Raw genomic sequence first — 144,179 nt, forward strand, 5'->3', positions numbered from 1 at the left:
AATACAGATGTGTTAAATGAATTGCATTATTTTATTGCAATGTGTAATGGAGAAACTCATACAAACCTGTTGGACCTGCCCTCCGAGCACAGCTTGCCACAGGAATCACAAACACACCTCCTTGCCTTCCCTGAAACAAGACTCCAGTTTTGGAGTGTTGGACCAATCCCTCAGCACTCTTCAGCCCTGTGTTGTTACAGCAGTAAAACCAATGGTAGCTGTTACCCTTCCTCAGCATCTCACACCAATTAAAAATACACAGTAAACGAGTAATGCTTTTTTTTTCATTTTATTTGAGTAAAACCATGATTTACACATAAACACCACCAACCTTCTTGATTCAGCTTCATTTTTTTCATATGGAAGCTGTGAATATTGGAAATAAATTAGACTAACAAATAACTGTCTTAGACACAAGGAACTTCTATGCTACGTGATCTTCCACTGCATTTTAATACAAAGCTATAAAAATAAGACACTATTTGACAAATATATTAATTTGGTTGAAAAAACTATTGTTTAATTTAAGTTTTAAGTCATATAATAAATTATATGGCTTAGGCAGATTTTGCAAGAACTTAGAAGATACTATGAATACAAAATAATATCCTCTGATGTTCTGACTATGCTAATTCATAGTATTTCCCAGAAACTGGGTCAAAGTAGCAGTTCAGACATGGATCATACAAAAGAGTCAAAACTTCATCTTCTTCAGCACTGAGGTGATCTTCACCTGTGTGAAGTGGAGAAAGTAAGAATAAATCACTCTTATTCCCTCAAACAATAACATTGAAATATCTTTCTGACAGATGTGAGATTTTTTTTCTTTCAAATGTATAATCTTCTGACTTCTGAATTGTTGCCTTCAAGATAACGGCAATTCACATTTTTATTATATTTCTGAAGACTTGTACTTAACTGAGGTGAAAGGAGGTCAGCTGGACCTGGCTTAGCAACTGGACTTTTCAAAGTCCAATGGAGCAGAAGTACCTTTACTAATAGTGGATCAAAGTATCCATAAGTGGCTATTTTCCTCAATAGCCTTAGTAATTTTTTAGCTTGAACAAAGACAGTCAGTGCATACTCAAGGCCTGTAAGAATGAAAGAATTTGAATGTCTGGTATCCAATATGTCACCTAAATATCCAGGATAGGTAATTCTGTGCAACAGATCTTTCAATATCAGAGAGGAAAAAAAATTCTTCCAGATAATAACAATTTTAAATCTAGATTGTCTAAAGTTACATAAAATGCAAGAAAGTTTTCATGTAACAGAAATGATTCTTTAGTCTAAAATACACTGATAAAGTCCTACAGGCTTTTCTTACAGATGCTGTATATATTATACCTTCTTTTCTGAACCTGTGTGTCTTTCATATAAGCTAAATTTAAGTCATATGATCTCCAGCTTTTTGACAGGGGATAATTCACAGTTGAATGCAATCTGTATCTTGAATTTCATCATAAATGTTTATCCCATACTCAGTCTGCTAATACTGAGTGCTTTGTATGCCCTAAAGCTCCATGATAAGTAATGGCCTGTTATGCAAATGGCAATGGTTTCACAACTCTCAGTCCATTTACAGCCAGGATCACACAGCAATATATAGGTTACATTATCTGGAGACCAGAAAGTAGGTTGGTGCATTTGATGCATACAGAAGTGTGCACTTCATCCTTTTAGAAGAGATTTCAGTTTTGTTTCCTCACTAGCATGTAATACCACCAGAAAGAAACTGTCTTTCACTCTAAACAAAGATAAAAAGGTAAAGCTAAATTGTTTCCCTCCCTGCTGTGGATGCTTCATCAGGCCTAGGAAACTAAATGAGGTTAACTGGGATATTTTATTTGGACAGCTCTTGGGAAAAGTGATGCAGTGCAGAAAGAAGGTGAAGAACTGAATGTCTTTTTCTCCATTTCAGATCACAGTACACAAGCAAATTGTGTTCATGCCTCACTCCCTCACATAGCCTTACAATTTCACCTGAAACCATGCTGTTATTTCCCATTGCATTCTTCCTTTTATTATTTTGCTTTTCAGTGCCTATGCATCGCTTCAAAATTATTCTCTTTTCTCCCCTAAGCTTAAATGTCCCTCCTTCTTTATCCTGGAACTGGCCATGCAATATACTCCCTGGTTTGAGTTAGAAATAAGAAATTCTTCAGACCCGTCCGTGGTATACCTCTTTCCCCGTGTGCCTTGAATTCATACCAAATCAAAATCATATTGCATCCAGGACTAGCTGGATTTATACCTTTATATCAATAATTCCCTGCATGTATTTTCAGGTGACCAAAAGGAGAACTTAGTTTTCTAGATCTATCTTGTTTTTAAAGTCAGGTGTCTTTGTTTTTGTAGCTCGCAAGACCCCCAAATGCATTATAAGGCATTTCTAGGTGTTGCAACGAATTTCCAATGGCAGCATGGAGTATTCAGTTCTGAGCAGGCATATGAAAACCTCACCTCTAAATAGAAGTACTATTTAAATTAAGTGATATTCTTCTAAAAGATTCCAATAGTATGTAATGGTTGTTGTAGAAGGTGTCTTTATTTTTTCAAGTTGTACTTTCTGGGCAACCTGACCATATATAGGAAAGAGATGCTTGCAGCCAAATTAACTGATCAACAGGTCACTTTCAAAGAAAATTTCCATTGTTGTTCATGTTGCCACCACACACACTTTTGGGGCTGAAGCTGCTCAGAATTTCATGAAAAAAACCTCTTGGCAGTTTAATTTGCATCTCATGGTGAAAGCAAAATCAAAGCTTTTGTTCTTAAATCACTGAAAAATTCAACGGTACTTTAGGTGAGAAAATAGCTTGATTTTAAATGAAAACTGAGGTCCGTGAAATACATTGCAGAGGGATGAGTGTTTTTTTGTTTAGCTGAAAGAAGAGTGAAGGCAGCTAGTACCTGTAAATACCTGTTATATTAAATGAAATGCTGTCCCACTGAAATCAGGGGAGCTATTGTTTTTCTGGAAAAGGACTTGATCAAGATGTCTAAACCCAGATTACAAAGAACAGGGCAGGCATGTGGCAGCTTCTTCTGAACTCCGAAATGCATGTACAAATAACTGTGTTGTTATTTGGATTATGTCAACAGTTTTTACATAATCACCACAGGCTGGAGAACTAAAATAAATTGTTTCCTTTTTCACAGAAATATATTTTTATCATATTCTAGGTTTTAATATTAGAAAACATCTTGTAGGAAATCTCACTTTCAGATACATGGATCATATTCTGACGCTGATGGAAGTAAAGTGCACTGGATCAGCTGTCAGCAGATGGTGTGGTGGAAAGAACACTGCTGATATTTTCTTCAAGATGATCCTTGAACATTGAACTACAGAGCTCAAATCTATCCTGCAATTATGTACTGCAGGGTTACCATATGAATACTGTCAGCAGCTGTGGCCCAAAAAAGAAGACTGTGTGGTTCCTAGAGTTTTTATAACCTTATCCATTGGTCTTAAGACCAAGATACCATAAAGTAAGTACCAGAGCATTTATAGCTCTGTCACTGTCACTTAATGTGGAGATTTTCTTGTTATGTCAAGATAAACAAAACTGTCTAGACCTCAGAAACATCAGTGTGTAATAATGGAAAAATCTATGGAAATTTATAATATTTATGAGTTTAATTTTTCCTCTTATTGGGAAACCTGTTGAATAGAAGATTACTTCTCATTGCATCTCACCATTTAACTAATGGATGGTGCAAATGTTAAGAAAGGAATTACAGAATGAAATGCTTTCTTACAAAGGAATCACCTTTTCCCCCAAAGTTAAGCATCAACTTAAAGATTTTTTTAAAATATAAGAATTGAAAAATCTTTATTAATTTACAAATGCTATACTATTTTTTAAAGGATACTTTTAGATTCCTAGCAGGAATACATTATGACTCATTGCAGATTTTCAAAGCTGATTATATGCTTTTGTTATCCTGTGATACTTGGAACACTGGAAAACTGCACAGACAGTAAATAATCTTGGGACATTTTCCAACATAAGTAAAAAGTAATTTTCTAATGGGATAAAAAAATCAAAAAAGGGTGAGGCTAAGCAGGGCAGCAGAATTTTCTGGAATGGATTTGAGCATTCAGTTTGTTGTTCAGATCTGGTATATAACTGTCAGTAATGAACCAGCTCTTTTGCCACACAAGTAACTGACCTTGAGTGAAGTGAATAAGGAAAAAAGGTTTCTCCCAAAGTCCTCCATATATATCACAGGACACAATTTATTTAGCACCTCTTTCAAAAATGATACTCCAAACCATCTAGTTACCATTGTCCATCAGGATTTTTTTTTAAACCAAGGTATCTAGGAAAATACCCCCTAACGTTTTATGGGGAGATTTAATCTGATAGGCCTTTATCACAAAGCACTGCAGCTTCTCTGCTACTTCCATAGAGAGGGGTGACCAGTAGTTCAGAAAAAATCCAAACTGTCCTGTTTGGGGAGGGAAGGTCATGGAATGACTTTGTTGTTCTCTCTTATTTCTTGGAGAAATGATAGCTTCACTACAGTGGGGTTTTTTGAGTACCTGGAGATAGAAAAGTTCCTGTATGAAGTTATCAAAATTACAAACATCCTACATATACATGAGTCAGAATTTGACTGAATGAAGGTACAAAAATAAAAAGCCAAAATAAAAAGCTACGGTATACAGAAAAATTATCTTCTCCAAATGTGCAATCACAGACACATGATGTAAAAAAATTCAGCTTAAAGAAAAATGAGTTTAGGAACAATTCACAAAACAGTTTGGGAATTCTAGTGTGGATAAGAAGAGAAACACTAATTCCCAAATATACTTATTTTTTAAAGCTTTTAAAAGATAATAACACAATTAAAATTTTTACAAAAATTATAGGTTTACTGCAACAAGCCTTGGATTTCGTAATACTAATGAAAAATGTTCTCTGGGACATTTCATGAATTTTTATCCAATGTGCCTACAGCTCAAGGATGACTGTTCAATTCTGTTTGGCTTATTTAGGACCCTTAACACAACGTATTACTTGATTCTTCAAACCAAGGTCCCTTCCTGACAGAAAAATTGTATTTTGCTGTCACAAACAATTACAAGTCTACGTCTATGAAAATGTTCCCAATTTGAGGGGCATAATTTATTGTAGACAGTAAATCACTGAGATGTCTTTACCCCTTGGACAGCCAGGATACAGGGGTCAGATTTATGAGAGCTCCCAGTGAATTCCTGAGACCTGAAGAAAAATGTAAATTTCTATCCTGAAAGTGTCCATGGCCACACTGGACGTGGCCTTGAGCAGCCTGGTTGAGGGGAAGGTGTCCCTGTCCATGGCAGGGAGTTTGGTACTGGACTCCAAGGTCCCTTTCAGCCCAAACCATTTTATGAGACTCTTATGATGATGATTCTTCTACCCTGTTTCCTAAGATAACTGATAAGAAAAAAGGGCATTTGAGGAAAACAAGGTATTTTCTTTATTCTATTGTTGACTTTACAGTTTCAGTTAAGGTCTTTACCATTCTCTAAGCAAACACCATTAATAAGCAAAAGCCTGTAACTCTGGTGACAACAGTCCTCAGGAAATCACACTAAGATTTCATTTAAAACTAAATCTGCAATTTTTCTTCACAAGAGAAGTATCTCTTATGCAAGTATAATCATGCCTCTGAATAAGAATGTTTAGTCTTTGTGTTCTTTCTTATGTAGGTTTGCCATCCCCGTTAACATAAATTCCTTATTTTTAACAAATCAGATGCATTTTTATGAGTTAATCTGTATAGAGCCAGAACATCAGGAAACAGCAACTGCACGTTATTCTTCCAGCAAAGGCAAATAATACTCCATGGAAAACTCTGCTACCTTGAGCTGAGATTAATAAACAAGGGAACAGGAAACCAGAGAGTCGCAGGATAGAAAACTATGAGAAGGCAGTACCAGCACTACAGAAAGAACATTTACAAGTGTCTTTCTACCCAGCTTCTTTTCATTGTCTTCATAAATTCCTACCTGGAGTTCTCTGTTTTGTTGAAGATTTAGTGTTCTCTTCTAGTTGTTGGCTTCCAGGAATGATAGGTGGACTGAACACATTTAACCAGTTCCTGAAAAATACAAAACAAAATATCATTTATAAAAATACCATTTGTGTTCCTATTTTTTTTCTAATTCTTTTAATTATTTTAAAAGATCTAAAGATATTGCAAGTTGTCAAGTGTTCTGAAACAAAATCAAGCTGAATTTTATTATTATAAAAGTAAATTTTACAGTTAATATAATTATTAAATGTTAAGGCTTTCTTCCTTCTTTAGCCTTTTCACCTGTTCTGTTCACATTAAATCTGTGGTTTAAGTCAGGTTTGCTTTTCAGATTTTAGCTGGTGTGGCTGTCTCAGCACAGGGTGTACAGGTGTGATCCATAACACATAGAGCTATCCTTTGAAAGACTATAGGACCCATCAGAGACTTTTTCTGAGGAATAAAGCCTTGGAATGAACAACCTGTGGGAGTCAATTTGATTAAAAATCCTTACCCCCTCTAGAGAAAGAGGCTTAAAGACAATCACAAGGTGTGTTTGTGTTTGGTTTAGTTACCACTGACTTGGCAGTGCTTGGTGCTCGTGCAATAGGGTGACACAGAACTGTGGTGTAACATTCCCTGTCTGGATGGGTGGTGAGTTAGAGATGAACTTCAACAGGAAATGGATGTCATGAACAGTTTTCTGAAGAGGAAACACTGAATTGAGTCTGAATGCTGTTCAAATGGAGGAAAAAACATTCTTAGGCAAATACATTATAAAGAAATCTTTATGTGCATTTCCTATTGTTATAAAATCTTGTATGTAGTAGATAAACATTTGTTATTGAACATAACATGATTCTACCTACTGGCAAGACAATATGGAGGACTCTCATCACAGGTGTCCTGTATCTATTTTACTTCTGTAAAGGAAAAGATTTTGATGGGACCTTCATCATAGAGGAGAGAGCACTTGCTTCTATTCATGGACAAATTATGTCTCTCCCAGACACTAGTGTCATAACTTCGAAAAATTATTTTCATGCTATCATAGATTCACACAAAGGTCAATGTTCCTTTCACACACCCCACTTTATGAAACACTGCCTTTGATTGTTACAGCTCAGAGAAAGGAAAGCAGAACAGCTGTTTTTATTGTTACTGTTGTCATGGTTTTTTATTGCAAACTACAATGCAGTGACAAAGTCACTCATATTATACTATCTATCAGAGAAAGATAACCCTGGAAGGACACATCTGTGTCACAAAGACATTCTTTGTTCAGGTGACCACATCTTGTAATTCTTCTCACATATGAAATTAATCTCTGCCACTGTGCATAGCTGATGTTTCCTTAAGTTCCCATCTCTCCTCTCCAGCAGTAAAGAGCTGAAACATATTAAAGCTTCCATATAATCATTAACTAGACTGAAAAACTCCAAGTCAACTTGAACACAGAATTTGAGGGACCTCAATGAATCACCTCATTTTGATAGAACCAGATCCAACATTTTTGACCAACCTGTTTCACTGCAAGGCAAGAGGTATGGAAGGGGATAAATTCCCAAATGTTTGCTTCATGCTGATGGGAGCAGTGCAGCTCTGAAGAGTAAATTAAACTTGGTTTGGGATTGATTCAACTTTCGTCTGGCTGTTCCAACAGCTGGCACAGAAGCATTATGCATGTGAACTTTTGCCAGAGCTGTAGAGGTAACTTCAGCATCCATGGCTTTGTCTAAAAGGGATTGATTTTTCCAAAGCTCGGCAGATTTCTTAACATTCGAGACTGTCTCAACTTGATTGCCCAACACCGAGGAAATAGGTAATACAGTTCAATTTTCTGTAAAACCTTCATGATCTCATGTACAAGTTGCATCTGTCAGGGAAATCTGGCAAGGCTCAGTCATCTGGTACAATTGCTAAAATATGCTGACTGCTTTTTGTTTAGTTTTTCTGCTACTTCTGGACTTGTTATTGATTCTACATCATCTTCTGTTGGCATGTGTGCATAATCTGGGTTGAATCTGGGAACAACCACCTATCTGTTTGCAGTCAAAATGGAAAAAACTAATTTTCCGCCCCAGGAAACAGAACTGTTGGTGTAGAAATCCAGCAAGTAGTATGGCAGACTTAAAGGAAGAGATATTGAATTTTCCATCATGTCAAAACGTAAAAAACATACTTTAAAATTTTCTTACAGTGTCACATTATTTTCACATATATGACCAACTTCACAGCCAATCCTTCTCTTCTGCTGTTCAGCAAAGGCCTATGGGAGTTGGTACAACCAATCCACACAGCCATCTGCTTGCCTAGACTTCTCATTATTAGCTATCTGTTATTGTCACCATATATCTGCATTCCCTGAATGCAGCCAAAGGCTCTTTGTCTACACCAAAGTTCCAGAAGATTTTAGGAATAACAGTCAAATGCAACCTGATACCTTGTAGCTTGGCTACATTTTCCATTCCTATCCCTCGCATGTGCGGTTTGATCTGCCTGAAAATCAGCCACCATAATCATGAGAATCTGACCAACCTCACAGGATATGGGCTGACAGCACAAAGCACCTGCACCAACCTGATTCTCTACAATTGCACTGAAACACAAAGTCAGCAAAGGCAAAGGTGATTTCTCAGAGAAACTGCATCAAATTTAGGGAAGGGAAGGAAGTACTGTGAGGGCTAATCTACACCTCTGCTTCCCAAACTACCTTTCCTTCCACATTCACTACAGCTTTTGCAAAAGGAAGCAATTTTTGAGAGCCAGAGAAGAACTAGAATATTTCTGCTGGGACAACTGCTGAAACCAAAGTGCAAGGAGCAAGACAGTGCTCACTTCTAAAGAGAATTATCTCAGTCTGACCAAGACTCTCTCATGACCAAGAAAAAGAACCAGTTTTGCTATTCAAACCCCTCCCACCAAAACACATAATCAAAACATTACAGTATTAGGGTTTCATTGTTGACTTAGTATTACTTTCAAGGATAAAACATTTCATACAATGTATACAAAAAACTGCTTTACTACTTCTGTAGGTTAGTTAGCAAAGTCTAAATTAACCTTCTAAAATCTTGAAGAGAAATTTAAAAAAAAGCTCATGAGTGCTGAAATCTTCTTGGTTAAATTACACTAAAGATTAAGTGCTGGCAGTTGATGGATAAACTTCTGAGGAGTGGGTTTACAGCAGGAATTCTGACAGATGCTGCAGCTGAGCAGTCACACCAAACTTTCCACAGTAAAATCTGCAGTTGCTTTAGGAAGCAACTAAAGCGTGTGTGTGTGTGTGTGTGTGTGTGTGTGTGTATGCGTGGGACAGAGGCTTTCAGTGAATTTTAAAAAAGCATCCTGAAAAATGTCTTAGACCTTGACAAAAGGTCAAGGACTAGCATGGAGACAACTGGCTATAGTCTGAGAAACACAGAAACTGGTCCTGTTTATTCTGGTTTTATTCTCAGTGAATAAGGAATATAAATTTTTTTATTAAAGAAGCTAGTTTATCTCATTAAAACAGAAAAGCTAATCGTACATTCTGACTAATTAAAACCACTCTATTTATGCTATCAATGCCTCCAGCTGTAATCAATACAATCAATGTGCAATAAACCATCTAGAGCTTCCTGACAACGGTGTGGAATGCCAAATATTGTCTTTTGACATTGTGAGCTGTATTGTAGGAAGGCTCAGAATAGGTTCCACACACACTCAACAGTATCATGTAGCTTTAGTACTTGCACCAAAATCCTTCATTATTCTGAAAGCTACCTCCGTACCAAAATAAAATGCAAATGTTATATAATCTTGTTACATTTTAAAAAAATATTACTTAAAAATTCTTTAAAAATACTTTCAGATAATAGTGGTCATATAGTGAAATGTCACATGACAGCTGAACTGTGATGGAAAGCAAGAGAATCTTTTGGACTTGTGAACATAATTTTCAGTTTTATGACACTATGTTAAATTTTGCAGAAAAAAGGCCTCCATCAGCAAAGTCTGTTGAGAAAATTAGTGATGCTTTATTAAGTAGCACTTCTCAATGACAATGTATTAAAATTATTACTGTCAACAGAAATCCTTAGTATCAGAAGTTTTTTTCACTGAAATCTTAATGAACACCTTTGATACTTTGATTTTTTCACAGATACTTTTGCAGACTGGGAGACTGAGAAAATGTCAAATCGCTTAGTATAAAGATTTTTAATATTGCACCGTCTTGAGATAGCATACTTTATTGCATTTCTTTTGGATCACATTTAATTTGTATTACTTAAATCAACGGGATCATTTAATCCACTTTATTAAAAAAATTAAAATGCTTCAAAGTTTTAGTATGGTTTTGTCCAACAATCTATACCAAAATTAAAAGGAATATTTGTTCAGCCTTCTAGTATACTGCAAAAGTGCAAGGCAAGGGCTCCATTATATCAAATCAGGGAATGAAAAACCAGCATTAGTTTTGTATCATTGTGAACACATCAGATTGACAGTCTATTCAGCACCTGAAGGGTACAATCACTAAAACCACAAAAGATTGTACTTAACTGCATCTACTTAGTGAATTTTTATGAACTCGAGAGAAGAATGTAATTGTGCCTGGGTGAAGTAAGAGAAGCACATTTGCTGAACTGTGTTTTTACAGTGGGGTTATTTGACTAACTGTGGAGGGCCAGAAAATGTCAATGTGTGAATCAACTGTAAGAATTTAAAAAGAAGAAGAAGAAGAAGAAGAAGAAGAAGAAGAAGAAGAAGAAGAAGAAGAAGAAGAAGAAGAAGAAAAAAAGGACCAATTCCTGACATCTTGTGTAGCTATCAACTTAAATCCCAGTGCATACTTCTTCTGTATTAGCAATATTTAATATCATGTGAAGCAAATCCTGCTGCAAATGCTGAAAGTGCATAAGTGATATCTTACCATGGTGCACTGAATGCAGAGTGCCAGCTCCCATCTAAAGTATGGTCCAGTTCCGCTAAGACAGACTTAATTTCCTCCTGTTTTTAATTTTAATTATATTTATTTAAGAAAGTTTAGTAGAGACTATCTCAGTTCTTAGATAAATTAATAAAAAGTCACCTGGCTTTGTAAGACCCCTCATGTATTCCCTGATCCAATTTTGTTTGGAGCATGAGTTGCTGGTTATGTTCCTCTAGATTAAAAGATGTGAATTTTCAATTATTTCCATATCTCATCAGGTTCAGGCACATGTGTAACCTCATTAACTTAAGCCAGATTACCTACGCACACCTATTTAGTTTCTGCTTTGTCACATGTTAATCCTTTATGCATAATGGGAGGTTCGGGTTTATTTTTTAATGGAAGTACCTCCATAGAAATAAATTCTTCAGTAATAGCTTCAGTAGTGAAGCAAGAACTTTTGTAGGCTATCATTTATGATGTTTGTTTGATGTATGTACAAAATGCAATTATTATTTGAAAACATGTTGAAAATAATTTCATGTCCTGCTACTTCATATGACTGTAATAATTATGAAATCACCTGAACTTTAAGCTGTCCATTATTGTATTTAAAATTTGTATTTAAACAATTCGAGTTCTTGACAATTTCTAAGTTTTTCATAAAAATACCACAAACTAAGGCAAAATCAGTATTAATTTATACATCAATAACTCTTCAGTGCTACTCAGTTCCAGGAGGGGAAACCAGCATTTTTTAAGTGAAAAACTGAGTGAGTTCACAGAAGCAGAAGATATACTACCAAAAGAATACACAGTATACTTATACATAACAATCAAGGATTTTTGCATGCATATTTTAACAAAAATCTTGAAAAATAACATAAATATATATCTTCCTATGACTTTGCATGAATTGAAAGTTCTATTTTGAAAAGTGTTTAAGGGCAATCTGGAAATACATTGATGATTTGAAAAAAAAAGCAAGCCAGGAGCTAAAATTGTGTTATTTTCCTGGAGTGCTACTGTAGTTTCAAGATATCATTAAATCAGCACAAAGCAACACTTATCATTTCCTGCACATTTTTCACAGTGAGCTGCATTCTGACTATGAGTAATCTGTTAATCTGTTCTTTGCCTCACAATCCGTCAAAGTGACAGATTCATTCCATCCCTAATACATAATATCTTCATTTACTGTATGCCTTACTGGAACTTTCTTTTTTTCCTAGCATTAAGATTGAGAAAATCACAAGCCTATTTAGAAAATGCCTTTTCCCTTCCTCCAAACCACTTCAGCAAGTCCATTTTGCCAAACCCTGTACTTCTAACGGATGCAGGGACCTCCTTAAAACGAAATAATTTAATTGTCCATGAGATCATAAAAAGTACAAGTGCAACTCTGCAGGGAACACTTGAATCTGCTCTTGAAGTCTTAAATTTCTAAATGAACAAGCTTAGGGGTACTAGATTAGATTCCAGGATAACAAAGGAGATGTGAATCCTACTTAGTAAACAAGATATTTAGATAAGATTAGGTGCTACTACAGGTATGTACACTATAATCATGCTGACTGCTATATGCTGAAAATCTGACCTGTTAATGCTTTCCAGTTTTTCTTTCATTATCAAAGTTGAAATGGTAACTATGTGCAGGTTACTAAAACCATACACAGTCATCTATATCTAAAAATACAAATTACCTTGATTTGGAGGTTTAACAGCCAGTAAGTAATATATTTTGCTATTTGGTCGATGTTTTGTAGTTAAATACAAGAAATTGCTATCATAGCTTCTGTTAAATGGAAGGAACATTTAATTTGATTTACAGACTGAACTTTTAGATCATCACTATGTTCGCTTGCTGGCTAGATTATCGTCTTGATATTCACTAGCAATATAAATGGCACTAGTATAGAAAACTAGTGTTTTAACACCTTATATAAGTAAAGTACTACCTCTTTATTCCTTGATAGTTGTGATTCATTTATCAGAAGATCAGCCATATAAATTGGAAGTAATGAATTTGCAAAGGTGTGTCAAAATTCCTTTGTGTTAATCTAACCTAAGCAAGTAAATTCTAGTCATTACATTAGATACTCACTGATCAGTGAATCAAATGAATTTGCACATTTAATGAAGTGTCTGTTAGGTAGGATGAACTTATTTTTTTGCATTTTTTTAACAATTAAATAAAATTTTAAAAATAAATTATATTTTACTGTTCTACCAGTTCAGGAAGCACCTGAATCTAGTGACTAAGGGATCTTGTTGCAATCAAATTCCTTTTTCCATAACCAGCCACCAATGGCATCTGACTGTTCTGTACAGTTCCCAAGGCTTCAGAGTTTTCAGAAGATGGACTAAGACCTGAGGTCCTGGCTTGTGGCTGGACCAAAGCAACCTGTCATCCATAAATACTGGAGATGCCCTGGAAAAAGCCACATGGGTAAAGGGCCATAGCATCAGTTCAGCTGAGTATGGAAAGAGAGATTGCAGCAGTCTGGGAACAGGGATCTTGTCCTTTCAATCTGACTTATCTGAGAGGTAAAATCTTTTACTGCCTATTCTCCATCTTTACATTTAAACACAGCCTTTGTTTGAATGGCCCAGGAATATCCAGAAAAGTGTGCGACCAATAAAATTCTCATTAAGTCCTGAAGGTAAAAAAAAAAGAAAAGAAAAAACCCAATGAAAAACCAACCAACCAACCAACCAACCAACTGAAAAAAGAAAAAAACAAAAAAACAAAAAAAGAAAAGAAAAGATAGACTACCTCACATTGACATGGATGTAACAGCGTGTTTGAAAGTATTTGCCATGTTTTATATTTAAATCCTTAGTGCATATACTGCCATGTTTTCATGTTCTTAGATTCCCATACGAGGGAAAGCCATTTTTGGATTATTTTAACAAGCTTAACCATGTTAGCCACTGGGCTCTCCATAACCTTTGTGCAGCTAAGTTTTTTAGCAACATGATTAAAAAATGTAACCTGTTCAATTAAATGGTTCCTTTGCCATTTGCTTCTTTGGTCATTTTTTTTTTCATGCACATTATTGCCTGACAAATGCAGCAGAACTTCACTAATTCAGATTAAGAGCTGGGAGATCTACTGAAAATTGCTCTAATTTGTAGGTAAGTAACTGAACAAGTAAAATAAAAACCAAAGTACATTTTGTGATACATTGTTCTTGTTCACTTATTTTGACAACTGCTGTGTAATTTTATACTACTTAATAATATAATATTGTCTGCTTTGCAGAAGTAATGGTGTTGTATGATCTTATAATGAATCATAAGAATAAATATGCTTCTTTGTTTGAAAAGCTCAGTCTTTAAATGTGCTTCTTAACTAAGTTATTCTGCTATTCAAACCTTTGCATGGACATACAAAGGCCTCTTGGGCCTGAATTTCACACCCTGCATGAGGGAGAGGTTCTGGTTTAGTGCAAATAAATGTTATAGCTACAATCCCTCTTTTACGGCACCATTTCCTAGGTGAGTTTAATTTTACAGAATCTCTCAATGGTATAATAACACAGCACCAGCTATTGGAATGTTTAGTTTTCATCTGGGATGGATGAGAGTACTTGAATGGTAGTCTCAAAGCTGAAGATACTTTTAATATTTGAAAGTTTACAGCTGATGTGTTTTTATGCTGGAATCACTGATATTATGCAAATTTCAGATACCATGATACTGGCAATATATATGATAATGATATGTTCTAAAAAAAGACTTCTCTAGGAGAAAATTTCTAAGAAAGAGGAAGAAATAATTTATTCCCTAAGACCAATAGAATGGTCAGAAGGCAAAGAAAGAGGTGTTCATTATATTTACACATAATGTATATTTATAACTAACATACCTAAATTTTACTAGTTATCAAGTGTGAATATAATTAAAAGATACTTTTAGTTAAAGGTACATGTTTATGCATTTCATGATTCATTACCTGAAGTGCTGGGCATGCATATCATTACAAAAATAGGAAAATCACTTTTAAAAAAGTTATTGTCCTCCTCAAACACACCACTCTCCACATCAGTGAAACATTTTGTGGTGACAAATCTCCAATCTCCATTTACCATAAAAGGAATGAAAATGTTATTTACTTTTCTTTGGGTCGATTGTGTTGTTTAGTTTTTTGGTTTTTTTTTTTTTTGATTGTTGAGGAAAGTATAATGATGACATCCCAATCAATCTGACTTAACAAATGTAGGTTACAATGACAAGACAACCTGCTTATGTCAGCTCATACCAAGCCTGGATGAAGGGAGGTCAGTGGCTCCTAATCATTTGTCAGAGGCTGTGGGCCTTATCAGCTGATTTTAGATTGAAGAAACTGAAAAAGAAACATCTGGGTAAAACCTAATTGAAAATTTGGCCATGCACATTTGGCAAAGAATTATTTAAGTAAAATATACTGTTTGTGAAAGGATACTCAATTAAATGTTATGTTGAAATATTTGTACCCTACTTTAGTGCACTTTCTGGGGAGCAACTTTTTGAACAAGAGGAACAAATTTTATTTGGTAGTTTGGGAAGAGTCAAGTAGGATGCCAAGACAGGATCTAGAGAGGCAATGTTTATAAAGATAGGGTTTTTCTAGTAAGTTGAAACCTTTCTCTAAGGCAAAAAATCATCTTTTATCAGAAATAAATTTTCTGGAGAGCATCTGTAGAAGTTTATAAAAGTCTATTAATAAATTATGTTCAAGTGATCTTTTTCAGAGAGCAGCTCTGCATATCACAGTTCAGTATGGCTGAAATTCTAGAACACTCACTATCTTCCAGGATTTCCTTTAGTGAAACTTCCAAACCTTCTACAACACACAAATAGTTTGGAGGACAAAATCTTACTAAGGAGATTCTGGTTATATAGCAAAATGGAGTCCTTGCACTGGAGGAAGAAGCCACATAGATAGTCACAGGTCCCACTTTTCAGAGAAGAAAGCAATTCCTGAGTTCTGCCAGTAGCACATCAGCTGCGGGAATTGCACGGCCAGGGCCAGAACACTGCACATCACCTCACGCTTCTGGCTCTGCAGCCTCTGCACTCAGCTGTCTCCTTCCATTACCTGCTCCTCTGCCTTGCAGAGTAGCTCCAGGTGGGGTGATTTGTATCGCAGGAGCAATATTCTTGGCAGACTTACGACCTTTACCCAGCGGAACCAATGGACAGTGAGTCAAGCTGAGTCTTTATTGACTGAATTTCCATTACCTTCACAGGCTTTCTTTCCTGGCTTGTCCTTTTATCTTATTATGGACAGAACCTACATTTACTGGACAATAGCTTCCACATTGGTTTCCTTTCATTTCCCAGAAAATACTACACTTTTAAAAATTACTTGAGACCTGTTCTTTACCCCTCTTTACAACAAACTATTTGTTCATTCAGTAAATGCACCATGTAACTGTCTTTATACCATAGCATTTACACCCACACACCTAAAGGGGCTGAATTTCAAATATTCCATGTGTTCCCAACAATGCTATAGTAGGCTTACAAAGTTTTAGACATTTTCTAGTTCCTTATACAGGATTTGTTAACATTGCCTTTAAAAACAGTTTAGGAACTAAGCTATAGAATTACCATAATTCTATTTCTCCCTTATTTAGATACACATTCTCTGTGAAAAACATTACAGTTTTCCATAATAAATGAAAGGTGACGATGTGATTAATGGTATTCAAGTCACACCATCTCCAGTTTTTATATCATGATGCAAACTGACCTCATAATTTTGTCATCTTCTGTATTTACAGCCCAATAATGCTTTTCTGGCAGTTCACAAGGATTACTGAATTTACGAGGCACTTGCAAGTCAGGTATTTTATGAATACCACCTGCATTTCTCGAAAATCATTTCTAGGGAAATTTAAGTCCACTGTGTGTACTGGATTAAAATAGCATAAGAACTAAGTCATAAATTATACTATTTTGTTTTAAATTTTATTATACGGAAATACAAGTTTCCATTGTTGATCATATTAACTTGATATGATGAAACACTTTCTTTTTACAGATAATGGTGTTTATTTGTTTTTTCAGTATATAAAATGTACCAAGTACCAAATTGCTTTAGCACATGGATAAAAATAACTTAATAAAACATGACTTAACCAATATATGGGCAAAAAGAAGACAAACAATGTAGCTTGCACTAAAATATAGGCAGTTCTAATGTCACCAGAACTATAAAATCAACTTTGGAATTAAGAGTCCAAAGTTCTGTCTCAAGGTACCTCCTGTTGTACTCTGTGAACTGTAGTCAATTATCTTGGTCCACTTCATCCATTCAACAACTCATAAGGAGATGGTTCCTTAGACAACCATCACCCAAGGCAGAGAGATCTTCTAAACAAACATAAGTACCTTGATTTACATGTGAAAGGGAACAGGGATCCAGGATTATTCTTCAACTCCAGTATTATTTTGGAAATATATGGCTGTGTCTTGCAATAACTGATGCATCTGGGTGAACTTGCACAGAAAGTTTCAGATTGTTCACTTCATAAAAATCTAATCAGAAGATTTTGAATCCATAAAAATATGGATAGCAAGTGAGACAAGTGGCTGAAAACATCTGTGTGGGGAGAAACATATTATCCTGCACAATTGCCTGACAGTGAGCTGTCATAAAACATTTCAGACTGTTGGGTAAAATGTAAAGAAGTTGTAACTAAAATGTCCTCTCCTCCAATCCCTGCCCCCCAAACACATATATCATCCAGTTAAAACTTGGACACGCAACATCCACATTAATGGCACCAAGTGAAAGTGAAATAGGACTGCTTTTAAAAATTAGTACCTCTTGTTCAGGCAGTTAAAAAATTGACAAAATGATAGTAGGGTTTCACAGGTACAAAGCAGGTCTGAAACTGGATAATTACTCTTGATTATCTCAACAGTCTCAATGTGATTAATTTTCCTTAACCACCTTCTCCCTTGTCATCTCACCTTACATTAAAGTCACAGGGATTTTGTTGCTGATTCTAAACAAAACAGATCAAGCTAAAAACCTGACAGACAAAATATGCTGTAGACAGGATCCCTATGCTCTATCCCAGAGTGTTGTAACCCCCTTTCCTAACTGGGCTAGCTATTGAAAAGAACCCCTGTCTTAATAAGTAGCATTAAAATCTTTTGGAACAAATTGATTCCCTGACACCTACAGCCACATACAGAATTCTAGTTCTAAGCCTTCAAAGCAGAGAGGGAGAAAGAAATAGATGAGAGTGTATGTATGTGAGATGAGGACGATTTGCTGAATCACACATCAAAGCAGATGTAGGAGCAAGGCCTGTGTCAGATACTTTGAATACACAGTGGTACATCCAAAACATGCAGAATTTATTTCTGTGTTCCCAGACAGCTCAGACATACTGTAGACAAAGACTAAAACGAGCAATAAAGCCCTCTGAGAGGAGGCTGCAATTGAAAAGAGATTGAAGATTAAATCAAAGAGTGTCACATTTAATATTCAGAACACTCTAACTGAATCCTTACTGCCTGGGCTATAAATGGAATCTTACCGTGGGTTGGAATGAGAAAGTGGGCTCATTTCTTTCTGATAGTGATGCTCCTGACTGACAATGGGCTGTGGAAAACAAAAATAATAGATTGTTGAGAAGTATGCCAGAGACCTGGTATGAGCATATACATTTGCAGCTTCTGACATTAGAATTTTACAGTCTTTTTTCTTATCTGTGAAATAAAAAATGGATATTCTGGTCCTAACTGTATAAAAGTACAATTTTAAACATGATTCTTGTCTGGGTGGAAATACACATGAATTAAGAAGTCAATTGCACAATTATTTCTCTGCTGAAAGTGCTGGGACAGTCAGGAAACTTCAGAGATGGAGGGTGGTGAAGTCTTGTCTGACAGAAGAGTCTGGACTGAACATATGTACAAAGCATAAGGAAGGAACTCTTGGTAGGATCTGTGCAGAATGAACCATTTTTAAGAGTAGAAAACGCCAAGGGAGAGTAAGAGGGCTGACAGATCAGGTTAGAAGCAGCAAAAACAGTAATTTTAGCAGTCCCAAATGAAGGTTATTGAAGCACATGTGATTCTCCATGGCACTGCAGCTTTGAAGCCTGGATTAAGGTGTTCATGAATAGCTAACAGTGGACTATATGAAAATTCATACAAAATATGATAATTTCCCAGTCAAATCTTACCTACCCATTGTAAGTACATGCCCCAAAAGTTTCAAACTACATTTGGTTTATGGCATTAAAAAGAGTTATTTGCAAGAAAGATCAATATTCATAAACTTATATAAAAATTCAAGAATTCTAAAATCCACAAATACATTTTCTCCCAGAATACATGTAGTTCTACCAGAAGAGATTCTCCCTGCCATTATCACACAACTCAAAAGCAGTTCAAAAACAAATGATTGAAGGAAATGCAAAAGAAGTGAAAATGTAATTAACAATATGTAATTAACAATACTTGTACAATTTAGTACATTAAATGCTAAAATAATAAAAAATGTTATGAAATGAATTTTTTAGAACAAAAATCAAAATAAAAATGAGTATGTCCTCCTGGTTTCAGAAAATGGAAAGGGATGTTGTAAAATGTGTGTTCAGGATGAATGACATCCTAATAACTACCAAATATGACTCACTGCCTGCTGGTGGATAAGTGCAATTCTCAGGTGATAGCTAGTGGAAGATGAGGACAAGACAGAGAGAGAATTAGTCAGTCTGTGAACCAGAATATATGTCTAAATAATTTTTAGTCTCATTTCATAGTAAAGAATACTCTGCCTCAGTTTTGCAATTTGACTTGATGTGAACGGATCCCTCCAGGGGTTGTCAAACTGAGCTCACAGTTGGCATAATTCTCGGTTTAAATAACACTCCTCTTGTCTGTCAGACTTCAGTTCTGCCAGACCATTTTTGTGTTAAGTGGCTTCCCTTTCTGAACACTCACAAAGAAGGCCAGAAGACCTCCCACAAATTAGGTATGAACCCGGAACTGCTCTTTCAAATATTTTTCAGATCAAGACTTATGTGACTGAATTTATATTTAGGAAGTTGCTTGTGGAACAAGTAATCTTTCTTCTCTGAGACACGTCTTAGTGGTGGCATAATTTGGATTCTGCTAATGCAACATTATATCACTATTATACCACTACAAGCTTCCAGGATATATCAGTAAGCAATTAGGAGAATCTTCCTTCTCCTTTGCATTTCTGACTGAGAAACAGGGACCATATGCAGTAAGATATCCTGAATTCTCATGTAGATGATCTTGCTCCAGAATGTTTGTGTTGTATCTAAATTGGTGTCTGAAGTGTGGAAACAACTATCCAATAAGCTGAATGGGCCAATTCTCTGACAGGGCACGAAAGTCTTACCAGATCTCTAGAATAAAGCAAGGCATTTAAACAGAAATGTTTTGTAAGCTTTGCAAATTTTCTTGGATAATGTATATATGTGTGGGTATAAACTTCACATTAAATTCTGCAATATATAGAACTGCATCTTTCAAAGTGTTGCAAATCTAGCATGGATTTTCATAGGTCTTAAGATTTAAGAAAACATTCAAGTGAGACATGGTCAAATAAAATATTTTAAAATATTTAGCTCTACATACACATATTCTTGAATTAAAATTCTGCCCCACACACATTTTACAAGGGTTCACAATTCTCCTTCAAAGTAAACCCATTTTAAAGTAGAAGTTTTTCACATTTATAACTGAGGCTATGCTTGGTAGTGTATAATATTCAAAGTGATTTTATTTCTTTTTGCCTGTCATAGTTTACAGCAGCAGCTAAACCACTTACATTTCAACACTTTCTCCTGACAGCATTTATTCAGTTCTTGGTAAACTATCATAGAATGCAAACCCACAATTTTAGTATCCCTGTTTTGTAGTTGTTTAAGGACATCTGTTCTAAATGCAACTCAGTAATATGATTGATCTATGTGCCTTTACATTCAAAAGGGTTTCTCAGATTTATTAAAGTCAGTAACATGACACTTTTCAATGACTCTGGAAATCAGGCTAAAAATGGTTAAGTGATGACAAAAATTAAACTCACACAGAATGTGGTTTATATATAGAATATTACTTTGATACATAAATTCACTATCTAACATGATTATAACCTGCCCTGCCTTGAAAAACATCAAAGGTATTTCAAAATGAAAGATACACAAAAAGCTGCCTTCTGGTGGTGCTGTTGCCATAGATTCCACCTAAAGGACACAAATGTATAAAATGAAGAAAAATTTGTAAGAAAATACTCCATATTTATCTTTGAAAAACATAAGAGAAAGCAATTGATACTACTGATTTAAAGAATCAGAAAGATACAACCTGGAAACACATGTAAGCATGAAAGTTTAATCACGACAAGAATTTCAAGCTGTCCTTAATTTCTCGAATGCCAACATGAGGATAATTTCTATTTCTTTTCTATATACTGCGCTGCTAAAATCATTTTCCTATGCAACTGGAAGATGGCTACAGTTTATATTTATATATAAAAACTTTTCTGCAGTTTGTACATCTGATTTTAGAAGGATTGAGGATTTGAAAATTCTCTTAACTCAAACGATGGTGGTACTAAAGATCAGGGACATTAAAACAGATCTGCTTTTATTCTACACATATATTTTTTACATAATAAATATATATAAGGAATAAACATACATATAAGGAACACTTCTTTATAAAAACTGGAAGCTGAAGAAATAATGAGTTTATTAGTACTGGGGGATGAAGAGATTGAGAGCAGACCTGTGGAGAAGGACTTGGGAGTAGTGGTGGATGAAGAGCTAGACATGACTTGTCAGACCAGAATGCCAGTTGTATCCCAGGCTGCATTCAAAGGAAGCATTGGCAGCAGGTTCAGGGAGGGAATTCTGCCCCGCTACTCTGCCCCTGTGAGACCCCCCCCGGGGTACTGTGCCCAGCTCTGGGGTCCTCAGCATGGGAAAGACACAGACCTGCAGGAGTAAGTCCAGAACGGGGCTGCAAAAGTTACCAGAGGACTGGAAGACCTCTTCCGTGGAGACAGGCTGAGAGAGTTGGTGTTTTCAGCATGGAGAAAAGAAGACTCTGGGAAGATCTTACTGCAGCCATTGAGTACCTAAAGGAGGCTTTACAGGAAAGATGGGGACAGAGTTTTTAGCAGGGCCTGTTGTGGTAGGACAAATGGCAACAGTTTTAAACCACAAGAGGGTAGATTTAGACCAGATGTTACGAAGAATTCTTACAATGCAGGTGGTGAGGCATTGGATCAGGTTGCCCAGAGAAGCTGTGACTGCCCATCTCTACAAATATTCAAGGCCAGGTTGGATGGGGAACTGAGTAACTGGGTCTAGTGGAAGGTGTCCTTGCCCAGTGGTAGGAGGGATGGATTAGATGTGCTTTAAATGTCCCTTCCAAACCAAAGTATTCTATAATTCCATGATTCTAGGTCTTACAGAAAGAGAATGCATGACTTAAGACTTTTTCATTTCAGCTAACCATTTGAATACTAGCACAGCATTGCTACTTTCAAGTCTTCTGTAAAGTCTTGTCTTACAAGTCTCCTGTAAGCATATCAAAATATACTGACATTTAACATCAGCAACCCACAATTCCTCCAACTACTTTTTAAAAAGCTTTTGTGTTAAAAGAATGTGGGGTGATTAAATTATCACTTCCATTAACAAATGTTGTTAACAGCCTTCTTAGATACCAAAGGTCGACAAAGTGAATTATCACTCTCACATAGATACTCTGCATTTTTCCAAATGTTGGGACAGAATTACATCAAGTAGTGCTAAACACACAAGTCCATACTCAAAAAACTTCCATCCATATCTATGAATAGCTGGTGCTCTGGCTGATATCTAAGCAAGGAAAATATAGAGTGAAGCAGGAGATTCTGGGGACTGACCAGTACTGTTCTGGTACAGTGTTGCTCTCCATAAAAGCTGAGGTAAATGGGTACACGGAAAGCTGAATTTCTTTGGTTTTGTGAGGGATTAAGCAGTTAGTCTTTTTCTGAGAAAAATTAGGTTTCTTTCCTAAGTTATCCCTCCTTGGAAATTAGGTTCTTGCCATTTAATCTTAAACACTCAATGTCCACCTTGCAAAATGTAGAGGGGAAACTTGTCAAGGCTGAATGCATAAGGCACACCAAACTTTTCAGTCAGCTGAATGAAACGTGAAGAACTCTCTCAAAGACAAAATCTCGCCTTTTATGCTTGAATTATGTAGAGAAAGATGGCTATAAAGGGCTGTTATGAAAAAATACAACTATATTAAGTTGCAATTTATATTACTAACCTATTTTATCTAAACACTATTTTAGATTGAAGCAACAGAAGTTGATCAAGGCAGTAAGATCAAAGAATAGTCTTTGCAATCACATTGTGCTTCACTGAATACTGCAGCAGTACATTTTACTTTAAAAGTTCGTTTTGTTTTAGTCATGTAATTTGTATTAACCAAACCTGATGTGTCTAAATATTCTTATCAATTTCCTTATAATTAAACTACTAAAAAATTAATGAGACTGCTATTCTCTATATTTAATTGAGTTCCATTTGTCTGGTCTTGCAGATTTGTACCATTTCTTGAGCCTATTTAATGAGTATGGAGAAAACACACTGGAAATATTAAGTTAACAAAATACGTAATGGAGATGTATATCAAATAGTTAATACCAACTAATGTTTCTCTGATGTCCTGGAAAATATTACTCTGTAAATCAAGTTCTCATTTGTACAAGTACCCACTTACCAACACATTTCTTCTCATTTGAAACCTTCATTTAACAGGGTACTCCAAAGTTCCACCACTTTGATCATTCACAGTTGATCATTCACTATGGAAAGTTGCTGCTACAGGCCTCTATTTGGACCCTGTAGAGGTCCAAATTCCAGGGTTCTAATTACTTGTGGAACCTTGAGGGTAATTTGCACCTAATTTAGAGCATTTACTCTGCAATAATTGATACTGGGGCAACACAGCTGTGTTTACTTTTCTAATGCTGGATTTACCTCAGAGTTGTGCTGTGTGCTTTACTTAAGCCACATTCATTGTTTATTATTGCTTCAACTGTAATAAAATAACGGTTATATTGCTGATATAGAAATGGAGTATGAGGTTATCTAGTTTTACAGCAGCTCCTGCTAGTACTTTTATATAGTTCCTGAAATGTTATTCTGTGCTTTCATACATTCAACACCTTTTGGTGGACTGCAACAAATACTCTGCTTCTTATAGCAGTACTGTCACATAATGCAGCTGTGTGTAATTCTGTACCACTTTGTGCCAGGACAAATAATGATCCAAGGTGTAAAATACATAATGATCAGATTCTGAGTCCTCGGAACTACTGCAGCTTTTTGCTGCTTTCTCCTGCTTCAGTCCTTTAAACATTTAGATTTTCAGTAATGAGACTTTATCATTGTAAGAAGCAATTATTTTCCATTACTCACACTTTAATGCACCTCCTGACTGGTATATGTGCATTTCATTAATTTTGGAACTATTTTTAAGTACTATATCACACACCTGCAGGTTGTCGGCCACTATTGTGATGAACTGTACAGCCTACATGATTATTCAGGGTTCTAGGAAGGAATATGCATAATAGGTTTGCTCTTTATCCATGGTGGTACTACAGAACATGCTGGAAGTGCACGTGTCTTGGTTAAACGTTTTACTTGGTAAGTTCTAAGAGCCTTTGGTAATGATATCTTAAATTTCAACTCTACTCAAAGAAAATTTAGTATTCAAGACCCCATAGAAAATACTGTGGGTTAAGACTTACTGGTGGGAAACAAGAGTTCCAGGTTGCTGTATGATCATCACTGCTTACACTCCTGTTGACATTGCAGCAATCGATCTGTGAGGCACTCAGCCCATGGGAGATCCCAGCATCCCGTAATTCTTCATTTTGTTGTCTCTTCGTGCTGGCCAGCATCTGTAGTTCAGATGAACTCAGTCTATTTGACTGGTACTTTTTCCTGTCATACTCCTGTGAAATAAAATGAAAAAGTCAACAATATAGACAGGATCACCGAACAGAAGAGATGAATGAATCCCAGAGAGATCTTGGAGAACCTCTCAGAGAATCTTCTAGAAGCTTCAATACTGAAAGAGAAACAAAATGCTTACTAGAAAAAAATAGTTAACAGATTTCTGTTCAGCTATGAAGATTAAGCATATTTACACACAATTGGAGGAAGGAAGTACGCCACAAGCACTGTAATGAATGGCAATTTTGATCCAGGGTATTTGATGAAGTTGCTGTTCCACTGCAATTAAATACAGAAGATAAAAGCAGGCCTTAAGAAGTTCAAAAATCCATCAGCTGTTAAATGCAAATCTTGAATTAAAGCAAATCCCACAGTTACCACAGTATCATCAACACCATCAACAAAAGAGGATCAGAGCTTTGATTCTAGTGAAGACAATTGAGCTTTTACACCAGGAATGTTTCATATTCCTGGCAGAAGGGAGGATCTCTCAGTCCCTTTTGCTGTGAGAGGGCACTGGGTAACTGAAGACCTTTGCAACACACACAAGTCAGCAGTACAAGTGATACGAACACTGACAATTTTCCTGCTGTGAAATGCAGTGTGTAATGTTTTAGTGTGTCTTTGAGGGGGACAGAAGTCACCTTACCTCCAGAATTCATAATGAAATTATAACTCCTTTGCTTTCTTCCTATGTATATAAGATACAAGGTACAAGAAGATGACAGAAAATACAAAGCATAAGATGACAAAAGCAGTTTGCACAGCTACTATTCCTTTTTCACCCCGGCTAATGAGGTCCAAGCTTAATTCCTGAATATTGTGATTACTACTACCATTTTTAATCCTAAAATAATATGACATGTTTTCTCTAGACCCTTTCTGATTGCCTGTTACTAGCTCAGTGACTATTAGTCATTTGTTCACCTCACCCAAAGCTCTCTTTGTTACACTTGGGGAGCCTGCTTTGCTCTGATGTATCAGTATTCTACCAGATCTGCAGCTGCTGTAACTTTCATTGATCTTACTGCACATGCTGATTTCCTGTTAATTTTCCTATATATAAACCTTCTGCAGTTATTTGATTATTATAAGAGAAGCTTTGGCTTATCTTTCTTCCTTCATATAATTGGTATGCAGTCATTAAACTGACAGAATGAACTGGTGCTCTACAGAATAAAAGCATTAACTATTGAAAAAACTTTTTTTCTCATTCTCTTTTTAAAAAAAAGCATAAAAAATAGCCCAAACTTGCTTGTCTTTTCCTTTACATCTATGAAGAAAGATGCATAGATTTTTGGAATTATTACAGCTTAATTCTGAACATCTGCTGTTCCTCCACCCCCTCCCCAGCTTATTTCAAATTTAATTCTGTTTTCTTTTCCTGTACTGGTCTCACTCTGAAAATACCACACACAGGAAGGAGAAGAGATGCTATGACCATTTTCTGTGTTAAACATTCTCTACAATAAACTAATGAAAGAGAAATAGTTTGGAATATTTATTCTTCAGCTTCAGATGACTACTACCAAAAGCCTCTTCAAAATTTTATGTTGTCTTTGTTGGTTTTCAAAAAGAGAATTTGAAAACTGAATTTGAAATTAAGTAAACTTTGTAAGTTAGGAGATTCTTTTGATGTAAGAAGTTATTTTGCAATTCTTGTAAATTTGTCTAGAATTAATATTTCATTTAGAAATTAAAAACTTATCTTGTCTATTTGCATATCCTTCCCTTACAATAAAGTATTTTTATTAAGCACTTAAAACTTTTGCTAGATTGATAAAACCTGTTGTTTAAAGGATTTTTTTCATGTATAATGACATTTGCATTCTTCTAGGCTCAAATAATTTATTCAGAATTGTTTGAATGTAGTTATACGTGTGGAAAACTTTAATTACCAGCTATCTACATGCTTGCAATATTACCCAGCGGGCTATACTTCTTTCTTAATTAAAAATATTTGAACTTAATAATAGAGAACTCTATTAAAACATGAATAAAACATTGCAAGAAACCAGTTCCTTAAAGCATATTAAGCAGCAGGCAAATCAATTGCAGAAGACTTGGTTAAGCACTTTTCTCCTTTACTAGTCCTCCGTATGAACACAAAAAGATGTGTCAAAGAACTCCAAGAAAGGGCTTCCATAAAATTTTAAGACTTGATCAAATCAAGTATAAGACTTAGATGAGCCAGATACTTTAATCTTATGTTTTGTAGCAATAAAACAAGGTCTGTAGCTAATGAGTTTCTATACATTAATAATAGGATTTGTTCTTGAAAAATAAAAATTACAAGCAACAAATCACATGCACAATATTTTAACAGCTACAAGTGTTGTATGGTAATAACCTATTGTCTAAATTAGTAATCAACTATTGCAATCCACCTAGAGAGTCTACATTTAGTCGTGTTCTACAGGACAAAGTTGATGACTGCACCAAACACTGATAATATCTTTCAGGAAAAGAACACATGTATAATTTCATTTATTATGGACAAATAGGTAACAGTTATGATCAGTAATAAACATACTTGAATTGTAAGTGGAACAATTTTCTAAAACTTGAAAGTATCAGGAAACAAGGAATACATTTAATCACAGAATCACTAGGTTGGAAGAGACCTCCAAGATCAAGTCCAACCCCTGCCCTAACACCTCAACTAAACCATGGCACCAAGTGCCACATCCAGTCTTTTTTTAAACACATCCAGGGATGGTGACTCCAACACCTTCCCAGGCAGACCATTCCAGTACTTCATCACTTTTTCCACAAAAAACTTTTTTCTGATATCCAGCCTATATTTCCCCTGGTGCAGCTTAAGACTGTGTTCTCTCATTCTGTCAGTTCCTGCCTGGAGAAAGAGACCAACCCTCACCTGACTACAACCACCTTTCAGGAAGTTGTAGAGAGTGATAAGGTCACCTCTGAGTCTCCTTTTCTCCAGGCTAAACAACCCCAGCTCAGTCATTCACCAGCCTTGTTGCCTCTTCTGGACGTGCTCAAGTGTCTCAACGTCCTTCCTAAACTGAGGGGCCAGAGCTGGACACAGCACTCGAGGTGTGGCCTCAGCAGTGCTGAGTACAGGGCCAAAATGACCTCCCTGCTCCTGCTGGCCACACCATTCCTGATCCAGGCCAGGTGCCATTGGCCCTCTTGGCCACCAGGGCACACTGTTGGCTCACGTCCAGCTGCTGTCACCAGTGCCCCCAGGTCCCTTTCTGCCTGGGCACTGTCCAGACACACCATCCCCAGCCTACAGCCTACAGCATTGCAGGGGGTTATTGTGGCCAAAATGCAGGACGTGGCACTTGGACTGATTAAACTTCATCTTACTGGACTCTGCCCACCCATCCACCCATTCCAGGTCTCTCTGCAGAGCGCTCCTACCTTCCAACAGATTGACACACGCTCCCAGCTTAGTGTCATCTGCAAATTTACTAATGAAAGACTCAATACCCTCATCCATGTGGTCAATAAAAATATTGAACAGAGCTGGCCCCAGCACAGCCCCCTGAGGGACACCACTGGTGACTGTCCCCAGCTGGATGCAGCACCGTTCACCACCACTCTCTGGGCCTGGCCATGCAGTCAGTTCTTAACCCAGCAAAGAGTGCTGCTGTCCAAGCTGTGGGCTGCCAGCTTTTCCATGTATGCTGGGGGAGACAGTGTCAAAGGCCTTGCTGAGGTCCATATAGACAACATCCACAGCCTTTTCCTCATCCACCAGTGAAAAAACCCCACCCCACTCTCAGGAGGAAACCTGCAACTCTGCCTGCTTGCCCTGCCTATGTGAACTGCCCTGCCAGGCTCCTGTTTGCCCGCTCCGGGCGGCCGTGCTCCCCAGAGCCCTCTTCAATCACCCGCCACTTGCCGGAGGAGAGCCCCTGCCTGCGCGGCCAACAGGAACGAGGAACTCACCTGCATGGCAAAGAGGTAAGTAGCTACTGGAAAAAAGAAAAAATAAATTCCTATAAACTATAATAGGAGGGTAAGGGAATGCAAAATATAGACAATTTTTTTCATACACATTCACTGCATTTTACCATGTCTAAGAAAAACAGAATCAGATTATTGATATCAACTGGGGCTTTTTCCTAACACTGAAAATTACAGAAACATTATCTTCTTTCCAAATAGAAATGAACCCATGCATTTCTTTTTTCCACATTTTCTACATCACTAGTGGCAATTCTAATGTCTTTTCCAGATCATAAATACATAGAACATATGCTGCTATTAATAGGAATTTTTTTTGCTTTTTAATTTTTTTGCCATACGTAGTCTTTAAAATCACAAGCCACTGATATTTCTCATGATAATAAAGTCTCAGCACTGTTTCTGATTTTCACTTGCACTATTGTGTTCCATTCCCTTTTCATCCCCCTAATCTATTTCCTTCCCAAAGGAAACCAGTCTCCACAACCTTCATGGAAAAGGATGTTCTGTTTTTATCAGGAAAAGCGCAGGGCCTTCAACAATCCAATAAACTACTTGCAGGATGCAGGAAGAGATTTCCAGAGGCCCCAGTCTGAGAGACAACCTCACAGCACTGAGAGACATATTAAACCCAGCTCCTGCACCAGTACTACAAGAGACTTATTTCACAAAAAGCACTGAAGCATCCATGGCAGAGCAGGATGAGCATTTCCCCATCAAGGACACACAGAAAAACTGAACACTTGCTTTCCTAGACACTATTCTTTAATCTGGTGCCCAGACTGGTGCTCCTTCCAGCTCTGTCCCTGGATTTCCATACCCACAGTTCATAGCAGGGCTGTCTATCCACAGCAGCCACAGCAGCCCCAGGCAGGCAGGTGGGATGGCCCTGCCCCAGCAGCAGCAGCCCATGAAGTCATCACTCCTGCGTGCTTTTTCACAGGGGCTGTCAAATCAGGTAACTAAAATTAACTGTATCAACAGGTCATAGAAATACTACAGACCAAAACTGGCCCAGCAGAATCACAGCACACTCCCTTTCCTACAGCAGATGAGACAAACTACAAGGACACAAAAATTATAGTTGTCCATTTCCTTCATATATATGAGGTACAGATCATATTCCAAGTCATTAAAGTAGGAAAATTTTTCCAAACAATGTATAACTACTTCATAGAGCCTTCCCAAAAGAGAAGAGTCTATTCTTTTGATACCCAGAGGTGTGCCATACCTGGGGAGCAATGATATTTTAAGAAATTCAAGATATAGCCAAGATATATTAGAAAACAAACCCCATTCTTACAATAATGATCATGCAGTAGTTCAATTCAACATCCCTGTGTAAAATTATACAAAAAATTCACAAAAAAGCAATCCTGGGACTAAGTACCATAAAACTCCTAGACCTGTAAGAGAGACACCTGCAAGGGAATATGATACACAACCATGAAGTAGGAAGTAGCAGAGGTAAGAATATTAATTAAAAAAAATTCATTGTTTTTTACAACAAACAGAAGAATGAGAAAGCACCAGGAATGAGACAATGCATTTAAAAAAAAGAAAAAGATACATATTTTTCCCCACAAGCAGCAGTTAAAGTTTGAAATTCACTCTCACACGGCAAAGGCCGTATAGATGCAAAAAAGCAAACACACAAATGTGTGGAAAAAATTTCCACTACCAGTTATTCACCACAGACACCACCTTTCCTGAAGAAATGGCTAAGCTAAGGACTGCTGGAAGGAAGCCTGCGGGACCCTGCTGCTGAGGGACCCCTGGGTGCTTTCCCTGTCCTTGCCCTGTTATTCTCTCCAGCCATCTATGGCTGACTGCTGGACAGAAGTTGCCTCGCTGCTGGCTCTCAGTCACAGAATTTATCATTGCTCAGGGCTGACACTAAGAGACCATGAAGTACCCAAATTAACACTCTTTCCGTGGTCATTCGTTAATACAACAATTTAAAATTTGCCAATTTTCCTCTGTAACCTTTCAGCCCCAAACTATTTTCTAACTCATATATTTCCAAAATGTGCGTTGCTCAATGACACATCTTTTTATCTACAAACCGTTGGGATTTCTGTTATATTTGGAGTATTATTTTGTGTGCCACAAGCCCCTACAAAATCAACTTTCAACAGACTGAGCACAGTAAATGCTGTTATGATGAAGCCAGAATATATCTGAATGAAAGATGTACTATTAATCACTTCATGCAAATGGGTATATCTAATACAGCTTCTCTAAACAATCTAGTAATTTAATTTCAAAGTAAAAATCACTTACACAAGTCTGTGCTGTCAGACATGAATTTCCTTTTGAGACTTTCTTGAGAGATGTTTTACCGACAGATCTTTCTAATTGATTTGAAACTCCTTCATATCTTTCAGTTTCTTCAGATACATTTCTAATTACTCTAAAGGATTTGGATTTACTTTGAATTGGAGAAAGAGAAAGGATAGGCTTTAAACTTCTCTGAAAGCTAATAGATTCTGTTTTTCTCATGGTGGCACTCTGTGGTTTTGATAAGACGGCCTCATCGAAGTTATATTTGCTGTGTTCCTTATTCTTCCAGTATTCATTTCTCTGTGACATCTTATTTAATGGGATCTCTTTAAAAACTGCTGAATCAGATGTTCCTTGTCTACTGTGGCTGTTCTCAATGTTCCCAGTACCCTGGAGGAGTTCACTGTTGTCATCCTAAATTTAGGAAACAAAGAAAGAGTGGTTGGCTCCCTCTCATCATTACACAATTCAGTTTTACATAACCTTAACACTTCAAAATCTCCCTTTAATCTCTGCTTCCTGTTTCTAAATTTACAAGGATTCCGAAAAACAGCTGCTTTCCCTGGCAAATACATGGACTATGCCACAAACATATTCTTACATATGAAGCTGATTACTCTTTTCAAAATGTCAAGGCAGATTTCGAATGCTGGTAACCTCTGAAACCTGTGTCTTACCTGAGAATCATCATTTCAATAGAATTTTTTACAACAGCAAACCAAAACTAAGCAATGAGTCCATGACAATGCTGTCTTTCCATTGAATTATTAATATTCTATATTTTCACATTGCATCTTCAACTCAAACGTAGAAGAAATAACTCCTGCTGAGATGACTTTGCTCTGCTCTGGTAATCATATGGTACTGGATATCATATTCATTTCCATTTGAATACAATTTAAGAATTTTAGAGGTTAGTTTATTAACCTTATGTCCATGCTTCTAACAATGTCTCTGCAAAATATCCCATAAATCAAGTGTATGATGTTCACTCATACCCCATCTCAACAACAATCAGCAGGACTGAAAAGTTGAAAAGAGAAATAATGCAGGAGTGCATCTAGTGTTTGCCTCAGTGTTCTTATTCTCAAGAAAGAAACGATGAGGGCAGCCTCATCTTCATCTTGTGATGCTGCTCCTCTGCCATATGTTCCCACACAGGATGTAAGGCAGTATCACCTGCAGCGTGCCTCCCACAGCTGAGGTGCAATCCTGCTGCACATGAAAGTGATCCAAGATTGTTACTGACTTCAGTGAGTCCAGGATTGCACAGTAAGAAATGTACAATAATTCGTCAGTTTTATTAATGCTACACATTTTGGAAATTTATAGTTTTATTTCGTCAGTTATTTTGTAAAACAGTTAAATTCAGTCCATCTTGCTGTTATGCGACTCAGTTACATTTTATTTCTCTGCTGTGAGCTACAGATTCAAATGATAAGAAACAGATTTTATAGTTAAAAGTGAAATATAATAGAATGTTCATAAAGGTAGGAACTTTGGCAGTTACTGTAATGACATAATGAAATTATTGCATACATTGACAATTCAGCAAATTTCTATATAGTATCAGATCATACTAGATAGATATACTAAAAAATTGTTTGTTTTCTTTCATTAATTTCATTGCTGGAAGATTTCTGGATTGCAAAAGAATTAAAGTTGATGATGCTCAGACAGGATATGCAGCAGAAATACCAATAATCAAGTGACATTCACAAATTGGAATTCTGTAATTCTCAATTTCAATGAGCAAAACCAGTCTCCAATTGAAGTTTTAAAAGACACAATCAAGTCTTATATACTAAAGTCTTGAGCAACCATAAAAGACTTGAATCTCACTCAAATCCATGATGCAGGCTTTCCCAAAATCTTTTTTGTAGTAATGATGCACAGTTCTGGCATCTCTCAGTTAGCATAGGGGCTGACAGTTAGGTTTCTTCTGTCAACTTGTTACACAGGGTACACCTGCATTGAGTCCTGTATCTGGTTAGACACAGCAACCTGACAGAGACAAATCTACCTGTTGGCATATGGGGAAAAGATGATTTATCCCCTCTGTTTGGCTTGAAGACAGAATCTCATCCTAGGGGTTTTAGGATGAGGACTGCTTTATCAAGAGTTACATGTACAAAGTGGCCTACCTCCTCACTGCTGTCAGTTCCTTCAAAGTTATCTTCAGTTTTGGTTTTCTCAAGTTCTCCGCTACTGTCTAGCTCCAATTCCAATGGGAAAACATCACTTTCTAGTGATACATTTGGAGACTTTCCGTAAGGAGCTGATCGAGGTTTTGATGAAAATGTGAAAACCTCTTTCTTGTTCCTGTGATGATCAGGTGTTTTCCTGCTCTGATGTTTAACAGAGGCATTCTGGGCTGAGAATAAATTACAGCAGGCTGAACTTCCAGGAGCTCCAAAGTTCTCCTTGCTATCCAACTGAATACTCTCAGTGAACCTCTCTGGAAAAACATAAAATTCCAATGCCAAATATGTAAATTGTGAGCTACTCTGATCATTCTCATTATCTCACAAAGTCGTACAGCAAAGTAAGTTTTTCTGATACAGAAATATTTTGCCTATCAAAGAAGAGTAAGAGTGATGAGGATGCAATGAAAAAGATCAGGTTGCTTTCAAAGTGCAGCAAGGTAATAAAAGATTTCTAAGCAGAGCTCAGAAAATATACAGGCTTTGGTACAGGACATTCAAACCTGCCATTTGCAAACCTGAAATTGTTTAGCTATCAGGATTTGAAACCTACAAATGAATTTTGTTCTAGGAAAGCACGATTTTATTAAATATGGCCATTGATATTTTTCTACAGGCATTTTTTGCATCTGACATTTAAAAAATAATCACACATTGGCAGAAAGTTCTTAATATTACAATCTGCTCCTTCTTTATTGCTGAAATTCCACACTTTTACATTCAGAACTTATGGTTTAAATCTCAATTTCAAACTATGGTTCTGATAAAAAGTGTGATATGAAAAATGTATAAAGATATCTGTTTCACCAGGTTTCTCTGAATATAGCCACAACTAATCTGCCAATTTTAAAATAAACAATAAACTACAGAAATGGATTTAAAGATTGAGTGCACCAGATACACACAAAAAGACCATTTTTATATTCTTATTGTTAACTTATATTTTACTGTTTGGAATGATGGTATAGAAAAAAATGTCAATTTGATTGATTACAACCAATCTCAAAGAGCACCTAAGAAAAGGAGAATTGCTCAAGTATGCAATACTCCCTTATCTTCATTAAAGGTAGTGTGGTGTGGATTATTCACTAGGTATTGAAACTTACCAGCTCCATAAAACAAAGTTACCATCAACCATATTAAAAAAGCTCAATGAAAAACCCTAAAAATGTAATAATAAAATAGCATTGCAATAATAAAATGCTTGCCACTACAGAAGGCAGTAAGTTTAGTGTGGTATTTTGAGCTTTACTATGATATTTTACTTTTGGTTTCTTTAGAATTATCACTTTTGGGGGGAGTCTGAATCATCATAAATAAAGGCAAAAGAAAGAAGAATGAGATACCAGGAAAAACAGCTGTCTTCTTACTGGATTGCTGTGATTTTTCCAGTTTACTGAAGACAGCTAGTAAAGCTACCAAACTCCAGTTAATAACCAGGAACTAGTGAAAAGTCAGGACTTGACGTATCTCATTTCCCCTATAAAAATGAAATGAGAAGAGGGATCTTTTCATGAGCTTTTCAAATGAGGCTGAACACACTATTTAGATGTCCAAGAACAAAGACTCAGGAACTGCTTTATCCCCAGCTGATTCTGTGACCTAACATGATTTAAAAACCCTGTCACACTCAATCAGTATTTTCAATTACTCAATTATTTATCCTGTAGGAACCTGTCCCACCAAGACTAAGTTTGTTTTGAAAGTCTTTGGCTCTGGAGATTCTGCCTTGCTCACATCTCCAGAAAGTGAAATGCCACAAAAATATTACTTATCCTCAAATTTCAACTGGACAACTCTTCTGGATGCAAAGGATCTTTTTTTCTAGCTATTTTAGTTGCTAAGTCTAAAATGCTGTTTACCCTTTTTCCTAAGGCAAAGATATTAAAATTTTTACTTGCTGCATTTTTCAAAAACAAACAAACAAAATCTTCAAAAGTTACCTAGCTAAGAAACTTTTTTGTGTTTTTTCTTATCTCAGCACTTTGCAGTTTTCTTTCCAGTCTGGCACCCACACTTCCAGTTTAATCTAGACGCATTTTATTAGGTTTCCCTGTCAGTGTCTTGACTAGCATCAAAATACATAACATACACTCCTTCAGTATTCAGAAGGTCTTTTCTCCATCATAAAATTAGATTTGACACGTTTCATACTGCCTTTGTGGTTTACAAATATGCACTAATAGCTCAGACCACTGTAAAGAGCCCTCTAGGGTATGATTATACACTTAGTGTACAACCCACTTCAGGAGAATTCACTAATTCTCAGGCACATGGAACTGGGAAAGAGTAGAGAGGAATGGCTTAATTTTTTGTTTACTGACTTAGTAACAACCCACTTCCCACCTTGCAATCTCACCTGTTCTACTCTCATTCTAGAATAACTTCCCATGCAGTTGTTGTTTTTTAATTTGTAGAGGGCATTACAGATAAAATTGTGTAATGAATTCTGAAGGAAACAATGTGATGAATCACTTGTTTTTTAAGATTTTAGGTCAATTTTGAATGAAGTATCAAAATATGGAAAAGAAATCTTACAGTAACATTTTCTGTCAAGTGTTTAGAAAACATGAGGCAATTAGAGCTTTAAATTCCTGACTTTTACTCCTGGCTCTGCCTCAGACATCCAGAAATTTCTTACACTTCAGTCACCATTATAATGTCTTGCCGAGACCAAAAGGAGTTCAGAAATATAAAGAGCTACTTTAAAATGATTGCTGTCTGCATAATATTAGCCTGAATATTCTGCCTTTTTACACTAAACCACCCTATAAAGAACTACGTTCATTTCCAGAGTTGTTGAAGAAATACACTTGAGTTAGGAATAAGTCAAACCAAAACACTCATTGTCATAGCACAGTACTTATTATTAATGAAATATTCAGGGGGAAGACCGAAAAGTCTGTATGATTTTATGCAGGTTACAGAGTTTAGTAACTTCTGTAACCTGTAGTCAGTGTAGCACTTTTTCAATAGTCCACAAGATAGAGATACAGAGTTTTGGACCAAACAAAATCCCATTACCACTGCAACAAAAACTCTACCAGAATTTAACTCATAATTTCCATGTCAATTGTAATGAATGATTTGGAGTACATTCTGAGTAAAATATGCAAACTACTACGTAATCACAATATTGCAGCAAACAACACAAATGCAAGAATGATCACCTTAACATCTAATTAGCTCTTTTACACAGTCAGACTTATGCTAAAGCTTGTAATCACAGCCTAACATTATAATGGTGGTTTTGGCATTGAGTAAATAAGATTGGCATAAACAATGTTCACTCATTTTTTCTCTCAGGTCAAGTTTATCCCACTTTGAAAGAAGTGCAGAACAAAGCCTAGGAGAGGATTTTCCTGATGAAGAAGTTGTTTATAGGAAGTTCTTCAGTACTGGATAAAGAAACCATTAAGTCATCTATATAAAATTAGATAACTTCATATATTGAGAAGAAACTGAAATCTGTAGACTGAGAGTAACAAGAGTGATAAGCAATGAAAAAAAAAAGTTTGTAGAACTGTATCTTATGAACTCACATAATGCATTTATCTGCCTGTACACACTGTTAAGATTATAAAGAAACAGTTTTCATTCTTTCAAATGCAAACAGCAAAAGAACAGAGTTTATATGTACCTTCCTTTCTCAGTTCTCTGCCTCTGAATTTATGAGAGGGCATTTAGACAGGCCAGTCTACTGCCCTAAGGCTGTCTTTCTGTATCACTTATATTTTCATTAAATAACAAGTGTTGATATATATATATTTTTTAATTCTGGCACTAGATAGAGGTCCTGGTGTTCTAGATGAAAAACAAGTTAGGACAGTGATTCCTGCCCCAGAGTTCTAAAAGTTCAGGTAAATAGGAAGGAATTAAAAAATTCTCCAGAAGAATTCTCTATTTGCCTGAACATCTCGCATCTCTTTCAGTCAGATTATGCAACTCATAATAGCAATTATGGATTACTGAAACTGCCAAAGTATATAATCACTTCTAAACATCCCCAAAGAATAATCACAGTAGAAATCACTCACAATATGAAGGAAAATCTCGTTGGTCAATTTTGAGCACATTTGAGTAGCCCAACCACTTTTCAAAATGGTGCCTATGCCTTCTAATAAAGAGTAGCACTACTTTTTCATAGAGACAAGGGATACTTTTGCACAACAATGCAATTCCCAGACCCATGCAAAAAAAATTTGATTGACACAATGTGACAAAAAAATTCCACACTTTTTGGCAGACAGGTGAGAAAGAGAAAAAACCCCAAATGTGAGCTGACGTGTCTTTCTGTGAATAAGAAAAGAAATAAATCACCACTGAACTCTATAAACAAAACAACCCTTTCCCCTCCCCTCCCAATATTACATAGGTACTGTAGTTAATATTCTAAACTCTTATCTAGGACAAGTAAAATTTCTTGTACATTTCATATTTGGAGTCTTCAGTGTTAAATTTATTAGGGATTTAAAGAATAAATTATTTTTAGTTATTTTCCTTTAATCATGAGAGCATGGAATTTTTCTTTTGATATTCATTCACTGCTCTGGTACTCTGCTTAATCCTGCAAATCTTTATCAATGCTCAAAAGCAATTCTGTTGCAGGGTGCTTGATTTCCATAATCCCCCAGAACATAGGCATTTATTTTTTATGTGAACTGCTTTTGGGTCCTTTGAAATTTACAACAGAAAGTCCCTCACACCACATAGAACTGAAATGTAAAATAACATAAAATGAGTACCATACCACTGGTTATCTCCTGTGTGGATTTGGCTGCATTTTTCAGAGATAGTCTTCCATAACTGTTTCTGTCTGCTGCTGGTACTTTTGGTGAGGTGAGCTGAAAATCTGCTTCCCCACTCACAGATGTTTTCTGAGTCTGAATTTCAGGGTCTGAAATGCAATGCAGAAATGAAATGCCTGTGAAGAGTCATATTGGGTGCATATGGGGAATTGTACTGGGATGCAAACATCTTCTAAACAGAATGGGAATCTTGCAGGGCAGCAGGAACAGGGCAGCCACAAGGCAGAAAAAAGTTTAACTCTTTTTAAGCAAGTCATGGTATTTATAAAAAACAGGCTTGCAAAAGTCTTCAAAACAATCAAGAACCACTGCAGCAGCTCAGTTATTTTCACAGCATGAGGAAAGAGGAGCACATATATAAATTGTGGCTACTGCCAGCAGGTGATGATCCCTGGGTCAATCACTTAAAATACAAATAGCTGCAGAGAGAATGAGCATTTATTCACCCTTATACAGGAGAATAAGTCATGATTTAATGAATATGTCTTCAGTAATTAATTAAGTAGATAAAGGATTAGAAAAACAAAGAATTAAGTCCTAGATTCAAAGGCACAATCATGCAAAAATTTGGCAGCTTGAGAAGTCTACGTATTCTTTGCTTTATGCTCTTACCATTTTGATATTCATTTGTAGTTGTTTGGAGAGTATTTATTTTGCCTCCTTGATCTAAAGTATCATTGCATGGCCAGACTGGTAGCTCCAATCTCTCACTATCTGGTATGGATTCAGTTGGCATTCCTGAATTTTGAATTTGATGTGACGTTTTGCTCCCCAAGGTCTTTGTTACCTTGAAAGACATTATTTCTTGATGAAAGACAAAAATACAACAGCTTTCAAAATACTCAAAGGTAAAACACACATTATGAATTACACTTCTCTTTCAAATATATATTTCCAAATCTTTTTTAAACACGGTCTTTTCAGAAAACTTCATGGTAGGCTCTATTCAGTGTGGTATCTTCAATCTTTACAGTCAAGTAGCAGGTAGAGGCTTTTTTTCACTGAGTGAATGGAACAACAGAAAGAAAAGGGGGAAAAATTAGAATGCACTCTCAGAATAAAAGGACTAAAACTTGTAGTTATCCTAGTCCTCAGGAGTCTTTTCTTCTTCAGAGAAGGGAATATCATTTTACATCTTGATTTTCAAGTGACTTTCTACAGAAGAGTTGGCTGGATCCCTTATTCTCCATGTTAAAACTGAAAACTGTAGTTCTGATCAGATTCCAAAAACCTGCATATTTGTTACTGGCAGACTGGGATCAGGTGTTTTCCCTGGCATTGTAATTGACAGCATCACATGAGCTACTGTAAGGCTGACTATCAGAGCATCCTGACATGTAACTTCTGCTCTGCATTATAGCTCTCATCATAAGGTAAAATATTTACACACACACACACATACACAGAGAGAGAGAAATTTCAGCAGTCTAGAAAAAAAAATTCAGAAAAGCAAAAACGATAAGAAATCACAGAGTAATTTCAGTAGAAAGAGGCATCTTGGTGTCTGATGCTGAAATTAGATCAGCCTGTTTCATTCAAGTTTTGATGTCTTCAGACATTTTGAAGTTCTCCAATCTCTTGTAACTCTGTTGCAGTACTGAACCACTTCTTTGTTATATTTAGTCAAAGCCTTCCTGCAATTAGGGCCCGCTGCCCTTGGCCTTTCAGGGCATCTCTTAGAAGAGGCCTGCCTTCTCTACAGCCCTGCATTCATTGAAAATAGCAACTAGATTTCCCCTTAGCCTTCTCTCCTGTGGGCTCAATAAACCCATGCCCTGTGCTGGAGTCACCCACGCATTTTCCTTGCCCTCCTCTGGATGTTACAGGATCTCTGGCACTGGAGGTCCACGACCTATCACAGTTCACTGGAGGAAGCCTCTGAAATAAACCTTTAGTTTAACTCCTCTGCTTATCAATGTCTTTCTTTGCAAAAGCACCAATGGTGTTGTTGGAATTTAGCCCTTACCTTTCCAGGTACCTTTGCTTTGGTTCTTCTGTTTGAAGATGGAGGTGGCCCAAGGATCTTTGACCCAAATGCAATATGTGATACATCCTGAGTTTTACCATTGCATATGTTGCCTTGGCCTCTGTTACCCAAGATACCTAAGTAAAGAAAATTAAAGAGTTTAAAAAAAGATTACAGTACTTACAAACAATAAAAAGCAGTATTTTTTTAGAATCAACTAAAAGAAAAGAATTATGAATACTAAACATATATAAAAGTTAAGTTACTTTAAAGTGCACTCCCTAGAAATACAGGAATAATAAATGCACATTTTATAAAAGTGTGTCAAGATATCAGCAAGAAACTTGGTCTATTACAGAGACATATTTCTAATGTTCTTGCTTTAAAGATTTATTAAAAAGTGGGTTATTTATAAGCAAAAAAATTGGTTTGCTGGATTTCTTTAGAACTTCAATGAAAACCAAACTTCTGACAGGAAGAAAAAAGAACTCTAATTAATAAATACCAGAATAAATAAATAATAACACACACACAAAAATGGAGACAGGACTGTCAAGGTATTAGTCACAGCTCAGAGAACTATTTACATGTACCCTGCTTTTTGAAATTACTGAATCTACTGTATTACCAGGGCTGAGCCCTAATATTGCAAATGCAAATGAAAAACTCTATTGCTGCTAAAATATTCTATCCTTTTCACTATTTATTTTTTTTTTACTGCTTAAACTGTAGATTTATTTTATATGTCTTTTAAAGCACGGAAATTGCCAACCAGTCTTCAAGACAGAAAATAAACATGGAATGCAGGTGAATGTTCTCAAAAAAATTTAAAAAGGAAGAACAGTAAAATGGTTACACATTATTTTTACCATTGGGGTTATAGAGTTGCATGTACTATCTATTTTCCTCTTTTATAATTCTCCAAGACTGTCAGTGAATTCTCCTTTCCAGAGCTGATAAAAATCGTATATTCACGTTTATTTATATTTAATATTTACAATGTCCAAAGATATTTTCTTGCTACAACTTGTATTAAATTGCTATCTCACTTTAGAGATTTGACACCTTCATAAAGCAATAAAGTAGAAACAAAATATTTTGCCGATTCCCCTGAGCATTTTTCATAACCTTATTTCAAGATCAGATTTATTTAGCATCAAGGAAATGAAAAACAGATCATACATTACCCAACAATATCATAATTTACTGTACTAATAAGCACAGAAGAAGCTACTTACTGCCATTACCTGACTGCTTTTTTCCTGATGTGACATTTGGTTGCTGTTAACAGCTGCCATTTCACAAGATCAGATGACCTGTCTTTGTTTAACATCAGTTTCTTTTTTGCTGGCTACCTTGGGATGTTGTTAGCTCCAATTAGAAAAGCTGATTTGCATTAAAACCTCTCTTAATGACCACATTAATTGACTGCAATTAATTACCCACATCTGCACATAACAGTGTGTTGATGAAATAATATGTGTAATTAAAAGTGGATGATGCTAAAAATAATTTGGGGTTTTGATTATCAAATAAACAAGAAGTTTAGTGGATTAAAAGAACATTTTCCAATTAAAATGTACCGGAACATACCAAAGCTTCCAATTTCAAGTAGACCAACTTCTGAAATTTGAAAGACATGTCTGGAAGGACACATGCTGTGTGCATAAGGTGGGATTAAAAAAAAAGTATTAAACCTTAAATTGAAGACATTTCATCTTCATGGAGGTGAGGGATGTTACCATTAATTATTTCACCATATATTCCTAAGGGCTATGTATCTTTGTAGTCCAGATGTAAAATCTGAGTCTTGTTTTCAATGAACATTAATTTTTTCTGCTTAGATGCATCATTCACACCATCGTACTCATTTATATTTTACAGTATCTCTTATTTTGACAATCCAGTCAAGATTTTTTTTTTAATATAATCACTAAAAAATTGGATTACAGAGTTTCCTCTGCTATTCCAAAGGCAAATTTATAATCCAACTTTACAACAGAATTCTCACTTGACTACTTGTAGGGCAGTAATACTCTAAAAGTATTTTCCCTTTAATATAAAAACGGTACTTTCTTGTAAAAAAAAAGCTAGTTTAAATAAGTAAATATATGAAGAGTCTTACTATAAGCAAAAATTCAAAACCCCTACTATTCATTTCAGCTGCAGCAGTACAAAGACTGCCTTTGCTAAGGAGGTATATTGAGAGAGATCAAAAGCTAGCAACTGGAAAAAGCTCTAGCATAGGCAGCTCAGTGCAGATGATGAAATCTTTATGAGTTGATTTCTCATATTCTGGTAAAAGCAGAAGAACAGAAGTTTAAAAAGTAGTTAAAAATTTGATATTATCAAGGTTTTTGTCAGAGTTTATTTTTCTTTAGGGCTTCATGAGATGGTATAGTCTTAACCAGTAGTTATCATTCCCTGTAACCTTACTCCTTTGGCCAATGCTTTGCAGACGTTTCTTCAGAGCATTTTAACAGAAATGGTGGGAATGATTATTCACTGAATTCAAATACTAAGGATGAGAATTCTCAAGGCTGAGAAAGTTCTAAACTCAGTGGAATAAAAATCTATCTTCTTTACCTACAGCGATTCTAAAATCGCCTGTGCAGAGGAAGATGTGTTGGAAATGGGTTCTTTATCTAATTTGCTTGCTCAGACCCACTTTGCAGCTACTTGAGCTCTACTTCCTTCTCAGAAGCTGTTCTACCACCCTGCTGTCATATGATCATATGACTCATAAAAGGGGGTACAGAGGAAGGGCAAAATGAAATGCTTTAGGAAGACATTGCAATATTATATGGGTTAAATCAAAGCTTCAGCTTTGTGTCTTTTTCAGAAGCCAATAACAACACAACAAAAGAGTAAAGGAAAGAAAGTGCCTACACAGAGATTTCACCTGAGCATTTTTCTAACTTCCAGCAATAAGACATTTATGTACTTCTCCTGATTAAGATGAAAATAACAATCAAAACAACATTTTAAGACAAGTGAAATTATCAGTTCTCCATGAAGGACATGAATCAGAGCACCTCATTTAAAATCCATTATAACTCTCATTTTTAAGAAGGGCTTGCACATATTCCCGGGTATTTACTGTTACTGTTGTTCTGGATCTACAGAATATTTTTTTTTTTTTAAAAGAGTACAGATCAGTTAAGTGTACATGGAACTGAATTTACAAACCCAGTAATATCCTGGACGTAAGGAAATTACATTTTTGATAAGTTTACAATTCTAATCAATGAAATTTAGTGTCATATTAGTGAAAAATATCAGTTTTTTTCTACATTGATTTATTTTCCCATCGGAATTGTAGCTGATATCTTCAAAACTCAAGAAACTAATTAAAATTCCCTCTTATTTTCTTCAACTACAAAGAAACTTGTCAATAGCTGAAAATTTTATTTAATTCTTTACAAAGTTCCGTGAAGACCACTACCTCTTATGAATAATTTTACAACTTCAAATTTCCAATAATGAACATAAATAATCTATGTTTCTCTCTACTGCTATTCTTTAATGATGATCAATCACTTTACAAAATTGTTTTAAAGAGATAATCAGTACTTTGAATCAAGACAATAAGGACTGTAAATATATTTGCCTTGGTGAAATTCTGCTGTGGACTTTACTGCAGTTAGGAAGCAATACACAGCTTTAAACCAAAATAGCAGCTTTACTAAAAAGCTCTCAGTTGTCTGACCCAAGTCTATTTAAGCAATTTCACATCTTGGCATCTGTATCTACAAATCAGTTTCTACTGATTCTTGGCTTACAGATCTTATTCAAGCAGACATGCCAACTTAAACATATAAACACAGGAAATGCTAGTCTAGAACAGGCCAACAATCTCTCCAACACTCAGTTTCGAAGCCAAAATCCAACATTTCAGAAACAGTACAAGGTACTTTAGTATGGATTTTTGAAATCATCTGCCTTCAACACAGTTCCTAGAGTAAGGTTGGAAAAACTTGGAAATACAAAATTGAACTTTCTCTTCACAGTTTTACTGCTACTAAATACATTACTGTTACCCATATAAATTGCCAACTGATTTTGGAATCATACCAATTTATTTACCAGCCTCTTTTAGCAGTAGACTCCATATTTTAATCATAATCTGTGTAACACGGCATTTTCTTTTATGAGTTTTTAATTTTCAACTGCATCATCACATTCAATGATGTCTTGTTTTTGTGCCATGAGATAAGAAAAGCAGCTTTTATTGAACATTCTTTGTTTCACTGGTTACTTCATAAATGCCCTTATGAAAATTTTTAATGTTTTCAGCATATCTTTTGTGAGAGATTTTCATTCTTGCTGCTTCTCCCTGAATCACTTCTTGGTCTGTAAGGTATTTTGTGAGATGGTTTAGCCAATACTGTATAAAGTATTTCAGATAATAATGCAAAAATGATTTAAAGGTTTGATACCTTTTTCCTATGAATTTCCTATTTTCTATGAATTTGAATTTCCTTCTACTTAGTTTTTTAAAAGATATTAAAATCTCAAAGTTCTACTGAGCTGTATCTATGGTGATGATAACCTGCCTGCCTTGATTACTTTAATTTTGATCCTTTAAAGCTTAACTGTAGTTATCATTCCTCCCCAATGTACAATCCTTTGCATTTAGCAAAGCTAGATTTTACGTGATGTCATGTTCCACATTTACCCTGTACAGTGGTCCCTAGACCATTATTTTCCAACATAATGGCCACAACACGTAAAACCAGTAAATTGAACACTTTGCTTTGAAAACTGTGGTATTTTCTGCATGTTACCTCTCTGTTTTTCAGGAAAAAGTAAATACGGGATTGCCCATCTCACAAGCTTAAAACTTTCTGAAGCCCCACTCTTTACTAAACCAGTATCTGTATCATTACAGAATTTTGCTCCCGTTATTCACTTCTCTGTTGAGATTATTCGTAACTATAATAAACAACAGACACTAGAACAAAAGCTTTTGAGGTCTCCTGCTGTTAGCCTTCAGCAGTAACAATGATTTTAAATTTAATCATCTCTTTCCTTTCTCTTAGTTTTTATCCAAGCCAATAGCTTCTATTGTAGCACACGACTGCCCAGCTTCTTTAATAAATCTCTTCTATGCAATGCTGCCAAAGTCTAAATTATATGGTTTATTATTTTGTAGCTTAAAGAAACATTCAAATAACTGCAATAAGACAAGATTTTTGTTTTCAGAGTATAAGCATGGTCATATTGCCAGAAAAGTTTCATTGATGTGAACATACTTTAAAATGAAGTATAACAACTTCACTGTACAATGCTTCAATGTACATTCATATGACATCTCAAATACTGTTTTAAATCTCCTGCTTGAATTAGAATTGTTCAAGCTCCGCACAGATCTCAAACTATAGAAGAAATGTGTCTGTGTGCTTGTGGCACTACAGGTGTGCAGGAGTTCTCATGTTTCATTTTAAGACGTTGGGACTCTTAACATGGACATTTACAAAACAATTGTTTGCACACATACTGTATCGACTGTATTCACAGTATTTCAATACAACAGAATACCTGCTTCTTGCACTGCATTTTCCCTACATTTCATTCCTTCCTTCTGAATTTCATCCATATTCAGCACTTGTGTAACTTGTGAGACATCAGAATTGAGCTGGCAGGTTGGAGGAATATCATTTGAGGCCTCATATGGCCCAGGTGTGATAATGCACGTACCTAGAATCAAAAAACATGGGCTTTACTTCATGACACTACGGAATTTAATCTGACTTACATTATTTGGTAGTTTACATATACTTTAGTTCGTATGGCTATAAAAACTGAATAGATTGTGGTAATTTGAAAAGTTTTCTGCAACTGGTCAATTTTTATTGCAAATTTTAAAATTATATTGTGTATAATTTTAGGCCAAAAATTTTGAATACGATTAAAGAAATATACTCTAATGGCTGGAATAGGCATAGAAAATCAACTTCTTTGATTTGTCAAGAGAGCAAACAAAACAATCACTAGATAAATTTTGTTAATTTTTATTACAACTCAGCTTTAATTATAACATGGATACAGTGATTTTCAGATAAAATGAACAGATAAATCTGGTATTTGTACTTATGGGACTGAAGTAGTAAAGAAGTCCCATATATGCAAATAAAGAATTTAACAAGCTTTAATTCCAAACTTTGGACACCTTTACACTTTCAGGATAAACGAAAAAGCTGGCAACCTATATATTCTTGTTGCACCAGGCACTAGTAGAACGTGAACTGATTATCTCTACTTTCCCTTTGATAACCAATATAGACTGAGTTTATAAAAGCTGCTCTCTACAAAGAAAGGAATCCATATCGGAACCATTCCTGATGTTACAATGCAGATTCATTCCAAATTTTAGAAGGCTTGAATATAATAACCTAATGAATTAGTCTATTTTGCAAGGAAAAGAACAGGAAAACACAACCTGAAACCCAAACATAAATAAGGGCTCAGGTATTGAGATTTGAATAAAAAAATTCAAAGGCTTCATGCTGTTTTTCAGCACAAGACATACTTTTTCAACCTTTTTTTTTTTGCCAAGCCCAGTACATTATTTATCTCTGTTGGGCAATACTTAGTGATAAAAACCCATACATAAGTTCTGCATCACTATGGAAACAAGAAACTAGGTGTAGTTTAAGCTTGTATGCTTCAGTGTCATGAGGCAGAAAAGATTAATTATTTCGTCTTCAATCTCAATGATCTCATACAGAAATAATTTCTTCCTATATGTGGTTTCTCCTTTGCATTTACTGTCATTTTAAAAATTCAAAACATACTGTATACTTGCTACTTGAAAAAAGTAACACACTCATTGCACCTTGAAATCCACCACACCAAGGAGTTTGAAGCAAAGAACTCGACCCTTGTCCTGGTTTCTGCTGGCAAAGATTTAATTTTCTTCCCAGTAGAAGGCAGAGGGCTGTGTTTTGGATTTGGCATGCGACCAGTGCTGATAACATATTGATGTGTCCATTGTTGTTCAGCCCCCCAAGCTGCCCTGTCAGTGAGCAGATGGCAGGGGGCACAAGAAGCTGGGAGAGGACACAGCCGGAACAGTTGACCCCAACTGACCCAAAGAATGTTCCAAACCTCATTGCAATTCAGCTAATTCAGCTGTGATGAAATTGTAATGAAAATTTAAGATGGGTCTAGAGAACAAGTTTAGCTGAGGGAACAGGGGTTGTTCAGCCTGGAGAAAGGAAGACTGAAGGGAGACCTTGCAGAGAGGTAGATGCTGGGGTCTTCTTCTAGGTAACAAGCAGCAACACAAGAGAAAATAGCCCCAAGTTGTGCCAGAGGATGTTTAGATTGGATACTAGGAACACTTCATCAAAAGGGCTGTCAAGCCCTGGAACAGGCTGCCCAGGGTGGTGGCAGAGTCACCATTCCTGGTGGTATTTAAAAGCCATGTGGGTGGGGTTCTTAGGGATATGGGTTAGTGATGGCCTTGGAAGTCCTGACTTAACAGTTGGACTCCAAAGACCTTAAAGGTCTTTTCCAATCTAAACAATTCCATTATCCTGATTCTATGAATTGCCTAGATAAGGAAGTTCAAATGCATACAGAAAGTACTAATGCCCACCAGCTGTGTAATAATCATAGAATTGATAATGAAGTAATTAAAAGTGTAATATTTTACTATGCATACAGTTTATTAAAGCTGTCGACTCATTATGTTAACTGCATTTTAGAATTTTGGAACTCATTTAGAATATTTAAGCACATTTCAGAAGCTGTTTAGAATGGAAGGGAAAAAAACAATGCACCAATGGAATTAAATTAAATGAATGCCAGTGAGAGCTTGAACTGCAGCTTCCTGCTGAGAATTTACCATATTCTCTCTGTAGACATTTTTAATTAATATTTTTTCCAACCTTATCAACAAAAAATCAGAGGAGTAAACACAATGTTTGCCTACTCTCCCCTATTGATTTAGTGTTTCCAAATGGAAGATACATTTTGCTACACTTACAACACTGTTAAGTACCCCTCCTTCTGAAACCAGAAAGGTTTTTTCAGGTATTTTCCTTAAAAGCCACAAAATGAAAAATTGAACGAAATAGAAGCTGAGCTATTCCTATGGGTACCTTTAAAATAAGAAAGTGCCAGCTGTTCTTCTGAAATTTCTCCTCTATTACTGCAAATACCAGCGAGAAATGAAGTTCTCTCCTTGGAAAATGATGATTCAGGATTATGATGCAAGTCTGGAGACTGGTAAACTTTGACCAATATCCTGATCTACTACAAAAAACCCTGTCATTTTTCAGCTCACCACCAATATTACTTTTCCAATAAACAAGGCCACATTAGGATAACTGGACATGACTGGAGTTGTTTCTTATAGTTTCATAGCTGTGTTTCATACAATGTTTTGTTGCAATTTTGTCTGCATTATTTCAATAAGAAATCTTTCATCAGCTACTAACATCCAAAATTAAGAAAACAAACGACAAATGTTTTCAGTCCTTCTCTTTCCTCTCAGATACTCTCTGTGGACCCAATATTTTCTGAGCCTGAAAATCGCTGAGCTCTTCCCAAGGAAAACTTTTCAACGGTTTTCTTTTACCCAAAACAACCTTGTGTAAACAATATTCCTTTCCCATAACAACAGGTGTTGTTTGCTATTTCTGTTACTTAGCCAATGGGAGACGTGTCAGCCCTATGGACCAATAACAAGCCTTTTAGTGCTGCATGTTATAAAAGGGCTGAAAAAATTGTAAATAAAGCCTTCTGATTTCTACTGCCTCCTGACTGGAGTCAAGCATCTTTATTTCGTGTCCTGTTGCAACAGCTCTGTTCTTGGCCACAACCTGATTTCTCTCAGCAGAAGATACCCTCATTAAAACAAGCTCTCTACTTGATAAATCTTGCCAGAATTTCTTCAGTAAAATACTTCGAAGTAATTCAGTGTATAAAACACAAGAGTACACACAAATTTAATTAGTCGCCTTAAGTCCAACACTAGCAGACTTAATATGCTGTACTACCACTTTAATTTTTATGAAATCATGTAATCCTTCAAATTTCCAACCTGATGAATAGGAAGCTTTTGATTTTATAACACAAGTAGTTATGATTAAGACTAGATAGTAATTAAAACACACCATCATCCTTAGCTGTATCTTTCGGCTTGGACTTTAAAGTGAAGATCTTTCTTAGCTTACAGTTAGCTGAAATAACAATTCCATCCAAAGACTGGAAGAGAGCTCCTCTGAATATTTCGTAGGTAAATGTTGCCAAGTCAATGCACATATTGCACCACTAGAAAAGAAAAACAATACTCTTCAGTAAAATGCATGAGCTGAGGCTAATACACCTTCTATACAAATAAACAAGATGGCCTTGAGGAGAAATGCAGCATGTGTAAAATTTAGCGGATCAATGGTTGAAATTTTAAGTGAAAAGAAAAGAAAAAACATAATGATTGTACATGCCAAATTTCCTTATAAAGTCAAAGTAGAAATATTATCTTCTAACTGCCAAATAGCAAATATTTTTGAGAAAGAACTGGGTGCATACATTACTGTTCAGGTCTTGAATCTGAAATTTTGAAAGGAAAGTAATATTTGTTTTGAAGACACCAAGCAATGGAATGAAAAATTCAGTATTTAATTATAACTGATACTTCTAGTGACAAGGTTGAGAAATAAAATAATTTGTAGGAATACAATACAGAAAGGTAGTATGTGAAAATGCAACCTATGTTCTGCTGATGGAACAAACAACTTGTTATATGTCCTGATTTATAACCCCTCAAACTGATAATAGCAATCAGCTTGTATATACAGTAAGTTGAACTATCAGAGCCATGTAAAAGATCTATATAATCACTTTAAGCAGTATGCTTCCTCCTTTAAGGAAAAGCAATGATAAAAAGGAAGATAAGCATCAAAGGGAGACAGATAGGTATTCAGATACACTAAGGAACTCTTTCAGGTTGGTCAAGCATTAAGGTTATTAAAATATTTTGTCATTATAAATGATCAGAGCTTCTAGACATATCTGATTCATGCTTTATTATCTAAATTTAAATACATAACTGAAGCTCATCTTCTGCTTGAATTTAACTTGGTGTACATTAATGCACATGTTAATCCTGAAATACCTGCACTAGTCTGACACCAACTAACTGAAATTACACTGAAGAAAAATAATTTAATTTCATTGGGTTTTGAATTAACAGAAACTTCAGGGGTATGATCTGACATATACTCATTTTAAAAAAATCCAACTACTTCTTCCCACATAGCAGAACACTCCTCAATTTTAAGTTACCATAGTTGCTTTCCTTTAACCTATCTCAAAAAAAGTTATAAATTCAGAGTTTTTTTGTAAAATATTCTCTCTCATGTCTAGCCTTAAATTCACAACTGCTTTGTATACTGTTATCTAGTTCTCTTAATGCAAATATATATTTTAAAATATTTGAAATCTAACTACTCTCATATCAAGTTTATTTTCTAAAACAGTATTTAAGACTCAGTCCTTTCATGGTTATATGGTAACCATCAGCCTTTGTATCCTGTCAGCTATTACCATATGTTGTGGTTGGGCATGGGAGAGAGGAATGAAGAGAAGATAATGGTTATTGTTTCGTTTTCATCAGTTTGACACATGGATTGTACTATATATACCAGAATTTAGGAGAACCTGAAGAATGTGAAAGCAGCTATCAGCTACAGTCTACCTGCAGCTTCAGCAAATGTAATCAGAGGTCACTACAAGAGAAGGGACATAGAAGCAGGAGGAGTACTATCATGAAGAAGTATCAGGAACACAGAGAATTTTAGGGAGGCTGGATCAACAGGAGAGGTGAAGAAACATCACAAACAGCAGTAATTTTGTAAAATTAGAATGAATTCCTAATATAAGAAGAAGGACAGAAGAGGTACAGCACTAAGTGGTTCTGCTGCCATCTGGTAAAGGAGACATACACAAGTATCTTCAATCAGTAGGAGCTGACTTCTAAACCAAGCAAACATTTCAAAAAGTTCATAATATACACCAAACATTAGAAAATATGCTCAACCTCAGTCCGGGCAATATTCCCAAGGTACCTACTATTTTGCGCTTGATCATAAACAGAGGAATCTTCGCATGCAAAGGGGTAACAGACAACTCCTTGTGGACCGTTGACAAATACAATCTTCTTTTAATATTGTCAAAATCAGTTATCCTATAAAAGAAAAATCAGGAGAGAATGGAACAGATCTTTGTCAATTCAATAATCCAGTATCTTTGGGAAATCACAAAAAAACCTGTTCATGTGCAGAACCTTTATGTCAGTCGCAGCAAATATGGAATCTAAAAATTCTTTTACAAGATGAGTAATGAGATTTCTTTCTCCAATTCAAACTTCGTGGCTATATCCCTGCATATATAAAATCACTTTGCATGCTAATTTCATTTCAACTGTCTACACTTTTTGCTAGATTTTCACAGACCTTCAAAGTATGAAAGAATTAAATTTGTATGATCTGAGAACCCAGTAGCCTTTAATAATAACACATGTTTTGGCCCCTTAAGCTTGTGTTATCTTGGGGTCTGCTAACTAGAAAAACATTATTTGCTTTCTTTTCCTAAAAATGCCTCTGTCACTGCATATAGATTCTTTTCAGCTTAAAGGTAAATGCAATACATTGTCTGTCTGTTTTACTTCATGAGGACATATCTTCAAAGGTGAATTATAATGCAGAAGTTTATTGCTCACTATTCAGGTCATCTCACAGTGATACCAAGGACACTGAATTTCAACATTTCTAAAAAATTCAGACCAGAGCCATAGTCACAAAAAAATTAGATTTCCATTAAACTGATAAAAAAGGTAATTTTTATGTTGTTCCCTTCAAGCCTTGTTAGCAGCTGTACTGGTTTTGGCTGGGACCTAGTTAAATTTCTTCAGAGTAGCCTGGAGAGTGCTATGCTTTGGGTTTGTGCTGGAAGCAGTGTTGGTAACTCAGAGATGTTTTCATTGCTGCTGGGCGCTGCTTCCACAGAGTCAAGGCCTTTTCTGCTCTGCAACCTCATTTCAGCTCACCAGCCAGGAAGCTGGGGATGTATGAGGAGCTGGGAGGGGACACAGACAGGGCAGCTGATGCCTACTGACCCAAGGGATGTTTCAGACAACACAGTGCCATGCTCAGCAGTAAGAAGTGTGGGGAAGGAGAAGGAATGGGGAAAGTTCAGAGCTATGTTGCTTTCCCACGCAGCCATTACAGAGAATGAAGCCCTGAGCTCCTGGAGATGGCTGAACATCTGCAGGCCCATGAGAAGCCAATGTCTTGTTTAGATTTTGGTTGCATGTGCAGCTTTTTCTCTCTCTATTAAACTGTCTTTATCTCAATGCACAAGTTTTTGCACTTTTACCCTTGTGTATTCTCTTCCCCAGGAGAGAGAGGGGCTGCTGTAGCTCAGCTGCTTCCTGGGGTTAAACCACAACAGCAGCACAACCTTGACATTCTCCATCAGTCCTCCCTTAACACTCCAGAGCACAGATATTACTTTGAAGGCTGCTATCTGGGACAATATGCTTAATGTATAGGGAAACAAAGATTAATTTACCTATTATTTTTGAACAAGCCTGTTTCTAACAGATGGGTATTTCTCGGTAGTTAACAGCCCCTCCGAGAAGATGACAAATAATTATAATAAACAACTTTTTGTCACTACGTAGTGTTGCTAAAAGTAATTACTCTTAATCATTCAAATGCTGGGTTTTACTTCAAAATAGTGACACTGCTCTGTAGACTTTTTTTTTTTAATGTATTATTGAAAACACATTTTCATTAGCTAAGGACTACCTGTCCTATACCTGTAGCTTAAATCATGAAATGTCATCACCCAAAATTTGCAGAATAACACCCTAAAACATTCATAGGTTTCCTTACATCAACCTAGGAGGACATCACTTTGGGGAAAATTATGTATTTTAGTTATTTTTGCCAGTTTTGGAGTTTAAGATATACTCCGAGTATGTAAAAAGGTTCTACCAGTACAGGCAATAAAAATACATAAGCACCTTCTTGTTCCTCCATAGTTATTAAGACCATCATCCAAACCAAACCGTTCACCAGTATTCCAGAACTTGCTGATTCCTTCCCCTCCCTTGCAGATAACCTGACGTTTAATCTACTCATCTTCACAACATGGGTGGGCAAAGAAATCCAATGGGAAGACTACTACCTATTTCATTTTGACTGGCAGTTCCTCTTATAAATTACACGCACTTGAAAAGAGGAAATTTCACTACTGTGCCAAGAAAAAACCATTAAATCCTTACTATTGCCATTGTTTGACATGAGACACTCCAGAATCAGCTGCACATATTTTTTATAAATGGAGAAATTATACCAACTCCTTGAAAAGTGATTTCATCAGAAAACCTCCAAGTGTCTTACAGTGCTGGTACCTGGGCTTGACCTTACTTTTGAAGAAGTTTAAGGAAGATGTGAAATAATTCCCTTAAGATCACCTGCAAATGGGCCACATAGCTAAGCCTTTGACCCAGATGAAGGCATAGTTCCACCTTTCACTTTACTTCCCATATGGCCTTTGGTGAAAAACCTATGAATCTAGTTTCCAGAAACTCTTCACTCTAAATCTTGGGTGTTCAGAAGTGCTAAAAAGTTGGTGTACCAAAGAAGTCCAAAGTATTGGAGCAACGGTTGCTTGAAGCTCCCTGGATTTCCTGGTTAGAGCTGAGCAATTGTGCTGAGAAATCAGGCAGTTGCAATAACCTGAGTACTGAGAAACAAAACTGCTATCCCTGCTGAACCTATAACAGCATAATTCTCAATAGAGATTGTTGCTTTAAATGAGGCTATAACAGAGCAGTAGGAGCCTAGAATTAAGTCATGCATATCTCCAAACTGGCAATAAAACCTAAGTTCACTCTATACCATCAATTCGATATGTTTAAATTTTATTATTTATTTCTTATATGAATATGTTTATCTCTCTCCCCCATGAAAAAAAATAAGTACCTTGGTTATAGAAAGGCCATTGGTAAATTACAGCTCAGTTACATTCCAAAATGTAACACTGAACACATTTGTTTAGATCAAAAGACATACATTTATATCAGACTCTGTCATGTAAGTCTAAAATAAGACTTTTTATGATGATAGATGTGCCATAAGGAAGGGGCAAACCTGAGATGCATAGATATAATCACTCCTAAAGAAATGTAATTTATTTCTGTAAATACATTTAAAACAATAAAAATACTTATATTCCACAGGCACAAGTAGGTGTAACATTCAAACAGGGAAATTAAAAAAAGAAGAAGATGGCCTTAAAGTTATATAAAATAATTTATTTCCCAGGAGAAGGAAGATCATTATTTAAGAGTTAGTGTAACTTTTAAACTTTTCAATTACATTGCTTATAGGAAAATAAAAATAAAGGAAAGGTCTGGAGAAACTCTCTTCTGAAATAATCCAGACAATGGGAGCTAGAACATCAGATCTCTCAGTTGCAAAATGACTCCAGAGTACTTCTGGTGAAACTCAACTTCTTTTTCCCTGCTATCCAAAATCAGAACTTACGTTAAACCTACAATGGCAAGAAACATCTGCAGCACACATCTTGATTTTCAAAGATGAATTTAAAAAATCTATATGGGAGTTAATGTATTTTTATTATGTCTGTGCTTGAGTATTTATATGTAAGGGTCAGACATGATAGAAAAGTAATGAGACCATGTTGAGAAAAATGAGGTAGTCAACAAGAAAATCAACCTCATTTATAATAATATTCCTGTGATCAGCAGGTGCATAACTCCTCCAGCTATGGTCATTAACTGCATTCATTTCACACTTAACATCTACATTTGCAAACCATTTGAAAGTAAAATTACCTTCCAATTCAATTTTCAATTTTATTTTACATCTTCAAATTTGATTGACTATTTTCTTCTCAATGGTAACTATAGTGAGATTGCAAGCAAATGGTAGCAACTACCCAAGAGCAAAGATATATTCATCTGCTCAGATTGCCTATTCACTTTGCCTCTGTATGGATAATAATTTATAACCATTTCTTAATGTTCAATTCAAGGCTAAAAATGAACTTAGAAAAAACAATACCGAACTGTTGAAGGGATGCTTCATGTGTCAGGATCACTTGGTCATCAAATGAAAGTGTTTTTCCTCTTTATAAATGATGTAACCTGGAAGTTTACCAAACACGAAAGCAGGTATTTCATCCATGATGCTAAGCTAAGAGCAACTCCCATGTGATTTAATACTAAGAGAAATCTCTTCGTATCCTGGTCAAAATCCAGACAGAATTCTCTGCTAAAGCTTCACTATCAGTACATTAGTATATTAGTACTTAACAATTGTAGTACCATTTTCTGCGTAAAAGGCATGTGCTTCCTAAACATTATATAGTAGCATCATTATCATCATCATCACCTCCACTTTAAAGACAGAAAACAAAGGAATAGCAATTGTCAGCTGATTTGCTATGCTTTCAGATTCTGAAGTTTTCTTGTTGAGGAGCACCCTGTACTCCACATGCATTTTTTTTTACATACTTGTAAATTGGTCTTGTAGGAGATACTACATAACTGAAGTGGCTGCCTGATGATCGGCAATCCAGAGCACTGTACCCTGCTCCAATAAAACCAGATGTAGTTACATTTAAAATCAATCAAATCTCTACAAAATAAGAGACGTGGAAGATGTCACCAGACCTAGAGAACAAGTTGTATTCTGTACTGGAATTTCCTGTTGACAGTGTTTTTTCTGGAGAGCATTAAGAAAAAAACTCCACAAAGTGCCCTTAACCAGTATCCATGAAGAGAGAGTAATACAAGTGGCAGGCACAAAACAAGAATTTTCAAATCTAGTGTTAGAATGGAAGTCTTTCAAAATATGAGCAGTAATGAAGAAATGGTGAATCCTGACCTCTCCCTACAAGATACTGACATGTTTTTTAGATTTTTTGATGCTATGGTACAATTTCAAGGTCTGTTTCCTCACATCAGCTGCTCTAATCATTTTGCCGTAAAACTGTTCATTACAAGATGTGCTAATTTCATGTGATACCCAACACTGAGAAAAACCATATTAGAAACAAAGAATGACCATGACTGGCATTACAGTTCTTTAAGAATAAATGTTTGAGTGATTGTCAAAATGCCAAGCAGAAGTATTAACACCCACATGGCCACGTATTGGGAATTAAAGCAAAAATGACAACACAAGTCAGGTGCTGTTTTCTTTTACATGCAAATATTGTTTCAAACACTGAGTAACCTTTTTCAGAAAAGTAGCAAAATCCATAACAGTGAAGATTTAACAACTGGCAACTGCATTTGCAGCAGACAGCTATGTTCAGCATTACTAATAGCTTTGCTATTATTTGCTCCAAAGAAGCTGCATAAATTACATGCTCTCTACCTTAGTTGTGATTTTATTATGCTTCATCAAATTTTTCATCCACAATCTATTTTACACATTTTTACGCAGATCAATACATTGAATGTTAATGTGGTGGTATTCATCTAATCATGCCATATAAAAAAGTATCTAAAATTCTATTTAAATTTCCTCTGAAGAAAAGATAAACCAGCTAATATAGACAGTAGTTTGCACATTTCAGTATTTATGGCAGGAATCTCGCATGAGTGGTTGACAGCAGCAAGTTAGAAAGTTTGGCTCAGCTGATGCCAGCAGTGATGGATGGTCTTGAAGAAATTCTTGTTTGCTGACCAAATCAATCACTGAACAGAACGCAAAAGAAGATGAAGCTCAAACTAAATTCCTATTTCCATTTCTCTGCAGAATGGGAGAGCAAGAAATGTAACATAAAGCCTCATGCCCAGCTATTACAAAACTTCTCAGTGATTTTTACATAAAGTAAATTTCATAGCTTGGCACGCTATCAATTTTCACTTGAAGCTGCTCAAAGATTCAGCACTAAGTAGTCAGGCTGTGTAAGAAACCATCTTTGAACATTAAACTTCAGGAAGCAACAACAGCCTCAACATTCTGTCCGCAAACAAGCACGAGATTTCTTTCAAAACATCTTAAAGAAGGGAATTGAACAACAGTCACATGAAGCAAGAAGGACTTGTCTTTATTATTTGCTGGATTACCTTAAGTCTCCTAGGATAAAATAATGCATTGTCTATTCTGCAAGTCTTGAAGGACTTTACGGGTACAAATAAGTTACAGTTGATTTTAAATACAAAACTCAGTATTAAAACTAGTTTAAAAGAAGTTTTATTAACTTTTTCATACAGTTTTACTAAGTGGGGAAAGCTGATATTGTACTTTTAAGACATAAACACCTTCATTCAAAGTAACTGGAGCTACAGAGAAAATATACAGTTAATACAGTTTACATTATCTGCATTATATAATAATATAGTATATGGTACATTTTATATCCATATATCTATATATCTATATCTTAAATACAAAATACATGTATTTAAATCTATACAAGTACCTAAGAATATTATAAGGACATATACTTGCTTTTATAAGAGGGACATAGTAAAGGTGGGAACAGGAAGTAGAAAGAAAAGATGAAGAAAATGTCAAGTCTAAATATAAACTGGAAAGAGAAAAGGCAAATAATAGTGGGAGAGGTGATAGAAAATGGTTTTATTAAAAAAAAAAAAGGAAGCAATGAGAAAAATAAAATTAATAGAAGTAGAAAGAGGTTCTTGTTAAGAAGGTAAAAAATACCCAAAAGAATCAAACCAAACATGACACTACAGGAAAATCTGAATTCCCGCACCTGTCGTTAAATCTCTGCCCCTGCCTACAGAATGTCCATGAGAAGCAAATCTTGGTTTTGGTTTGGTACTTGGAGTTTGGTTTTTGTTTGCTGCATGACATACCCTGTTTTTTCTGTCCCTTTAAATGCAAACTTACAGAAAGTCAAACAAAAATAAAATCCTTCTTTCACTTTACACAATTTAATTGCTAATTTAATTGATATCATTCAACCCATCTTTTCTTGAAGGGCCTCTAATGGCCTAATATTTCTTTTGTTAATCCAATCCCAGATATTCTATGGGCTACAAAGCTGAGCGAGTTGTGCTGTCTATAGATAAACAGATGGTGTCACTAGGGTAGAAATGCTGTCAAAAGCCTGACAACTGCCCAAGTTCAAAACTCTATTAAATAATTTCATACCTAACCAATAAAAAAATCTGTTTCTGCAGTATCTCTCTTTCTTCACAGTGTGGAAATAATTATACCAATTGAGAACCCATTTGTTTTTCTAGCTTCTTAGCTTTTGTTTGGTTGTGTTTTTCTCCCCTAGTTATTAGAATATGTATTTCTTTTTTGCCCAGGACCAAAGGGCTCTCTCTTAAGACTTATGAATAAGTCTCTCATGAATTTTCAGGCAGTCCTCACGCACCAGTATTTTCACATGTTTGATAAATTTGTGTCCCATTTCTTCAGATTTTTCATCATCTTCATTCAAGATTTTTTTGAGTTTGTTCTGTCTTCAAAGGAATGTCAGTATTTAAAACATCTAAGAAATAATGATCTCATTAGCTTAATTACTTTTTATTGCCTTGACAAGTCACCATGCTTTAATGCAAAATATGCCACCATAATTAATGACTGCAATCAAGAATTCACTTTAAGTATTCAAGGAAATTTCATGCATCTTACAGTAACTCAGTGGAGAAGTCTTTTCCCAATGGCACAAAAATCTGGAGTGTCAGAAATTGCTGCACCAGTCCCACTAGAAACAGGGAAAAAAAAAAAAAAAGTGCTGTGTGCATGCAGATGCACATTTCACTATCCAGTATTTCCATTTTGTACCAAATGCTATGCTCCTACAACACTATTTCCCCCAAGGTTCACACAACATATGAACACAAGAAAAACCTGAAGAAATACAATTTAAACTGCAACAATAGCATTGTTTCAAAAATCTCAGCTGTGGCTTTGGTGGAATTCTCAGGAAAGGAAAAGAAACTATTTTTTTTTTTTTTTCTTCCCTTAAAATTTTTGAGCTCCAACAGCATGAAGACAATAAACATCCCGTAAGAATTATAAAATAAAGTAATATTTTCCTATTAAGATTATCTAATAGTCATGTTAAACTTGCACTCATATTGGTGACAATGCATACCTTGCTAAGCTACTTCAAAAAAACTCTTGGGTAAGAATGCAAATCAGATCATGACAACATTGCTAAGTGGAGGCTTCTGATTTTTTGAATAATAGCAAAGGAGTTTGATTGAGGAAACAAACAAAAAATTCAGGTAGATCCCTATCATGGGAAAACAGTAAAAGGCTGTCTGAATTGAACCATATGTTGTTTTCTTAGATATTCCATCAGGGACGATACAGGCTGCTTTTCCTTGACTTCACAAGCCTGAACAGCAACACTGGCTCCTCTTCTAAAGAATGACAAATCAGAACTTTCTTCTTTTGAGGGCCAAATGACACCTTAAAACTTCAAATTAGATTTGCAAATATAGTATATTTTATTTTGGAAGAGTACACAAAGCTCCAGTGCAACTGGGAGACTGTATACTTGATTAATTAAATACTTGAGGTACATACACCTCAAGAGAGGAAGAGACCAAGACAGAAGGAAACAGAATGGTAACAGATGGAAACCTGACTGCAGTATTGCAGCACTACCTAAAGTAAATTTAAAACCAAACTATTTTTAGCAGTGATTACCCACACAATTAATTCTTAATCCTAATTTTAATGTTTAGCAACAGTTAGCAATTCTTTTTTCTTTTAATTTTTTACTGTTACTTGCTATAGTAGTTTATTATGACATGGAAAATGAATTAGTTTGGTTTCTCAAAAATACACATTGCATTACTATATATTTTAATGAAGGTAACAGCCAATTTCTTTTATGAAAATCAGACTAAACTTCAAGGCCTTACAGGGTGACCAGCCCAAAGTTTTTTTTTTTACTGCTAGTACTTATTTGATACAAAAATAAAAAGTCTTCAAAAAGTAAAATGAGAAAGGGGACAGGAACCTAGTTCACATCCATTAATGCCAGTAGAATTACTGACTTTAGTAAGTGCTGAATGGAGTCAGAGGGTATTTATCAGACATTGGTCTGTAGCAGGATCAGGTATAGAAATGAACTTGGCAGCACCAGGACATGTTAGATCTTCCCTAGAGTATTTACTCTAATATGGCATTTCTCTAAGTTTTACTTATTTGTAACTGTCCTGCTAAAAAGTTAATGAAAAAGCACTTTTCCTATGCTGAATTATGCCTGAACTAAGGAAGAATAATGTAAGTTTTGCATTCCAATATAAGATTCATGTAATAATCAGAACAACATCACAGAAATTTAAGTCTTTGATACTCACAAGTTTGTTTGGTTGTCCTTGGTAGCTTCATTTTGTTGATTAGACTGTTTCCTTCAAGTACAAAAACAAAGCCTTTTAGTTCTTTGTCATATTCCTACAAAAAGGAACAACAAAATAAGCATCCTGACAGAATTCTCCTCCTGACAACCAACCATGCTGCTAACATGCAAAGCTATTTTTTTTTAATCAGAAAATGCAGATGGCACTGCAAGTATAACTGGTTCACATATGATGGCAAAAATATAATCCACCCAAGTATGTCCTTTACTTGTGTGTTTTATGAACAAATAATGCTGACAAACAGGACTCATGATTCAGAGAGCAAAGCTCAATTTATTGGTTACCAGAGTACCAAAATTACTTCCTAAATATTTAAACTGTAAAATTACACTGACCAACTCAGTCAGCAAGCAGGCATATAGAAGTAATTTAAGTAGTCATTAAGTCTGCCATAATGACAGAACTGCAAGTGACAACTCCACTGTCAGGTCAAAGCCCTCATTACCTTCTAATTTTTAGCTTCATTCACATTTTTCTGGTTTATACTCTAGGTTTTATAGATTTCTTTAAAAACTTACTTTTGATATAGCTGATGGGTGGCCAAAAATCTTCCATTTTTCTCCTGGGTTCCTGCCTTGAGCACTGAATATTTCAACAAACGGGCCCCCCTGTGATAAAATGGTTTAAGGATACATCATCCAGTCAAATGCTCAGCACTAAATTCTCAATGGTCAAGATGAGAACCTAAGAATCCTTCTGTATCATGCTGTTACCACAGTCACTATTACTGATCAGTCAGACAGCAGAATAGCAATAACAACTTCTAGACTACTATAACATATCAATTCATGTACTCAATTCTTGGCTTTACTAGAGGATCAGAAGATAAAATTGAAGGAATACCATGGAGTATTTTAAATTTTTTTATCTATAATGTCATTCTCCAAAAAGCAGAATTATTTTAAATATTCTAAAACCATGCAAGAGATGACTAATTCATATTTGGATAAGACCTATTTCTACAATTTGCTACATGAAGTGAGTTTTAAAACATGCTGCTAAAAAAATAAAAGGTGTTGCAGATTGAATGTTCTGTCTGATTTCCAACGGAAATGAAGTTTACACCATTTGTCAACATACGTGAACACCTCTGCTTACATATTTTATAACTTTTCTACTAGTTACCAAATTCCAGCCTGATTTGACCAAACAAAAATTTACTAACTTTTCTGGGCCATTTTAAGTGGCCTGGTAGTAGATCTGTTCCAGTCAGCATCACCATGGAAAGGGTAAGGGCTACAGCCTTCATAATGCAACAGGGAATTATTACTGGAAAAAGGTTATTATGGATGTCCCTGTCAGGTGAAAATTCCTGACAACAGAGCATGTGCCCTATTGGACATCAAGGAATCTAAACACAGGCTCTTCGGGAGGTTTATTTTATTACCTGTGCTTAGGGAATTACTTGCTTCTAGACTTTTGCCATTTGGTGTCGCATTTTTTGTGACATCTGATGCACCCAGCCTACAGTTTGCTAAGTCTTTTTCAGCAGCATGGTTGACCTAATCAATCATTACAACTCTGCCATTCCCTTCTAATTTCTAGCTGCCTGCACTCCCCAATTTTCTTTATGCTCAGCTGCCCAAGCAATTGCCTGCAAGTCAGAATGAGCAAGAGGGGCAAGCAAAAGAAATGCACCTCAGATTAGTTTTTCAGAGAACATCAACTCTGCACTGTATATGAATTAGGTATTTTCCTCTGCCCACACACACCTGGCAGCTCCAGCCCCACGACTGATCCAGTGACAGGACTTAGTAAGTTCTAAGGAAATTCAAAATGGCATTATATAAACTGCACTCAAGGTATTTTTTAAACTTACAATGGATGAATTTTTAAAATACGGTATACTATCAATTTCCAAGTTACCTGATTTGCTTAAGGACTACAGAATCAAGCTCTCAAAAAGTTAAAGATTTTTAACTGCCAAGTTGTGTGTGCTTGCAGCCAATCTTAAACAAGTAGCTTTTTCTTCCATCTTTACAAATACATTTTGTTAATAGCACAGCCCTTGAGTTGGCCCTGATTTTAGGTTAAATGGAACAGAACATGGAAAAATACCAGACACGTGATGGGAAAATGTCAAGCAAACAGTGATGCAAGAAGCTGACGACAAAAGCTACAGAAGTGCTGTGGAGGATAGTTGGGTCTCATGGGGGGCCCAGTGAAGTTAGGCAAGAAACTGCCAAACTCCACAATCAGCTGGAGGGGAGTATGGGGCATCTTTGGGGGAGCACAATCCTGCAAAGCCAGTGGCAGATAGGGGGCAGAAATTCCATGAAAAGCTGGGACAGCCAAGGGTACAGCAACAGAAATATCAATTTTGAGCACAGAAGTAGCACATCTGGGACCAGTGGAGAAAATGTAGTTGGGGTGGGTTGTTCTCTTGGGATGGGACTGGTGCAGAGAAAGGGTGGCAAAGTGTGGTGGAAAGAGAGACCAGGAAAGAGTAAAAGGGATAGTGGACTTCCAAATAATGTGACTGTTGTTGTCACAAGCTTGTGCTGGATGAAGGGAATAAACTAACTTCCTTTTCTGACTACATCTTAGGAGTTGGGACTCCTTACGTGACTGCATGGAAGCAGATGTGCCTTCCCTGGCCCACAAGGATAAAGAACAAAAGCCATTCGCAAACTCATTTTGTGCCTGCTCTAGACCTGACAGCATCAGCAGCTACCCCATTACTTCGTAACACATCTATAAAAATACTGAATTATGAAACACTTCAGAAAACTCCCATAGCTGGACTTTTTGCCTCTCAGGATAAGCTATTTTAATTGATCTCTCTCAGAGATGAAATGAAAATGGGTAAAAATTAGAATTATTTCTGCTTTACCTGATAGTAGTTTCTGAACATTTTTCCAGCTTTCACAGACAGAAAATAATTTCAGCTTCTCAACCAGAAAAGACACTTGCAAGCTATGCTGAAAAACAAATGAACAAATTATATAGGATTTGACATAAATAAAATCCTATAATGACACTTCAGCCATATTTTACAATATGTGAATACTATTATAAAGTACTTTTCTGAGTAGAAATGTTTATCAATTGCATCAGAATGCTACTGCAAAAGAATTAACACAAAATTAATATTAATATTGACGCTGTCTTGGAAAACATTTTCTTTGTGCATCAAGTACTCAGGACTGCCTTTTCTTATGTTCCAAGTAAAATTAGTAATTTAATGTCAGTCCTTATTTTTAATCAATGAAGACTTCCCTGTTCTTTAAAAACACTAAAAATCATCTTTAACACATTATTTTTATTGTTCTTTGTTCTCAAGTGGTCACTGGAAAACATCAGAATCTATTCAAGAGGAGCTTAACATTCAATATAGAAAAGTAGAAACATGGAACAGCTGCAACAGAAATCTCTCCATCTAGAGGTATTTGGCAGAGACTTCTGAGACAAGTTATCTCCTTTCACATTCAGCACTCTTCTTTGAGGATGATTACCGTGAGACTCAAACCAAGCACTCCAGTTATCTGAGGGCTGCTCAAGTCACTGTGAATTAAGAGATGTCTGCAGTTATAGAATTGGAACAGTGGAAAGGGAAAGAACTGACTCTGGAAGCTTCCCATGTTCCTCTTTGATCACACTGCGTGTCTGGGGGCTCACCTGGTGTCAACAGAAAGTGGAGAGACCCTGAACAGAAAAGGAAATTGTCACTCTCCAAAGACGGGGAGAAGCAGCCACTAGGGACAAGAAGCACCTTCACTGAGAACTGAAAGTGCTCCTCAACTCACAGAAGAATCCTTTCACAAGACTCTGCCTCACTTTTATTTAATATCGTTTGTTCTGTTCATCTTCATTTTGGGTACAAACAACTTAAGAATTAAATTAATTACTGGGTATGTTCTCAGACTGCAACCAGCTTTTTAACAAATAGAAACAATATACTGACCAGGTGATTATAAATACAGCTTCTCATAATGAACAGTTCAGCTCTCACAACCAAAAAGTAACAAAGTTTAAAAAAAATTATGAAAATACTTATATTACTACAAGTGAACTAGAAAATCAGTGACAATATGCATGAGTTCACGAAGAATAAATCCATCTAAAGGATTAGGGCAGCATTTTATTTGAAAAAAGTAAATAACTATTCATTTTTGAAAACATGATGAAGTTTATTGATATTTATCCACATTTACTTTAATCAGCAACAATTAAATCTTAAAGTTATCCATAAATAAAATAAAAATGGAAAAAAAATAAGATACTGTAAATTTGTGCCATGCTGTTGCCAGAAATATTAGCTAATTTAATTTTTTTTTATTATAAGGAAAACGAAATTTAAACCCCATAGCATTTGTAACAGGCCTATCAAAACTTGTAATTAGTATTTTGATTGAATTTAACTAATATTGTCACTGTACTTCTAAAACACCAACTGTATGGTTCTGTTTGAGGCAATTTTCTATACACATTTTCCACTTGTTGGCATATTTTTTAATTACTACATTAATAGTTTTATTGAGCTACTTATGAACTAGACATTTTAGAAATATTTTTTAAAGAATGCACTTTTAAAGCAAGACTTTTCCTTGTCTCTAAATATTCAGCATAAAGATCCCTTATTTCTGAAATCACTGTCCAGTTTTCTGTCTGCAGCCCTATCTTTGTTACTATCTACAGCCTTTAAACAAGTCAGAACTACTCAAAATTGTATAATTCATATCTTAGTGAGAAGTAGTGGCACCATGAAACTCATCTCAGTGACCGACTGTTCTGATTCCCTTTTCTAGAGCAGGATGTGAAGGACCTGCAGTGAACGAGGGACAGGAGCCAAGCCCTCCTGCAGGACAGATTTACGGTGGTGTATCCCTGTAACTCACACTCTGAGGCACTTGGCATTCTAGGACTGAGGATTTCACCATCACCCAGTTTTTGTTTATTATCAATTTTGAGTGAAGGAGATGCAAAGGAATACACTGCTTTTTTTCCTTGGGTCAAAGCACTTTCACTAACTTTTGCTTTAAAGACCAGTTTCAGATTTGCCAAGCATCATGCACCTAGCACAGCCCTGAGATATTCTGCAGTTCTGTTATGCCTTATAACATCTCAGGAAAAATATTAGGACTAAATAAATGTAAGGAATTCTTATCTAAAAGTCACTATATAAAAAGTTTTAAGTTCTGAGACTGAAAAAAATAACTAATCTTTTTGAGGGACTACTACCAGTATTCTGGTTTAAAATTTGTCATCAACGCACTTGTGTTTTAAACTGATATTCATATGGACAAGGTAGCTTATCTGCTAATTTGCAGAATATATTTTATGCAGACTCAGAAAACTGATGACTGTTGTAGGTACCAAATTCATAACCAGGTGGCTCTTCCTAACTTCAGATGAAGGTAAATTAGACCCAAAGTTAAGAAGCATTTGTTTTTGGACAAGTCATTCAGCTACAAAGCTGATTATTGTAAACACCTCTGGGAATCAGCGAAATGTCAGTTTGTTTTTCATTAAGGCAGGAAAAATACTGGAAGTGACATTGCAATGCATCTTTGCTCTTATATGGCTTAATTATAACTTACCAAATTTCGTTACTACAAATGAAGACTGGAAATTACCTTGGCTATTAAGATTGGTAACCACTAAAACCATTAAGTGAATGACATATTTGTCATGTAATCACTGAGGTAATGTTAAAAAGTGCTTTTATTATGCATCAAGTATTATTGTCTTTAATTACAGTAGGCTATTCTTAAAGGAGAGAACGGTCTGGAAAATTGATAGTTGTAGTATTTTTCCTCTTTTCACTTTCTTCTTCCCAGTCACTCCAGAAAGTCTAAAAATCAAGAATACTTAAAATCCAGAGGGACTATTAAAAAAAAAAAATCAACAGCAATTTGAAATGCAAGTCCTCATTTTTTTCCATCATTATCAAGTAAATAGGTATTTTCTGATGTCTTTGTAGAATGCCATAAACTAGTAGCTTTCTCATTTTTCAGTTACAGATCAAAGTTATTTTTTTATTGCCCTGAATCGTGTACTTTAGTATGTCTGATCAACTGGAAATACAGGCCTAAAGTATCAGTCAATGACAAATAATGAAGAATTTAATTTATAAAGTTAAGCACCAAGGAAAGATATTTATCTTTAAATAGATTCCTGTCCGAATTTACCTTGTGATGTCTTGGTTTGTGCAGTGACTTTGATTATTAGTTTCACCACGCTTCTCACATCAACAATAAAGTAGCAGTATCCAAAGGACCCCTTATTCCTTCCATTCACACAAGCCACTGAGGACTCTGCAAAAGTATCTCCATTCTATGACAGCTTCTTATGTATATTTCAACAATATTTGGTGTTTATGTAGCCCCCGATCCAAACAATTGGTCCTTTGAAATTAACAAGCAAAACAGCCTATTTCACTAACAGCAAATGTAAACAGACCTTCATGCTTTCCTAATTTAATTACTACTAAACACTGTTCTAAATCCAGGAGAGACAGGGATGGACAGACTCACACAGACCTAAAATCCTTCATGGTCATGGTTACTTCCTCGCCTTAAGAGGCACTATTTACATAACTATATGAATACAAGCTCCTGATCAATATCTCAGTGCTGGAAAAGCTACATTTATTTAAGATTTTTTTATTCCAAAGTCATATCTGTGAAGCAAAATAGAGTGAATTTGCACATACTACTCATTTGCATAGAAAAATGACACGAATGCACTATTTTTGGCAGGGCACACAGGCTTAGACCCAAGACTGTTCATACATATAACTCATCATCATGGGCTCAAAGCCAGAGCTGATTTATGGTGGCTGGGACACGCCAGGGAAAGCAGTTCATCACTGATGAAGGGTTTTAGTATCTCCCAGACAAATGAATTCCACATATTAAATATTTAAAGCTGAGTTTGTAACACCACCATATATTTTCTCAAAATACAAGTTAGCATAATAGATGGGCAGAAAGACCATTAATAAGCTATTGCAAGAATACTGGTGCTCCAACGGGCGAAGCGGCACAGCTTTTATGCACAACGTGCAGAATTAAGGGCGGAAAAAACACCTTAAAATCGAGGCTTTCGCTTTATAAAAATTGGACGGCAAAACGCTTTGACACAAGACCCACGACCACCTGCGGCCCCCCCCGCTTCGCTGCGCAGCTACAGCGGCACGGCCCCCCCGCCGGAGCCGGAGCCGGGGCCGGGGCTGGGATCAGGATGGGAGCCGGGGCCGGGATCAGGATGGGAGACGGGGCCGGGGCTGGGATCAGGATGGGAGCCGGGGCCGGGATCTGGATGGGAGCCGGGGCCGGGATCAGGATGGGAGCCGGGGCCGGGGCTGGGATCAGGATGGGAGCCGGGGCCGGGATCAGGATGGGAGCCGGGGCCGCGGTCAGGATGGGAGCCGGGGCCGCGGTCAGGGTCGGGTCGGGGCCGGGATCAGGATCAGGACGGGGGCCAGGGCCGGGGTCAGGACGCGGGCCAGGGCCGCTGAGCCTGGAGAGGTCCGTCCCCGCCGGGTCTCACCTGTGTGAGGGCGGCGGGGCGGTTGAAGATGGCGATGCGGGTGTGGCGGCGCGGGCGGTCCCTGAGGCCGGTCCCAGCTCGGGGTCACCGGCGGCGGCTCCTCAGGGCCGGGGGATGCTGGTGGCCCGGGGGGGCTGCGCTGCCCGCGGTGCCCGGCCCCGCGCCAAGTCGCTCAGAAAGGGCCGAGGCTGTCGCAGAGCCTCTGCTGGCCCCCCACAGGTGCTCCAAGCGTGTGTGAAATGACGCCGTGTCACCCAGGGCCCCTGCAGGTGCCTCAAGTGCAAATGTCCTTGACATGTACACTCATGTCATGTACTTGCCCTTTCCCCTTTAAGGTTGCATTGTCTAAATTTTTTTGTCAGGGGGATGAAGGGTGAGCTATAGCAGCCACATCAAAGTCCTTGGTTTTTAAGGAATTACACTGGCCTCGGAGGTCTGGCATTTTTCCCTACGAGAAAGAAGGGAGAAGGACGGCCCCATTAGTTTAACATCACTGGCAAGTACAAGCAAACACCTCCTGATGGCTTCAAAAACCTCTAGGAACCGGGTTATGAGGAACCAATTTGATCTGGGGTTTTATAATGAGATATTAGTCAAAAAAGGTGTTCCATTGAAGTTACTGCTTTTTTGATCACAGCATTTCTTCATGAAACTTTGTAGCCTTTTCACAGAAAAGTACCGGAATACCATTTTCTTCCTCAAAGTGTGTCTTAATGTTTCTACAAAGAGCAATTATTAGGAACCTTGTAACCCGTGCTGGCATAACGAAATACATGAACTGGAAGGGCTTAGCCACCGATGGGACCTGCTGTGCTCAGACCACCATCGCTCTGCTGCCTTCCTCCTGAAGGTACCATCCTCATTTTTGCCAAGGAAGAGAACGAGTTAAATCAGTTTTAGGATATATTTAGCATTCTCATTTTACCTTAGGATTTTCAAAGAAATCCAGTGTTGTTTTATCATACACTGGATTACACTGATTAGAGTTCTTAGGTATTGGAGATAAGGATAACACTAAAACTAAAGCAGAGAGTTACAGATTATTAAATAAAAACAGTTAATAGAACAAAGACAGAAGAGAGACTATGATAGGAAAAGAAAGGTTAAAAAACTACTGTGGAGTTCTGTAGCCAACAGAAACTACATGGTTTGTTACATGTGGTTTAACCTGAAGTTGTTTTGAAATTAATTACAAATACTACTGTATCTAAAAACCCTACACCCTTTCTGACAGGACTTATGCTAAGGCCTGAATAATTTAGAAATTCCAGTTAAAAACTGAGATTCAGGCTGAAGGACCTAAAGCCAAAATGGTGTATGAAGCACCTGTCTGCTGGTGGCAAAACTGGGCTGCCCAAGTACCGTTTGCCAACTGACATAGGAAACTGATTATAGACATACTGTGAGAGGAATTTTTTTTCTCCCTGTTTCTTTCCAGTTTGACAGAAAAACTCTTGTATCTCTTGACCCAAAAATTGCAGGTTATATAAGACTGGCGAGGAATCTTGTGTCATCCGTAGCCTGAGCACATTATACTTCCGTAGTCTGTTTTGGAATTATGGTGATGTGGGAAACACTGTAAAACTAGTGATGAGACAATCAAGGTGTTTATTGTGTTGAATTATTTGAGATTGCACCTATAGGTTGGCTGCAGTTGGTACCTGAGCTGCTGGGTTATGCACTTTTCTTTGGCTAAATATTTGAAGCCTCTGTGCAGTGCATATCTACTAAAGCACTGGAAAGGCAGAGTGTTCAGCAAGTGCTTGGGTAATAATTTGGGGAAAACTGAGAATTCATATACATTTATCTTCACCTCTTACATGTTAGAACATATTTCAGTGAAGAGATTTCTATTTCTTCCAGTGTCTTGGGCTAGGGAAATGGAACACATGAACATGCATTCTTCTCATAAATAACGTAAGCATAAGTTGTGGTTAGGTCTCCTGTCTTAAATTAAAATACTGAGAACTTAGGAGCATCATGCTGGGAAATGAATTGATTTAATTTAGGAGAGTATTCAATGTGCACTAGATATCTGATGTGTGATATTAAACCTAGCCATTTTTAAAGGACCCCCACTGACATAGCTTGGGTTTATATCCATAGGAATAATTCTGTAATTTCCTTCATCCTTTCCTGACTTAGCCTTATTACATATCATTGCTCACACTTGGAGCAGTCTCCCTTCCCTCTGTGTAAAACTCCGTTTCAGCTCTAATGACCATTTGCCAGTCTGTTCTGTACAGTATTGTTCTGAATTGGTTTGGTTTGTGCTTTTTAAGACTGTCAGTTCATGTAGTCTGGAGATCTCTTGTCTTTCTAGTTCATACTGTATTGTGTAAAATGCTATGTTTTGTCTTGAGATCTATATATATTATAAATGCTAGTTAAGCTAAAAAAGAAGACACTCCAGCGTCCTATGAAATTTTCTGTATTCCTTCTTGCCATTCTTGATGTGCAGGGAAGGGAGACATGATGTGAGTTGCTGACTGCTTAGCCTTCACTTGGTAACAGCTGCCATGGAGCCAAGGCATACTTGCCTCAGTGCCAGGCCACTCTGCATTTCCTCTGAACATTCCTGCTCAGCCAGTGACCTTCCTAGGAGTATGTGTGCCAAGATTACAACGTGCAGGGTAATTTAACTGAATATTCACTGTTGTATCCACTACTCTTTGTGGATCTCTGAACCATTTCCAGCAGAATGCTCCCTCCTTCTTCAGCCATGCACATGAGCTCTGAATTTTTTCTCATTTTTATTTGTACCTTGGTCTTTTGAAAGAAATACTGTTCAAATAAATAAAAAAGTGAAATTTATTAATTAGCATGACTGTCTGTTTCATCTTCTAGAACAAAATAAATTCTGTGACAGATGCGTATAATCTCACCATCATCTTAAGACTTAGCTTTAAGAAGGATGGAGTAACACCTTTGATCCAAAGAACAGCAGTTTCAGAAGACTGTTTTGGGGTAAATATGTTAAAACTGGGAATCAGTTCACAGCATATTTTTTAAAGACCCACAAATATTTAATCATGGACATTCTGTAAGAATCCTTATTTGAGGGTTGCGGATTGTTATGACAAAACACAATTGGGCCAATTTCTGTGACGTGTACTTCCAAGATTAGACTTTGACGAAGTTTCCTCTCCCTGGTGTGTCGTCCTGATGCTCAAACATGGAAGGGGATTCCAGAAGGGTCATGGTCAAAGGGACTGCCAATGGGATAGACACAGCTGCAGCAGGGATAGAAAACTTGTGAGGATATTCTCTCTGCATTTCTCTGTTCTTTACACCACACTGGACAGTGGCGAGTTGAGAGCAAAGACAGCTCTCCATCACCAGACTAATTCTGTTGATAAAGCATAGAAAAAATTGTCGTCTTTCTGTAAAATAAATGTGTTGCACCACTCCAGAAAGCATTAAGTCCTCAGACAGTAATACTTGAAACTGGCTGCTTAAGTCTTAGGCTTTATAGGAATCCACCCATGTGACCAGTTGGCCACATTTCAGTTCAGCAGAGGCATTTAAACCCTTAAATAATCAAGATGCATTTTATGAGGATGCCTAACTTGGATAGAAAGACAACCAGCACAGGGCTAAAAAGATTATTATTAATTTGTTCTTCTTTTTTGATTTGTTTGGTTTATTTTGAGGCAACTGGTGTCTGTTTACAGATAAAAAGATGTATCATCTGAAGAAAGGCAGTGAACTGAAAGATCCATCAGCTTTATGCAGTGTATGTGTTAATCCCCTTCTTTTCTTCAGGATGGTTCATTAAAGCTATGTAATAACAAGGAAAGCATACAGGAAAAGTGAAAACCTGCCATGGTTTGCCTTGGTATTGAATCAACTTGTGCTGAAGTTTGGCAAGTTATGTTAGAGTGAAAAATATTTGCGGGTTCTCTTTGCACCTGCTGCTGTGCTTTAAAGGAGTTACAGTCTTCACATCCCTCAAATTATACCAATCTATTGGTTGTTTCGTTTCAGCTTTGCAGAGTAGAAGGATATTTTGTGTAATGCCTTTTGTAGTTTCATCATTCTTCTTTGATTCAGAGAATTTTTGAATAGGATTAAAGAAAAACAGCCTCTGGATGACTGGTGGGAACTTTAAATTGCATAGCCACTCTTCTGTGTCCAGTAAATCCATTAAATGATAAACTATTGATTTTTATAACACAATTAAGGTGCCAATGATTTCTTAAGAAATCGTTGTACATTTTCTGTATTATGCTCTCAGCACATAATCTATTGTAAATCGGAGGAGAGTGTTCTGAGTCTGGAATGAAACCATCTCCACACCAGTCCAGTGCTGCACAGAGTTTTGCCTCTGAAATGTACCAACGGTCTTTATCCCATTGATTGTAATGTGTATATACAAAAAATTTAACCACTGTAATTTACTATTTTTGGGACCTTCTTAAGGTAGATTATAGTGCCTAAAAAGTTTTAGTAACTTGCCCAGACAAGAATAAAAAATTGGAATTTCAGAAGCAGCTTCGTGATCCAGTGTTAAAATGGATGGTTGTCTGGACTCACAGAGGAATTTCTTCATCTCTCCATCACATAGTTTGTACGAAGAGTAAGAATACCACAGACTATTTCCTTTGAAGCAGCATAAAATATTAGAAAGAAAGATATTGGTTGCAGTGGATCAAAATGGACTTTTCTATTCTGACATTTCCTGTGTTCTTTTGTGCTGAGATGGGATAAACACAGCCTTTATTTGTTCTGATAACTGTGGGGCTTATTTTCCTTTCTCTGCACCTTTGATTTTATTTTTACTGACAAGATAAAAAAAGAAGTCAATATATAGTTTGATGTTGCTCATCCAACTTGTCAGATTTTTGTTTAGTGTTTTGATACTGCTTTTTCATTCAATTATTGTTCACATTGTTAGGGGTCTAAGGTTTCTTACAATATGCACTGCATATAAATGCCTCTGTTGTGTTATCTTTTAAATTAATCTTTTAAAATTAATGTTGTTTTTTCAGAAATACAAGCACTTTCAAATAAAAATTCTTTGCACATTTGGAATATAAATAAATACACAAGTACAAATTTTGAGAAATAAAGAGCATTGGCAGTTTACAATGAATTCCTTTGGACCGAGTCACTGGATTCCATGCAGCATTCTTCATTTTGGCTCTTACAAAATTGTTCTTTGAAAAAAAGTCTTCACAAAGACAGATATCACGCAGATTTGTGCCCTGAGTCCCTCCTGTCTAACAACCTCAACTTCCTCTGTCTCTCATGACTCCCTTAAAACACCAATCTCATTTGTTTTTCCTTTTTCTTCTACATTTTCACATTTCTACATCCCTGGTAATTTATCTTGTATCTTGACCAGCTTCTGCTTTCCTAAAACTCTTCCTGTGGTGCAGAGTTCCCAGATATCCAAACTCCTTTCTGTGTTTTCTCTGCTCAGTGGCCAGAAAAGAAAATCTGTACTGTGGTGTGTCCAACAGTAGCTGTGCTGAATGGACAAGTCAGGGCATGCATGTCAACCTGGCTGCTGCCAAAGCAAATGAGTAGTGACTTAATTTTTTCCCACCTTTCACTAATGGCAGCATCAATAACATCTGTCCTGCATCCTACTGTTGATTCTCATAAACCTTTTAGGAGCTTAATGTCTTAGGATACTCCCTATGAAGTAAGACTAAATGATGTCACCAATTTTGAGAGGAAGATTGGGAGTACTTGACCTAATGTCTTACATATCTATGTAATACAGTGTATTCTGAAAGTTGACTGTCTTTGGTCTTTAGTTCATATCTTTGATCTGAAATGTAAATCAATATTTACTGTGTTATGACTGAGTAGCAGGTTGTCAAAACCTCCAATGCTGGTAGAGGTTCAAGCTGTGTTCCTCTTTCAGATACAGCCAGGTTTTATTTTCCGTTGTAAGCAGACTGAAAAGGAGGGGAGCCACATCTTAGGTAATTTCTTGCTACGTTCATTCTAAACAAGTTAAAACAAATGTTTCTTTATATTTCTTAGAGGGAACTGACAAATTCTTCTGTCATGAGGGGAGCATGAACAACTTTAAACCTACCAAAATGAATACATATTCATTTTATACATTTATATGCTTGCTTGCAAAGACTGTAGTAGGCAATGTGACATAAATACATTGCTCCCTTACAAAGTATGAATTCTGTATGCCTTTAACTGATTCATCTTAAAGGATAAAATTTGAATTACTCCGACTTCCATTTTAAATTAGTGAAGCAGCAGCTATCATCACAGAGGATGGTTTGTGGAGTGGTACATTTATGTACTTCTTACCAGGATGTAGTGCTAAGGCATTTTTGTGTGCATTGATGATCTGAGCTTTCACAGAACTCTGCCAATATAGTCTGAATGCTTTAATCATTAGGTCTTATGATTAAAGCCAGATGCAAAGTAAGTGTGGACTAATAGGCTTCAGGGAATTGCTAAAATACGAAAAGTTTTTCAGTCTCTTCAATTTCTGTTGTGTTACCTCCCGCTTCTGGAGAAGTTTGGGATGCAAATCAATCTGGCATGATTCAGGAGTCCTGCACACCAGTGCCATCATGATGATGTGAAACTGTGTTTATTGGCTCAGTTTTTCATGAATGTTATGAATGCCATGAATGTCATGAATCTGGGAGATCACATTATTGTCTTGTCTCTTCCCTGATGGAACTTTCTGTTCTGTCTGGAACTTACTGCTAGAGATGCAACTTTGAACCACAGACCGCTGTAGACTATACTGCACCTTGATAAAACATGAATCTAAGGACAGGAAAGAGAGGGAAGTTCTGTGCCCTGGGATGGCTGCTGAGATAAATAGGGATACTCAGGTCCCAGTGATGATGGAATTTTGTTCAGCTGCGCAGGTGCAAACATTGGCAGTAGTGTCACATTAGCCACAAATAAAGGTTTGGGTTATGAGCACTGAAGGTGAACTGTGCTGGATAAAATATACAGCACCTGGCAGTTTTGCAAACAGTCTTTCAGTAATTTGTCCTTTTGGCCACTGCTCAGCACTGATTTGATGAAATACATTGAGGATAAATCTATAAAGGACCTCGTTGATAAGATAACTCATTTCCTATATAGGAAAATGCAATTGGACTTCTCTAGCTGGACTGTAGTTGCGTATGTGATCTGGCATCTCTTAGGGAAATTAGGGATAATGCTCATAAGAAAGAAAGTTGCAAAGCAAGTAAAGAATCATGTGAGGGTTTGAGAACTACAGGAGACACGAAAATTTTCATTGAAGGACTAGGTTACAGAACAGTTTTTAAGGACTGGTCTTCTGACTAATTTTTTGGTATTTTTGTTCACATCATTTTCCCAAAAAGGAGATTTGTATGTGTGAAATTTACAGATGAAAGAACTCTGAATAGGAGCAGTCTGTCAGCTAGGAAAAAGTGGATGAACTTTAGGCCTGGAATAGTGAAAATCAGATGAAATTCACTGCTGTGTGGTGCAAGGTCATGCATTTGGAGACGACTAAGTTGCAAGCTTGTGTATGAGAAATGACTGAGGAAGCAAAAGTGCTGAAGCTAAAGAGCAGTGTTGGCAAAAGGACAAATGAGCATAAAGCAATCATAAATACAATTAAATTTGGAAACTGGAAGAACATTTTTAGTTGTCAATGAAGTAAAGTTCTGGAAGAGTTTTCCCATGAGAGGGGCAAAGAAAAATTAAATTAAAAGAGGGGAGATTTAGATAAGATGTTGGGTAGAGGTTCTTTACTAAGAAGGTGGTGAGAAACTGGATCAGGTTGCCCAGAGAAATTGTGGATACCCCATCCCTGGAAGCATTTAAGACCAGGTTGGATGGAGACCTGAGCAACCTGATTTAGTGGAAGGTGTCCCTGCCCCCATGGCAGTGGAGTTAGAACAAGATTTTTTAAGTCCTTTCCAAGCCAAACCTTTCTATGATTCTGTGATACCAAGTTCTGCTTATTCCTCAAACCTTACACATAGCTTCTTTGGCTAATTCTTTATTTAATGTAAGTAAAACAAACTAAGCAACTTTTTTCACAAAGGCACCCTGAGACATGCAGTGACAAGTTTGTGGGACATCTGTTTGGTATGAGGAGGAGTTGGATATTTGAGAGTAATTGATTAATGGATTCACAGTGTTTCTTGTAGTTGTGCCACCACTGCAAAATGAGAGTGAAGGAGCAAAAAATGCTTTGCATCTGTCAAGGCCAGTACGCCAATGTGTGGAGATCACAGCAGGGAGAACAGGACTAGCCAATACAAAATGCTTCTTTGTTCTTGTATCCATTTAAAAGATTCTTTTCATGTTTTAGTCCCGTACAAAGAGCCAGACCCTCATTTTTGGCTATGTATGAAGGTGACCCAAAGTCTGTCTTTTATGCCACAAGTACCCTGAAGCCATCCAGGTTCTGCTGCACTTGCTGGTGAAAACTCACTTCCCCTCATTTCTCTGCAAGTGTCTGTAGAGGCTGTGCTGACAGCCTGGGGCTGCAGCACATTCGGGGCGCTTTGGAAATGTCCCGTTTCTTGCCAGTGAGTGGCTAATGGGCTTTAGGGCTGCTTGAAGCCATTAGAACAGTGAATGGCAGCTGGCGAGCAAAGCGGGATCAGGCTCAGTGGGGGAGAGGGATCTTATTGTACAGCTTTAGGTGATTGAGAGGAGAATGAGGCCTCTGTCCGCTGTGGCTTCTCTGCAAGGTCCTGCAAATCCTGTCAGCATTTTTCCATAAGGATGAGTGGGAATGCTTTGGGGAATACTCAGGTTCAGACAACAAAGTCAACTGTCTTTCAGGCTGTATTTTGGTTGTGTGAGGACATTGGCACTGACCTGAAATGTGAAAGAGGTCCCCTGTAAACAGCTACAGAAATGAGGCATTTAGCACTGGCTTTTCCTGCTGTGATCCCTATACTCTGGCACTCCAGCCATGGCAGATGCATGCCCCTTTGGTTCCCTCATTTTCACTCTGTGGCTGTGATATCCACTGCATCAGACACTGAGTACCTATTATGCACACTCTGAAATCCACTCAGTTCTTTCTCTCACTAAATATGTTGTACAGATTCTGGCTTCTTTGGGATATTTTTTTGTTTCTTGATATATACATTTATATTCAGGATATCTACCTTTTCATTGTTTAAATTACTGACAAGCTAATCCACAATTTCACACGCTATTTTTATTAACTTCTGTGGTACCTGTTGTATGTTCCATGGTGTCCTCTGCAATCTGTTCATGGTGACTTAATCAGAGATCTGTGACCTTCTGGACGTGCTGGGGAGAGTCCTTCACACTCTGGTTCACAGCAGAGAAGAACTCAAAATAAGTAGGAGTTTGTGAAGGTCTGCCTGTGTTCTGTGTCACTAGCTCCTGATTTGCCCACTGCATTTCCCAAATCCTTCTCTTGGCAACTTTTACAAGCTACATCATTATTTCAATATACGTCCCTACTATTCTCCTAGAGCTCATGCCATAATTATATTCATTGTATATAGGTGTTTGTCTTCTAGAGTCCAAAACAACTAATTCTCTTCCTACTTATACATAATGATTTTAAACAAACAAACACACATACAAAAAAAACAAACAAACTTTTCTTCTTTTCTAAGTATAATTTCCATTTTTGAATCTTAACTTGCAAAGGTAACAGGTAGATCCAGTGAAAATTTGGTCCTTAAATGCCCCTGCTCTGACATAGTCCACCTTTAGAGGACTGTTGCTGTCACTTGTTTTGCAGATGTATGGCGATGATTTGCAGAAGCCTCTGTTTTCATGGCTGCTACATCTGACTGTCTATCAGTGCATGAATTATACATCTCATGTAGTGGTGATGTATTAATTTCACACTAGAATCTGTAAAGATATTTTATTTACAGATAAAGCATAATTTCTCACACTTCCAGAAATGAACATTAACATCTTTTCACTACAGAAAGAATCTGAAAGGACTTGTTGCATTTCATAAGAAGAAATATAAATATGGCTCCTATATCGAAGACTTAGTCCATTAACATACCAGTATAGTTTTACAATTTTTTTCATGATTATATATTAATACAGAACTCTGCAATGCGAATTTTTTCTCTACAGAAATGTGGGATGTATTTACTTAAGGAAATCCTGTCCCAGAGCTTTCTGCTGCTTCACATCATCCTTTTAGATTGGGTTCTTCCAGGTGATAATAACTGCATAAATGTAAAATATTCTGATATTTTATCATTTGTCTCAAGTTGAGGATGAACTGTAATTCATCTTCTTTGATGAGAAGCTTTATGGGAAGGATGCATTTACATAAATATACCATTGCCATTTTACTATATCCCACTAGATTTTCCTTAGACAATGAACTGAAGTGACAAAAGTGATACACATATTGAATAGCATTCCACGATAGCACATGACACATTTCTGACACTCAAATCCTTCCTTATAAGCTACTCATCGCATAATCTGAGTGTATGACTGAGTACTGGTCAAATGGCTTCCCCAGTGCTCTGCATATTTAAATCTTTGAGATTTTGATTTCTGCTTTTAGGCAGCTCTTCTCTCCAGTGTAATAAGTAGCAGTCATTTCCCTGTTTAGCTGGTATGGCTAATCAACTATTAACAAGAGTGATTTTAAGTTATTTTGGTAGAGTAAAAGCTTTGAGTTTGATTTATATTAATTTTTTGGGGTATAAAATTCCCAATGTGTGCTCTCTGAACAGCTCCCAGAAGTCTGAATCTTGACTTTATATTCCAAATCTAAAAATATTAATTTAAGTACAAATTGAAAGTATCCAAATGTTCAGAATGGACCTGCTGGTTTGCTGTTTATCACTTTCTACCTTGAACAACCTGTTTAGGGACCAGAACAGCAGTGTACCCTTATGATTTCAGTGGTCAGTGACTCTTAATGGATATCCAGTGAAGGATTCCTGAAGTGGGCAAGTTGCAATGATCTAGACAAAAAGATAGATGATTTTTTGTTAACTGGTAACTATGATATTGGGTGTTGGTTTGACAAAGAAAAAACTTCATGCTCATGGCCAAATTTATTTGTAAAAACATCTCCTTTGCAAACAGATAAATTAATCTCTGTCCTGGCTGGCTGTGATACTCCATTGCAGAAAGCATCCATCATATCTTTGCTACAGCCAGCAGTGTGTGCTTCTTTGAATGGTAGACTAAGCCCATTAGACCTTTATACTTTTTCTTTGGCTAATTTACCCAGCAAATTTCATTATCAAATATACATTGCAGTAATACCTCCTGGAAACTATTACCTCCTTGTCGCTTGTTGACACATTTATAAGTGCATAAAGACCTTTCAGTAAGTCAGAATCTTTTCAGGGAAATGGAATTTATTTAATGTGATGGTTATACGAGCATGGAGATAGAGAGCTCCATGTATTAATCAGTTCATTGCTGCTGTTGCTTCAAAAATAATTAATCTGTCAGATGAATGTTTTCTACTCATGAAATCAAATGCTCCTTTTTTTTTCTTTTTTTTTTTTCCTTTTTCTTTTTTTTTTTTTTTCCTGAGGTATCTGTCCCTAGTATAAACATAGGTATCATTTTCTACAATACTTAACAAGGCAACCTTCATTCTGTTCACGCACATCTGGTATATCATTAGATATTTGAACTTGCTTTTTGGTTTAACAAAATCATACTCCTTAAACTTGATTTTTCTCAGCAAAAGCTTTAAGATAAATGTCTATTCTATGCTAATCTCTTACAAAGATGTTGCACTTTGTGCAGGAAGCTGTTTCAAATACAGAACAACTTTCTTGGCTCTGCTGATTTTAATATAATAATGTGTGTCTTTCCCCACCAGAAAAGCTGCCCATGTGGATTTCCAGAAGCTCTGGTGGTGATTCTATAGTTACGGTCTGCACTTGAGTTTAAATGAAGACTTCCACATTTATCTTATATAGAAAATGTAGTAAATCTTCTAGTGTGATAATTTATCTAGATACCCATTAAAATAAATCCATCATTATTTTAGGAATCAACATGAAATGAAATAACATTAATGGTCTTAATAACATTTAGTGCTTAGTTTCAGACTTTTTTTTGCCAGGGAGAATGCTCTGAACTTCTCAAGATGCAGAAAGTTAATGATTTTATACTTCTTCGATACATTTGAATTTTTGTTTAGAATAAATTATGATTTTCCACTTTTTAAAAAAATGATTTGCATTTGTGCTTGTTGAAATGTAAAGATGTTGAGCATATTATTCTGCAATATCCTCTTCTGTAAAGAAGGTCCATCTTTTCTCATTGCTGGTGACCTACTGCTCTTGGTATTAAAACAGGAGTTGGCTCTCAGCTGGTGTTTTGGAGAGAGAAGTGTCTACATAAAGAGTGGTGATTGGAGGACAGATGAAGAAGGCATGGTTGTCCTTTAAATATAAGGGGAAAAAAAATCCAGATTAAAATAGTTTGTCTTTTGTAGTCATGTACTTTGGAGGCCCTGGGAAAGTTGAATAAAGCTTCTCCAGAGAAGAGGGATACAGCTGAGAAAGAATACAACAATCTGTTAATTGAATAGGTATTAATTACAGGACAAAGCAGATCTTTCTTCTCATACTTTCACATTTCTAATGACACAGAGACAGAGTGATCTGCTGGAGGTCTCTCACAGTAAGAAAAACGTACACTAGTCCCCATCAGAAAAGATAGTGCCTGAGTGAAGACATTCAGGGACAGAAGTAGGTTAAAGAAATGAAACTTATGTCTGCTTTTAAGGATTTTTATTTTCACTGGAGGGATTTAACATTGGGAGATTGTGTAAATCATTCTCTATGTATGTGTTTGACTACTGTAGATAAAAAAATCACTTATATGAAATGAAACAAAAAGATCCTACTTTTTAACGTCAACAAATTTTCTCTGATCATGTACTTTAAAAACACCTATGACCTACAGCGTATTTAATATTCAATACTGTTCTAATACTCACTGGCATTAATAATTCTATCACTACTCTGTGTAAAATAATGTTAGGGCTCCCATTTAATTTATATTAATAACACTAATTTTACTAGTACAAATGTATACATTAAAATGATTCATGAGTCTATGTTAAGATGAGTAGGTTTCTGTTGGATTAAGTTAAAAAGGGCTATAGAATTAATTTCATTGGAGTAAGGTCATGGCACTGTCGTTATAAAACTGCTTAAGAAAACTAATTGCTGGGTGATACCTAGGTGAAGTTATGAACAGTTTTGAGGAAAATAGTGTCCTGGAAATCTCACTGCAGGTCCACAGTATTTACAGAACGTAAACCCTGTGAAAGGACAGTGCTTCTGATGGTGGGCAAAGCTTTGTTCACCTTTCAGACAGACAAATTACACATGCATGAATCCAGTCCCCCCCAGCTCAGGAATGCTGTTGCACACAGTGCACATGCAGTTCTCTGTTGGCCTTTCTTTCTTCCCTGCACAAGGCACTGTCCCTCAGGGGGAGTCTTGCCTCAACACATCTTGACTTTGACTCTCAACAGCTGCTTTATGTAGCTAAAAATCTGGTTCCAGATATTTATTCAGCTGCCTTGGCTTACTAGCCTGTTTCCCCTTTTTGAGTATTTAAAAAAGATTTTATAGCTTTTGAGGGGAAGAGGAGGGAGCCTGACGTAACTGGCCGCTTTGCTGGCTGTGTGTGGTAGGAATGGCAATCGCCTGTCTGTGCCAGTCCTCCTTTGGTTACTGCATTCTTGTGGGTCTTTGTGGGCACTTAGTCAAACAGAACTTTGAGCAATTACTGAAATGAAGAATGTAAATGTCCTCTGTAATTCGGGAGCCAGTCTTGCTTTCATAACTATCAGTGGGAATTTTTCTACTGAGAGGAATATAGATGATTGTATGTGAAACATTTCCTGAATTCTGGAATAACTGAGATTTAATGAGAATTATTTTCATAAATCCTGGCCGCTCTTTTTTTCTACTGATTTCTAAATGTAGAAAATAGATATTTTGGCCTTATGTAGTTTGAAGAGTGTGAGGGTGTGGAGAAATATTCAAAAACACACTTTCCACCACTTTCATTTACCACTGCTAGGACTTTGTAATGGGATGTAATTTTAAATTTTTATTCAAAGTGTTTTTAATCTATATTTTAAAAAATCTTAAAGTGAATACATAAATTAATCAACTCCTGTAATTCATTCATGTGTGAGTGCTATGTTCAGTGAAGGTCTGTGGCAAAACTGGATCACTCCTCAACATTCAGTCATTCATTAGATGTTAGTAATTCCAGAATGTTTTAGTCCCTTACATTGTCCTCTTGGCAGCGTATGTTTTTCATTCTCAGTCTTTCTGTGGTGCGACCAAAGCATGCACATCTACAATCCCATATTTAAAAATAATGGATGACATAAAATGTGTAAAGGATTTTTTCTGTCAGTCAATTTTTTTTTGCAGATTGGGTTGCCTGTAATGGTTTGCAGAAGAATTTCATGATTCTTCTCCTATAATTCTGCTCTTTGAGCAATCCAACAAAGAATCTACATTTTCTTACATGTGATCATTTGAAGATTGCTTTATCAGCAATCTTCCTGCCTTCTCCATTGCCTCTCAGCTGACCCTCAAGTTGTTCCAAGCCTTTCTCTCTGAAAGATGGAAAGCTGAAGTGAGTACAAGTAGGTCTGGCAGGAAGTCATATCACATCTTGCTGGGGCAGGGCAAGTCTCATAAGAAAAAATTTGCATTTGGATGTTGGCTAATTGACACATGGTACAGCTGCAGAGCTGTGGGGTCTACCTGGCTGTCAGAGAGAAAAAGAGGAGAGCAGCTGACACCTCTAGAGCCTTATTCAAGCTGTCCACATATGCTGACAGGCAGCAGTGACATATGCTTTTTTGCTGTCAAAATTCAGGCTTAGCTCCACAATTATAATGCTAAAAAATATCTATTATACACTCAGGTTCTGGATGCCAATTCTGTGTTTCAATGTGGTGAATGCAAGATGAAATCAATAGGAATTTGACTTTTTTTATTGTCATTTCTATAGGAGAAAATGATTTATTTAAATGTCAGAAACTCAAATTTATGCATCTCTTTAGAGATGAAAAATGGAACCAAACTGCATGTCCTCTTTGCTCTACTAGAATTTGATGAAATAAAATTGCAAAATAACCCTCATCACCAGGAGAGAAATTATTAATATCTGGTTAGGCCAAGAGCAGAGATATGATTGGATGGCAAGGAGTTCAAATTTTGTTCTCAGGCTCCAGAGTTAACAGTAATTCATTAGGGTTGCATATTTTTACTGAAATTTGGGAGTTCTGACACTGCTAATGATTTGAATAGTTTTTTACTCATTACTACTGTAATTTTAATATACTTTCATTAATTGAATTGCTAAATGCAATGGTACTAATTCCTCACGACACCTGTTCTGCAGAAACTGAAATTAAAGTTAACATCAGAAAAGTGAGAGTAGGTTTAATTCTTATTGAAGTAGCAGCCATAGAAATAGGCATGGATGGGGCTGAAATAAGGGGTTGTAGAGCTGGAACTAAAGGACAGTAACACAAGATGACATATTTAGCTGTTTTGGGGAAGCAAATAGTTCTGGCTGAAGACTTTCAAAAAGGGCATAAAGATATTCCTGCCACCCAGAGCTCAGTGCTTATTCCACCAGGCAACGAGTGGCACTCTCAAGCAGCTAAGAAAATCTTACTGCACTGAAACTTTTCCTGTCTTTCTCTAGTCACAAGATCTGTGGTTACAATGCAGAGACAAAAACTTACTGCATTTTCTCTAATTTATTTACTGGGGTGGCCTTCTAGGGAACTTTACCCGCCTTGTGGTAGCTGTAATCAGAAGGCATTGCAGCAGGACTGGCTCTACTAGTACTTCTTTATTGAAAATAATAATTTTTTGATTGTTAATGACACCATAATGCAACTACTTTTGTGAGCCTGCACAATGGGGCAAGTACTCTGAGCAAAAGCTGAATTGCTGTATGATGGCCATTCATTCTGCTTTGGTGTCCCCCACAGGTACAGTCAACAGTCTTCTTGCAATCTAGCACATGTCCTGTGTGGTCTACCATACCTTCTGGAAAGGATTTCTAGAGAAGAGAGAGCAGTGATTGGCTATTCAGTTTTTGACATTAGACTTTCCCATTTGGTTTTTCCACACTAACCTGGATAGCTGCTTAGCTGCTTTGATACAGCATCCAGGAGGCTCTTTGTGGAGTAGTTTTGTACTGTGTGGTGTTGAGGAATACATACCATGCAGGTAGCTTGGTGTGCAGCTGCAGGTTGAGCTCTGGGTGACAGGGGCCCCAGGCAAGAGGCTGGGAACTGTGACTGGACACTCAAAGACATGACAGGAGCTGATGACCCCAGACTTTTGTGTGCTTATACTGTAAGGGTATAAATTCCATGGTTTCCTTTGTTCAAGGTCCCTCCTTGGAGGCACCCAGCTTGAGCTCAAGGTGTTATTTTGCTGTTGCACCATGATTAAATTATTTTAAAGATTGAGATATCTGAGGCCCTGCTATAGGAAACCTTGGGTTGAGCAGGAAAGGAAAACTTGTCTGACTATATGACTGTAGAGTTTGTAGCTCTGAAGGGGCCTCAGTCCCAGCTCAGGTGGTGTGATTTTGACTGCCAGACTGGCTCCTAGACTGGCAGACAGGGAAGTTTTCTTCACAGTGGTTGACCACCTGTCAGTCAGAAGCATATATTGATTAAAACCCTTCCAATGCTCAGGGATCTACCTGCCAGTCTCTCATAGACAAAGTTGTAGATGCATGCAAGAAAACTTGAACTTAGTTACTGAGACATGGCTCTGATGATTTTTAATTTCATGCCTGATACACAGAGCAAAAAGAAAACTGTTTTGGCTGAAAATCACTTCTTCTGTATCTGCTCTCTGTGCAAGGTCAGAGTGTTGTTCCATTTCATGTGCACATTTACATCTCTCAGATTGAGAATGTCAGAATTGGGGAATATGTAGGAAATGTTGGTTGACATTGGGTCAGATGCTGATACAATTCCAGTCCTTTGGTTTGCCTCACATATGTCCACCTATGTAACATAAAACAATGGTAGCCAGAAAAAGTGGACTTGAAATAACTCAAATGGAGAGAAGATAAAGGAATGCATGTAAGATACATAATGCAAGAAATAATTCTTTTGTGATGAAATGTAAGTGCTGTGTTGACTACAATTAAACTAGCACCTACACACACGCATACTGTATTTAGCTATGCTTGCATATGTGTGTCTATACATAGTAATGGAAGGAAAAAAATAATATGGAGTTCGCAAGTGAGTAAATCATTGGATTCATGGACTTCAGCTTTTGGGTTTTAGGAAAGTACATTGAACACCCGCTAACACATAACTGGGAAAATCTAGATGGAGAGATAATAGAGGATATAGGCAAGATTCTGTTGCTTTAATACAAATCTCCATCTGGCAAGTATTACTATGTGCCTGAATACTTAATACTACTTATAAAAATAGTGATTTTAGTTATTTTCTGGCTGGTACTCTATTCTCTTCCCTCTTTGGAATTTGGCAGAAGGTGCATGTACATGAAACAGTCGTTTGTGTCCCTGAAGACTATGCATTTCAGTCAAAACTGCATGTTCTGCAAATCCAGCCTTGGAAATAACATGTTCCTTGGCCAAGCCCTTTTGCCTTTGGTGAGTTAACCCTGCACTGGGATCACACAGCTGTTTTCCTCAGCTAGCTGAATTTCATTCATTGGTGCTACAGGGAGGTAGACCCTTCTCTGCTTCTGCCACTTCTCTGCTCTGGCAGCTGGTGGTGATGTAGTGGGATCTGGTTATTTGTGAGTAGCAACAACTATTGGAGAGGAGTTAAAAGTAGCAACAGTGCTCAACTCTAAAACCTCCTTTCGCTTTCCTTAAGATGTAACTACGGTAACTTTTTGCTACAGTGCCTCAATCTGGGTGATAAAGATAGACAAATTTTGGGCACCTCATTCCATTTTAGAGATGATTTGCATAGTCCAATGCAGAATCACTGAGTCATTAAAAAATCATCGAGAGGGTGTTCTAGTTTTGCATCAGCAGCAGGCTTTCAGGCTGTAACATTCAAGCTTGTCACTCTGGCTTCTAGAGCCGTTACTGATTGATCCCTGTATCGTTTCTCCCTGGAGTTTCTGTTTCGCTTTTTAGTTACAGAGGAGATTTTATTAAAGGCTATTTTTCTTGCTGAGGAGTTTTTATTAAAGGTTGTTTTTCTTGCTCCCTCTAAAGGAAAGTCCTTCCAAACACAGGATTGTTGGCCCATATGAATTGTCTAATGCTGAATTGATAGATGAGCTGTCATCAGGGTACAAACCTGTGACTGTTAGAACAAAAGTTGGCAAATTCAAATGGGAAATAAAGTAATTTTTTTTAAAAGCAAGGGAAATTAATAATTGGAACAACTCACCTATGGATCCAGTCAGGAACAGATGTCTTCCTAAAAGCTGTGCCCCAGTTCAACAAGATGTTATTGAGGTCCATGCAGGAATCCACTGGTGAAATTCTCTGGGCTACATTTGGCAGAGGTCAAGAGCAGAGGATTCAATGGTATCAGATGAATCAATAAAGCAAAACAAAACTGCCTCTGAAGGAGCAGCAAACAGCTTTTCTCTGTAGATCAGGTGTTAAAGCAGAGAAATGTAGCATTAGACAAGTGTGCTGTATGTATATAGTAATTAAATTGTTTCTATGCCTATTTACAACTACTTCCTCTTCTCAACAGCATTTTTTTATCCTATAGTTTCTCCCTTCATTTTCTCTCCTCTTTTATCACTTTCTATTCCAGAGCCTTCAAATCGGAGCTGAACTTTTGAACCATACATGGAGTTTGTTTATCTTTAATCACCAACAGACACTGTAGAGCTCCACCACATGACAATTTTAGAGCAGACATCCCAATATTGCAATATAAGGAGGGAATGGACAACCTTTAGGATTAAAATGGTTTAAAATATCTTAGAAAAAGAAATTATGGCAACAAATCATAATGATTTGACTCATTTACTGAGTTATGAATTAAAGCAGACAAGGGCATGTGCTAGCAGTTGCAGGATTTGTATCGAAAGAAGGTGGCCTGAGTTTGAACTGCTGGCAGCAGTTCAGATGATTTTCAGTTTATGAGTGAGGTCCTCTCTTCCTGCAGGCAATGGGAACTGTTACCTTCTGCTGGAGCCTTGGCTTCTACTGCCCAAAACACAACTCAGCCTGCACAAGTGTAGACTAATGCAGGTGCTCAAGCAGTAGGACCTCATTTTCATATTGCTAGTTTCTGGTGTGAATTTAGCAACAAACTTGGGGAGTCTCTGCAGGGCATTCTGCTATGAGCTTTATGCATTGCCAGTGTGTGTTTTCTCCTGCTCATCTGTATCCGTTCTTCTGTTGTCTCATATGACAAACCGGTCTGTAGGCTGCTCACAGTAGGTACTGTCTTTCTCTTCTGTCTTTTTGATATACAGGACTTGTAATACCTGACTGTGAGTCCTAAGTGTTATGATGGTAATTTCAATTACACTTCAGTTACTTTGGCAGTGATTAACTGTGCCAGGCTATTGATATCAAGTTAACTGCATTTGCATCCTGGATCTTTCAAAGAGCAAGTTGCAGCATAATGGCCTTAAATTTCCCTATCTGAAAATACTTTATCAGTATTAAATGTATATTTTACTTAAATGTGATAATTTCTTTCAGTCACTTGAAAGACTTCTGATGGCCCAGTTATAAACCTTGCTACTCTATTTTTATGTACATCATAATTATTTATGAGATATTATTTATAATAAAATTATTTATTTTTTATGGCAGTCAGAGCACCACAGATCCCATATTATTATACAGCCCCTATTCCACTGGCATGGGAATGTGCATAGTTCTCAGATGCAAACAGCCATTGCTGTCATTTGCATGTCACAATTGCAAGTGACTTCTGTTCTTGAGTCTATCCCCAAATCCCTCCCATACTGTCCCACTTACTGCACCTGCCTTCCCACATCAACATACCAGTAACACATTCCTTGGTCATTGTAAAGAGGAATTACAGTTTGTTTGTTGGTAGCATTCACATTCTTGTAGGGTTTACCTCTGGTCATCTGGCCCATTGCTAAACACTATTTTGCCTGCCTACATTGAAGTCTCCGATGTTAAACATTGTTTCGGGGATAAATTCTTTTTCAGTAGTACCTAGGAATACTTGGAAATATTAGAAGTCTATGTCTGGCTCCTAATGCTCTGGCAGCATCATCTCTCCCACCTGTATGCTCCCAACACTCACAATGGAAATGTCAGCACTTACCTGCAGCTCCACGAGAGCTGCCGCAAAGTTGGTGCTGGTCACAATTCAGTAGAATGATGTAGGTACCTAACTCTGACATGAGCCTCAAGAGTCATTAGCCTTGAGATGCAGCTGGTGGGTGTAAGTGCTTTCTAAATTAAGTGTTCTTGGTATGGATGAGCAAGAGTCTCATAATCTGGCCAATGGCCAGGACCCAGAGACCAGGGAGCCAGAAGAATTTGCCTTCAACATCTGTTTCCAGTGCATCTGCCTAACTCTCAATTTATCAACCCTTCACATTGTCAGGTTAAAAAAATGCATAAAATAATTGGCTTATATATTAAGACTCTTGAGAGAGTTGCTTATTGACCTTCTTCTACTCCAGTGAATTTAGCTGTGAAAAATTGGGTAAAAAGCAAGGCCTTGCTGAAAGCGAGATATTACATCTGAGCAGTGCACTCTTGGATAAGCAGAAATTACTGTGTAAATAACAAAATGTGAAGAAATAAGATCCAAATTGAAGTGTGGAAATTGTGGAGTGTAGAAGTGATTGCTTTTATAAATACTTTTAAATGCATATTTGCACTCTGAGTTTCACTATAAATTGCAATGGTGTGCCTTTGAGTTCAGATGTGAATAAGGCCAAATGTTATTTTGGGGAAAAAAAACCCCCAAAACCAAACCCTTTGAAAAAACAATCTTTCAAGTGAAAATAACTCTGTTTTACGTCCCTAAACGTAGCAGGTTTGGTTCTGAATATCACAGAATATCACAGCTGTCTGATTCTTGTGCTAAGCATTTGCTTTAACCTTTCGGACCTTCCTTGTCATTCATGCTTGATATAAACTAAAGCTACACAAAAAAATAGTGGATTTTAAAAATCTCATACATTCTGTCTGTAATTATCCTGGTGGCATGGTGTGACCTGCTGATTCAATTCTTATTGAGATGAATATGAGCTGTTAGTAGACCAAGGTTGAGTGAATACATTAAATCTTGAGGCCTCAATCAATTACCACGGCTTCCTCATGGCAGTGTCTAGGATGTCTGAAAAATAAGAAGTATCAGAGATGAATAGAAAATACCACCTTGGATGTAAAATGTATCTGAAAAGTTGAATATCAATTTTAGAAGCATTTTTCCTGGTGACTTATTAAGTTTAACTTGTTTTCCTCTATTACAAGAGAAAGCAAAATGTTGCACTGTTTTTCATTGTCAATGTGCTAAGGAGGGACTAGCTAAGCTGTGACACTGATACAACCTGCTTTGTGGGCTGTACTGGGTCACCAGCACACAGCAGCCTTGTCCAAACAGGAGCAGAACACCTCTTTTTTTTCCTGCCAGAATCTACTTTGTAAGTGGAGCCCAGGATGAAGGGGAGGAAGTTGTCTCTTCTCAGCAGGCAGCTTCAGAATAGAGAGCCAGAAAAGGAGGAGCAGTCACTTTGGTCTAAATTTAAAAGGCAACGCTTTAACCTTCCACAGAATTGGTCAAGTGGTTCTTGTGCTATTTCCTTTCATAGCAGTCTGACCCAATGGTAGAAAGGGATTTTTAAGTATGTAAATATGTTCCCACCATGTACACAGCAATGACCATCATGACTGATCCTTTTAGGGAGCAGAGAGGCACACAGCAACCTATAGAGTGGTTCTGCTTGTATTCTCCTTGTTTTGTTTCAGTCATTTGACTTTTTTTTCCACATCAGCTTCTTCCTGTGTACTTTTCTGTATATGTATAGTACATAAAGTCTTTCTCACTCATGCCCACTTTTTCTTCTTTCCTGGTGGGAGCTGCTCTGCTAATGATACAATCAGGGAATACTGTGGAGAGACAAAGGGTGAAATTTGCATCATCTGCTGAGCCTGTTAAACTCTAAAAGTTCCATTTCATTAATTCTGTATGGCTATGCTGGAAGAGCAAAGGACTATTCCCATACCCAGGGACCTACTCACCTCCTAGTAAGGTCTTTAGTTGGCATATACAGGAAAATTTCTAGTTCTAATGTGGATGCCAGCCTATAAATGCACATGGAAGTAGACCAACTGGACTGAGAGTTGTGGGTTTTGTTTGTGAGAGTTTGTGTGCTTTGCTAACTGGAGTGTGTAATTATATCTAATTATTTGGGTAATTCACTAATTCTTTTATGTTAGAACAAGCGCCAAGGTTCCTTTTATTTTTCGATCTCAATAAACTTTGCAGATTTTTATGTCATGTAGACCTTAAAAGAAAGAAGTCACGGAAGTCTATTGCTATATTTTGAAGACCACAGTATTGTAACAGGACAAGTGTCTTGTCTGGGATTACTCGGCAGAACTGGGAACAAGACTTTCCTTCTGCCTTTCAGCAAGATGCTCCATCCATCACTGCCTCTGAAAGAACAGTTAACTGGATAGATGAGACCTGAATTTCTGCTTCTCAGGCCTATACCTCAGTGCACCTTCTCTTAATCTAATAGGAATTATGATAAATATTCAAATAATCATCTGCTTTTATAAGAAAAAAAAGGTATGCAATAAAACAGGGGAAGCTACTCTTATATGCAATGGTTCAATTAGAAATATTTACATTTTGGAAGTGGCTTCTTGTCCAGTTTTCAGTGTATAATTTACAAAGACGCAACTAAACTGCCTTTCCTCTGGAAAATAGTTTATCAGGCTGTTCTACACTAATATGATCTGTCATATGCTGTACATCTCTTCTCCTTCTCTTCCTATATATAAATTATTCAGAACTATTATAGCTAAAACTGTGAGTAGATACTTTTATTTCTGTCTTCTGAAATGCTAGAAAGAATTTGGTTTAAAAGGAAAGGGATGACATCCTTGTGAGATACTGGGAAAGCAGGTACCAATTGTGACTGGCAGGCTTACTCCTTACTCATGGAAAAATGGTTAAAAAGATCTCTTTTAGTTAAAAATATTAGCAGACTTCATACAAAATATTTAAGCCTTTAGAACTTCCTATCAAATATAAAAATGAGCACATCAAAGTTTATGGAATATTTTCAAAAGATAACTCTATTTCAGCTCCCTTAACTGAGATGCTGTTAATGTGGCTCTGTAGAAATTTGACCTCTTGCAACGACCCAAAGATTTAGGTCTTTTCACCTGAAAACACTTGATTTAGTCTTCTGTATTCAAGGGATTACTGATTTCTTTTGCATACAAATGCACAATTCTCCGAACTCACAGTGTCAGATCCAGAGGCTTTGTCACTTAACTACCTGGAACTGCACTTCCCAAGAGCCACTGGGCTGAGGAGCAGATACCAACCGAATGCCTTCAGGTGTTTGGGGACTGCAGAGGAGTCGGACTCTTTGTGCTTGGGGATGAAATGCGAAGGTTTCAGTGTTGGGCTGCTTTGTGCAATCTTTCCTCTTTGTACCAGCACAACGCAAGGTTAAGGTAGGTTTTGCCCCTTATTTGTGTTTTCTTCCAAACCATCTAGAGCAGGCTTTACCATCTTTTTCATGGAAAACCAATCCTTTTCTTTGACACAAGTTCAGTTTGTGCACCTTCTAGCTCCTATACAGCACTTGCTTTCTGGGGGTCTCGGCCCACTGGATGAATAGATCTCTATAGAGCTCTGGGCCATTTTAGGTTGATTCAGCTGCACGGTCTGGACTGCCAAACACGTAATTTTTTTTTTAGTGGTCCTGAGGAAGTACGGTAACTGTAGAATGCTTCTGTCATTCCTGGTTTGACCCTGAGGCATAAGCTTTGTCCTCCAGGAGAGGGTATATGCTCTTAATGTGATCTGTGGTGGTGTGACCAGTGGTGTTATTCCCAAATCTCACTCTAAATACCATATACCTAATGTTTCCTAGAGAAATGATCTCTAAGATCCCTTTCAACTAAGACCATTCAATAAGTTTCTGACAAGGTTTTGTGCTTTATGCCAGGTGGTTTATAGGAAATGGTGGTGATACAGGCAAGCCAGCAAGGAGCAGCCTATGAACTTTAGGAAGAGTGTTCAATAAAATCTAGTAGCTCAGGTTGGTGGTGGGTGCCACCCTAACTAGTGATGGTCCTGGTCATAAAGTTTGTGTTTGGATTCGTTACAGCCTGAACTTCAGAGATGCTTCATTTTATGTGAATCCAAATATTTTTCACAACATGGGGCACTTGCAGAATCATGTATAGGTGTAACTTTAAATTTCTTTTCTGTTTTTTTTCTCTTAGAAGTCTGAATCCAAGTGTTTTTGTCTTTGCCTTGTCTTTGTATGCACTTATGCCGAAAACAGAAGTGCTGTTTCTGGCAAAAATTTTAAGTTTTTATGAAGTTGTGTCTGTAAGAAGTTTCTTCCTGTTATTTTGTTTAGTGCAAAGAAAGAAATTAATTCTGTGGTGACATATAATTTGTCCTCATTAGCAGGAAACAGCATTTATATGACTCAAAAGCTATTTGTTAGTCTAACATACCAGCCTAAAATTTTAGCCACCACTGATTGTGCATTGTTGACTTGACAGCCGAAGTAACCATAACTTAGACTTAATGAATGCTTTCATGCAGTATGCACAGTCCTCCAAGAGTCCTTATTTCATACTATTTAATGCTGTGCTGAACAGTTGAGTTAGATAAAGGCTGAAACAGTCAAAATTATGCTTCCATTTGAATTTTAATTTTTAAAGGGGGAAGGCAGATGGTATTGTTTTACAGAGAGAATAGCCCAGCGTGTCCTGCCATACTAAAAGTCTCTTTGAGCCCATCTGATACTGGTCTCTGAGTTTTTTCTCTGCTGGTTTCCTCAGCTTATACATTGTCTTCAAATTGCATATATTAGTTTCCTATCAGAATAACTTGCAGGCATGGAAATCGGCCATGTCCTGTGAAGGTCACTGAAAAATTCATTCCCAAATAGGCAGATTTTGTATAGCATTGATGCTCTTCTTGGTGCCAAAGCCTTAACTTTACAAATGGCCATGAGTTCAAAGACAAATGCTAATTCAAAGCAGCAGCATGTCTTTGGAAGTACAGTCTCCTTGTCTAGTATCCAGGAAGAAATTATATTTAAATCATTCCCACTCAAGGGATAACTTGTCTGACCAAAAGTTAAAGCATGTTTCCTAATGCCATTTTTCAAATGCTCCTTAAACACTGACATGCTTGGGACATCAACCATCTTTCTTGGACACCTGTCCCAGTGTTTGATCACCCTCTTGGCAAAGAAATTATGCTCACAAGTAAAATAGAATGAACTGATAATTTCCTTTTTTTTTTTTTTGACAATGTCCCCATTTTTTCTCCCCACATGTCATCTGGCAGTAAGGCTGCTTGCTTCAGAGTTTGTAATGGATACCAGTCTGCCTCTTATAGATTTTCTCTCCAGAGTTCCTTTAGCCTTCCTAAGAAGATGCCATCTGACTCTTCCCACCCGTGGTTTCCTGGCTTAAACATCTGTTTTAAAGGCTGTTGTAATCTCACTATAGATTTGCCTCAAAGAGACCAAACTCCTCTCTCATAAATCTTTCCTGATGCTTTCACATCCTTGCTTTTCCCTAAAGCTTAGGCAGCAATATTGGTTATTTGCTTGGCTCAACCTCCTAGATAAAAGTTCAAAGTTTTGATGTTGGCACAAATCAGTTTAAACGATATGATTTCAGAAAAACCCAACAAACAAAAACCCCTCAAAAATCACAAAGGAAAAAGTACTTTGTTTCATGTTTGGTGAATTCTATGCAAGTAGATAGAAAAAAACCCAAAACAAACCAGACAAAACAAGTAACACAACACTCGATCTGATTCAAAAATGTTGGCTGTGCAGGAAAAGGGAGTGATTGAAAATCTCATTCCTTGCAATACTAGTAAAGGTGATAAAGAATCAATTCTTTGACACTGAAGTCCCATTTCAAAACTTAATGTGGAGAGTTGATGAACAGTCAGAGGTGGACCCTGATATGTTGTGGGAAGTGGAGAAGGAGCAGGCCAGTAACTAATTCTGTCATGAGGGGGTGAGTGCAGGACATCTAGGAAAACAAGGCTGGAGCCTAGAGAAAAGCTTTCTGCCATCAAGACAAATTCATAACTGCAGTGCACATTGCTGGGAGGTGCTTGGTGATCTTATGGAGTAGACTAGAGAGTGATGGATATGCCAAAAAAGTAGAAATTTTGTTTTCCTAGTTGCTAGAAGGTTTTCATGATGCGTAGCTCTTCCTTGGTGTGGAACTACAAGTCAGTGCCTCTCATTCTAGTGGTGGGAATAGTTGGGATAGAGGGCTACAGCTAACCCAGAAAAAATAAAAGGGCAGGAGAAGAGAGTGGAGTTGAAGTATTGGACCCAGACTTCTTCCCCTGGAAACCCCAGTAGACCTGCTGCTGCTCGCATAGAGAGGAGGACCAATTTCAGTACAATAAAGTAACAGTGTAAGAAAAAGTATTAGGTACTCAATTTTTTTTTTTTTTTTTTTTTTTTTTTTTTTTTTTTTTTTTTTTTTTTTTTTTTTTTTTTTTTTTATAACCTCCACTAATATCGTGAACGTTCTCAATGTGAAGGTTTTGCACCTCAGGAATTTTTGTGAGTTGACTCCCTGTTGAAAGCAGAATAATATGGGTGATGGCTCTATTCAAAGTGATGTGAGATTTATTTAAATGTTCAACTGGTTCCTGAAAGAGAAATGGTCTCAAAGTTAAATGCATCATGTCTCCCAGCATTTCCAGTGTACACCTTGACTTCTGCTTCAACTGCTGACTCCTGTGAGAGACATTAAAGTAGAGAGAGAGTCTCCTACACTTTGGAAGACCTGTCCTTTTTTTTTCAGCTCCCCAAAAAGAAACTTCACTGGAAAACCTAACAAAGGCATAATCAATCTCCATATCAAAACGTATGCCTGTCCTGCAAAAGTGTTAAATTATGGATAACAGTGCCACCTGCTGAATCCCAGCCTAACACCTTTCCTCTCAGAGCAAATGAGAGTCTTAGTGAAATGGTGTTGGTTTTAAGGCTCAGGCATATATTCTGCCTGTTTCTCATGTAGAACACAGGGTACGACATGGCTTAAAAATGAAGTTAAATATTCATCTTTGGAGCATAACATTTGTTTCATTAACTGTATCATAAAACAAAGCCCTCGGAAATTATACCAAAAGGAGTTTATCTGTTGTTAAATTGGGCTAATGCATTTTTCACAATTATTAGTACTGAGATATAAAAAGAAATAAAATTTGAATTGCAGTGCTACTAGTAACTTGTCTAGAAGATGCCAATGTTCTCAAGTTTCAGACAAAGAGAGATTCCCTCCTGAATTTCTAAATTTAGAATTATTTGATTCTACCAAGTGCACTGTCAAATGAGTCTAAACTGACTGAGACAGGCAGTCATTTTGTGGAAGTGAGTGAATGCCTTCACTGCATTCAGCAGTTTGATAGAACAGCCCCCATGCTACCTAGAACCACTTAACTTTTTTGAAGCCGTTATAGGCTGAGTTCTACCCACCTTATTAATAATTAATATGTCTTTAAATTATCCTGGTCATTTTAATGGGGTGCTGATGCATGACAGTGCTGTTGAGAGTCTGTGCAGCTGAAATGAGCTCCTGCTCCCAAGGAACAGGATGGGTGATGTGAGGTATTGGTGAGTTTGAGTAACCTTAATGAGACCAGCTGGTATATGCAGTCCAGCATCACATGCATGTTATCACGCTGTTTCATGCATCATATCATACATGGAAAGACCTTTCTGTTGTGTTTAAATCCTACAGATGTCCTTGCCTCACCCCTTTTCTACCTGGTGCAGTGTTAGCCTGGAGGGGCTGGTTTGTTTGATGAGCATCCTCTGTTACATGCACTGCTTTGCAAATGCCAAGACCAGTGTCCACTCTTGTCACAAGTATAGCTCTGACACCTTTGGGAACTAAATCCAACATGTAAAACTGTAACAAACTGTGTACTTCTGGCATTAGCTGGCAGAAAATGTTATGCCAAAGAGCTTGCTGTGAAGCTGTCTTAATTGGGAAAGTAGAAGAGAACATAATGTAGTGTACTCATGTAAAAGCATCTAGCAGTAAAATGCAGGATGCATGCCTCCCCTTTTCCACATCCCTACAACTGTCTTAAGAACAACAACAAGAAAAGAAAGCTCTCAGCACATGGCAAATACAACTTTTTTAAATTAGAAAATTAAACATGCATATTTTGGGCATCAAATTCAGGAATTTGAGACTACCTGGCTCTCATAGGTAAGATGCACAGGTATTTTTCTTCTTGTTTCCTCTTGCTCTGACATTACAGCTGTGAGTGTATAAATATGAAGAGATGCATTCTAGTGTTTCCATTTCCAGTGTGAGCTCTGTGTTATTGGCCTCAGTGTTTCTGAGCAAGGAAAAAGTGATGTTAACAGCCATGTAAATGGAACTGGACACATGCTTAACAAAATGCGACAGCAAAGTAAAGCCACTGACTTTGTTCCATCAAAAGATACAAATTTCCCATACTCCAGCAGAACATTCAAACTGCCAGCATTCTCAGAGCTGTTTTCACTCTCTGATGTGCTCTAACAGTCAATTTGTTTAAAGGGGAAAAAGGATGGCATTGCAAATGCAGCAAATAAAACGTAGCAATGTTGCAGCATGAAATTCAGGCAGAAATCCTACTGCTGGAGTCAGACTTCCAAAAAAACAGCCATTCATACTGGCTCTGGATGGCAGCAGTGGCACAGAACAGAGAACTGTTTTCTTCCACCGTGGAGTGCAGACAGAGATGGAAGCACTCTTGTATTTTGTCACCTGTGCTCAATACCTGGGTGCTGAAGTATCTGATAAAAGCTTCAGAGACATCTTGAGAATCGTGTACCATGAAACAGATACTGTTGGCTTCAGCTTGGGCTCAGCTCAAAACCCTAGATGAACACAAAGGATTTCTATATATTTGTTATAATGAAGATGGTCTATAACACCTCTGCATTTGCAGCCGCAAGGAAGCCATAAGCTTTTGTGCATCTAATAGTGGCATTGGCATGTTAAACTACTTTCTTAAAACCAGGCTGATTCTTGTGACTTCCTCAATCAAACCTTTTGCCTAAATGTCTCCCAAAAGGAGCTCTGGAGTCTGTACTGAGCAACAGCTGTGTAAATCAAACTGCTGAAAGCAATACAAGAATCATTGCTTATCTAAAGGACAGGGAAACACAGTTTCTGTACCCCTTTTTAGCCTGAGTGAGAATCTGAGTAGCAGATCAGCACAGCACACAGTAGATTTAATTTTAAGGAAAAGAATTTTCTAGGGTTACACTGAGGTTGTTCACGCTTGGGTGTTTCTGCCTGTTTGCTATGAGTGAGGATGAGGAATCACAGAATGGCTTGGGTTGAGAGATGCCTTAAAAGTTTCTTAGTTCCAATCCCCTGCCATGGGCAGACAGATTTTCCACTAGACAAGATTGCTCAAAGCCCCATCCAACACTGCCAGAGAAGGGATATCCACTATCCAATCAGCTTCTCTGGGCAACCTGTGCCAGTGCCTTGGAGGGAGCTACTCCCTTGACAGAGGAATGCGTGGCAAAAAAATATTGGATGAAGCCTGATAAAAGCCAAATAAAAATAAAATAAAAAGCCAAAGGCCCAGGTGGTCTTGTTTCTGAGATACCAATAAAACCACACTCTGTGAGAAAGGTTAGCACAAAATTTGTTAAGACATCCATGATCTGAGGTAGTAGACCTAAAGAAACTATTTACAATGGCAAAACCTGCCCTCAACCTATGACCAAAAGCATTGGAGATGTTGCTTGGTAATTTCTATTGGAAGCAGGAAGAGCAAACCACTCCCGTTTGATGAATTTGAAATGTGTGTGGTGAAGAGTGAATGACTGGAATCCAATGTAATCTTTCTGTAGTGCTGTCATGAGTCCAAATGCACAGGGCTCAGTGGGAGAATAATACCCCTTAAAAATTATTTCAAATCTCTTTTCTAGGCTCACTTTTCTTGTGAACACTTGGGGGAGAAGGAAATGCTATGCTTTTCAGAGCAAAAAGTTGAAATTCTTCCCTTTTCGCTGCCAAATATTTTCTTCTTCCATTTCTGCTCAGTCATTAGGTGTTGGGTCTTAAATTTATCCTGTCTCCTGAGAGGAAAAAATATCCATGTTCTGCAGAGAGAAGGACTTGCTTCTTTGATAAGTTTACTTTAAAACGGGCAAGAGAGAGACTTGCAACAGATTTGAAGTGTTAAAAATAGCCTTGGACAGTATGTAGGTGGTGTCAGTTATGTAGCTTTTCTTAATACATGTATGGAGCTGAGAGGGAAAAGATGGCACAGGAACAAGGTGCTATGGAGGTGATCATGAAGCTGAGAGTGTGTTTTCTAGCCTCATCACTTGTTATTTGACATCTGGCTTGACCTTGAGTGCTTTGTCTGCAAAGCTGAAATCAGGTTTGGAATTTGACAATATTTTATGGACTTGTTAGGTGTACTTGGTAAAAATGGAATTTATGGTGACAAAGACTTTGGAATTTGAAAATCCGTCAGCTTTTATTGAATGGGTTCTCTTTTTTTAATGGGGAAAATAAAATGAAATTTTGTGCGGTTGTGAATATTTCTCTTACAATTAGAAAAATCTAATCTTTAAGAAAATTGCCAAGAAATTCATTAGAAAATTACTATTACCACAATGCAGAGAAAAAGTCTCTATTTTGTCAAAAGCAGTCACTACTTGTTTTGATTTTGTTCAGATTTGTTTCACAAGAATACGGAACAGAGGTTCCATTTGAGCCCATGACCCCTGGGATGGAGTGTTGGGGATGTGTGTGCTGGAAGACTGTTCCTTCCCAGGGGAACTCCTGATGATGCCAGTGTGGGTCTTTTTCAGCTGTGCAGGCCTGCACACAGGGGACAGAGTTGTTGGGCAGGCAAATACTTCAGAGGAACAGCTAGGCATGTTCCTGCCTTGGGATAGAGAATGAGTTTGATGAATCTGGAGCCTTTTCTTGCCCTTTCTTGTGTGATTTTTAGGCTGGGGCTTTCAGGGCTTCCATAACACAGACTGGAGATGGGGTGGAAATTTTCTGTTGGTTTGTTGGTCTCATGTTGTTTAGTGGTTTCTGGGATTTTCATAATTGGGAGGGAAGCTTTCTAAGGGCACCAACAGTGCTGCCTGTGAGTTATTCTTGGCTTTTTGCACACAGACTGATTTGTATTTGTTCCCTTTGCAGCCTGTGGGGGTAACCCAGAGCAGCCTCAGGGATGTGCTGGTCATTCACCTTTTTGATCTTTTGTCAAAATACATTTAGTGAAAACAGTGGGGTGTGAGGAGAACATTAGGAGTCTTCCAGCAGGTCAAAGGGGAGAGACACCATTGTTAAAGTCCACTATCATAGTCAGTGGAAAAGGGAGAAAGAAGAGTGTACCAAGAAACTGTTGTTAAACCTCAGGAGATGAGCCCTGAGACTGAAAAATTCTCACACTGAATTGATAAAATAGTAAATGAAAGGGGAAGCAAAATTTTATTGAAATTAACATGAGGTCCCTTTAATCATCAAGCTTAATCCTCAGTAGAAAAGGACTCAAAATTGATTTAAAATCTCAGCACAACCATCCTCTCTAATGTGAAACAGAGATTCAAGTAAATGAATGATTTGCTTAAAAAATTCTGACTAATCTTGAGAACATTAAAATTAATAAAAATGTGTGATCTCAAGTTCTATCCACTTTTGGATCCCGTTTCAGTAAGTGTATATAATTTGGAATGGGACCTAAGCCATTTTGTTGGTAAGTGTACAGGGAATGCATTCCAGTACCTTTAATCAGAATGTCAAAGAGAGATCAGCTTCGCTGTTTCATATAAGATATGGAAATATCATCTGAGATGAACTGGAATGGAAAGAAAATATACTATAGAGAGGAAATGCTACAGTTTCCTTCAGGGTGTGAGATGATTTAAGCAGCTATTTCCATGGGGCAAACAGTACGTGTAAGGTTGAGAGAATTCCTGGCTGTAGGTGTTCATATTGTAACACTTAAGTATTGCAAATGTGTCTGAAGTTCTATCAAGAACCATGCTATGGATTCCAGGATCCACTGGTTTAAGAGAGACCAACTCTATATATTCTTGGCTTTGTGGAGGAATGTTTTCTGCCTTCTCCCTCCAATGACCGGCTCTTTGAACAATTCATTGCTTCTGCTAAGGAATTTTGAGAAAGGCGATCTGAGCCGTAATCATAGGTGCTATATAGCATTCAAAGTTCAATTTATTTTGTATTCTGTAAGAAAAAGTGAATTATTTTTCAATTTAGAGAAGATGCGATATTTCCTGCTGAACATCGATAGGAATCAGCTATATGTACTTAAGATTCTGTCATCATAGGGTTAAAGGTGGCATGAGGACACTGAATCATCTTAAATAAGAAGTAAATTTTGTATAACAGAGATCATTACCTCTCACAGATGCCTGCACTGTCAACGCAGTGCTTTTAGTCATACTGAAGTATTTAGCCTTTGGAAAAAGCAGATGTGTATCACAGGCAAAGAAGGAAGGATATGCCTCCCCCCTGCGCCTGCAGCTCCCAGGAACACATGGGTGCTCTGATACTTTATGGCTGGAGGTGGAGAAATCTGAAGAACTCAAGTACATCTGCTCAACTGGGAGGAAAACAAATTCTTTGTTAGCTCTGGGAGATGGTCAACCCCTGAAATGAAAGATCTGATTGCAATAATTTTTCAACAGTTGAGCTGAGTACTGAGGAAAATTACGGGCTGCTGTTGCTTGCTGTGCCTTGTGGCTAAAGGGCCAGTCCAAATTTGGCCATTCCTGGATTTGCTCCTGCTCTTCCCTTCCATTTCCAGGCTGAGTAGTGGGTTCAAACCCTGTTCTTCAGTTAGACCTCTGGTGTTTATGATGCCAGCAATGGTGACCTTATTGCTCTTACCTGGATGCTGGAGTTGTGCTGGTCCTGCCATGGCTTCTCCCCTCTGCCTTCATCCTGCCAGACTTCTGAGACCAGAACTGCCCTGTTACCTACAAACTCGTGTCACACCATGCAGACTTCCTGTAGCTGAGATTCTCCTGTGTATTTCTGCTTTGGGAGGTAGATAAGAAGCACAGTAAATAAAGCAGGAAGCACTTCTTTTCACAGAACTAACTATTTATCTTTGCATTTGTACTTTTTTGAAAACAGCATACGTATTAACATAAACTGCTGTCAGCTGAAGTGAAATCACTTACTGCAGCTTGTAAGGGATTTTACACATCCTTCTGCAAGCCCAAGAATTAGACATCTGCTAGGATGAGGGTTAGAGAAAGTGATACTAAATACTAAATTGCAGAATTTGGGGAAAGCCTGGAAGATGATATTGGGGGCTTGGGAGTTCTGACGTTGCTCTTCTGAGGAGCAGAGAGGGTATTTAAAATTGTTGTCTCTTCATCTGTCCAGGCTGCCAGATTTGGACAGGTTCCACTGAAGAAGACAACTGAGTGTTTGTCACAGACTTTTCAGTGGACCCATGTAGGCTATGAGGAGTGGATATGCTCTACTTGGAGAAGGTGCTAGGCCAGCAGTCTGGGGGAATGTAATGTCCTTTCTTCGTTGCACAGAGAGAGCAGAGCTGTTGCAATGCCAGCTTCCCCATAATACCCAGTGACCAATTATATTGCTGCTAAACCAAGCTACAGTAAAATCTGTGTCACGCTTAAATTGTAACAAAAATGTGCGGTCAACTGTATCAGAAACCTTTGCTAGATCAATAAATAAAGCTCCATAAATGTGGACAATATCCAGAGAAATCATAGTATCATTCTCAATGCATACAGCTATACTGCAGTAGTTAGTCTGAGCACGGTCCTGCATCCAGAATGAGCAGCAGTTGCTTAAGTGGTGTATAAATCTCCAGTGAACACATGGCTGTGTGGGTGACACTTAAATGAAGAATGGCCAGGGTGGATGTGACCTTTTGTGTAGTTTTGTGAACCTGGAGGATAACTGCTTGTCATGTAGCTTCTTTCTGATTCAGTCTGAGGGTAGAATTTGTGCTTTCATGACTGATCAGATGCAGAGTGTGACTGTTACATATGAAGGGTTCATAGGCAGCAAGTGCCTGTTAGTCAGAACCAACTCACCCATTCTAGATTAGTAAGATTTCCCAGTATTGTTTCTTTTCTGAATTTTTACTTTCTGCCCCATAAGTTACTTGCTCTAATACTTCAGATGGTTTTGACACACTTTTATTGTAGAAATTGAAGTCAAATAATATGCTGGTGTTGGCTGGGGTAGGGTTAATTTTCTTCCCAGTGACTGTGGGGCTGTGTTTTGGGTTTGTGCTGAACACAGTGATGATGATAACAGAGGTGCTTTTGTTGCTGCTGAGCAGGGCTTACACAGAGGCAAGGTATTTTCTGCTTTCTATACTGCCATGCTGGCAAGGAAGTTGGGATGTATGGGAGGTTAGGAGGGGACAAAGCCAGGACAGGTGACCCCAACTGACCAAAGGGATATTCCAGACCACATGAGATCCTGCTCAAAATATAGAGTGGGGGGAAGAAGGAGGAAGAGGGGGACATCTGGAGTGATGGTGTTTGTCTATTCAAGTCACTGTTACACGTGAAAGTATCTCCCTGCTTTTCTGGAGATGGATGAACTCCTGCCTGCCTATGGGAAGCAGGGAATTTATTCCTTGTTTTCTTTTGCTTGTGTGCATGGTTTTTGTTCTTGCTATTCAACTGTCTTTATCTCAAGCCATGAGTTTTCTGGCTTTTACCTTTCCAGTTCTCTCCCAGTCCTACTGTTGGGGGAGTGAGTGAGTGATTGCATGGTGTTTGGCTGCTGGCTAGGGTTAAACCATGACAAAATGACTAGAAGTCAGGCTGCATTGTTTATCAGACACATTTATAATCCTGTTTTCATGATGCTTTTTCATGACTGGGTAACTTTTGAGGGAGGGAGAGTTTAGTGATTAGTCATTATTATGAAGAAGTTAGAAGTGATGTGTACCAGTTGTAATTCTGACTTTGTAAAATCAGCTATGAGTGCCAGACTAAGATGGAGTCCTGCTGTAGGTAATGACAGTTGCATACCTCCCACTGATTCTGTGAAGTTTGGACTCTGCTGAAGGGATCTCATCTGGAATTTTCTGTGTTTGGGAACTTGCAGCAGTATATTAATTTATTTTCCTCATGCCTGTGTCTGATTCACACAGCACAGGCATTGGTCACAACTGCAGTTATAATGTCCATCTTGTCCATCAAAGTCTATGGATATGTGTACCCTGATCTAATACTTTTGTTGGCCTGAATGACATGTGCTAATTATTGAGCTGGGGATTTTGGAACTCCCCATCCTGACTGTTGTATCTTCCTCAGGGTGTGTTAAGTTCCTTAAGTCATTGCATACCTGGTACAAACTGTAGCTCTCTGGGCATTGTGAAACAACTAGGGGTATAGGTAAATTCCACAAAATACAAATGTGACATTATGTGAATTTTACACCATCTGCCTTCTTAATGCTGACACTTTCTACCTAATAATATATATTTGGATCTGGGAGAAGAAACATCTCACCTTATATATTCTAACTCCAGCACATGGAGCAAAGGGCAGACAGAGTCAAGATCAACAGCTGGAGCTGAGATTGTACATGTGATATTTAACCTTCAAATGAGTGGCAAGGACTGGGGTATATGGTGACAGAAAATGGGCGAGTGGCAAATCCAGTAAATGGATTTATTATATATGTGGAAAATGTTTGTATGGGTGATTTAACACTACAGTTACCCAAATTTGTCCTGGCCAGGGGCTTGCCACTGAAGCAATTAATTGAATGAGATGGGCATGGTAACATGAGTTCCTACTGTTCTTAGCTAGGGTTGTGTATGTACATGTGACAAATAAATTGCTGGGACTGGCAGGGATTGTAGTAAAAGGTGGCATGCCCCTTAGCCAGAGGCAGGCTTTGGAGGCAATTAATCAAATGAGTTGGGTAAAGATATGTGACACCTGTCGCAGATACCACTGCAAATACACATGCAATTAATGATCTTGATGAAAGAAAGAAGAGATAATTTGAAGTAAGGTGTTTTCTAGAAAGCTAGAAACTCTTACTAGAAAATTTCTGCCTTTCTACAAAGGAGTCGTAGCATTTTCAAAGCATCTGGTTTCCAGGTAATTCAGTGTATGCACATCTGAATAAGAAACACAAAGAATCTTCCATGTCCTAAAATTCCCTCAGCTTGAAAGGTGCTTGCACAAACAATATGCATGCACATGTTAAAGTACTGTAGCTCAACTGCCAAATTTAACATAAAGACAGCAGAAATTCCCAAACATTGTGAAGTGCTCTTATAAACATTTTTGCATCAGGTACTAGATAATGTAGCCTAAGAGTTTGCAAATGTACTTTGCTTTATTGACAGCAGGTATTTTAGAGCTTTTTAGGTCATGACACCTTTTTGCAATCTAAAGGAATATTGATCTAACCATAGTCTTCACCAAATTTATGCTGTATTGCTCCTTTGCATGGCAAGCATTAATTTCTAATGGTGATCTTGAGATTTAAAGAAAAAATTAAAAATTATGGCAATATTTTTTTTCCATGGAGATTTAACTCTTCAGCTGTTTTTAGCTGTTTTTCCTTCTTGCACCCTGCCCTTTTCCTACAGAAAATCATACTTCACCCTGAAACTGCTTCTCCATTATAAGAATATCCTTGAGTCACTACTGACTTAACCAAACGTCTCCCAATGCAAACAGTTAACTATGAAGGCTGATGATGTGTTGAGTTTTGCCTGCATATTCTAACACAAGGTCAAATCTCTGTTCTTTTAGGATTTTCACCTAAAAATGATGACTCTCATACAGAATATTGACAATCTTCACTTGTTACGTTTGTCTGCTTCTTTTTCATACTGGAAAACTAGTCTGTTCCTCTTGTATAACTCTGCTCTGCAGTGGATGTATTATTTGGGTTTTGATCCTACCTATCAAAGTGAGTTATTTGGAAATGTTGTCCTTAGGTTTATTTTCTAGTGCTGTCGCATCACAGGCAATGCTCCCCAATGAGAATGTCCCTGATGCAAACTTCTGGAGACTTCCTTAGCTCTTCTTTTGTAGTTGGATTGTGTGTAAAGTCTGCCGAGCTCTTTTCCAAAATATCCCTACCTTGCTGAAGCGGACAGGAATCAATACTTAGCCTTTATTAACCCAAGCTTAACATGTCATCAATTATCTGAAGAAGTGTTTAAGATTTTTTTCTCCAGACTTGTCATGGCAACTCATGGACTTTTAAGATAAAGCAAAGAGATAATGTTAGCTTAAATGATGGGCAAACTGGTTGACAAGCACAATGGGAAATGATCTTTAGTATGCACATTAACAGCTTGCCATTTCATAGAACTCCTTTTAGCTGAATTGAGTAGCACTTTTGTTCTCTTTGCAGTTTCATTCCCACAGCAGGGAGAATACAAGAAAAGGAAGAGCAGGACCCTACAGATGGCAGTCTGATCAGTTAATTTCAACAGCAACTGAAAAGGAATCTTTTCATCGCTTCATAAGTCTCTGTCCATTGCTTGATGGGTCCCAAAGAAAGAAAGAGAGCATGAGAGCAGGGCACCCTGAAGCTCCCACCAGTCCTACAAGGTCAAACTCGTTACCTGCTCTATTGCCACTTGTAAACTGTACCTGTCAAGAAAAGATTAACAGAGATCTGTTAATTTTTTTCTCCCCACGCTAAGTGAAACATAAAAGCAGCAGTAGAAAACTCTTAAGGGGAATCAGGACAGTGATACAGAGATTCTTTAGCACAGACGAGAAACAACCTGTATTTAATGTGTTGACAGACATAGAAATTATTTGCAGGCTGGTTATCAATCCTTCCAGTAGTCTGCTGGAACCTGGAGATATGAGGCAGCTGCTGGAGTTGTCAGTGTTTTGAGTTAAAGAAGAATGAATGCATTGCTGTCAAATGATCCTTCTTTATTTTTTTTAACCCTACTTTATTATTCATGTGCAAGCAAAAGAATAGGACAACTGGATGGGAATGAGAAATTAACTTAAACAAAAAATCTGGCTGAAACATAGAGACGTAGTCAATAGAGCTGGGTTGTCTTTTTCTGGAGAGAAATTTGAAGAGAAGGTTCAGATTGGGATCACATTTCACATTTCTTGTTGGTTTCTCACCAAGCCTGTTCAGTATGTCTTTCAATATGCAGGTGTTAATGAAATCGGTTTAATTCCATTCATTACATCTCTATCGGAATTGGTCCAATATACTCTAATAACACTCAACCTGCTAATTGCTTCCCAGTGAAAATAGAGATGGGTCAGTCTGAACCTATAGGACTTTATTATTGATTACCTGGAAGCTTGATTGATGGTCTTTGCTTAGTTCTTAATGAATTAATCTGCATTAGTGATGAGGAAAAGTAGAAATAGTTTTGATTTTAGTCCTACTGAAGCTGGGGACATGTCTTAAATTTCTCAAACCAGCAATGGATAAATGAGAAGTCTCCAGCCCAGTAGATTTCACCACAGGCTTCAGAATACTAATTTTGTTCTTTGTTTTGCTTTTTCTTAGAATGGAGCCTGAGTCTACAAGTACTTTTTCTTTCATCTCTAACCTTAAAATTGCTCAATATTAGTTTTGCTGTAAAGGACAAGTCAAAGCTGGAATTTGGGTTTCCCCCTTGTAAGCCATATTTAAGTCTGCTGTAAATCCACTTGACTACTTGGTTGGCAATGAGGTAGGATTTTTGTGCCAACTTAATGTGCCCTGATAGAAAATGACATAAATAAAATAGAGCTCTCAGCGGAGTACCTTTAGGGCCAAAAGTATTCTCCCTAAAATTTAGAAAACCCCTAATTCAAAAATGCTGGGTTTTTTCTCCTTTAAAGAGGGACAATTTTTCTCAGCTTGTGCAATTCTGTACCAGTAATTATAAGTAATAATCTTAAAATAAATATCATGGAGTGGACATATATGTGGACATGCACATATGAGTGTGTCTCTATGCACAAACAGCTAGATTTTGAGTTTAGCTTCTAGAGATTTACTAAAGTGACATATGGTGTCACATCCTGCTTTATAGGAGCCCTTAGTTAAAAAGATATGAGGGTAGTGATTGTAAAACCATCATGTTACAAACATTAGTTAATGCTTCTGTCAGTCAGTTCTCTCTGGTGTGCAGTAGTCTCACATCAGAAGGCATTAATCTTACACTGGCTGATAGACAGAAATGCAGCATTGCTCTTCTGTTAAATCAAAATGTGCCCAGTCCTTTGCAGAAATATGTTCCACTCCTGCCAGTAAGAGGCTCTGCTCTTTTGGCAACATGCTGTGTTCTTGCCTTCTCGTAAAAGATTCTGACTTTTCACTAATGTACATAAATATTTGGCTTTTAACACTGGAAAATAGTGCGGGTCACTCTAAATCTAAAAGGACACCAAATCTCCTATATTAGTTCCCCAAACCAAAAGGACTTGAGGGAATGTAGTTGTACTAAATAGTAAAAAGCAACAGTAAAAGCCACAAATTGGTGCTGAAAATCCAGTTCTATTCTTGCGTCCTTTTGCTCTCCTCTGCCACAGCCTCTGTGAGCTCACAACCTCCACTTCAGTTCCAGCCAAAGCTCATCTGTTTATATATGTCAATATACATGTGTGTATGTGCATGCATGCCTATATATTCTTGTATGTTCTAGCTCTTTAGGATCTTTTTAATCTCTTTTTTGTGAGAGCTTCTGAGGAGGTTTCTTTGGACTGCTTATTGTCAGCTTTGGTTGCTTTCATGGCTTCTCACTGCCAGACCTTTGCTGTTTGGTTTCCAATTTTTGTTTGTCTTTGTTCTCCGGACTACTTTCCCTGTGGATTCTTTAGCATGTTTGCCTTTTCATTAGGTTTTTATCTTCTTGAAATGTCAAACCCACTACATTATGTACTCTCTATTTTGTAAGGCCTTTGAAGTGGGGGGTGATATTTATTCTGTTTATGTGGTGCCTTGAACAAGGTTGCAAGTTTGATAGGCCTTTAAGCAGTATTATGTTCTCTGTTAGAGTTAATGTTAAAATATCATTATGTGTAAGTATTGGCTTGCAAATTACCTTTTTGTCTTTAAAATGTAGAAGAATTTTTCTGTATTTTTTCCAGAACTGATAAAGGCTTTGGCCAACTATGAATGTATAGGCAGGAAGTAAGCTCAGTTGCTTCCTCCATAGTGCTGTTGTGTACTAATTAATTGGGTCCTGTAAGAAAACAGATTGCAACACAATCCACTTCTCTCTCTTTCCAAGTTGAACCCATCTATTGCTAATCACTGAACTTAGGTGTAGCTTGAGCTTGAGCTTGTTTCCTGTCTATGAATTGTGCCATCATTGCTATTAATCTTTATATACTAGTGTTATACAGTATGGTCTGAAAAGCATCCCTGGACCTTTTATTTCCAGTACCTTGTATTTCTAACTTGAGTCTCAGCAGCTTTTCATTGCTGTGCTCACAGAAGTTTTGCTGAACATGACCTCCCCTTTGAAAGTCTTCTTGGACCAGGCTATGCAGCCAGTCTGAATAGACTTCTGTTCTTTGCCTTATCACTGAGTTTAGGATCTTTACCTGTGCTACAGCTCTGTAGTTTTCTAGTTTGGCCCTTAATTCTGTTTTAAGCGTGGATGCAATGTAAGCTTTCCTCAAATGGTTAGCCCTATTAAAAAATTGCAGTTTTCTAGGGCGGTGTACAAGCCAATGCTGTTAAGAATAGTGATGTTACAAAGGCTTTGAGCTATATAATGCTATGAATTTTTTTCAGGGAAGTTCTTTTCGCTGAAGGTTCCACCCCAAGCTGAGCTTTCTGCAGTTTAGTGTGATAGAAGAGCTCACAGTTCTGTGATATTTAGAGGGATTTGAGCTACTGCTGGTTTTGAAAGAGAAAGTACCAAAAAGTGCTGCAATAGAAACCCTAAAACACATAAAACCACTTCCACAGTGTACCACTTCCACAGTGTTTGTTGTCTTCTTTTTTTTTTTTTTTTTTTTTTTTTTTTTTTTTTTTTTTTTTTTTTTTTTTTTTTTTTCCCATCTCTCTTTCCTTTTTAATTCTGGGTACAGAATATCCTTTGTGACTTCTGTTGGACAGAATTCTTCTGCTTTGACTGCTCTGATACTGTCCTCAGTTGAACAAATAAGATATGTTGCCCCACTAGTAGAAGCATATTTTGTTCCTGTGCAGTTTTCTTTTCCTCCCTGCTGTTCGTGAGCATAAAGGGATATGTTTTCAACTCTCACAGTACTAATTATGTCTCTTGATCAGCCTTTTTAAAACCTAAAACCATTCTCATGGACAGTTCTGCCTCTGGGCAGACTCATATTGATGCTTCTATGTTTGGACTGACTGTTTTAAATCCTTGCAGTCTTCAGACTTATCTGAGCCATCTCTTGGTATCTTGGGGAAGAACCGCCCCCCTGCCCACAAACCATTTTTATTGCCCTTGCACATTTGGATATGCCTTGTTGCTTTAGGTCTCCTGGATATGAAATGTCCCAGTAGCTGAAAACGATGGAAAAGCAATACTTCAGGCTTTCTGTGGAAAGCTGATGTAGGAATGTGGAGCAGGAGAATATTGAGAAAATACTTTATTAAATTCCAACCAAATATTAACTATCCCTCGTATTGATTTGATGCTGTTGATGCTCTCTTTCCCTGCTGTGTTCTCTTGCTTCTTGTCCTCCAAGAGGTGGAATTTATCACCTTGCAGGCAGATGGGGCATTTGGCAGAGGCAGGATCCAGATGTAAAGCCTTGGAAAGTTCCCAATAGCAGCATCTGGGCTTGGCTCTGGCTTACTGCCTGAATTCTTTGTGAACTCGGAACAGCTGGCCGTGAAACTGCCTCTGAGGTTATCTCGGGGGTGGTTGCTACAGATCTGGCTGTGAAATCATATTCTCCTGACATACCTCTCCACTCGGAGGAAATGTACCCATACGTTTACATGCAGAAATCTTTTTGTAGCTCAAACTTCAAATGTACTGTATAAAATATGAGCATGTATCTCTTTGTACCCACAAGATGAGTAATCTGGAAACTGCATGAGGAATAAGCTTGCGTGTGTGGATTCATGTCAATGCATTTCTGTGTGAGAATATGGATAATTGTTAGCAGATTCTGTACTACTATGACTGTTTTGACTCCAAGTCCATGGGCATATGCCAGCAGAATATTTGGCTAAATATCTTTTCATTTCATGTAGCAGCAGAACACTGTAGGTTTTGGGCATGTTGCCTTCTGTCCATTTTATTTAAAACACAGCCTTGCACAGTTGAATTGTGTTGCCTTCATTATGTGAAACTTAGTTCTGTGCACAAGTCTGATAAAGACTAATTTTTCAGACTTAAATGGCTCCTAATTCAGTGTCAGACCCTCTTTGCAGTGGGGATATGCACTGCTAGATAGATTTCAGTGCAGTCAAAACAACTGTGCATTGAGTCAGTATTTTATAGTGTCCAACTGTCTACATCATGAATGGAAAATAATCTGTCTTCTATTTATGGTAAATCCTTGATTAAAATACACTTGAAATACTGTGTTGAACATACATATATGCCACATATGCAGATACATTTCAAATATTTATCCCTCTGTGTGTAGTGTGGAATATGTTTATAATTAAATGACCAGACTTGTGAATTTTGATGCTTCAGGATACAAAAAGAAATATCTATTTTGATATATATGGTCTTTTTAAAATAAAATTTTCATAAACATTTATTTGGAATGACTTCCGTTGAATTAACTACTTATTAATATGTAAGAAAGAAAGGCCTAATAATGAATTTGACTACTTCAATGTGTATATTTGGGTGCATCCATGCTGTTTTTATCCATATTTTCATGGAAATGTAGAAGAATGGGATAAGTTTAGGGTGAAAACTGTTTGAAAATGGTAGAGTTTTTACTACTGATTTCTACTAAATCCTTGGCAGGTGTTTTTCTTTGTTCTCTCTATTGAAAGTTTACCTAAATCAAGACAGATTGAGTTTTACAAGGTGAACCGGTCCATCTGACTCACTCTGCACTCATAACCCACTGAGAATTTAGTCACTGTTTTCCTTTATGATAAATTGAAATATGCAAATGATAAAGGCAAGAAAAGAAATTTTTCTTTCTGGCATGTTTTTCCTATTACCTTGGATCAAATTTTCAATACAAGGATGGGGAGCCATTTAATTTCTCGAGGTCATCTCTGCTAAAGCACCTGTCTTGGTGTTTTAGTGCTGCAGGTGCTGGACAAGTGCTGTCCATGGAGACATTCTGTCTTTGACATCATAGGGGAAGTCTGCATGGTTGCATGCAGTGCAGGTTTCCTACCATCACCTTCCTTCCACAGTTCAGCTGTTAGCAGAGAATTTTTGCAATTGGGGGAACACATCTGTTCTTCTCTCTCCTTTTAACATTGAAGATGCTGCTCTCACCAACTCTTGCTGTTCTGGGGGAGTTTGGTGAGTAAAGTCAGAGGCATCAGACAGCACTGGAATTGTACCTTGTGCATGACCTCTGCCAGTCAGGTCAGGTTAGCAATTGCTGCATTAGACACAGCAAGCACTGATTCCCCTGTTGTGACTTCCTCTCTTCGTAATTACTGAGATCCATCTCTTTCCATTACCTAATATTGAAAGTGCAGTATGCGTGGAAAGGTATTTCTATCATGTGGAACAGAGATAATGGGGGAACCATAAAGGAGAACAGTATTTTCTCTATTTCAGACTACTTTTCTGTGATTTTTATATTCCTTTAGGTGTATATATATAAAAAGTAATAGTATTTACTTTTTTAATTTTAGAACTGTAGTAGGTGGTGGGAAAAGACAGGATGATATAAAGCATTTCACTTCTCATGTTGCAGTTTGGGGCCATACTATGCTCACTGCTTTCAAGTTTACATGATTTTCTCACACAGAACTACTGTCCCTGAGAGGGTGATTGCTGCACAAGTTCACCAAAGTCTACAACTGTTTGGTGCAGTTTAGGACAGGTGCTGAGTAGCAAGTCCTGCTGTTGTGCTAATCACCAGTAGCTTCCTAAAATGAGTTGGTAGTTGAGAAGAAATGTCAACATTTTAAAAGCAGTAGTCTTACATGCATATCTAAGTAGTCTCAGCTCATCAGATATAAGATCCAAGAAGTACAGAGCAGAAATTGGTTGAATACATCTAAAAGCCAAAGTATTATCTGGACCTGCTTGGTATGTTATTCTCTGTTGTCAGAAAAGTGGGTTTTCTGGCACCCCCTTGTGATGTTTTCTGGAGAAAATGGTAGAATCTATAGCAAACCCCTCTGCCTCTTTAGCTTCGGCAGTGAATCTGTTAGCAAGCATGATGTGTGAGCTGCTATCACATTGAGCTGTGACTACAATGGAATTAAAGCTAAAAAGAATAATTTTCATATTATAACGCCATTTAGTCTGTCACTTGCAATCTGCTTTTTAAGAGCAGTTCTAGGTCACCGACTTGTTCTTAACTTACAATTTCAGAATGACCATGGAATTTTGCACAAAACCCCCCTGAATAAGATAAAAGCTGTCTGTTCAGTTTCCTGAGTGCAGCAGGAACATATGATTATTAAAAAGGTATTAAGAAAATGATAGAAAAAAAAATCTTCTTTCTCTCAGGGAGTGTAGTAGTGCTTTTAAAGGGAACTTTCCCTTTATAACAGTCATTTGGTTTTGGAGTACTCTGAATAATAGAAATTCACTTTTTTGGTGTCCTAAATGACAGGGAAAACTGTTTAATCAGCATTATATCTTAAAAACAGCATTTAACAAATAAAAGTGTGGTGGCCTTTAAATATAAATAAGATTCATCCCTTGGATCTTCTTTTAACTGCAAACCTTCAAAGAAATTATATTTTTACTCCAAGCAAATTACCTAGGAGAAAAAAAATTGACAAGAGTAATCTATTTTTTTCACAGCTGGTCGGTTGGCCAGAGTTTCTCATCAAGGAATACATGCTGTTTGCTCCCCAGATGGACAGGCTGTATGAGTAACAAATCCACAGAGCCTGGGACACAAGGTAGAAATTATACTGCCTGTGCTTTTAATCTTGCACAGCTCTGCTCATTGGTAATTGCAGGTGGCCCATATCCAAATGAGACTCCATTGGGCCAATACCCTATATCTTGTCAAAATGAGTCCCATTGAAGCCTCAACTGGAATTAGGCAAAAACACTGAAATAATTATGGAAGACTTATTTTTAAAAAATTGAAGCCCCATAATGGTGACAATTACACACTTAATCCCCATCAACTGTAACTGCAATTTCAGTTTCTTTTACTTGGTCTGTTTTGTGTGTCTGGCTCAGTGCTACAATGAGAGGTACTGAACAAAAAATACATGAGAATGTGACTGTGAACATTTGTTCTAGGGTGTCTGTATCGTGCTGGAGCAGCAGTGCTTGAACAGTACCTCATGAATTCCCTGAGGCTTGGACAAGAAATGCTCCCTGTACCGTACTGGCGCACAGATATTTGGGTCACATCTTGCTCATCTTCCTTTCCCTTTAATTTGAAGCATGTTTGCTGCTGTCCTCATTCTGCCCAGGGGTACTCCTACTTTATCAGTCAAAAGGCATGGAGATTTCAGACCCTTTTTTGTGAGAGCCTTGTTAGAAAGTCTGAATTACAAAGTGATTCCATACATAAGCCCTGAACTGTTTCCTTGGGGACACCAACTTTCCTCTCAACATACAGTCTAGATGTAGAAGACCTGCTTTTTCTTCTTCCTGTGCTTTTGAGATGCCATACCAGAGCTGAAACATCTCAAAGGTATACTAAAATGCTATTGGGCATGTTTGAAAGTGATATGTCTAATTTCTAAAGAAAGCCTTGAGGCAAAATGCTTTTCTCTTACCCTGATATAATCCTACTGACTCCTAAATCATTATACTTTTAAACTAGGCATGAAAACAGCAGAATCCAGACTCATTAGTGTAAGACTTGGAGGGCTTCTGTCTGGGATGTCATGGTAACTGGAGTTCTCTGCTTTCCCCCAGCATTTCACGAGAGCTGTGGGGCTGGAGCAGAGCAGAGGCCAGTCTGGTGTGGTGCCCATCTCTGAGGACTGCGCTGAGAGAGTTCTGGTCTTTCAGCTTGGTTCAATGTGCCTGTTGAAAGCAGACATGATCTCTTGGTCCCTCTTTTTAAAATCTCACATCTGAAAATCATGCTGGTGTGTAAACTTGGTGCTGACTGTGTGGATTAGGAGTGAGATACTTCTGGTTGTTGTAGGTGAAACCTCCTCAGATCTCTTGGTGTCCGCTTTCCCTTTCTGGCTGGTCTGACGCATATGTGGGAAAGATGTGTGGGGATGGGTAAGAAAAGGTCAGATCTGGAAAAAATGGAATCAAATTAATTTATTTAGTTTTTAAGTCTTCTCCTGAATGGAGATATTGCAACATGTTCCTGTTTTATCTGGTGTCTGGAAATCTTTTGGTATGGATGTCCACTGGGCTCATGAAGTATCCTTGAGATGCAACTAGGACCAGTAGGAATCTCTCTGGACAGCCCTTTATTTTCCCCTCATAATGATCAAAGCTGAACTCCTGCTGTGACATTACTTCAGGATCTTCTGTCCTCTTTGCTCTCTCTAGCTATCTTAAGCAAGCTAAGGTGGATACAGCCCGTTCCCCCTGTAAATAACAGGCCATTGGCAGCATTCCTCGGTGATGTTTGATAGAGCAGTTACAGAGTACGGAAGTCCTGGGCCGTCAGACTGCAATCTGTCTGGGAACAGTTCTGCTGATAGTTCCACAGCAGATGCATGTGTGGGCTGATTTCTTGTAAGCCCTGTAGACTACTTTATCTTCAGCAACCTCCTCAAACCTCAAGGTAATTTAGATAAAGCGTTTGTGCCCTTGCTCAACTTCATGATCAATATTTAACTGCTTTGCTATTATAAAGATACCTTGCTAACGAGCACACGGCATACACCGTCTGCTGGAGTGCACATTTGTTGGTAATTTTTCTTTTCCCTAAGAAAGCAACATAAGACTGTATGCAAACAACAGCATCAGTAGAGCAGCATGTTTATATCAATGTGGGCAGAAAGGCTAAATCTGAACAAGTTACAGATAAAAAATACAGTGTAGTTCTTGTGTAGCTGAAAAATTAGTGAAAGGTGGTTTGATTTTTCTTTTTCTCTGTGTGTGTTGCTGTTTTTGGTTTTTTCCTTTTTTTTCTTTTTTCCCTACTTTGGTGGGAGACAAGAAAAATCTTCCTAAAGAAGTCATTGACTGAAATAATACACCTCTGCACCACAGGCATAACATCTGTATGATTTAACTTTTGATCTGGAAAATAGCTGTTGAAGATTAACAGCATTTTGTTTGGTTTATGTCTGCTCCATCCTGGTTTTGGCAGCAGTAAGTGTAAATGTTGTTAGTCCTCTAGAGTCTAGAATGACAAGGCCGGTTGGAACTCTGGAATGCCAGGTGATTCTCTTGTACTGCTGGTTTATCAGAAGGAAACTGAGAATATTTGGACAGTAACAATTCATGCTCCTTTATGCTGTAAGAAAGAGATGAGAAGAAGACAGAGAAATAAAGTTTTCTGAAGGGACAGGTTTGTTACTGACCTCAGTGAGTGCAGAGTAAAATATGTCCTAAAATAGGTAAACTGCTATTTTTGCTGTCATTCTTCTGAGTAGAGAAAAAGCTCAGCTGAAGCCAGGAGAACTGTTTGATGAATACCACAGCAGCTCAATGTTCCCCATGGCTGTGCATGAATGGCTTTAGGAATCTGTCTTTCTGTCTGCCAAAAAAAAAAACTAAACACCAAAAGAAAATAAAAAGGTATTTGGCCATTCTCTTCTTTCAGGCCAATTTTGAGCAGTAGTTTCTTATGGCTGTTCCAGCAGCCCTCCATGCAGTTCCACTACCAGCATCACCCGGTCATCAGCTCCCAAAGGAAATTGTAAACTGTTCACAACCAACAGGTTTCAGAGCCTTGAATAGGATGTGACTCATGGGTTTGTGGCACCTACCCCACAGACATCCTGATGAGCCACAGCATGTCAGCATTTTCCCATTGCTCAGAACTGCATGCCAGCATGTGCCCAGAGAGATTTCTTCTTCCACTGGGTCATTGCTTTTGTCATCCTGAGCTGCAGTAATCGGGTCAGACCAGGCTGAACTTTGTGCATTTGCGTGAGAGAGAGGAACCTTTATCGCGTCGTTTTGGTATTATTTCAGAGTCGATTTAATTAGCCCTTTTCATTTTTAGCTCATGCAGGAAGCATTCTTTTTTCTTACCCACTTAGCCAGAAACATCATGGGCAGTTTTATGGGCTTGCTACGAAAAAAATCTGAGCAGCAGCCTTGAACATTCTATGAAAGCAGTGTCTGTGGCACTTCTATGTGGCTACATCTGCCAAGGCAGCCGTCTGTGTCCCAGGAGAATTAGGGTCAGACATTGCCCTCTCTAATGATGAGCAAATAGGGGTTTTAATGTGAGCATATTTGGGCTGAGATATAAAACAAGGAAGCAAGCTGTTCAAGGATTGGTTGTAGCATATTCCAAAGGTGTGAGAAAAATAATTGCCGCTTAATTCATTGGGATGTTGATACATCTGGTGGGGATGGTGAATAGCAGAGAATTGTCGCTGATGTGTAATCAGCCACACTAGAAGCCAAATGCTGGTAAAGGCTGAAGCAAAATGTGGTGGAATCTAGAGCTGCATCTTGGATCCCATGGCAAAGCAATGGCCTGATCCAGAATTCAATGCAAAACTTCTTTTGGCTTCAATAAATTTGGAATCTGAAGGCTGGAAATTAACAGAATGTTTACATAAGGCTGGCCTTTAGTTTTCCATCAAAAATGCAGCATGAGGGAATTAGGAAGCTGATGAAAAGATGAATTGTGAAGTGCAAAACTTAGGTAACACCTTGGCCATGGCAAAAATATTTTAAATCTGTGCATGAATACCCATGGAAATATACATTGAACTCATCTTCAAGACAGGAGTGCAATAGTAATTGCAACTTACTTATGTAAATGCTGTTACTCATTGGACAGTGGTGCACTTTATCATAAGCAAATCTTTCCTCTCCTAAGCCAGTTTTAGCAAAAAAAGGGATGCTGCTCCAGCTGTCAAAAAGCTGTAGGAAGAACAATTTCAGGACATGATGGACTCCTTAAACACAATGCTTTTCTTTGCAGCTCAGTTTCTCCTGAGCTTAAGTTTGTATTTTTCTTTCAAGAGCCTCTGCTTCCTTGAAGGCTTGTTCCACCTGAGAAGAGATGTCCCTGTCTTGGTGTCAGCTTTGATTCAGAAGGTAATACTGCATGGATCCAGGAATCCATGGCCTTTCCCACCAGCTGGCCATCTATCATTTCATTACAGTAAGGTTACCAAATTGATGTGTCCTGGCTAATTCTTCCAAAGCAGCCGTAGACTTGTCCAGTATCTCACCAGGCAGCGGTGCATGCTGTCTCAGTTGATAATACTCTGTGATAGCATTAGCAGATGGCAGAACAATGGCCTATATGTGAAATCTGACCCACAGGGATCTTCTAACAGTGTCTGTTTTCTCAGGGAATTTCTTGAGACATCCTCTTATCTTTCTGGTCCAGCATGCAACTGTGTTTAATTTTTCATAGAAATAAAGGAAGGTACCCCATTGCTGGTATCTGGCCTTATAAGTGCTAGTGACTAGCTAAGAAATGAAGATTTGCTGTTAATATTAATTCCTACCATTTCTTTAAATGAGACTGCAATGAAATTTGATATATAATTTTTTTAAGTACCGGCACAGGAAGTATTTTAGATTTAACAACTGCAGTATCTTTGCTTCTTATATTTTTCATTAATCTTGATGTGCTTAATTAGTTGCTGTTCCTCAGTGGAAATGTTTGACCAGAGTAGAATGAGACTAATGAAATCTCTTGGGTTGCTATTGCTGAAAAGGACTAAGTGCTAGAAGGACACCAAACGTGGCTAAATATAGTGTTTGTTCCTAGGTTGGCACTATGTGGCAATGTTTGCATATGTTAAAAAAAAAAAAGAAAAAAAAGAAAAAAAGAAAGCTTGAAGATAAAAGCACCAAGGAGCATGCTTTCATACTTTTTTGGTGTCCCATTCCACAGGAAATTTTTTTTTTAATTCTGACCCCTATTTTGTAGGGCAGGTGTGCAAACCTGTGGGAAAGGAACCTGTGTGCAAACTGGGAAGTCTGTGCATAAAAAGAGATAATGGGACAAGTTAATCTCTGTTTTGAGGGCCCAGTATGGAGCTTTGCAAATACCAGCACACAAAGACCCAAATGTGTAAATCCCAACCCTAGGATAGACAAAATAGGCTACAGTTTTGAAATTAGAAATAAAAAAATTAGAATTATGTTTGAGACATAACCTCATTGATGGGTAAAGTCTGAACTCTGAGGAAAAAACCCTCTGTTCTAGCAGTGAGATCATCCACATTTGCAGTAGGATTTGGGCTAGGTCCTGTGTTTTCTTACTTTTGCCTGAGAAGAGTATTTAACATTTTTAATTTGCTTGTTCAAAAGTCTGCATCCATGACTTTCTTAATTTTTAGCCAGAGTATGGCAGCTACCAGGGTACAGTATAAGGGCTTACACTGAATATTGGTTTATTTGAGACCAGATTTAATCTCTCTGTTCATTGTTTGGAAGCAAGAAATAGCATTTATCTTCTCCCCAGCATCCGGCATTAGTGGTCACTATTGCAGAACTCCTTCCATGCTGTGATAACAGTATAACAGATAGTATCATCTGTATGTCTTCAGAAGAATAGGAAATAATGAGCCAGATTCGCTTCTGTTCCGGTTCCATTGAAGTTGGAGAAATTATATCAGCAGGAAGTTTGGCCTCCTGCATGTTAATTGAGCTCTTTTCAGTTCAGTGCTTTGTCTTAGTTTAATTTTTAAATTATAGCCATAAATTGTGCCTAACAATGCTATATCAAGACCTTCACTACTGCCAAGTGCTGCCTTTCAGATTCAGTTCTTTCTGCAGCAGTGAGGTTGTGAGGCACCCTTGGACTCGTTTCTAAATAAAACACACCATTTTCAACCAGCAGTTACCTGCAGCCTGTGTGTGCCACGTTTCAGTGCCTGGTGAGACTTGTACTTCTTAAATTAAGAGTAATGTGGCAGAAGAACGGGGAGCATATGTCTGCCTAAGGAGGCCCAGGACTTGTCACAGTGTGAAGACTACGTGTCTTCAAGTGAGATTCATTGCCACAAGGGACCTGGTAAACAGATGCGAAGAGGTTTGGTTTGGATTGGTTTCTCCAGAGATGGCTGCCAACCTGGACTGATCTGTCTATCTTGGTCTGTTTTCCTTTCCTCATATGCAAGAAAAACAGCTGGGAAGGAAAAAGGGAGATGGCATTGCTAGAGGCTCCCAAGTACGGAGCAGCTGCTGTGAGATGTTGGCAGTAATGGGGGAAAAGTGGCTCACTGTATTGGATGTGAACTTTGGTTCTGAATGTTCAACTTATGAAATACTCTGCAGTTCCTGGACAAATAAGCCTCATTTCTTGTGTGTGTGTGTGTGTGTGCGTGTTTCAGATAGTGTCTGTTTATCTAATTTATCTGGTTTTATTTTTACCTAAATTTATTTAATCAATCTTACATTACTGTATTCTCTGTATGTAAGTGATCTCTCTTCTACTAGATTGCTTACTCTTTTTACTGTATGTGCAGCCTGAAAGCTGAAATAGATGATATCACAGAAATAGTTAAGTTTGTAAAAGTTCACAAGCATTGCCTAGAAAGCAGATTTTGGATCGTCTTCAGGGGTAAACACATTAAAGCCAGGTACTTGTAAACTCTTTTACAACCTAATAACATAATAACATCCTGTAAAATAAGCATCTTCATAATCTAAGAACATCTGATGTTGGTCCATTAACTGCCTTCCTCTTTGGCTCAAACTGCCAGAGGTCTCCATATCTGGCCATCATTTATTGTTGTAGCCAAGGAATTGCCTGCTGTTTTATAGAAGTGACCAAGTTTAAATAATGTACTAGGGGTTTAGACTATTTTCCTTTAGAAATACATTATGGCCCATGTCAATTGGAAATCACCTTGAGAAGTGTTTTTGTATGCTAAAACCTAAAACAATTACATCTTGAAACCCTTAAGTTTGTCATTAGCAACTGTTATTTCCTCTTACACTAACTAATTAGTAGTACATGAGAAAAATATGTTTCTTCCTACATTTATTTATGGAAGTATCAAGGGTTACATTTGGAAATGATATTATGGTACACATTTGTGTCTATTCAAATTAGGAAGGTTTTAATGATACCTCAAGAATTAGAAAAGAATTGCTTAACTAAATGGAGGGAATTCCTACAAATGAAGGCATTATGTTTATAGAGGATTTGTTTAATCTGTGAATTGTTGCATAATTAGTTACATTATGCAGAAAAAATTAGATATCCTTATTTCCAACTCTTTGTTGGTATGCTGTCATCCACCTACAAAGAGCTCTGACTAACTGCTCTTCATTGAACATCATAATTACTCTTTTGTAGGTAATGTCCTGCTCTGGCAATATGTGAAATTAGTGTCCTGAGACATTCTGAAATCTTAAAAGTACATGTGTTAAGAAGTCCATACCAAGTATTCATTTTAAATAGAGTTATTGAGACTTCATATTCCTATCCTGTAGTTTTAATTACTGATACCTAAACCATGTTATGTATAACATGGAGGGAGCAATCTGACAGTTCCTAACTGCGTTTTCTTTTGGGTCTCGATACAAGCATACCTTGTTGGCTTCATTCTATGGAAATACAACCATTACCTTATGGAGAGATGTTAGTTTCCCATATGGCTCATTTCCCTCTACCTGGCAATTGGTATTACATTCTGAGGATATTGTTACATTTGTTGAGGAGGGTGAAGGTTTCAGAAGGACTTACTGTCTTCAGCAGTGGTTCTTCCCTACATTTGCCAGCAATACTAAAAGAGAAGACCACCACAATTCATGCAATCTCCTTTTGTAATCATCTGCATGCCAGAACAATGGTTCAGAAGAAGCTAAGGCAAAAATCCATGTTTCCAAAGCTATAAGTTGTGGGATGTTAGGACATCAACTATCAAAAGAAACTCATTCAAAACCATTGAATAGTCAACATTTCCACACAGTGTGAGGGTGAGCCCATGGGAGTTTCCTGGGTTTTAGATCTGCTGCTGCAATTGGGTGCTAGTCCAGGATTTTGACAATGAAATAAAATTGGTACATGCATATGGATCCATGTTTTGGATTTTTGAAATATCTTCCATCTCAAAGACAGCAGGGACATGTTAGGAGGGTTTTGGTTTTGGTATTTTTTGACACTGTGTGTACCTTTTGGAAAGATGTTCAATCTCTGATTTGAAGTGGACAAAACTTTCCTGAGAATCTGTGATATGAGAGTCCAGGAAATGTGATTGCTGGGCAGAGAGCTGACCTGCTGAGATAGCTGCTCAAAAGAGGCTGGTGCTTTTCAAGTACATTGACATCAGTGAATGTCTGAGTTCTTGGCAATGTAGACTCTTTCCCTTTAAGTAAATGCTTTTGAGAATAGATTAGTTTGCAAGCACTTGAATTGATTTAATATGTGTTTACTCTTCAGATATTCACTGTGGCTGTTTACCTCTGCAAGACAAATATTTAAAATTGGATTTGAACCTCACATTAACATTTATGTTAGTGTCATTACAGTTTCCTTTTGTGAATGAGATTTACCTATCAGTCTTAAAGCTGTAATAAGAATGAGTCTATTTTTGTAATTTTCAGGTTCTAACGATCACCTGCCATAGGGTTGAATTAATTTTGTGGTATGTTTACTGCTCATTCATCATCAGAGTCAAAGCAATGAAGCAGTCATCAGGGGCGAAAAGCATTGTTATTTCATGAGCAGTGCAGGATGACAAGACTTGCAGTGGAAATCCACCTACAGCACAGTGCAGCCACGTATTCCTGGGCAGTGAAAACATATCAGGGTACTGAACAAAGGGTCTCCAGGGCCAAAGTCATGACAGCTGAGCAAGAAACTGTTACAGGCATTTATTTCATTCTGGAGCTTGTCATTAGAAGGGAAAGGACTCAGGTTATGGCCATAGTTTTCAGTCTCCAGTAACTCATTTGCCAGGAGCAGAGTTCAGAATTTCTCTGTTTCATCCATGGCTGCCTAAGGAGTGGCTTTGTTATGGCTCTTATGTGTACCAGGGTTGTGTCAGTGATTTAGGAGTGAAGGGGGTTCCTTTGCTGTTTCTGTGTTTGCTGATATCTGAAAATAGTGCCACTACCTAAACAGCTTCTTTCCAAGAAGGGATTATCCTCCAGTTGCTGTTTTTCCAACTTTGCATTATATTCAGAAGTCCATCTGACAGGAGCTGACAGGGGCACTGCAGAGTTTAGTTTTTCCAGGTTTTTGCTTACTGAAGAAATCTGAAATTCCCTTGTGTCCAAACTAGATTTTTCTTTTTCCATTCTCTACAGACTGATATGAATCCATATTTGGTTGGACTTGGGAGTTTATGGTAAAATGCTTAAGTATAATTCTGAATTTCTGTACTTTGTGGAGAGTTTTCACAAGTGTTTCAGAACTTTTCCACTGCACAGGCAGTTAATAACATCTTTATGAAAATTTTGGACTTTAAAGTTCATGTAGTGCTAAACTCTATCAAGGGAGTAGCATGGTTGTGTAATGGCATGTGTTTCATTAGTGGGAGCTCTGTGCTTACAGAAATATTGTACTGAAAGTCAAATACCAAGGTATACAGTCAAGGCCCTTCTGGTTTTGTAAAGGATAAAGACTTTCATCTTTCTTCCTAATTTCCCATTTAATAATGGAAAATTATTTAATGGATAACGGCAAATACATTTTTCCCTCCCCTAAGAATTTAGAATGTAATTATGTAGCTGAAAAAGTCTGAGCATATAAAGAAACAGATTCCAGCTAGAACACATTGCATAGCAGGCAGTGCCCTGGTGTGGCTGGAAATCAGTGCAGAATGTGGTCAGCTTCTAAATATTCCTCATTTGGGTTTGTGCACTTTGATACACAAAGTAAATAATATTCTGTTTTCTCCAGCACAGAGTACTTCTCTGGTATCTTGTAAAGGATAGCAAGCAGTGATGGCAGAGATTTCTGTGCAAAATACTTTTCATGTTGAGCTTTGTATTGCCTGTGTGATACAATCTAAACATGCTGTTGTGCCTCTGCAACATGGATCAGACACTGTATCTTGAGTAGGGACAGATAATTGGTGCTCCTTCTTGGGAGACAGAAGATGGTTTAAGGCTGGACTTTTGGCATCAGAGGGATTACTTTTATAACCAGGTTTTATTTTTTATCCATCTTTTTCTGAAAGGCTATGGATATGATGCACCTTGATCAAAAAGCTGATAGCCCACAGATCTTTCAGGTAGGAGATAAGCCCTCATTTTGCTGTATGTTTCTTAATTCATAAAAGACATAAGGTATTCAGAACAGTAGAGAAAGATACATTTACAAGAAGAGATACTGTTTGGACCAAGCAGTATGATCTTGTTTGATCTTTATTTTGGAGTGTGACATGAAACTTTTGCATGTGGCTGCCTATTCCAGCACTGACTGCAGGACAGAATTCTCATAATCCCCCTTGCTGCTGCTTCTGTGGGAAAGGCTGCCTGTATGAGGAGGAACTTGTCAGTGTAGGTGGAGTTGGTAGGATCAGGCTTGTGGCTGTCAGAAGCCTGGGCATTTTCCTGAAGATGTCTCAGGTGACCCTCCACAGACATTGCTAAGAAAGGGGTCTGGAGTTGGTCCATTAAATCTGTGCAAATGAATCCTAACAACTGACATAAAGACATTACTCTGGAAATTATCTGCACCCAGGTGACAAGCAAGTCCAGGATGAAAGCACTGACATGATTCAAATTAAGCTTGTGCTTATGATATTACTGCGAACAAAGCCAGGGCTGACCACTGCTGCACTGCTTTCCTGGGTTTGAACTAGAGGAAATAAACAGCAGGTGAAGTGTCAGCCACATTCCACTTCTGGGTTTTTAGTGAGTCATTAAATCCTACTTGTCCATGTACTGCTTCATACATACAATAGTACTGGTAGGATGGTAAGGAAAGAGAAAACAAAGATGTGAAGAGAGTTGTAACCACGTGTAACTGGTTTGCCTACTAGCTCAGGATGTTGCTTCAGTGTAGATTGTTGATATTTTGGTGATATTTGGAGAACGATGTGTAAAGTTTTGCAACCACAAAACTGGCCAGGAGCACTCTCGTCCTCCACAGATAAGAAATAATCCTGGTCAGATCAAAATCAAGTGCAGTAGATGGAAGTGCAGCAAATATTACTATATTCATAACATTTTCAGTAATGGGTATTGTGGATCACAAATTCTGAATTATTTTGAGTCCTCAATTTCTTGAAAAACGAAAGCAAAGTCAGTAAGAAATGCAATAAATAAACACTGAATTTTTATTCCCTACTGAGAGTATTCATTAAAGGTTTCTGTAAGCCAAGTTCTTTGTAAAACAATTTTTTCCATTGTTTTACTCCCCAGATAGATAACATTTTGACTGTCTCCTAAACATGTTTAGGAGAAGTTACTGTGTCTGGACTTGACCATATTTATATTCTTTGCTCATCTGTCTTGCAGAAAAATGCACATAAAAGTTAATTTTAGAATAATACTATAATATTCATGGGGTTGCTGTAGGAACTTTGAATAATACAAACTATGCACACTCTAGCTGCAGAATAGAAATATAGAAACTTCATGCAGAATATAAAAGTAACTTTGAATATTGATTTTAGCTACAAAGACCTGTAATGTAATAAATGGTGGGCTGTTGTGAGAATGAATATAAAATCTAGCCCAATTATTCAGATATACAGCACTGAAGAATCTGGCTAAAGGGCTAAGAGAACAAATGGTACCAATTGGAGCGTACCTATATAACATTAAAGAAGATATCTGTGTCAAATGGAGAAAGGCACTGACAAGTAAAATATTTTCATGGCAGTGTGTATTGGAAAAGAATGCCAAATTAGATTGTGTTCTGACTCCACTGGTAATATATTTTATACTTTCTAGACCTTTGATTCCCAGCTGATACACCGTGTTCAGTGAGATGCTTTTAGTACTGACCTTTCAACAAATACAGTTCTGCTAAAATTCACATTTTATGCAATACAAACATGCATTTATTGCTATTAATTCTTTAAAAACTATATAAAGAATATGAAAAAGATTAACTGCTCTGGATGAAATGAGAGAAATCATACAGACAAGGCTGGAGTGGTTGTTACTTTATGTCACAAGATTTATTGCACTGTTCTCAACACTGTATGTTAAACAAAATTAGTATTAGTGAATCAGTGGTGGCAGGAAAATGTGGCATAATTATGAACTGCAAATGGCAGCACAGTCCTTTGTTACTTACGCATTTAAGTCATTAATAATGAAAGTCATACACTGAGATGTGGGCGCTGAAACTACTTTAGGAACTTATAGAACATAATTACATCTTCTCTGCTTTTGGGTATTTTTTCTTGCCTGATTTGAATGTTCTATTAAGTTTAGCCCTTTACAGACCCTACATATTTGTAGTGTTTTGATCCATAGCCAACTCTTGTAAACTATGGTGGTCTAGATCCTCCATTCATGACTACTAGAACAATTTCATGGATTTTCAGCATCCTTCCTATCCTACAGGACTGTAGGATTTGACTGTGTTGCTTTGTATCTGCTGAGTAGCTGCCACAAAGCTTGCCACTGAGCTGAAGCTGGAAAAAAAAAATTGAACTTTGTGGGTTTTATCATTTCTATGGAGTCAGTGGTAGAAGTGATGGTATGGGAAACGTTAATGCTTTGGGGAAGACACCACAGGGCAAGGGTTTGTCATTTTGCATTTTCATTCCTGAGCTGGAGATGGCAGAAGGTGACCTGGAGGGCTGCCTGGGGGAAGGTGTCCCCTGATGTAAGTCAACACGACAGACTGGGGTTACTCAGGCGTACTCTGTTTCCTGCCCTGTGATTTTCTGTTGGATTGTGTCCTTGCAGGGCAGGTAACAGCCTTCCATGGTGGCACAGGCACCCCTGCATTTCTTAGCCAGGTGACCATCCCAACACAAGAGGAGTTTTGAGCTGTGGAGTGGGGAAGGGACTTTCAGCTGTGTGTGAGAGGACAGTGTGGTGCAGAGAGGAGACTGAGTGAATGGTGGATGTGCAAACATGGTGACTGCCAGCTGTGGGAAGGAGTGACCTGTGAGAGCAATGCTACTGTGCCCTCAGCGCATTATTGGGGAGGCAGAACTGATAAACAAATCTCCTGTTACTGTATATGACAGCTGAACCTAGAGGTAGAAAGAGAGTGAGGAGATGAATATAATCCCCACGTTGTACTAAACAATAACAAAACATTACAAGGGCCAAAAGTACTTGGATGAGATAGAGATTATATAAAATAAGCACACCCAATAGATGTATTTGTTACTTAGTTGACATGTGGCCCTGCAGGGAAGTCACCAAAGGGCCAGGTCAGCATGAACAACGTATGAGGAGGGGCAAGTTGCTGATCTGCTTGAACAAATGCTCTCTTTGGGGTTCACTGGAGGGTCAGAATGACTTCTGACTGAAGGGCAATGTCCTCACCTTACCAAAGCCAGTGGCAAAACTCCCATTTTTCCAGATGTGTCTCTAGACATCTAAACAACCAGAAAAAAAGAACTTCAAGCTTCAGTTCTCTGCTGCAGCCACAAGTTATTTTATGAAGACCATCTGGCAGTGATATTTTTTTCCTCCACCTGACATGCTCTCAGAGTCTACAAGCCTGTTAGAGAGAAACTGCTTCAGGTGCAGGGCAAAGTTCAGCCAGTTTCGGGCTGGTGATGTGGAGCATAAGAACACAAGATACCTCGATTTTTGGCTTAATATTCTTGGCACATCTCTTCCATCGTGCTCGTGCAGAGTTGCACAACTGAAATGTGGCCTTAAGAGGAATGCAGTGAGGGACAGCCAACATGTGAGAAGAACAGTAACACTTAAGACCCACATGCTTTTAAATTTATTTTAATATATTTAATTTTTCATTGAAGAATTGTTTACAGTAATAACTAGAGACTCAATTCCATATAGCTCTTCTCCTTGGCTCCATGAACTTTTCAGTCTGAACAGCTTTGTCCAGTCTGCAAAGCAATTGTCTTTTCTTCTGACATCTGCTTTAAGTAAGGTTTATTTTGTGCTAATTCAACATTTCCTTACTGGTTACAATTTTATTAATTTACATTGAATAAGTTTTAAATGCAAATTGAACAGTTTAGCAAAATTACCAAACAATCAAGTTACATCAGAATTAGGCTAGATAAATGAGAACAGTAAATGGATGGGAAGGTCATCACCTGTGAAATAATAAATGAACAGGGCATCAAACCCCACTTTGATTGTTGTGTAACAATTAGATAACGACAGTTTATCATCCAGGTAAAACCATTAGCTCATTCCAAAGTGCTTCTGTATGTTCTCCAATATGGGATGTGAATTGCTAGCACAGGGAGCTGAGGACAGCACATGAATCTGTCAGGATACAAACATGATAAAAAGTTCATTTGTACACACAGAGATTCTTTACTCTTTCCTGCTGTTGGTTTTGAAACAGGTTAATTTTCCAGGAGCTCCCAACTAGAACAGTGCCAAGAGTCTTCAAATCTTTGAACTGACCTTGGGAACTAGTACAAAATCCTACATGTCTAGGCCTTGATCCTGCTTTCATGTCTCTTTTTATTTGGATTACTGTCCAAGTATAGAGGTCATTTGAAACTACAGGTCCCTTGTGACTGTGAGGATTGGAACTAATATATCCCATCACAGGGCATAATTAGACATGAAAGGCTAATTTAACTATGTGGAGGTTAGTCTAGGTTAACCAGTGTGGTTTTGGGAATACTTAGCATAATGGGTGGATGCTAATGTCAAATATAATTTTTCAGATAACCTTAACATTGAAAAGTAATACTAAAGTTTATCTAGTAGGTAATTTTAAGGAAGACCACTGTAGTAGTGAGAAATATGTACTGTGGGGTGTGGTCCCTCTGTGCAGAGAGATAAAGCAGCACAGGTATTGACTAGAGCCTGCAGACAAACGTAGGTAGTGGTGCAACAATTTTCATTTGAAAATAAGACATTGGATATGTACAAAAAGACCTCAGTCTGCAATGAAGAAAGGATTTCTTACCTTCCAGCCAGAGATAATAGAATAGAATGCTTTGAAGTACTATAAAATGAATTAAAAAAAAAATCCTAAAGCCCCAGCATAACTAGAAGTTATTTCTACTGATTGGGATGCCCATTGGATGGACCACACAGGTTGAGGATTAGCACAGTTATGTCCTTTACAGTGATGGGATATATAGTGGATGCATGTGTAAAAGTGTATATAAATCTATATAATATTTATTTTTATAAATATATGTATATGCAGATTTTTTCATGTTATGCTAGAAGAACATACCTTTAGAACTCTGGAATTACTCTGGAAAGCTGAAGTGTCCAAGACCTTTGAAAGCACTTGATCTGAGAACTTGTTGATGCCTAATACCTGAATCACCAGACTGGAAAAAAAAGTCCTCTCAGTAAGCTTTGGAGTTCAGAAAATTGGGGCAGCGCTGATCTATTTTCAGACATAACAGGAGATACAGCAAGGACTGCTATAAGGAAGCATAATGATGAGATTAATATTTTGCCACATTTTACTTCATTTTAAAATACAGCATAATAAAAGCTGCTCCCTGTGAAAGAAGAATGCGAATGAGTTTGGAGTGCATTAGCACACTGCTTTGCATACTGTGGGGCTATATTATATATATGGATTGAATTCACCCAAAGATTTTTTTGAATGTACATAGGAATTGAACTACAGCACAGCCCAATTAAATTGAGACCTAGGAGGGCAGTAACCCTGTTGGAAGATTACATTACCCTTCGCTAAACCCTAAAGACAAAAACAAAGAAACCCTTCCAAAGATATGCTGGTCATAGGGATAAAGTGCTTAAGCAAGGCATCCAATGTGCAAGCTTAAGATTAGGAGGTCTTTATCTTTGTCTGAAATTATTTCATAAAGGGAATCCCAGCCCAGAGCACGAGTTGGAAGTGCTGTGTGCCAGCCTGGGGGCAGGATCGTCATTAGCCGTGGTCCTTATCTGTGCTCTGCTGGTGGTGGCCAAGTCCAGAAGTCAGCCTTTCCCTTGGAATTTAAAGATTCCATTTTAATTGGGTTTAATCTTTTTCAACTGTAGATCCAGCCGTATAAATTATTTAAAAGGCAGAAGGCTTTTTTTTCTCAGTAATTAATGACAGGTTTGCTAGTTACCGTAACAGCCTGAGGCTTCACTTTCCTTGCATAGTTCTGTAACCGTCTCATGATTACCTAATATAACAACCAGCCTCCAAGGCATTATAAAATTATAATCGATGGTTTGTACCAGCAGCACTTGAAGGGGTGAAACAGAAGTAGTGCTGGATGTATTTACTGTCACAGAGAAAATAGCCTGCAGAGGAGAGAGCAGCTGCCTGTTGAGTTTTCACTGCTCAGAGAGTGTTGAGAGTTACTAAGATCATCGAGGCTAACCAATTTTACGTCCAGTATTAGTCAGTGTTTCACCACACCTGAGAGATCACAGAGATAGTTCGAGCAGACAGAACACCCAGGTAGTAGTGGTAATAATAGAGTCCTACACAAAAGCTTTCACCTTCTTTCTTCCTTTGTCTGCTTGGTAAGGGAATAGTGTTCCATTAAGTGTCCTGTGGATGTTCCTGTGGAGGACTTGCTGTCCTCCTAAATCATCATAATACCAGAGGTCAGATCCTTAACCGAAGCCTTCTCCTCCATCAGGTGTGAGAGTCTCTCTTGCGGAGTCTAATCGAAGGATCTCAGGTTTCTGAAATGTTAGAGAAATGCAGTTCATCTGTCAAAGCTCAGCAGTGAAAGTTACACTGCTGCAGCCCGCATGTCTTTGAACTTTGTACCATGTATTTGATGTCTTTGCACCTTGGTCTAAGTTAGATTTTTGAGTGCAGCTAAACTGGAGCCTGCTCCCTAGAGCTTGAAGCTTCTTCCTTCCACACTTGATGGTAATACTAAAATGATACCCAGATTTCCAGGAGCCTGTAATTAACAGCTGTTTGCTAATTTCAAAATAAATTATAATGAAATATTGCATTTTGATATCTTACTTTGAGTGGTAGAAAAATCCAAGTTCTTTTGTGCTTGTGTCCAAGCATATCATGATAGAAGCAGCAGAAGGGCAACTTGCGGCTATGTACTTATGAGGTTTTTTGTAACCCTTTGCACTCAAGGGCTTAAAGAGTAAGATTATCTCAATGTTTTCTGGGAATCCTAAGGCAGGGTAGGAGCTGTCATCTATGGAGATCGAAGATGGAATATCAAGAAAGGAAAGGAAGGGGAATGGGGCTGTCATCTCTCTGAGTTAATGTAAAAAGCTCAGCCTGATGTGAGATCAGAGAATTGTGTGTGGGTTTTTTTTGTAGTGGCGCTCCTCATCCCATGTTGCACAGGAAGTGTTGGGAGGAAGCAGGGTAGGGCTTTGCCAAGATACTGCATTGTGTGGTGATGGAATCACACTTTCTGCTGGTCTTGTGAAGCCCTTGGTGATGACTTCACATTTGAAAGGAAAAAAGAAGAAAAAAAATCTGCCAAGATATCTTCTATAAATAGATCCTTGAGGCCTGATTTTTTTTTCATCTTCTCACCGGCAGTAGAGAGGTATCTGATCTTACGTATGTTTGTAGATGTTTCATAAATGTGAAAAGCAAGAAAAAGTTAAAAGTGAAACCCAGTGTTAAAACTGTGATTCTGCAGCGTGCCATGAGCATGTTTGAAGTGTCTTTGCCTACACAGTTGTGAAATTTGGGTTTAGGGGTCTAGTTGTGGAGATTACCAAAGCTGTCATGTAATTTTATGCTCTGTATGGTGATGTGATGTATCACCTCTACATTGCAAAGACTTTGGAGAGTTAAAAATGTATGGAATCCATAAAAGGCTGTGATCTGTTGGTTACAATGGCAGAAGTTACTCTTGGCAGCCTGTTCTGTGACCCCTGAGGCACCGAGGAACTGGTGTAGCTGCACATTGCTTCATACCATTAAGTGAATTAGAGAGAGGATTTGAAAAGGTGAAAATCCTGAGCCTCGGGAGGCTTTGCCATCTGCATTTTCCTCCTGCCCCTGCTGCGAGCTGGGATGCAGGTACATAGGCACAGCCAGTGGCCTGACCTTCCTTTGCTCACGGGCGCTGGAAATGAATGTGAATGACTCGGTGTCTGTTTGAGAGAATCCCACTCCCACGGTTTCAGCTGGAAGTTATGCTTTTAAAAACTTGATGGCCCTTAAAGAGCAACTCCTTTCACATTTAAATTTTGCCACCCCATGTATCTTACTTTCAGGATGATTCAGGCTGCTTCAGGAGTAAATGAGGGGTGCGTGAGAACAAGCCATAAGAATTATGTTATCCTGATCTTTTGCTCCTGACAACCCTGCTGATGTGCAGTGAAATATAAAGGCTTTAGAGCATAATTCACTGTTAGATGTTAAAGAGAAAAAGTTCAGCTATTCATAAATTAATATTAAATCTGTTTTCTGCAGCCACTGTAAGGCTGGTGATGACTCACTTGCCTGTACTTAGTAAAGAGCAATGCTCTCTAAAGAATCACATCCCATCGTTTCTGCTGACAGCTATTAAGAAAAATATTTAAAATACCTCTTAAAATTGTATATGTAATTCTTGGTGAAGTGACATTACATTCTTTTCATTCAGTCATCACCCTGTGCTAGGACTGGAGTTTGTGACACACTAATTAGCTCTGATTTAGCACAACCATTATTTTTGGAGTTAATGGTTAGCAAACGTTGTCTAATATTATTATATAACCATTAATATGACTAAGGTAAAAAATGAGTTAAGTAAAAATGGGAGGAAAGTTAACATGGCATTTTGGAAATACAAATAGGATTTTGAGTTTCCCAGCACCAAGTCAAATAAAACATCTGCACCATCCATCTTTAGAAAATAAAGCATGAAAATGGACAATTTCTGATGTATTAAAAGGTTAAGTTCAGGGTGAAATTCTTTCATTTGTAGATGGATAGCTCCAACTCTGTGCATGGTGCATGCTTTGTATTGTCCTAGTCCTGGGTATTCTGCCAGACATAGGAGGGAAATTTTTCCAAAGAGTTTGAACCCTGAAAGTCAACGTTTTCAGGGAGGGGAGGATCTGCTCTGCCTCCCCTGAGGGGTCTGTCGTGCACTCTTCTATCTTAGGACTGTTTAAACACTACTGCCTATCAACTGACCAGTTTCTCCAGCTTCCATATTGGTGTGGAGAAGGGCTGCTGAGTCCTGCCAGGGTTCCTGGGTGAAACAAAGGCTTGTGTGAAGTCATGACTTTGATTTTCTCTCTTTTTCGTTTTGCTGCCCTGTGTTCCTGAGGGCTTCTGTGACAACCTTGTGATTTCTGCCCTTTCCTTCCTGCCTGCTCCCCTCCTGGGACTGGAGCAGGGAGAGGCAGAGGAGATATTCTATGGCCTCTGGATCACTATGGGCAGAACCACCCGTGAAGGCCAGAAGAAAAGGTCCTTACAAGCAGCCAAAAGACTCTTGCTAGGCAGGGAGGGAGTAGGGAAAATGCTAAGACCAAAATTGGTACATAAAAATTGAGTCGAGATCCCCCAAACTGGTTTTGTCATTTTTCTTTATATGCAGGGAATTGTCTGAGACCTGAAGCCAGGCAATGGAAAGTTTCTCTCTCCTATGTTCTTCACCTATACAGGCTTCAACTTAAAGAGCAGAAAAAACCAGCCAGCCTGAGCCAAATACTCCTTGTGCCTCTCAGGTCACCACAGCAAAGTAGGACAGCACGGAATAAAGGGGACATTCCCACATTGGACATTCCATGATTGAAAGATCCAATGAGGCTTCAGGGAGAAAAGGATTTTAAATGTTCTATTAATAATAAGTTTTGGTGATTGCTTTGTTCTCTATTTATGAAAGATATTTTGCCTGCAGGAAAGCTCTTTGCTTGTCTGAGTTTATCTAAGAAGATTAAACTCCAAAAGTTCATGACTAAAAAGCCCATCTTTGTTCATCTGTATTCCTCACCTTGACCACGTAATCTGATGAGTGGTTTAGATATAGAGATGGGTTTTGTCTTGGCTGAACTAAGCTCAAGACTTATCTCTAACTAGCAGGAGGTGGAAACACTGCTGGGATGGTGTGTTTGTGAGCAGGAATTGTAAGCTGTTTGTGTGCCAGCACACTGACATTCTGCAGAGTTTGTCTCCCACAGTCTATGCAGAGGAGGGGAACAATGCTCAGGAAAACCTTTGGTGGATACACTGACAGTTCAGTTCAAGACAAAGATGGCAAAGGGATTTCTGAGAGCCACCACTTCACGTGCCTGATGTCAGGTCCACACCCCACTGTTCTTGTGCTGTCTGGGCATGGAACAGGGAATAAGAATTTGCAAGGAGACAGCTGCATTTGCTGGACTGATAGTGCAGGTTGGGATGTGCCTCAGTAAGAGGCTGCAGGGTTGTCCTTTAGGTTGTCAGTTCAGTTCTGGTCCCCTGGTGCATTGCTCCTGGTGCAGTGGGTTAATCCAGGCTGGCCACCTACCCCTGCCTGCTCAAGCTGCTTTGTTGTCCCTGTGGAATCCCTTGCTCCTGGTCACTGAGTGCTCAGCTGTTACCTTTCCCTGTACCTGCCTTTTTGAGGACTCACAAAAAAGGGAAGGAGAGAGGAAGTACCTTACTTCTAAAATCTTACTTTACCACCATGCAGGTTCTTCACTATGCAATGGTACAGACCTAAAAACCTGTGAGGCACAATTAACTGCATTTTAAATGTTACCCAACATCAATTCCTAAAGGCTCTATGGTCTAAAAGGAATATGTGTGTTCTGGGTTTCAGCAGTTATCTAATTTCCTGTGTAAATATTCAAACAGGTTTGTTACAAAAAATTTATCTCTAAAAATACTGGTAAAATTTTGATTACTATGAAGCTTTACAAGGGATTTTGAGTTAACCACCCAAACTAATTAAGTGAAATTTTCCTAATTTGTTTATTATGTTAATGATCTGAATTAATTTATAGTAATTTAGCATGTATTACTAAAGATTTATTATGTTTCCCACCAAATGACTTAAGAGCTATAAATCCCATGGTTAACTGTAATTACTGGAGACATATTTATCGAAAGGGATAATTACATCTGATAAAAGTTCTTCAGTTAGGCTTAATTAAAACAGATTATTCCCCCATAAATGAAAAGTAAATATGGTAATTACTGGATAGATATTCACTGCAAAAATGAGTATCTCAGCTTTTAATTTTCTAAAGGGGTGGGTAACTCAACTAAATAACTGATTGTTTCTCAATAAAGTATAATTAACAATCCCTCGGAAATGAATATTTTTATAGGAGTAAACATTTTGCTAACTAATGACTAAAGAGTAGATGCTAGTCAGAAAAATCCACAAAAAAACAAGGTTTTTTTTTTTTAGTGGACTGTTGCTGTTTTGAACTAATGAAGAGCATGCTAGGAAAATAATAATTTCTTACAATAAGACTGCTCCCAGTTTATCTAAGTAGTGAGACTGAGAAGAAAACCACAACTTTTGCTGTTGATAATATGGATTAGAGTTTCTTAGGCATACTCCAAATTTGCAGAGGTTTCTGATGTTAACAATTTATTTAACACACATCACTGCACACGAGGATATTAGATTGTAAATCTGTTTTTTCATAATTTATTACTACACTGTGTTAAAAGCACTTTCTGCAGGGCTGTCATTTGTGAATCAGATTTAAAAGAGGGGTCAGAGCCGAGAGCAGAAAAAATGTAAACATGCAAAACCAGATCCTTTTCTTGGCTGAAATTACTTATTAAAAATACTTGGAGACATGAGGGAATGAGTGTGCTCTAACTCCTTGATTCACAGCTGCCTAGGTATAAATGAATGGAAACAGACATTTAAACTCAAATCATTGCCACAGAATGTGGCTTTCTACTGAAAAATTAGGACTGTTTTGGTTGGAGGAAGGGTTGATTTTCTCCATAGTACTTAAATTTTTCAACATTATTAATATGCTATGTGAATTGGCTGCAATTTGGTGTGTCAGTGACAGCTGTTACTGTGTCTCCTAGGATTTGTAATTGTGGTGGTGCACAGAGAAGGATATAAAATTTTGGGACTATATGAAGTACTTCCAATTGCTGTAGCTTGTGAGAGGTTTCGTGGATGGAAATACGTGGGTAAGCTCAGGCAGCTGAGAACTGTGGTTGCCCAAGTCCTCTGGGAGCACACTCCATGGTCTAGCAGGGAAGTGTCCCAGGAAAAGGCTGATGAGCAGAGTGCCTGGGGAGGAGTGGGGGTTCACTGGGATACAAAACTATGGAGTGAAAACTTGTTTCAGGTGTGTCTTGTTCATGTGTCCAGAAGGTTTGGAAGGAACTGGTGCTATTTTGGTGAAGTGTGTGTATGCTGAGAAATGAAGATTTTGATGGTGTGATATATGCCATTTACAAATTTAGATGGAGTTCTCTCAGTGACTCAAAATAAAACAGGAACAGAAACTTAGAATATGTCAAAGCTCTCTTTCACAGGTGGCTGAAGCCCTGTTTCCTCCTGCAGGAACTGCCAAGCCCATGATAGAGGTTCAGACCTGTGATGTGGCCTGAGCCTCACTCCAGTGCAGCAACCTTATGTCCTCTTCCCCACAGTAATCAAATGAAACATTTCACTTTGGCATTGTACAGCCACACTGCATCAAGAAAAACTTTTCAACCTGTTGTTACAAAGAAGCATTTCTCATGAAAAAGTGTGACCTGAATTTCAAGGTTAAAAAAAATAAATTAAATAATCCATATAGTGAAGCTAGGATTATTTTCTTTTGGTCAAATGAAATGCTCTGGATCAATCCAAAATGAATTTTGCAGAAATCCCCCAACAAGTATTTCAGGTTGAGCAAGACAAGTCCCTTCCATCTCCTTAACATGTTTTTCATTGATCACTTCCACACAGACAGCACAGGGTGAAAGTCAAGACTGGGGTCAAGAGGTGTACCTTGAAGTCCTAGGAAGGACGGAAACAAACAGGTTAAGCTCATTCACTGAAAGGAGCTGGTTTCTACAGCTGCTGTTTAAGAACAAATTTTTCTTTTTGCAAAAACAATCCCTGTACACAGGAGGAGGGTAGAAATCCTTGAAATTTCAGAGCAATAAAAGGTGTTTTTCCATTTTGAAATGAAATTAACTGAGGCAAAATATTAAATTAGACTAATATGCTGTATTGTTGGGAAATATAATTCCACAGACCTTGTGTTTATCTGCTTTTTAGACAATTCATGATTTATGTACCTGTAACAATTTGACACAAAGCTGACAGTCAGTGATAAACATAATTAATGGTAAAAGATGAAGAGATGCTTAATCTAAACTGATTTAAAACTCCAGCATACATTCATTATTACTTGCCACTTGAATTAGGAGCATTTCAGCAAGTCTGTGTAATATAGCACAACTTGTACAGCTTGAAAACCCTGAAAATGGAAAGGTTTGTGCTTCTGCTTTTGCATCTAGAAGAGAGTAAAAGGAAACAGTTTGCCTGGACTGCTCCTCATCTTTCCTAACTTGTAGGAAATTATTTAAGAAAATATTGTTCAGGTAATCTATCTTGGTTTTGCTATGGATTGCAGACCATAGCACGGAACTCAGGACCTTTTGAAATGCTGGTTTTGAAGCTTCCTTCAGGGAATTGAGCTAGGGCACTCAAAATAGTTCTTAAATTCCAGTGCTGTTGGAAAGGCTGTGATACAAATCTCAAGACTGAATTATGCTCATGTATTCTAGGTTTGCTATGCAATTTGATCATTGTCCTTAGAGATCATCAAGATCAGCAGCTTTTCCAGGAGGGATGCACTGTACCCCCGCCCTTCCACATGGGTCCTGGTCCTTGGGATCTCAGTAGACTTTGTTCTATGGTATTTGTCTCCCTGCTCATGTAAGAGAGAATTACTCTGGGAGTGACTTGTACAAAGTGAAGGAAAAATCACAAGCTAAAACACCAAACATGACTGTGTCTCTCAAACAAGCCTGGTGATACATTACAAAACAGAGCCTGGGTTGAGACTGAAAAAGGCTGTACAATGGAGGCTGTGATTTCTCCAGAGCAAAGAGAGAGCTTTTGCTTGCTATATGAAGCAGCTGAAGAACCTGATTGTCATAGTTCAGTGTTGGTCGTTTCTTGGAGTTTAATTTTAACTAAACTGTAGTAGAATCTTGTTCACTTTAACTTCTAAGAAAGAGTTTGTATCTTCATTTTGACAGGTTGCTTTCCATGTTTCCTCTGCTGTGTGACTTGGATGATGAATACACAGAAGTTAATACTTTTTTTCAAAATCAGAAGAATTTGATTTATCATTCTTTCATTTTTCCTGTAGTGAATGGCAAAGACAAGACATTTCAGAATGGTGAGTTGGAGAGACTCAATATGCGTGTATAGAAATGCTTGTGTTTCCTCTTTAGGACTTTCCTGTCTTGACATTGAGTTACATCTGCCATTTTATCACCCCATTGTTTTATGTGTGAGATACTCAGAACCTAAATTGTCTGTGAGGTATCTGGGCCAGTTTTGTACATTCAGTAAAACTGATTGCTTGAGGATTCCCATCAGTTTTCCTGTCACCTGTGAATACAGCTAGCAGATCCCATGGGACAGATCCTCCTTCCTGTGCTGGATTTGCTGCCTCTGGCCCTGTTAGCGGGCTCAGAATATCACTATGTCTCATCACAGGACGTCTGAAGCTCTTGAAGTGCTTTTCATGAGGAATATGACCCATATTTAGGGCAGCTTTTCTGAAGTGGGGGTAAAATAGTTCACCTTGGTCATTCCTCCAGCTTATTTGTGAGCCAAGATGTCTTTCAATAGCCATGTTGGTGCATTCTCACAGCACTGTATTTATTTAAGTGCCCGTTAATTCTTTTCTTTGTTGCAGTTTTAGCCAACCAGTCAGAATAAATGGACCTAGCTCTTTCAGTCTTCTGAGAAGCCTGTTAAAAATTGCTGTCATTTTTTTCATTTCTTCCCATCTTTAATACTGAAGTGAACATAAACGATAGGGTACGTGCCACAGTAAGTGCTTTGGCAATTTCATATCCAGTTCTATGTTGGCGCTGGTAACTTGCTACTAGTAATTTTATTCATTTATTCTGAAACGTCTCTTACTGACATTTCAGTTTGACACAATTTCTCAGACATATTTCCTGTGCAGAAAAGGGAAAAAAACCCCAACCAACCCAACCCTGACAAAACCCCACAAAAACCCACTCTGATATCAGAACATCCTTAATCTCTTCCATCAAGAAAGCTGATGCAAGGAATGCAGTTATGGCTGGATTTTTCTCCCTCCATTACTTTTAAAATTTTTGCAATGGTTTTATCTTCTTTCAATCTTTCTTTATAGCTCAATTTCTTATCAGCCCTTCAAATTCTTTGGTAGGATTCCTTTTTGAGTTGTGGATTGAAAATTTTTTTGCTATTTACTTCTTGTGTCTTTAGTATGTTGATTTGTCTCTGTTCATTTGATGCATTTTTTCCTACCTTCTTAAACTTCCTATTTAATATTTCTGAGTTGAACTTTTAAACAAGGACCTCTTCTTAGCCTGTTTTCTTTTCTTTTTTATCCTGTTTGACCACATCAGCAATATATTTGATATTTTGAAAGAATAAGTAGGAAGTATTTCTTCTGAACATCTCAAATGATTTACTAAATAGTTCCCATGCCTCCTGTAAATGCCTTGCCTTTTTATCTGCAGTTTCTTAGTTTCCTAATAATAATATTTTTTAGGCAGCTCTTGTTTTTAGAGTTACGCATTACTGCAGCTCTAATCTTCCTAGTGGCATCACTCAGTTACATTGTAAAGAACATTGCTGCTGCTCCTCCTATGCATGTTCGCCATTTCAGCTCAGAGGAATTTTCTAGAATAAATACTTTCCTCACAAGTATTTTTCTCAGCTACGTGTTGGCTGTTTGCTCTCTCTGATCTTGCATCTAGGACAAGCAGCTTTTCTGGGGTCTCCAGCATCCTGTCTCCTTGGAGGTTTAGTTTTGTCTCCTGGACTTCCCTCCTGTCCCTCTTGGTCTTGCTGATACCCTAGCCCACCATCACTTCCAACTCTTCTTCGAGAGTTGTCTGCTCTTCCCATACCCAGCTGCAGGATGTATTTATTACTATTCATTACTTTAGTACAGTGTGCTTATATCATTCACCTTTTACCAGAAAGTAGGGAATGTTTAAAACATGTCTTGGAGAGGAGAGCCAAAGGTGTACTGGCTGCTTCTTGTGTGGAGAAATCTGGGGGGTGTTTTCTTTAGAATTCTATTTAAAAAGCACACAAAGCTTGAGGTTTTATCTAAGAAAAGGAAAGAAAGCTCCTCTTTTCCTGAGCAACTCTACTTGTAAATGAAAAGAGCTTACCCTAATCCCTGCAGCAAGCAGTGATGAAAACCAAGAAATCCAACAAGAAAAGGCCTTTTTCTGCAGCAGGACAAGAATCCTTGGGCCACTTAATTATTCCTTTCTTCGGCAGCTGAAATTACAAATTCTCCTGAATATTCTTGACCTATAGTCGAAGAATATGACTACTCATCCTCAGTATTACATTTCCTTATGGAATGCCCCATCCTCTGACAACAAAAGGGTCATTGTGAGAGACTTAATAGTGCCTGAAGGTTTAATAACCTCCGAGGGGAAAAACAGCTTGAAGACAATGATTGCTAAAAGCCAGAGCATTTTCTTTGATATATTGCACCAGGCAAGGCTGGACTATGGCTGTTATTGAATTCCTACTATATAGAAAGTAGCAATGAATTGATCTTGTGAATTTATTTTTCAGAAAACGTTTTAATTTCAGCGTATGTGTTCCTTCCTTTTGATACAAAGAAAAGCTTTCTGAAACTTCCTCAGGAGTGTAAGTTAAAATACCATTTTTGAAATTGAGGGGATGTTGCAACTTATTTCTTTCATGATGTGTCAGAAATAAATCATAATAGGGCATGGATAATATTGCCTTACAAAATGTCCTACTCCTTTTAATTGAGACTTTTTAGTTCTCTCACATATCTGTGAGATATCAGAACTGGTTTAATTTGGGGAAGACTGTCTGCATATGCCTGATCAATGTGACTAGTTCTCTCCTTTCAAGGCAATGCTTTGTGTTTGCGAGGTTGCTCTTTGTACACTTCAGAAACTCTGCTAGCACAAAGTTTGAATAATGACTTTTGAACAGAGTATTTTGGGTTGTAAAGCCAATGATCACAACAACTTTTTTTTTGGGGGGGGGGGGGTGGTTTGTTTTTTTTTTTTTTTTTTTTTTTTGGTGACTGCAGCAGCCATGGGATTGCCTCAGATTAAGGTGCACAACCTCATAAGTCACTTCTGGCAACCTTGGTTTTACTCAAGTTACACTAATCTGGCTTCAGGACAGAAATCAATCTAAATGCAAATCTGATTTCTTTAAGCAGTGTTTCCCTCATTAATTTCCTTCTTCCCCTTGCTTTTGCACACACACCTGCTCCTTTGCACACGTGCAGACAACAGTCTAGTACATGCAGCTAAAGTATAAACTGATCAGTCTCTGTGCCTGGAGGAAAATAGAGAGATTGTTTATTTCCATATGTAATTACTCCTTATTAAAGGAGCAACAGAACTTCTGACAGGACAAATTATTTTCTTGTGTAAATAATAAGAGAAAGTGACAGGCACACATAGGGAATGAATGGGAACACAGCACAAACTCTTTAATGAAGAGGATGGGTAGTTTTTGTGGTTTTTTTTTTTTTTTTTTTTTTTTTTTTTTCCTACAGAGATATAGGTGATACTGCCAATGTTCAAAGGATAGAAAAGGGATATAGCATAACCCCCTATAAGCAAGAAAACTCTTCCATGTCATGGTAATAATACTATGGGGAAATCCTGCATGGCAAAATGAACAAAACAATTAGGCAATACCCACTTCAGGCTGGTATGTCCTGGAAAATAGAGGGACATTCAAGTCTCTGCTTGATAGCACTGACATACCCCAAGCTGGACAGGATCAAAGACAAAATGTATGTATTTGCAGGAGTAGAAAGTCCTACTGTAAATAGGTAATGCTCTCCCTGGAAGGACAGGAGCTGAAATACTGAGTGGCTGATTATAGGGAAATACCTTCACTGCTCAACAGCTGTGAGCAGAGGGAGGAGGCTCTGTGTCTTTACCAAAAAAACTGCTCAGCCAGGAGCTGAGCAATGCATTCCTGTGTGTTCAGGCCATGCCCACTGAGCCATTCCCCACCTCTGACCCAGAGATCCAGTGGTGCCCACCTGTTTTCTGTGTAAGAAAATGACTAAGCCAACTCTGCAGAAATTGCAGCTAGATGAATGAGGACTTGAAACAATGAACCACTTTCCCCCTCATTTTTCTACAAACCAAGAGGAGTGAAAATGTCAGTTATGCTAAGGTGATTTAGGAGAAATCTTGAATTCTCTGTCTGACAAATAAGAAGCAAACTGAGATAAAGTCACAGAGCAAGTAGGGAATGCATAACAGAAGGCATTACAAAAATGCAGGAACAAACAGTGATTTACTGAGGGCTGTTACAACAAAGTGACTTACCAATTCATAAATTCACAGTAAGCTTGTTTTTGTATTATCTCTGCTATCACCAGTCCTTAGGACTGATAAGGCACAGCACAAGTAATCTCCAGTCCTTTCAGTCTTTGTCACCTGAGTTGCAGCATTCCCTTTTTTATGCTCGTGCTTCACTTTTCCCCTTCTACAGATGTTTGTTGCCTTTCTGTCCATCCTTGCAGAACTGAGCTAAGCACAGGAGAAACAGGAAAGGCCTTTAAGCTGCTCCAGAGGCTCAGTGTAGCCCCTCTTTCCTCATCTGATGGCTCCGGCTGAGGGCAGCACCATGCACACATCTGCAGACAGGCACATTTGCCCTCCAAATCATGATGAAAGAGCAGTGCTGCCAAGACAACGCCTTCCCTCTGATTTTGCCTCTTAGGCCTTGCAAGCACTCCTGAGCCACAAAGTACAGTGTGAACTTCCTTTGCTGTTTCACACAAAATCAATTTTTTAAAGCAGACCAATTACAGGAATGTTTACAGCATTTCTCCACTGCAGCTAACATTAAACATTTAAGAGCTCTCCTCATGAGCCAGGCTGGAATGCAGTCCTGTACATGCTGGGAGGGGTCACTGACACATGGCAAAGTGGTCCTTCAGGAATCAGTGTAGAGCAAGCAGTGGGAATGCAAAGGGCTGGAAGCCCTGCCAAGAGCTCCAGCCTGCTGAGCAAGGCAGCCTTGGCATCCCATGCACAGGACTCCCTGAGGATGCACAAGAGAGTGCAAAAATTCATTAAGAACCCAAGCCATGTTCTGGTTTCCTCCATACTCTGCCTGGAATGACCTGTGGCGAGAGGCATGGGCAATTGCTTGGCACAATAAAATAGCAAGCAGCATGCCATTGTGTGAACTGTTTTGTGTGGCTGGGAATTAATGTGTGATGTGCTGAGGACTTCTGTATCTTTTTTTATGTGTTGGTCATGACAGAGAGTGGCTGTAACATAAGGCTTAAAAGCAAAGTGTAATTGCTGCATTATCATGTGGAAAGGAGAGCAGTGCTGCTCAGTGTCCCTGTGACTGGCTGGAAATGGATAGGAGCTGTACCCATCCAGCACCTATGACACCTTAGACCTTTCCTGGGTAAACTTCAGCACCTGGAATGCTGAGTCACCAGACAAGGGAATGAATTACGACCATAGGAATGAAAGTCACATCTGCTTTGCAGTCCCTGGTGTCACCATGAGTCTGCAGGCTAATTTATCTTCAAGTTTGTTAACCCACTTGGAGAATACTCACAGTGCAGCGGTACTGACCCAGGGCCAAGGAGAAGAGGGGCTGGGGAGACGCTGTGTGCAGGAAGCCCCTCCTCAGTTCTGGGCTGCTGCAGCTCTGCAGGGCTGCCTGGGTGCATGCAGGCTGAGGACCCAGGGTGAGTTGGTGCCAGGGATACTGGGACAAAGATCTGAGTCAGAGCTCTCCAAGGTACTCAGCTGATTCTCCGTGAACATCAGGAGTGAGGTTACATCAGGGAAGAGTAATCACTGAGGCACAGTTTGGCTTTTTCTTGGTGGCAACCCCAGATCTGAGGGATGAGCATAGGACAGTGTTCAGCTCCTACCTATGTTACAAGTGTTACACTTCTCTGGTTTCATAGACACTGAAATAGTTGCTAAAATGATAAATCAACCCTTTTATAACACCAAGCTGATTATTTACACTGTGCCAAGACAAGTCTAGCTCTTAAATTCTCCTGCTGCTTTTGAATAAGATTAATCTTTCCTGCTGTTTGCATGAGATGGCAAAAGCAAACACATCATCACCTTTAATTCAGAATAGACAGGTTAAGTCATAGCTGAATTTTACACCAGTGCAATTTTATAAATTTCCATCCAGTTACTGAAGATTTGTACCTGCTGAAATGGAAAAATGCCTGCTTGATGTGTAGATTAAGGCTTGGGAGCAAGGAGCACAGAAATGTGAAGCAGAAGCTGTTCCATGGGAAAGGAATAGAAATGAGAAAGAAGAAGAATTATCCTGCTTTAACCTAATGTTGTTAATCTGTATTGCCCATTATAATCTTGAGTGTCCTGCTTAGTGAAGTATGCAATCTGTAGTGCTGGTTCCTGCACAAGCAGTGTATCTAATATAAAGGACTGGCTCAACATCCATCATAATAATTACTGTGTCATAATTTTCTGCCCTTCCTACCTCTGTTGCAAAGAGATAGAAGAGGCCTTTCAAGTGTTGGAGAATTTTTGCTAAAAATTTCTCATTTCTTTTTATAATACGGAAATCTGTATTTCTGCCCT

At 37.8% G+C, this 144,179-nt stretch overlaps 1 protein-coding gene across 1 annotated transcript; it reads right to left on the reverse strand.

The window, feature by feature from the left end:
• Positions 1 to 309: 309 nt before the first annotated feature.
• CFAP20DC (CFAP20 domain containing) lies at positions 310 to 66,733 on the reverse strand. Its single transcript, XM_066195599.1, has 17 exons — positions 66,678 to 66,733; positions 63,380 to 63,467; positions 61,065 to 61,154; positions 60,487 to 60,580; positions 58,802 to 58,874; positions 51,219 to 51,333; positions 49,262 to 49,418; positions 45,678 to 45,836; positions 40,137 to 40,273; positions 38,783 to 38,957; positions 38,113 to 38,259; positions 33,303 to 33,616; positions 31,159 to 31,572; positions 24,729 to 24,935; positions 18,466 to 18,530; positions 6,005 to 6,096; positions 310 to 733 (listed from the first exon to the last, which is right to left on the reverse strand). The coding sequence occupies exons 2-17, from the start codon at positions 63,398 to 63,400 to the stop codon at positions 624 to 626; spliced, it is 2,370 nt and encodes a 789-aa protein (XP_066051696.1). The 5' UTR covers positions 63,401 to 63,467; positions 66,678 to 66,733; the 3' UTR covers positions 310 to 623.
• Between the last annotated feature and the right edge of the window lie 77,446 nt (positions 66,734 to 144,179).

The sequence above is a fragment of the Chamaea fasciata genome, unplaced genomic scaffold (assembly GCF_029207755.1).
Source record: "Chamaea fasciata isolate MVZ Bird 193981 ecotype frontalis unplaced genomic scaffold, bChaFas1.0.hap1 SCAF_13, whole genome shotgun sequence".
Classification (NCBI taxonomy): Eukaryota; Metazoa; Chordata; class Aves; order Passeriformes; family Sylviidae; genus Chamaea; species Chamaea fasciata.

What these genes read in the sequence shown, in the direction of transcription:
- CFAP20DC (XM_066195599.1), bottom strand. Translation starts at nt 63,400, where the DNA reads ATGTTCAGAAACTACTATCAG. An exon ending in AAATGCAGTGCAAGAAGCAG is followed by an intron (nt 40,274 to 45,677) that starts GTATTCTGTTGT and finishes TTCTTTACTTAG; the next exon opens with GTATCTTGGGTAACAGAGGC. An exon ending in AACAAAACAGAGAACTCCAG is followed by an intron (nt 734 to 6,004) that starts GTAGGAATTTAT and finishes CACTTCACACAG; the next exon opens with GTGAAGATCACCTCAGTGCT.